We start from the raw sequence: 141,404 nt of genomic DNA on the forward strand, positions 1-141,404 counted from the left end.
TGATGAGGTCTCACTATGTTGCCCCAGGCTGGTCTCGAACTCATGGCCTCAAGTGATCCTCCTCCCTCAGCCTTCCAAAGTGTTGGAATTACACACATGAGCCACTGCATCTGTTCTCAGAACATTTTTCTTAGCCCCAAAAGAAACCCCATACCCATTAGCAGTCACTCCACATTCTCCCTACCTGCCAGCGCCTCACAATTCACTTCCTGTCTTTAGAGATTTGCGTATTCTGAACATTTCATGTAAGTGGAGTAATGCAGTATGTGGCCCTCTGTGTCTGGTTTCTTTCCTTAGGATAATGTTTTCAAGGTTCATCCATGTTGTAGCATATGCAATTTGATTTTAGCTGGTGTCTGAATAGAAAAGTCTGTCTTTGAGCTAGCTTCTTTAGGACAGGAGACCTGGCTTTATTTCCAAAAGCAAATAGGAAAAGGGAAACATTACCAGAGCCAGTAGAGCTTGGAAACAACTCCTGACTGATGTTCTTTCAGAACCTACAACGTTTCCCCTTCCTTCTCAGCTCCTCAAGCCTCTTGGATTTCCTGTTCTCTTATAGACAACTGCTCTTTTGGAAATGTCTGGAAGGTATGTGGTGGCTATAATGTTCAGGGACATTCTAAAAAGTGGTCACTCAAACTGCATCTCAGTCTCATTTTGAAACATCTCTCTTCTTTGAGTTGGCTGCTGTGGGATGTTGAATAAGAGGCAGTTAAGGTTACTAAAAGGCCTTGGTGTGGGAAGTGCTAATCCAGACTGTCCTATCCAATAGCTCAGCTTGAGCTTTCAGGTAAAAGGAGAAAGGGAAGTTGGGGCAAAATCCCCTGTGTTTGCCAAACTGAATTGGGGTTTCTTATTTATTGAGAGAAAGAGGGTATCACTTTCTTGCCCAGGCTGGAGTGCCATGGTATGATCATGACTCACTGCTTCCTCAGCCTCCTGGACTCAAGTGATCCTCCTGCCTTAGCCTCCCGAGTAGCTTCTTTTTCCTGAGTTCGGCTAGAATAGCATGGGTAAAAGGTTCCATTGCTCGGGAGAGGAGGAGGAAGGGAAGAAGAAGAGGTATAGAAGCTTCCTTTTGATCCAAGGTCTTTTCCTCAATCCTGGCTAGAACCAGAATCCTAAAGGTTTCCTGACTACAGGTACATGCCACCATGCCCAGCTAATTTTTAAATTTTTTGTAGACAGATGGCCTCACTATGTTTCCCAGGTTGGTCTTGAACCCCTGACCTCAAGCAATCCTCATGCCTTGGCCTCCCAAAGTGTTGGGATTACAGGCGTGAGCCACTACATCCCACCTGGGGTTTCTTAGTGATGATGAAACCTAGCCTTTATGTGGAAGACTTACAACTTTTTGAGGCCAGGAATTAGAGACCTTGTGCCATGAAAACAATTTGGTCCTTCCCTAGTACTCAATTTTTACTTCTCCTCTAAGGAGCTTGACTTGTGGAATGGATAAATTTCTAAGAAACGAGAGATTGGCAAAAATATGTGTCACTTTTTGTAGTACTTGGAAAAGCAGGATCAAGATAAAGGCAGAACTATGGACTTTCTTAAGCTGAGGGAAAACTGACTTAACTCTTACCTGTTTCCCATTTTTCCAACACTTAAGCCAAGAACAACTCCCTCTGGGCTCAGATGTGGGCTAGACTGGGCCAGGCTGTAAAACACTTTGACAGGTTTTTGAGAGGAAATTGACTGCTAAAGTCAACTGTGTTATTTGCCATGGGTCTTCCTTTGTCCATTTATTTTACCAACTTTTTTTTTCTTTTTTTTGAGACAGAGTCTCACTCTGTCACCTAGGGTGGAGTGCAGTGGCACAGTCTTGGCTCACTGCAACCTCTGCCTCCCAGGTTCAAGCGATTCTTCTGCTTCAGCCTCCTGAGTAGCTGGGACTACAGGCATGCACCACCACGCCTGGCTAATTTTTTGTATTTTTAGTAGAGACGGGGTTTCACAATGTTGGCCAGGCTTGAACTCCTGACCTTGTGATCCGCCCACCTCGGCCTCCCAAAGTTCTGGGATTACAGGCAGGAGCCACCGCACCTGGCCTTTTTTTTTTTTTTTTTTTTTTTTTTGAGACAGGGTCTCACTCTGTTGCCCAGGCTGGAGTACAGTGGCACAATCAAGGCTCACTGTAGCTTCAATCTCCCTAGCTCTGGTGATTGTCCCACCTCAGCCTCCCAAGTAGCTGGGCCTACAAGTGTGCACCACCATGCTTGGCTAATTTGGCTAATTTAGTTTTTTCATTTTTGTAGAGGCAGGGGCTCGCCATGTTGCCCAGGCTGGTTTCAAACTCCTGAGCTCAAGGGATCTACCTGCCTCAGCCTCCCAAAGGGCTAGGATTATAAGCATGGGCCTCCACAGCTGGCTATTTTACCAACATTGATCAAGCTCTGGTTGAGCCTTGTACAGGATATTATAGGCTTTAAAAGAAGAAGAAGAAAGACCTGGTATGCTGTACAAAAAACTGCAAACCAGGCACGCAGATGTAAGTGTTACAAGAATCCAGAAGCAGCAGCAAGGAGACGGGGCTAGGAGTTTGTAAGCAGGGAACTGTATCTGTAATATGTAAATGAAGTTACTGGGCATCTCTTCAGTGGTCAGTGTGAGTGGAATGCGTGGGAAAATGTAGTGGTGAGAGGTGAGATAAAGAGAAGTAGACAGGGACGAAGTCACAGAGAGGACCGTGTTGGGAAGTTTGGACTCTATTCTGTAGGTAGATGAAGTATTTAAAAGAAGAGGCCATGATATAGTAATATTTGGTTTAATGTGATATGGTTGTAGTGTGTGGCGGAAATTTGAGAGGAAGAATTGTCAACTTGCAGGGCAGCAGGGAAGCCATTTGTATTTAGCTGGAAGAACATGGATTGAAGCAATGGATGATGGATTTCAGAGCAATTTGTGAAGTAGAACCAGAATTTTGTCCGTCGAACTTGGGGTGACGAAGCACTATGCCTCAGATAAAGGTACTATCTTCTAGGGAATTCAAACGGACCTAAGCTGCTATTTGGGCAGTTGAGACCAAGAGAGGCATCCTGGTAATAGTGCTGTGCTTCAAGACAAAAGACATTAAAATATTTTTACATTGCAATTGTTTTCCTCTTCAGGAGCGCCTGGTTACCTTTCAGGAATAATTTATTTTCCAACACCCTTGAGAAACATTAAACCTTTTTTCTTTTTTTGATGTGGAAAACTGGAAAACTAGTACTTCCGCCACACTCAAGATGGCTACATCAGAAATAGACTTTTCCATCCACCTGGGTGGCCCCGCCCCCTTATGAAGCTGCTTCCGCCACTCTCTGCGGGTTGGGACGCATTTTGCACTTCTTCGCAGCATTCAAGATGGCCCGGCTTCCTCCTACTTTTTATTGGCTGCATCGCTTCGTCTTCAGGGGAAGGCGGGACTTACATTTGATCGACAGCTACATTGATCAATGGACAAAGGGCAAAGGCCAATGAAGCGCTGGAACTGGAGAGTCTCTCGCGTGTCTGGGAGGGTGTTTTGCGCGGGGCGGGGTGGAGCAGAGCCGGAAGCGGGAGGGGAGCGTCAAACAGGAAAAGAAGGGAAGAAGGAAGAAGAGGGTAGAGGAGGAGAGGGAGGAGGAGGGAGGTGGCGGCGCCGTGGCGGAGGAGCAGGAGCAGGAGGGGGATGGAGAGGAGAAGGCTCCTGGGTGGCATGGCGCTCCTGCTCCTCCAGGCGCTGCCCAGCCCCCTGTCAGCCAGGGCTGAACCCCCGCAGGTAAGGGGGAGGGGGCGTCTGGGCCATGTTGGGTCCTGGGGGTCGTCGAGGCCTGGCTGGAGGGGTCTGAAGGAGTGTTGTTGCCAAGAGTTGAGGGGTCCCGAGAGGGGCGTCTATGCCTGGCGTGGACAGGATCTAAAGGGGCGTCGGTATTTAGCTGAGGGACACCTGTGACAGTTTTGGTGTCAAGGAGGTGGCAGAGGCAGGATGCCAAGCGAGTGAGGGGCGTTTGAGACGGCAGGTTGGTTAGGTGGGCTGGGGTAACTGTGGCTGGATAGCGGTGCCAAGCTGAGGGTGTGGGCCTTATTCGTGTCCCTCTGTGGAGCAGGTGTCCCAGGCAGTAATGCAGTATGTACGTCTGTGTGTGTAGGGGTACACAGGCTATTGAGTTGGCCTGTGAGGGAGGGGATCCTGAGAGGATATTTCTTTCAGGATGGACTGGGGAAAGTTCCGAGGGCATCTTAGTACGTTTAAAAAAAAAAATTACTATGTTCCTGGGAGAGACTTGGCCCCATTTTTAAATCTGTAAGCCATGGCGCACTTGGTTGGAGGGAGGACTCTCAGAAGGCAGGTGGGATGAAACAGAGTGGAACCCCTCAGGAGGAGGAGCACACTTGAGCTGTAACAAGCTCTTGCTGTCAGGCTGGCTGGCCTGGGAGAGCAAGTCACGAATGCTGATCTGAGCCAGCTCAGGGCTTTTGACCAGAGGGTGGTTCTGATGCCAATATGGGCAGCAAATGGAGCACCCTAGCTTTTCTTGCTGGGTGGCTTGCTCTTTATCCAGGCAGAGAAGCTTGCTTATGCTGATTCCAGCTCCAGCTGGCATTTCGAAACCCTAATGGGAGCGTTACTCCTGGTGCCAAGTTGGGTGGGGTGCAGTGGGGGCAATCACCCCTCCTTCCTTGCATTTGGCAAAGCTTTATTATTCTTTTTTCTTCACTTTCTGTTCTTTTCCCCGTTTTTTCAGAAAGGCATACACACATAGACGCATAGCGTAGTGGCAAAGTCTATACAACTTAGCGCTTGAACTTGTGTTGTGAACAAGAGCAGAAACTGAGTGCCAGCAAAAATACTTTTCTTTTCCCTAGGAGTTTTAGGGCTGCCTTTTCACAAATACATCTTGTTTTGCCCATTATCCTCTATTTTAAAATACTGATTAAAAAATAAGTTGAAATTCACATGACAAAAACCATTTTAAAGTGAACAATTCAGTGGCATTTAGTACATTTACAATGTTGTGCAACTACCACCTCTATCTAGTTCCAAAACATTTTCATCACCCCAATACAAAACCTCGTCCCTACTAAGCAGTTACTCTCTGTCTCCCTTTACCCCTATCCCCTGGCAACCACCCGTCTGCTTTCAGTCTCTATGAATTTATCTATTCTGGATATTTTATATAAACGGGATCCTACAATATGTGGTCTTTGTGCCTGGCTCCTTTCACTTAGCGTAATGTTTATAAGGCCCATCCACATCGTAGCATGTACTAGTACTTCATTCCTGTTTATGACCAAGTAACATTCTGTTATCTGTAAACCCCAATTTATTTATGCATTGAAGTGTCTAATTTTTCCTCAGGATATGTTTGTGTATACTAGAAATACCATGTGAAAGGAATGTAGCTCATTTTCTAGCCCAGTGTATTCCCTTTTCGAGGGTTGGGACCCTTCTGTTTTAGCCTTTGTTGGAGTTGTTTTTCCAGTGGAAATCATAAACTGGCAGAAGAAATATATTTTTTTTGTTTACTAGAAAAGTTATAGCCCTCAGGACTGGTAAAGTTAAGTATAGGTATTGACAACAAAATCTAGAATATAGTAAATACAGAATTTACTTTTCCTTTGCACATGTCTGTTTCTGTAAGTATCTCGAAAAGGCTGTCCCCAATAACCAATAAATAACATCGGTAGAGGTTTGGTTTAGGAATGTCAGAGCCTTTGGAGATGGGCTGGTCAAAGATAGGAACTAGATCCACTTTTTCAGCAAGGGGGATGATGGAAAGTGGAGGTTCCTACCAGGCTGTGGAGCCTGGGAGGTGTTGTGAACATGTGGAAGGGGATTGTTAATGTTATATTCTAATTGCAGTTTGCAAACCACAGGCTGCTTTCTTATATCTCTGGCACTTCTAATACTTAATTTTGGGGACAGGTGTCTTTTGTACTTTGTTCCATTTGGATGAATGCTATCACTGACCAACAGCTGTTATACGGTTACAATTCCTGCAGAGAAGGGAAAGTTTTCGTAATGAGCAGTGGCCCTCTTCCTAACCAGCCCCCACATACCCTCACTCCTGATGCTCCCTATACAATTCCATCCCCCACCTTATACCCCTGTCTCTTTCTGTCTGGGAGTACTAGATATCTATAGTGAGATTTCTGTTTTGAATTTTAACCTTCGGAATGCAAGTTACTATATAATTATTAACTCTGAATCCACCGCAGTTTAGTCAGTGTATTTTTTTGGGTTTTTTTTGGAGGGGTGGGGGAAGGGGTTGCTTGTACAAATCAGTAAGGAAAAAAAAAATCCCAGGGCCATTTTGGCACAGGGCATACTTTAAGTACCCACTGTCCTTAATTCAACAATGAAGTCCAGCTAACTTTGAATTCAGGAGGACTTACTATACTCATTCTGTATCGAATAATGGTATTGGTACCTTATTGCATTTCTCCCACAAAATTGATCTACTTACAATACAATCTTTGTTTTACATGCACAATCTTTTTTTTTACATACACATTTACCATCAGAAATAAATGATACTAGGCAACTTGCTTTCCCTGTTACCAGCTCTGCACTGAAACAGCCATTTCTTGTTTATGCAGGCAGGCCCTGGAAAGTTCATCAGCTAGTTCATTCTGTGGTTAGGAACTTAGACTTAACTCTCCTACAGGTTATGACATTACAACTCACAGACGTGAATCCTTAAATCTATAAAGAATGAAAAAGGCTGGGCATGGTGGCTCACCCCTGTAATCCCAGCACTTTGGGAGGCCAAGGCAGGCAGATCACAAGGTCAGGAGATCAAGACCATTCTGGCCAACATGGTGAAACCCTGTCTCTACTAAAAATACAAAAATTAGCCAGGCATGGTGGCATACCTGTAGTCTCAGCTACTCGGGAGGCTGAGACAGAAGAATCGCTTGAACGTGGGAGGTAGAGGTTGTGGTGAGCCAAGATCATGCCACTGCACTCTAGCCTGGTGACAGAGCGAGACTCCGTCTCAAAAAAAAAAAAAGAATGAGAAAACAGTAGACGCTCCAAATAGTAAGGCTCCAACAGCCTTGGCATTTGTTTCCTCCAGTTAAATTATCATTGAGATACATAGAGTTTCTTTTGGTTGTTTCGATTTAACCAGAATGTTTGTTTTTGTTGTTGTTGTTTTTGTTTTGTTTTTGAGACAGGATCTCACTCTGTTGCCCAGGCTGGAGTGCAGTGGTGTGATGTGATCTTGGATCACTGCAGCCTCAACCTCCCAGGCTCAAGTGAGCCTCCCACCTCAGCCTCATGAGTAACTGGGACTACAGGTGCATGCCACCATGCCCTGCTAATTTTTGTATTTTTCTGTGGAGATGGGGTTTCACCATGTTGCCCAGGCCGGTCGCGAACTCCTGGGCTCAAGCGATCTGCCCATCTCAGCCTCCCGGAGTGTTGGGATTACAGGCATGAGCCACTGTGCCCAGCCTAAACAGAATATTTGACTATGTTATGTAAAACAAAGTTTTGGTAGAAATGTCTTTTTTTCATAGGGTAACTCAGCCAGTGGTTTAGGGACAAATCTCTAGAGATGCAGTCCTTACCTTTCCTTTCCCAGGCTTAAAACTTTGAGCTGGGCCGGGCACGGTGGCTCACGCCTGTAATCCCAGCACTCTGGGAGGCCGAGGCAGGCGGATCACGAGATCAGGAGATTGAGACCATCCTGGCTAACACAGTGAAACCCCGTCTCTACTAAAAATACAAAAAATTAGCCGGGCATGGTGGCGGGTGCCTGTAGTCCCAGCTACTCGGGAGGCTGAGGCGGGAGAATGGCGTGAACCTGGGAGGCGGAGCTTGCAGTGAGCCGAGGTTGCGCCACTGCACTCTCCAGCCTGGGCAGCAGAGCGAGACTCCGTCTCAAAAAAAAAACCAAACAAACAAAAAAAAACTTTGAGCTGGATGGGGGCCCCAGTTCCTGCTATGTTTTCCCACCTCACCCTCAATGGTATACCCTTTGGTTCCCACCTTACCTTTACTCACTTCCATTCCCAGTTTTCAGTCTGGAAGCCCTACTCCATTCTCCTTTCTTACAAATGGTATTTCAATGCCATCACCATCATTCCTCCTTATACAATAGTGGGATTCGAGACTTCCAGATTCTAATCCCTTTTACCTCACCTTCTTAGTGCGTTTGATATACCAAAGTGTAAAATCAGCACCTTGAGTTTCTGCAAACTCTTTCAGTGGAATTCAGTAGGCATCAAAGAATGGACATTTACTGAAATGTCTACTCTTTGCAGCAGGCTATTATTGCTAGGCCCTGGGAATCATCAAATGAGTATGGAATTCCTGTTCCCCAGGAGCTGGAAATCTTGTGGCAAGGACAGATAGCGCACACAGTGAATTGTAATCCAGAGGTTTTGCTGAAATGGAAGTACAAACAAAGGACTGTCAGCGCAACTGATTCTGCTAGGGCAAGAGGAAGATGGGGTGCTAAGAAGAACTTCATTAAGGAAAAAGCATTTGTTCAGGACTTTAAAGGTTGATAAGGATGGGTAGAGTATGGACCAGGAAGGGGAAAAATGGATTCCAGTGTGGAAGAATGAAAGTGGAGAGTGTGTTTGGAGGTGACATGTACTCTGTGGCAGAAGCTTTGTGTGTGGATGTGTAGAGGAGTGTGGAAGTGGGGGAGGCTCGAAAGAGAGGCTGTTGTCACATGGTCAGGAGGCCTTTCATCCATTCTTCTAAGGCTGCACCATTCAGTAGAACCTTCTGTGATGTGGAAATGATCTCTCTCTGTGCTGTCCAATTCAGTAGCCACTTAGCCAGGTGGCTGCTGAGCATTTGAAATGTGGCTAGGATAACAGGAACTGAATTTTGAAACATATTTAATTTTGAAACATTTGTTTATTTACATATTTTTATTTTTTAGAGACAGAATCTTGCTCTGTTGCCCATAGGGCTTCTGTCACTGGAATGCAGTGGTGTAGTCATAGCTCACTGCAGCTTTGAACTCCTGGGCTCAAGCGATCCTTCCGCCTCAGCCTCCCAAGGAGCTAGGATTGTAGGTGCATGCCACCACACCTGGCCCTATATTTAATTTTTTTTCTTTTTTTTTTCTCTCTAATAAAAAAAAATTTTTTTTAAGTAGAGATGGGTGTCTCACCATGTTGCCCAGGTGGGTTTAGAACTCCTTGGGCTCAAGTGATCCTTCCACCTTGGCCTCCCAAAGTGTTTGGATTACAGGCGTGAGCCACCATGCCTGGCCTAATTTTTTTTAATTAAAAAAATTTTTTTATAGAGCGGAAGTCTCACTATATTGCCCAGTCTGGTCTTGAACTCCTTGGCTCAAGTGATTTTCCTGCCTCAGCCTCCCAAAGTGCTGGGATTGCAGACGTGAGCCACTGTTCCTGGCCTTCCATATTTATTTATTTATTTATTTATTTTTTGAGATGGAGTTTCATCCTTGTTGCCCAGGCTGGAGTGCAATGGTGCAGTCTTGGCTCACTGCCACCTCTGACTCCCGGGTTCAAGGGATTCTCATGCCTCAGCCTCCCAAGTAGCTGGGATTACAAGTACTGCCACCATGCCTGGGTAATTTTTTTTGAATTTTTTTTGTAGATACGGGGTTTCACCATGTTGGCCAGGCTGGTCTCGAACTCCTGACCTCAGATGATCTGCCCGCCTTGGCCTCTCAAAGTGTTGGGATTACAGGCGTTAGCGACCATGCCTAGCTGCCCATATTTAATTTTTTATATCAACTTTATTGAGATATAATCAGGTCAGGCGCAATGGTTCACACCTGTAATCCCAGCACTTTGGGAGGCCGAGGCGGGTGGATCATTTGAGGTCAGGAGTTCTAGACCAGCGTGGCCAACATGGTGAAACCTCATCTCTACCAAAAATAGAAAAATTAGCATGCACCTGTAATCCCAGCTACTCAGGAGGCTGAGGCAGGAGAATCGCTTGAGCCCCATAGGCAGAGGTTGCAGCGAGCCTAGATCACGCCACTGCACTCCAGTCTGGGCAATAGAGTGAGACCCTGTCTCAAAAAAAAGAAAAAAAAAACTTTATTGAGGTAATTTACATGCCAAAAAAATTCACCCTTTTAAAGTATACATAAATTGGTGTTTCAGTATAGTCACAGAATTTGTGACTATCAGTGCTAATTTTAGCATATTTTCTTTTTTTTTTTCTTTTGAAACGGTGTCTTGCTCCGTCGCCCAGGTTGGAGTGCAACCTCCGCCTCCAGAGTTCAAGCGCTTCTCCTGCCTCAGCCTCCTGAGTAGCTGGGACTACAGGTGCCCACCACCACACCCGGCTAATTTTTTGTATTTTTAGTACAGACGGTTTCACTGTGTTAGCCAGGATGGTCTCGATCTCCTGACCTCGTGATCCACCCACCCCGGACTCCCAAAGTTCTAGAATTACAGGTGTGAGCCACCACGCCCGGCCCAATTTTAGCATATTTTCTTTACCCCAGAAAGAAACCCCATAGCCATTAGCAGTCACTTCCATTTCTAGCCCCTTTTCTTCCATCCCTTAGTGACCACTGATCTACTTGCCATTCCTATGGATTTGCCTGTTCTAGACATCTCATATAAAGGGAATGGTACACTATGTGGTCTTTTGTGGCTTATTTCACTTACCATAAGGTTTTCCTTTCTTTTTTTGAGACAGAGTCTCACTCTGTCGCCCAGGCTGGAATGCAGTAGTGTGATCTTGGCTCACTGCAACCTCTGCCACCCGGGTTCAAGTGATTCTCCTGTCTCAGCCTCCTGAGTAGCTGGGACTACAGGTGTGCACCACCATGCCCAGCTAACTTTTGTATTTTTTAGTAGAGATGGGGTTTTGCCATGTTGGCCAGGCTGTTCTCGAACTCCTGACCTCAGGCGATCTGCCCGACTTGGCCTCCCAAAGTGCTGAGATTACAGGTGTGTACCACTGCGCCCAATCAAGGTTTTCTTTTTTCTTTTCCTTTTTTGAGACACGATCTCCCTCTGTTGCCCAGGCTGAAGTGCAGTGGTGCAATCTCAGCTCACTGCAATCTCCACCTCAAGCAAACCTCCTATCTCAGCCCTCCTAGTAGCTGGAACTACAGGTGCGCACCCACACCCAGTTAATTTTTGTATTTTTTGTAGAGATGGAGTTTCACCATGTTGGCCAGGCTGGTCTTGAACTCCTGGGCACAAGCGATCTGCTTGCCTTGGCCTCTCAAAGTGCTGGGATTACAGGTGTGAGCCACCACACCTGGCCAGTGTGATATTTACTTAAAATAATTTAAACTAAATAGCTGTATGTAGATAGTGACTACATATTGGAGGATACTGATCTAACAACTTTCCAGAGTAGGGATTTGGTACAGTCAAACCTAGCGGTCATTTCATGGGCTCTGGGGTCAGACCACCTGAGTTCCAAATTTGATACTGTCCTTGAGCAAGTTACATAACCTCTTTGTGCCTCAGCTTCCTCATCTATAAAATGGGAATTGTACTAGTATGGGGTTGTCATGAGGTGAAAAGACATAATATATGTAAAGCTCTTGGAATATATTCAATGATTATTAAGTATAATAATAATTATCACCATTATTGCTATTGGCAGTCCTCAGAGTGTATTATGGTTTGTAAGTTAGTGTCAACTCCCAGACTAACTTCAGGAACTGAGATCTGGAGATTTTGCAAGTGACTTTCTTTATTCTGTTGTATGTCTGAATTTAGATTTGGGGAGAATTTTGTCCTTCCAGAGGACATTAGTCACTGTCACAGCTTGGGAGTGCCACTGGTATCTAGTGAGTGGAGGCCAGGGATGCTGCTTAGCATCCTGGAATGCTCAGGACAGCCCCCCACGACAAAGACTTTTCCAGCCCAGAATGTCAGTGGTGCCGAGGTGGAGAAATCCTGGCTTAGTGGGACCTGCTGTGGCCTTACCAGGTCCTGTTCATTATTGCAGAGGTTGGGGTCAGCCTTCTTGCAAGAACAACATAGCATTGTGAAGTGTATGAAATAACCTTGGACAGCGAGTTTTCGGTGGGACTTGAAGCTTTGATATGCCGAATCTCACTGCCTTTCAGGTTTGTTGATGTATGTGGTCAGTCAGCTCTGTCTTGTCAGCCAACATCAAACATTTTGAAAACACATTTTTTTGATTTGTGATTCAGTAAGCAGGTGAGCCTCCCTTATTTACCCCATCTTGAACTTTCTTTCCTCTTGCTTTGATCTGCTCTGTGGTTTTATTTTAAGAACATGATTTGCTTTGGTCCCAGTGAAAGCCTGATGGTCAGTTATTTTCTGTGTCCTCCATAGTCCTGCAACCAATCTGAACTGAGTCATGTTCTTAGAACTTTTTTCCTTTCCCCATTCCAAGTTCTGGCTCTACTCTGATTTTTGGCCTCAGGAATGTTGGTTTGCTCTCACGCACGCTTAGCCTGTGGAAATCATTAGGTGTTCTCGGGGTCTGTCACAAGAGAAGCTAAGTGTGCTGGACCTCAGGGTGGCTGTGTCTTGAGTAGAGTCCTCTTTTCAGGCCCCCAAGAGGCAGCTCATCTGTGGACGTTTGAGCTGTCGGGTCTTTGTTGTTGTCATGGGTATCTTGCATGGCTTTGGATTCAAAACTTCACCTGTCTTTTGAATGCCTGTCCACCCATACCCTTGAGAGGACCTCTTCCTTTCCTGCCATTAGCTATTAGGACTAGCACTTGGGAGATCATCAGGTTCCAGGTGGTAGAATGGCTTGGGTTGGTTCCTTGCTCCTACTACCCCTTTCATGGACACCACTGGGGCCGCTGATCCCACTGTAACTGCACAGCCAGTAAGAGCAGCCACTGAGTGATGGATTATCCTGCCTCCGCCTCCCAAGTAGCTAGGACTACAGGCACACGCTACAGCAACAGAGGGTCTTGGTGGCTTGTCTCCTTGGTGGCATACAGTAGACAGGCTGAGGTGTGGTCTGTGGGCACCTCCCTTTTGAAACATCCTTTTCAGTTCCACTAGGTGGAGCAAAGTCTGGCCTGAAAACTGCATGCTATGTGGAAACCACAAAGAAACACAAGTAAATCCAGAACATTGCAACCTGGGAGGTCAAGAAGGGGGAAACAAATCCCATCCTATTGAATTTTAAGGCTTGTTGATACAATTCTGAGCTTTCCTGATCTGGGGATTAAGTAGGTCATCCTCTCAGACTTGTAGATCACCCGTCTTGCATGGTCTGGGTTTTTGGGATATGCTTGCTTACTCAGTTACATTCCCATAGCTCTGATTTATTTACTTTTGGTTTTCTCCTTTCCACACTTTCTTTTGTGGGAAATCAGAGGAGTTGTTTTTCTTCTGCTCCTGGTGCTGTCATCTTCACAGTGCCAAAGCTAAGTTTTGATTCAAGATCTCAGGTGTTTAAAATAATTTAACTTAAACATTTTTGGAAGAGGTAAAAATAAATGTAAGATGTTACAAGAATATCTGTGGCTTGGAAGGGTGGGTCCTAGAATGGAGAGTTACAAAAACATGTCTGTTTTGATTTTTAAATATCTAGCAAGACAAATGTTATGTTGTAACACTTTTATTACACATTCTTTCAGATCAGAGGCATGCATTCATGGAGAAAATATTCGTATTTTTCAAAATTCTACATGTTACTTTTTGGTTTGCCATTTCCTAATTTATTTTCCTCATTTAAAATTCCACCTGGCAGTTTCATCAAACACAGAAACAGCAAGGAAAAAAACCACAGCTTAGTTTATTGATCAGATTTAAATATTTTTCTCTCTTAGTAGTTCATTTGGGAGAAGAAATTACTATTTGGCTTTCTACACCAGGATGTTGGAATATTGTAGCTCTTTGGAACTTAAATACAGAATTGAATAGTGTGAGTTCATCCTGCTTACTCCTTTCTTTTTCCCTGGATAATTTGTCTTTAAGTTTTGCAAATCCCTTTGCTACATTTGGGAGGGGGTAAGGAGCATAAAACCTACCCCAGTATGATTTGGCACTATGGCTGACTTTCCATTTTTCTTCCTTAGAGCTGATTGCTGCTTTTCTTTGAGCTTTAAAATATCTTTCACCTTTTTTTTGGAGATGAAGTCTTGCTCTGTCGCCCAAGCTGGAGTGCAGTGGTGCGATCTCAGCTCACTGCAACCTCCGCCTCCCAGGTTCAAGCGATTCTCCTGCCTCAGCCTCCCGAGTGGCTGGGACTACAGGCATGTGCCACCATGCCCGGCTAATTTTTGTATTTTAGTAGAGATGGGGTTTCACTATGTTGGCCAGGCTGGTCTCGAACTCCTGACGTAATCCACCTGCCTCGACCTCCCAAAGTGCTGGGCTTACAGGCATGAGACACCGCGGCAGGCCCCTTTTTACATTTTTTGTTTTTGTTTTTTAGTGTCAGGGTCTCGCTATGCTGCCCAGGCTGGAGTACAGTGGCACAATCATAGCTCACTGCAGCTTCGAACTCCTGGGCTAAAGCGATTCTCCTGCCTCTGCCTCCCAAGTAGCTAGGACTACAGGCACACACTACAGTGTCCAGCTAATTTTGTTTTATTTATTTATTTATTTTTTGAGACGGAATCTTGCTCTGTCACCCAGCTTTAAAACACCTTTCACCTTTTTTTTTGAGATGAAGTCTCACTCTGTCGCCCAGGCTGGAGTGCATTGGCACGACCTTGGCTCACTGCAACCCCCGCCTCCTGGGTTCAAGCCATTCTCCTGCCTCAGCCTCCCCAGTAGTTGGGATTACAGGTGCGCACCACCATGCCCAGCTAATTTTTGTATTTTAACTAGAGACGGGTTTCACCATGTTGGCCAGGCTGGTCTTGAACTCCTGACCTTGTGATCCACCCGCCTCAGCCTCCCAAAGTGCTGGGATTACAGGTGTGAGCCACCGCGCCCGGCCTTGTTTTATTTTTTGTAGAGGTAGGGTCTTGCTATGTTGCCCAGGTTGGAGTACAGTGGTGATTCACAGGCATAGTCATAGTGCACGGCAGCTTTGAATCCCTGGCCTCAAGTGTTCCTTCTGCCTTAGCCTCCTGAGTAGCTAGGACTATTAACTTTTTATTTGAGATGGAGTTTTGCTCCGTTGCCCAGGCTGGAGTGCAGTGGTACAATCTTGGCTTACTGCAACCTCCGCCTCCTGGGTACAAGTGATTCTCCTGCCTCAGCTCCCTGAGTAGCTGGGATTACAGGCACACACTACTATGCCTGGCTAATTTTTGTATTTTTATTAGAGATCGGGATTTCACCATGTTGGCCAGGCTAGTCTTGAACTCCTGAGCTCAAGTGATCTGCCTGTCTTGGCCTCCCAGAGTGCTGGGATTACAGGTGTGAGCCACTATGCCCAGCCTACATTCTTTTTAAATTACACAAAAACAACACATGCTCATAACAATGTTAAATAATAGATTTAAAAATGTTGGCCGGGCGCAGTGGCTCGTGCCTGTAATTCCAGCACTTTGGGAGGCCAAGGTGGGTGGATCATGAGGTCAGGAGATCGAGACCATCCTGGCTAACATAGTGAAACCCCGTCTCTACTAAAAATACAAAAAATTAGCCAGGCGTGGTGGTGGGTGCCTGTAGTCCCAGCTACTTGGGAGGCTGAGGCAGGAGAATGGCATGAACCCGGGAGGCAGAGCTTGCAGTGAGCCGAGATGGCGCCACTGCACTCTAGCTTGAGCCACAGGCTCAGGCTAAAGTGCAGTGGCTAGATATAGACAACCATATATCTATATATAGTCTATATATAGAGAACCATAACATTGTTTGGTACTGGTAGGGTTCTTTTTTATTTTATTTTATTTTATTTATTTATTTATTTATTTTTTATTTTTTTATTTTTTATTGATCATTCTTGGGTGTTTCTCGCAGAGGGGGATTTGGCAGGGTTACAGGACAATAGTGGAGGGAAGGTCAGCAGATAAACAAGTGAACAAAGTTCTCTGGTTTTCCTAGGCAGAGGACCCTGCGGCCTTCCGCAGTGTTTGTGTCCCTGGGTACTTGAGATTAGGGAGTGGTGATGGCTCTTAACGAGCATGCTGCCTTCAAGCATCTGTTTAACAAAGCACATCTTGCACCGCCCTTAATCCATTCAACCCTGAGTGGATACAGCACATGTTTCAGAGAGCACAGGGTTGGGGGCAAGGTCACAGATCAACAGGATCCCAAGGCAGAAGAACTTTCTCCCAGTACAGAACAAAATGAAAAGTCTCCCATGTCTACCTCTTTCTACACAGACACGGCAACCATCCGATTTCTCAATCCTTTCCCCACCCCTCCCCCCTCTCTATTCCACAAAACTGCCATTGTCAACATGGCCCGCTCTCAATGAGCTGCTGGGCACACCTCCCAGACGGGGTGGTGGCCGGGCAGAGGGGCTCCTCACCTCCCAGCAGGGGCGGCCGGGCAGAGGCGCCCCTCACCTCCCAGACGGGGCGGCTGGCCGGGCGGGGGGCTGACCCCCCCACCTCCCTTCCGGACGGGGCGGCTGGCCGGGCGGGGGGCTGACCCCCCACCTCCCTCCCAGACGGAGCAGCTGGCCGGGCAGAGGGGCTCCTCACTTCCCAGTAGGGGCGGCCGGGCAGAGGCGCCCCTCACCTCCCGGACGGGGCGGCTGGCCGGGCGGGGGGCTGACCCCCCCACCTCCCTCCCGGACGGGGCGGCTGGCCGGGCGGGGGGCTGACCCCCCCCACCTCCCTCCCGGACGGGGCGGCTGGCTGGGCGGGGGGCTGACCCCCCCACCTCCCTCCCGGACGAGGTGGCTGCCGGGTGGAGACGCTCCTCACTTCTCGGACAGGGTGGCTGCCGGGCGGAGGGGCTCCTCACTTCTCAGACGGGGCGGTTGCCAGGCAGAGGGTCTCCTCACTTCTCAGACGGGGCGGTTGCCAGGCAGAGGGTCTCCTCACTTCTCAGACGGGGCGGCCGGGCAGAGACGCTCCTCACATCCCGGACGGGGCGGCAGGGCAGAGGTGCTCCCCACATCTCAGACGATGGGCGGCCGGGCAGAGACGCTCCTCACTTCCCAGATGTGATGGCGGCCGGGAAGAGGCGCTCCTCGCTTCCTAGATGGGATGGCGGCCGGGCAGAGACGCTCCTCACTTTCCAGACTGGGCAGCCAGGCAGAGGGGCTCCTCACATCCCAGACGATGGGCGGCCAGGCGGAGACGCTCCTCACTTCCCAGACGGGGTGGCGGCCAGGCAGAGGCCGCAATCTCAGCACTTTGGGAGGCCAAGGCAGGCGGCTGGGAGGTGGAGGTTGTAGCAAACCGAGATCACGCCACTGCACTCCATCCTGGGCACAATTGAGCACTGAGTGAACGAGACTCCGCCTGCAATCCCGGCACCTCGGGAGGCCGAGGCTGGCCGATCACTCACGGCTAGGAGCTGGAGACCAGCCCGGCCAACACAGCGAAACCCCGTCTCCACCAAAAAAACATGAAAACCAGTCAGGCGTGGCGGCGCGCGCCTGCAATCTCAGGCACTCGGCAGGCTGAGGCAGGAGAACCAGGCAGGGAGGCTGCAGTGAGCCAAGACGGCAGCAGTACCATCCAGCTTCAGCTCGGCATCAGAGGGAGACCGTGGGAGAGGGAGAGGGAGAGGGAGAGGGAGAGCGAGAGCTGGTAGGGTTCTTTATTTGTTTTAAAAACAAAAATGTGGCCATGCGTGGTGGCTCACGCCTGTAATCCCAGCACTTTGGGAGGCCAAGGCGGGTGGATCACGAGGTCAGGAGTTCGAGACCAGCCTGGCCAACATATGAAACCTCGTCTCTACTAAAAGTACAAAAATTAGCCAGGCATGGTGGCGCATGGCTGTAGTCCTAGCTACTGAAGAGGCTGAGGCAGGAGAATCACTTGAACCCGGGAAGCAGAGGTTGCAGTGAGCCAAGATCGTGCCTCTGCACTCCAGTTTGGGTGACAGAGCAAGACTCTGTCTCGGGGGGGGTGGGGTGGGGGGAAGGGATCATTTGTAATGTAGCATTTCACAACATGCATTTTTTTTTAACCTTAATATACTGTGGACTAATTTCCATATTGTAGATACTCCTCTGATTTCTTAAAATACCTGTATTCTGTTGCTTTATACCGTGATTTATTTAAACACTTCTCCATTGTTAATGGAGTTTTTGCCATTTCACACAGTGCTACGTTGAACATTGTTGTACTTATATCTTTTTGCAATTGTGCTAGATTCCTAAAAGTGGAACTGAGGATTGTGTGGTTATAGGGTATGCACATTTAAAGGCTGGAGTAGATAGTGCCACGTTGTTCTCCGGTATGGTTGTATCAGTTTACATTCGCATCAATAGGATCTGCAGGCCGGGTCCACTGGCTCACGCCTGTAATCCCAGTACTTTGGGAGATTGAGGTGGGCAGATCGCTTGAGCCCAGGAGTTCGAGACCAGCCTGGGCAACAGCGCGAGTCTCTGTATCTTTGAGACAGAGTCTCGATCTGTTGCCCAGGCTGGAGTGCAGTGGCACAATCTCAACTCACTGCAGTCTCTGCCTCCTGGGTTCAAACAATTCTCGGGCCTCAGCCCCATGAGTAGCTGGGATTACCAACGTTTGCCACCACACCTAGCTAATTTTTTTGTATTTTTAATAGAGACAAGGTTTTGCCATGTTGGTCAGGCTGGTCTCAAACTCCTGGCCTCAATGATCCATCCGTCTTAGCCTCCCAAAGTGCTGGGATTACAGATGTGAGCCACCACGCCCAGCCCAATTTTTAAATTTTTTATAGAGACAGGGTCTTGCTATGTTCCCCAGGCTGGTCTTGAATTCCTGGCCTCAAGTGCTTCTGCCTCAGCATCCCAAGTAGCTGGGATTACAGGCACAAGTCACCGCACCCAGCGATACTATTATTCTTGTTTGCACATCATTGTGCCCTTGAGTGAGAAGAGTGATGGGGTCACCACCAAGGCGGATGGGCGCTGTTTGTCAAGTATGGGGGTCGTCACCCATCTTGACCACAGGGCTAGACCACATGTGGCTCTGTCTGCTCTCCTACTGTGCTGCAGTGAGGGGGATCCTTGACTTCTGTCCCCAACCTCCATTTGGCACTTCGTGTTCTCAGGGGAAGATGGTTTCTGAGCCTTTTTTTTTTTTTTTTTTTGATACAAGCTCTCCCTGTGTCACCCAGGCTGGAGTGCAGTGGCACGATCATAGTTCATGGCAGCCTGACCTCCTGAGTTCTAGCGATCATCCCACCTCAGCCTCCTTAGTAGCTGGGACTATAGGCGTGCACCATTATGCCCAGCTAATATTTGTATTTTTAGTACAGACTGGGTTTCACCATGTTGACCAAGCTGGTCTTGAACTCCTGACCTCCAGTGATCTTCCTGCCTCGGCCTCCCAAAGTGCTGGGATTACAGCATGAGCCACTGTACCTGCCCTCCCCCCCGCTTTTTTTTTTTTTTTTTTTTTTTGAGACAGAGTCTCACTCTGTCACCCAGGCTGAAGTGCAATGGCACTATCTCGGCTCACTGTAACCTCCGCCTCCCAGGTTCAGGCAATTCCCCTGCCTCAGCCTCCTGAGTAGCTGGGACTACAGGCGCCCGCTACCATGCCTGGCTAATTTTTGTATTTTCAGTAGAGACAGGGTTTCCCCATGTTGGCCAGACTGGTCTCGAACTCCTGACCTCATGTGATCCACCCGCCTCGGCCTCCCAAAGTGCTGGGATTACAGGCGTGAGCCACCATGCCTAGCCCTTTTTTTTTTAGTAACAGTTTTATTAAGATCTAATTCACAGACCATAACATTCACCATTTTCAAGGGTATAATTAAGTGGTTTTTAATATATCCACAAGGTGGGCCACCATCACTGCTATCTTAATTTTAGACTATTTTCATCACTCCTAAAAGAAGCCTTATAGCCATTAGCATTCATTCCCCTTATTTTCTTCCCTCCAGTCCCTGGCAACCACTAATCTACTTCCTGTTTTTATGGATTTATCTATTCTGGACATTTCATTTGAATGGAACCATACACCATGTGGTCTTTTATGACTGGTTTTCTTTACTTAGCATGTTTTCAAGGTTCATCCATGTTGTAGCACGTATCAATACTTCATACCTTTTTATGGTCAATTAATGTAGGTCCAGCCCTATGGGGCTTAGCGGGTGTTCTCCCTGTGTGCGGAGACGAGAGATTGTAATAAATAAAGACACAAGACAAAGAGATAAAGAGAAAGCAGCTGGGCCTGGGGGACCACTACTATCAAGATGCAGAGACTGGTAGTGGCTCCGAACAGCTGGGCTTGCTGAGATTTATTGCATACAAGACAAGGGGGCAGGGTAAGGAGGGTCAGTCTTCTAAGTGGTTGACAAGGTGAAGCAGGTCACGTGCTTACAGGATAGGGGGCCCTTCCTTTTAGGTAGCCAGAGCAGAGAGAGAAGGCAGCATACGTCAGCATTTTCTTCTCTGCACTTACAAAGAAAAGATCAAAGACTTTAAGACTTTCACTATTTCTTCTACCGCTATCTACTACGAACTTCAAAGAGGAACCAGGAGTACGGGAGGAGCATGAAAGTGGACAAGGAGCGTGACCACTGAAGCACAGCACCACAGGGAGGGGTTTAGGACTCCGGATGACTGTGGGCAGGCCTGGATAATATCCAGCCTTCCACAAGAAGCTGGTGGAGCAGAGTGTTCCCTGACTCCTCCAAGGAAAGGAGACTCCCTTTCGCGGTCTGCTAAGTAACGGGTGCCTTCCCAGACACTGGCGTTACCGCTTGACCAAGGAGCCTTCAAGCGGCCCTTATGCGGGCATGACAGAAGGCTCACCTCTTGCCTTCTAGGTCACTTCTCACAATGTCCCTTCAGCACCTGACCCTATACCTGCCGGTTATTCCTAGGTTATATTAGTAATGCAACAAAAAGTAACATTAAAAGCTAATGATTAATAATGTTTATAATAATGATTGATAATTGTCCATGATCATCTCTGTATCTAATTTGTATTATGACTATTCTTATTCTATTTTCTTTATTATACTGAAATAGTTTGTGCCTTCAGTCTCTTGCCTTGGCACCTGGGTACTCTTTGGCCTACAAATTAATACTCCATTTTATAGATATACTCCATTTTATTTATTCATCAATTGATGAACATTTGAGCTGTTTCCAGTTTGGGACTATTATGAATAATGCTGCTGTGAACGTTGGTGTACAAGTTTTTTTTGTTTGTTTGTTGTAGAGATGGGGGTCTTACTATATTGCCCAGGCTGGGGAGTAAGCTATTCACAGGCAAGATCATAGCTCACTACAGCCTCCAACTCCCAGGCTCAAGCAAATCCTCCTGCCTCAGCCTCCTGAGTAGCTGCAACTACAGGCACATGCCACTCTGCCTGGCTTGATGTACAAGTTTTTATGTGGACTTGTTTTTAATTATCTTGGGTATATACCTAGGAGTGGAATTGCTGGGTTATTTGGTAATGCTATGTTTAACTTTTTGAGAGACTTCCAGACTTTTCTGAAGCAGCTGCACCATTTTACACCCCCACCAGCAATGTATGAGAGTTCCAATTTCTCCAACACTTGTTATTGTCTGCCTTTTTAATTACAGCCATGCTAGTGGGTGTGAAGTAGTTTCTCATTGTGATTTTGATTTGCATTTCCCTAATGACTAGTAATATCAAATATTTTTTCCTGTTCTTATTGGCCATTTGTGTATCTTCCTTGGAGAAATTTCTATTCAATCCTTTGTCCATTTACCCTTATCTGACTCGGGGGCCAGAGCTCTTCCCAGTGAGTGATGCCCAGGGTGAGATTTTCTTTTAAACTGGGCTCGGTCAGGGCTCTGGCATTTCCAGACCTGGCTATGTTCCTGCCTCGTCTTGTGACCCTGGGTCACTTAACCTCTCTGAGCCTTCCTTGTTTCTTTCTTTCTTTCTTTTTTTCTTTTTTCTTTTCTTTCTTTTTTTTTTTTTTTTTTTTTTTGAGGTGGAGTTTTGCTCTTGTAGCCCAGGCTAGAGTGCAATGGCACGATCTTGGCTCAACGCAACCTCCGCCTCCCGGGTTCAAGCGATTCTCCTGCCTCAGCCTTCCGAGTAGCTGGGATTACGGGCATGCACCACCACGCCCTGCTAATTTTGTATTGTTAGTAGAGACGGGGTTTCTCTATGTTGGTCAGGCTAGTCTCGAACTCCTGAGCTCAGGTGATCGCCTGCCTCAGCCTCCAAAAGTGCTGGGATTACAGGCGTGAGCCACCGCGCCCGGCTGAGTCTTCCTTATTTCTATCAGCATTGCCCAGAGACTGCTCTGAGGCCAGCCATTCTGTGATAAGAGGCCCATGTGGTCAGAGAAGGCTCCCCGCTCGTTTGGGGAGTCTTAGTGCATATGCTTACAGTTCAGCTTCTGAACAGTCACACAGTTAGGACATCTATATGAATCTTTTATCCAATATATAAATTGCAAATGTTTTCTCCCGTTCTGTTTTGCCCCCACTTTTTTTTGAGATGGAGTCTGTCATCTGGGCTGGAGTGCAGTGGCACAATCTCGGCTCATTGCAACCTCTGCCTCCCGAGTTCAAGTGATTCTCCTTCCTCAGCTTCCTTAGTAGCTGGGAATACAAGTGTGTGCCACCACACCTGGCTAATTTTTTTTTATTTTTTTATTTTTTGTGTTTTTTGGTAGAGACAGGGTTACAGGTTTCACCATGTTGGCCAGGCTGTTGTTTTTTTTTTTTTCTTTTCTTTTCTTTTTTGAGACGGAGTCTCACTCTGCTGCCCAGGCTGGAGTGCAGTGGCGCAATCTTGGCTCACTGCAGCCTCTACCTCCTGGGTTCCAGTGATTCTCCTGCCTCAGCCTCTCGAGTAGCTGGGATTACAGGCACCTACCACCATGCCTGGCTAATTTTTGTATTTTTAGTAGAGATGGTGTTTTCCTGTGTTGACCAGGCTGGTCTGGAACTCCTGACCTCAGGCAATCTGCCTGCCTCGGCCTCCCAAAGTGCTGGGATTACAGGCGTGAGCCACTACACTCAGCCTTAAATTTTTTTATGTTTAATTTTTTCTTTTTTTGAGACAGAGTTTCACTCTTGTTGCCCAGGCTGGAGTGCAGTGGTACAATCTTGGCTCATTGCAAGCTCCGCCTCCCAGGTTCAAGTGAGTCTCCTGCCTCAGCCTTCTGAGTAGCTGGGATTACAGGCACCTTCCACCAAGCCCAGCTAATTTTTTGTATTTTTAGTGGAGACAGGGTTTAACTGTGTTAGCCAGGATGGTCTCAATTTCCTGATCTCGTGATACACCCACCTCGGCCTAATTTTTTGTATTTTTAGTAGAGACGGGGTTTCACCATGTTGGCCAGGCTTGTCTCGAACTCCAGATTTCAGATGATCCACCCACCTCGGCCTCCCAAAGTGCTGGGATTATAAGTGTGAGCCACTGTGCCAGGGCTTTAATGTTTAATTTTTTAGGGACAGTGTCTTGCTGTTGCCCAGGCTGGAGTGCAGTGGCGTGATCACAGCTCACTGCAGCCTCAAACTCCTGAGCTCAAGCAATCCCCCTACCTTAACCTCTCCAGTAGCTGGGACTGCAAGTGTGTGCCACCACATCTAGCTAATTTTTAAAACAATTTTTTTATAGAGGCGGAGTCTCCCTATGTTGCTTACGTTGGTCTAGAACTCCTGGCCTCAAGCATTCTTCCCACCTCAGCTTCCCAAAGTGCTAAGTTACAGACAGGAGCCGCTACAGCTGGCCATCTTTTAGTGATCGCACCACTCCAGCCTGGGTGACCCTGTCTCAAAAAATGAAGAAGTAAAAATAAATAAAAAATGAATCTCTGAAAGGTAACAATGTTCCTCAACATTACTGTCATCCCATAGCATACCCAGAAAACTTGACAATAATCCCTTAATGTTGTAGGATAGGATCTTGCACTTGAGAATTTAAATAAGATCTAAGAATAAAAATATTACTACAAAATTCAGCTAATTATGACAGTTCTTCAGTTTTCTTAAGTAATTAGCCCTCAGTAAGTTCCTCTACTTGAAAAAATGTTACTCCCAACAGTACCCTCAATCCCATGAGAATCAAAAGTGCTCTTCCAATCCCAGCATTCTCAGTCTTACTTGAACAGGTCTAGTAGTGGCGTTTTAACCATAACCTTTCTTGCACCCTGCAAAACTTGGTCTTTCATTTTCTTTGACACACACATCCATTTCCAACCTTTGCTTAGTGGATAAAGTGAAAGATTAACTTACGACTTTTGCCCTCAATTTTTAGTGAAGAGAGAATTTTGGGGAAAATCCTACTCTTATCTGAGATTGCATAAATGTTCAGAGAAACGTGGAAAAATGAAGAGACCCTGCCAGCGTATCTTCTCCTCTTCCAGCTCTTCGGGGGTGCAAGCTGTTGGTCCCTATCCTGTGTTTGGCTGACTATGCCTACCCTTCCGGTACAGTACTGGGGGTTTCAGGGCAGGTGAGCAAGGCTGCTGAGGGAGAAATGGAACATAGAATTTAGAGACTGAGCCTGGGTGCAGTGGCTCACGCTTGTAATCCCAGTGCTTTGGGTGGCCAAGGTGGAAGGATCACTTGAGCCCAGGAGTTTGAGACCAGCCTGGGCAAGATGGTCAAACCCTGTCTCTACAAAAATACAAAAATTAGCTGGGTGGTGTGGCTCATGCCTGTTGTCCCAGCTACTTCGGAAGCTGAGGTGGGAGGATCACTTGAGACCGGGAGGCAGAGGCTGCTGTGAGCTGAGATCATCGCACCATGCACTCCAGCCTGGGTGACAGAGTGAAACTTTTGTCTCAAAAAAAAAAAAAAAAGAATTTGGAGACTGAGACACTGGAGAGATAACGATACTGTGAACAGATGTTCAGTTAGAAAGAGAGTCTGTGCTGCTCAAAATATAGGAGATTTGGGGTTGAGCAGACTCAACTGTGTGACTGTTCCGAGGCTTAACCGTAAGCTTATACATTGTGACTCCACAAACGAGATGGTAGACTTTGATTACATGGGCCTCTTATCACAGAAATGGCTGGCCTGGGAGGGGTCTCTGTGCACTGCTGATAGAAGTAAGGAAGGCTCAGAGAGATTAAGTCATTCGCCCAGAGTAATGACACTAGGTGCTAGCATGGCGAAGTCTGGAATGCAAGAGACCTGGAACAATTTAGTTTAAAGGAAAGTCTCCCCCTGGGCATTCTTCACTGGAGTCCCATGGGAAGACCTCTGTCCCTTCAGCCAGAAACCCTTAGTCCAATCCAAGGTCACTTTACATTTTCAGACCTCCAGTATATTCATCTGGGAAGTAGGGATAGCAATATCCTGTTACCAGCTGTATTCCAGCTGATAGAAGGAGCAGCTAAAATGGATGGGTAAGTTGTTTATCAACCTTGAATTCTGATTTTGTTGAATTTTCTTTCTGTTTTTTTGAGACAGAGTCTCGCTCTGTCATCCAGGCTGGAGTGCAGTGGCGTGATCTCGACTCACTGCAACCTCTGCCTCCCAGATTCCAGCAATTCTCATGCCTCAGCCTCCCAAGTAGCTGGGACTATAGGTGCGCGCCACCACGCCCGGCTAATTTTCATATTTTTGGTAAAGACATGGTTTCACCATGTTGGCGAGGTCGGTCTCAAACTCCTGACCTCAGGTGATCTGCCTGCCTCGGCCTCCCACAATGCTGAGATTACAGGTGTGAGCCACCACGCCCGGCCTTCTCTGTATTTTCTTGAAGTTTGCTGAGCTTCCTTAAAACCCTGAGTTCTCTGCAAGAAGAAGGATGATGACTTATGGTGCCTCTCACTGGTGAGGTCCACCTTTTCTGCAATTTTGAGCACAGTCCAAGGCCTTGGAAAAGCTTTGTTTCTTGAGTCTCTCAAAGAACAACAACAACATTAGCGTTTCTGGGAGGGCCAATGGCTGTGCTGTGATGGGGCATGGATGCTTTCTCAGAGGTACTTTCCCCCTAAGCTTTAGGCACGTCTGACCAATTCTTCTGCTTTGGTTTAGTGCTTTCCTCATGATTTAGACTCTGGATGAAGGTGTTTTTGAAGTAGGTTTACTTGCTGCTGTCATCCTGTGTCACCTCACTCTCTGTGGCCTGGAAGTGCAGGGTTTCAGGCCTGGCTGTGGGCGGGCGTTATATGACAAAGGGTTCAGCGTCCCCTGCATCTGGTATGATGCCCTCTCTGGTTTCACCACCTTTAGTCATCATTTTACTTGGGGTGTGGACATATTTGTTCCAGGAGCTTCCCCACCCTCTACAACTTATTGGAGGGATAAATTGTCCTAATGTTTTCTTCTGGTGTTTTTAACCATGAAATCTTAGACCTGGAGTAGATTTGGTTACCAAATAGCCTAAGGAGAGAGGACATAATATTTGATTTATGTAAGATCCAGGAAATGAGGAAAGGCACGGTGCCATGAGCTGTGCTTCCAGCCAGACCTTATTAACTTTCACAATTCTTTATGCAAAAGAGACAACTTCCAGGTGTTGCTAATGGAGGTATCTCATGACCTAGAGACAAAACTAGGAGCAGCTTCCTTCTATTTCTCCAAATCCAAAAACGATTGCTAGGGAGTTAGACCATGGCCCAGCTCTGCTTTGAGAAAGGGAATTTTGCTTTTGAGATGATTGAAGTGCTTTAAATTCCTCAGCTGAGAAATGAGAGATGTACAGATAATGAGACACACGGAGGCTTTGCTGCATCAGACTTCATGAGCTTGGAGAACATGCAGGTGCTCTTCTGACCTCTTAGCTGTTTGTCAGGTTTCTATGACCAGGCAGGTGTTACCAGCACTAATGTTTAGGGATTCAGCTATATTTTAGCTTCATTTTTATGATCCTTTTTTTTTCCAGACAGGATCTTGCTCTGTCACTCAGGCTGGAGTGCAGTGGTGTGATCACAGCTCACTGCAGCCTCAACCTCCCTGGAGGTTGAGTGTCCCTGGACACTCAATTGATCCTCCTACCTCACCCTCCCCAGCAACTGGGACTACAGTCATGTGCCATCACGCCCGACTAATTTTTGTATTTTTTTTGTGGAGATGGAGTTTTGCCATGTTGCCAGACTGGTCTCGAACTCCTAGGCTCAAGTGATCCACCCTCCTTGGCCTCCCAAAGTGCTGGCATTACAGGCATGTGCCACCACACCCAGCCAGGATCCTCTCTTTAGTCACGTCTTTATCTCTTCATTCATGTAACGATCTTTTCTTGAGGGCCTGCTTTGTGCAAGGCATTGTGCTTGGTCCTGTGAGGGATATGGAAGTGAACGTTTCACATCTTACCCCTAAGTTGCTTACTTTAGAGGAGAAGGTAGGGCTGAGAAGAAATATCTAAAACATAAAGTGTGAAATGGCTTTGTTGAGTTTATGAGTTGCATGTAAGAAGTGAGTGGATTTTCCTATAAAAGCACAACCAAGATGATTGCTTTCTGGACAGTGAGAATGCTTAGAGCACCCAGAACTGTTTCTAAGGACTCAGAGAGAGTTGAGATGTCTGTCATAAAATGACCTTGCTGTTAGCCTTTTTCTTGGGTCAGCCACCATTGTACCTACATTCCCACTTAACATAGACCATGTCTCTCTTTATCTCACCCAAAGTTTAAATAACAGTGAAAGATGAAATCAGATTGGTGGAGACCTGGAAGCTTAATTTTCCTAATGGTTCTCTTTCCAAATTACATCTGGCCGAGGCAGGAGGATCACTTGAACCTAGGAGTTCGAGACCAGCCTTGGCAACATAGGAAGACCCTGCCTCTATAAAGATTAAAAAAAATTAGCCGGGGCCAGGTGCGGTGGCTCACATCTGTAATCCCAGCACTTTGGGAGGCCGAGGCAGGCAGATCACCTCAGGTCGGGAGTTTGAGACCAGCCTGACCAACATGGAAAAACCCCATCTCTACTAAAAATACAAAAATTAGCTGGGCATGGTGCGCATGCCTGTAATCTCAGCTACTCAGGAAGCCGAGGTAGGAGAATTTCTTGAACCCGGGAGGCGGAGGTTGCAGTTAGCCGAGATCGCGCCATTGCACTCCAGCCTGGGCAACAAGAGCGAAACTCTGTCTCAAAAAAAAAAAAAAAAAGGAAAAAAAATAAGCTGGGCATTGTGGTAAACGCCTGTAGTCTCAGCTACTTGGGAGGCTGAGGTGGGAGGACTGCTTGTGCCTGCGAGGTTGGAGGCTACAGTGAGCCATGATCGCACCACTGCAGTCCAGCTTGGGTGACAGAGCAAGATCCTGTCTCAAAAACAAAAAGCTGGCCTGGCCAACATGGTGAAACCATGTCTCTATTGAAAATACAAAAATTAGCTGGGCATGGTGGCACGAGCCTGTAGTCCTAGCTACTTGGGAGGCTGAGCAGGAGAATTGCTTGAACTCAGGAGGCAGAGGTTGCAGTGAGCCGAGATTGCGCCTCTGCACTCCAGCCCGAGCGACAGAGCGAGACTCTGTCTCAAAAAAAAAAAGCAAAAAACAAATTACATCTGAGTGTGTTTCATGTAGTTGGTGTGATCTACATCCCTCCTTTTGTTCTTATTCTGATCTTTGGTTTGGAGAGCAATTGTGAGGAGGCATGAAATGTATCTGGAGACAGCTATGAGCTGCAGCCTGCTGATTTTCATGTAATTCTTGGCTACTTGCCAGTATGGTTGGGGTTAAACTGTTTCCAGGGTAGGAAAAACACGAACCTAGCATTGTGATATGAAAACAAACAAGGCTGCTTTGTACTTGATGAAGCTCAAGTTGCAGATCCAGTGAGAGCCCATTAACTGTTGGTGAAGTCCCACTGACAGTGTTGAGTTTCAGAGACCCCTGCACATTCTGGAGATAGCAGTGAATTGTTGTGCAGCCTACGAAAGTAATAAATATTTCTGCAGTGATTGTCAACAACAAAATGATTTTCTTGTTTGGGGGATGGGGAGGCAAGAGGCAGAAACCTTAGGAAGCTGTTGCAAACCAGTTTCAGCTTCTGCTACTTTTTTTTCTTTCCATTTAAAGCTGGGTGCAGTGGCACATGCCTGTAGTCCCAGTTACTCAGGAGCCTGAGGTGGGAGGCTCACTTGAGCCCAGGATTTTGAGGCTGCAGTGTATTATGATGGCCCCTGTAAATAGCCACTGCCCCCCAGCCAGGGCAACATAATGAGACCCTGTCTCCCAAAAAAAATAAAAGACTGAGGCTGCACCAATGACATGGGGTGGAGTCAGGAACCTAGGACTCTTTCTGGCCCACTTTGGAGACCTAGAGCAGGATTCTGTGAGGTTGAGGTCAATGACTGGGAAAGCCCCAAAGTTCTCATCTGTATCTTCCTTCCACCTCCCCCAACCTCTGCAATAAAACAAAATCAACTCCAAGATTGACCATATTTTAGTAGTAAATATCAAACAAGCAAAACGAGGGCCTAAAATACTCCACTAAAATAGAAATTCCTATATTTGATATTCATGCTGCTACTGTAATCATCAGAAAGAAAAACTGTGCTGGTCAAACATACTCACTCATTAGATGTGTACATGTGTAGGGCCTTGACATTCTACCCCCAACTAATCTTTGTGTCATCTTTTTCTGCCTTTGGACGTATGCCCCATGCGTCCTTGTTTCCATACTTTTATTCATGCTCTGCTCTGCGTAGTGTGCTCATTTTATCCACTGAAACCCTACGTATTATTTCAGTATCCATCTCTTTGGGGTTTTTTAGTTTGTTTGTTTGCTTTTTGAGACGAATTCTTGCTCTGTTGCCCAGGCTGACATGCATTGGCATGATCTCGGCTCACTGCAACCTCCGCCTCCTGGGTTCAAGCGATTCGTTCTCCTGCCTCAGCCTCCCAAGTAGCTGAGTTTACAGGCATGTGCCACCATGCCCGGCTAATTTTTATATTTTTAGTAGAGGCTGGTTTTGCCATGTTTGCCAGGCTGGTCTTGAACTCCTGATTTCAGATGTTCCACCCACCTTGGCTTCCTAAAGTGCTTGAGCCATTGCGCCTGGCATTAGTTTTTTTTTTTTCGAGACAGAGTCTAGCTCTGTCCCCCAGGCTGGAGTGCAGTGGTGTGATCTCGGCTCACTGAAAGCTCCACCTCCCGGGTTCATGCCATTTTCCTGCCTCAGCCTCCCAAGTAGCTGGGACTACAGGTGCCTGCCACCACGCCCGGCTAATTTTTTGTATTTTTTAGTAGAGACGGGGTTTCACCGTGTTAGCCAGGATGGTCTTGATCTCCTGACCTCGTGATCCGCCTGCCTCGGCCTCCCAAAGTGCTGAGATTACAGGCTTGAGCCATCGCGCTTGGCTTCGTTTGTTTTTTAAGAGAAAAGGTCTCACTCTGATATCCAGGCTAGAGTGCAGTGGTATAATCACAGCTCACTACAACCTGAACTTCTTGGGCTCAAGTGATCCTCCTGCCTCAGCCTACTGAGTAGCTGAACCTACAAGGTGTGCGCCACCATGCCTGGCTAATTTCTTAATTTTTGTAGAAACAGGGTCTCCCTATGTTGCTCAGGCTGGTCTTGAAATCCTGGCCTCAAGTGATCATCCCACATCAGCCTCCTGAAGTGTTGGGGAACCACTGTGTCCAGCTCTTGATAAAATTTTCTTTGAAAACAAAAACCTTCTTTGGCCATTCTGTCCCTCAACAGCATCCCTTCTTTGTTTTCTTTTTTCTTATATTTTTTTTTTTTACTGGAAGCTGAGAGGATCATCCAGCATCTCTTCTTTGAGCTCCTCTTGTGTCACTGTGTTTGTCCCTCGCCTCACCATGTTTATCATAGAGTGTGTATGTTTGTTTCTGTGTAACTAACTAAATAAATCCTCCAGGGCAAGACTGATTCATCCAATAGTACATCTTTGTTATCCCCACAGCACATCCTGGGTGGACTGGATGCAACTGTAAATATCAGGTCACAAGTAAGGGGGAAGTGACAATATCAAAATCCTATCTCCATATGTGTCCAAGCCATTTTGGAGTCATACAGACCTGGTTGAGATTCTGGCTGCACTGCCTATTAGGTGTGTGTCCTTGAACGAGTTACCTAACGTCACTGTGTAAAATATGAGATGTCACCATCTGTTGGAATCTTCCCTCTCTGAAATACATGATTTGATGTTTAGCAAAGGATTGCATACTGCAGTTAAGAACGGTTTACCTAACTCTCTTTCCTGAAAGACTCAGTAGTAGGAAAGCACCATGGGTTTTTATAGATACCTTGTGGAAGAGATAAACTCTGTGACTTGTAAAACGCCTTGTCCTGCCCAGAAGCAGGAGAGGTGTGTGTTTTCTTGCCTCAGCAGGCCTGCTACATGCCTGCCTTTGTCCAGCCCCAGGACATAGATAAAGCTAGTGTTCTTGGTTTCTAGCAGTTAAGCAACCTTTAGTGTTTCTGCCTGGCAGAGTTCTGGGTTTGGGATTTATCCCCTTGCATTCCCCAAAATTATTACTTCAGGATTCTTTTGTTAATGCCTAGCCTCACACCCATGACATGAAGATGTCTCAGTTTAACTTTTATTGTGACACTCATGTTGGTTTGAGGTTTGAGTTAGTATTCATTCTCTCCTTTCTTGAGTTAGAACTCTAAGGCATTTAAATGGGTGTGTGCCCAAACCGGAGAAAGATAAGAAAGATCTCTTATCTTAGACATTCTGTGTCTGCCCAGCAACCTCTGCTCAAAGCTCCTGGAAATAAAATGGCCTTACGCCTGGAGATTATCTCCTACCCTAGAAGCCTGGCAGTTACTGTCCTGTTCTGACAAACTCTCTTTCTTCAGATCCCTTGATTGTAAAATAAGATACCCCTAGACCTTCAGCCCTAGTCGCCGTCAGCCTCAGTTGACCAGATGGCAAGGGTGTGGGAACAGCTCACCAGGTTCCCAAGAGCCATGTCCTAGGAAGGTCTCCAGCCTATTCCTTGTGTGTGGATCTGTTGTGCATTAGGAACAGATGAGAACTTTAGGGCTTTCCCAGTCATTGACCTCATAGAACCTTGCTTTCCAAAGTGGGTCAGAAGGACCCTAGGACCCTGACTTCACACTCCAGAACACCACCATCATATCCAGTGTGCATGGCAGTCTCATAAACAGGGTTCCAGAGCGCTGACCAGGGACCTGCCTGTCTGCTTAATGTTCACCTGACCCTCAGTTCTGGTTTTTGCTGTTTGTTTTTTCCTTGTTTGTAACTTCTGGTATTCTAATATCTGACACCTGTGTGTTCATTAAGGAAAGAGCCTGTGGAGCCAGAGTCTTCACTCAAATCCTTGCTGTCTCACAGACAGCTGTGTGACCTTGGGCAAGTTACATAAACCCCATTTGCCTCCATTTCTGTAACTGAGTAATAGGGGTAGTAATAGCCACATCATAGGGTTGTTGTGGCTGTGAGATACTTAGCATGGAGTCTGGCTCATGGTCAGGGTTGAACAAGTGATTATCTCTCCCCTATCCCACCCCAGAATTTAAAGATTATAAATATATAGACTGCCTACAAAAATGTTGCCAAAAGATACTTAAACAAATTTTCTACAGTAAAAGAATGAATTCAGGTAGCTGTGAGCATGTATGTTTTTGCAGTATGTCTTAAATTAATCCGGTACGGCACAGTGGTTCGTGCCTGTGATGTCAGCATTTGAGGATGCTGAGGTGGGAGGATTGCTTGAGGCCAGGGATTCGAGACCAGCTTGGGTAACATAGCAAGACTCCCTATTTAAAGTAAAATTTTAGGGAGGCACGGTGGCTCAGTCCTGATGTCCTGGCTCATAAGGAGGCGAGGTGAAGCGTTCGAGACCAGCCTGGGCAACATAGGAAGCCCTCATCTCTAACGACAGAAAAAATGTTAAATAAAAATTTAAGAAGTTAATCTGAGGCCAGACATGGTGGCTCATGCCTGTAATCCCAGCACTTTGGTTGAGGTCAGGAGTTCGAGACCAGCCTGGCCAACATGGTGAAACCCCATCTCTACTAAAAAGACAAGAATTAGCTGGGAGTGGTGGCGCACGCTTGTAGTCCCAGCTACTTGGGAGTCTGAGGCGGGGAGATCGCTTGAACCTGGGAGGCAGAGGTTGCAGTGAGCCAAGATCGTGCCACCACACTCCAGCCTGGTTGACAGAGTGAGACTCTGTCTCAAGAAAAAAAAAAAAAAGTTAATCTGAATCCAAAGGGTAGTATTTCCAGCAGTACTATCTCTGGGGGTTCTCTGAACTGCGGAGGAGGAGACTGCCTCAGTAGAAGGATATCTCAGATGCTACTTGGGGCCATAAGTAGTTGTTAATCTGCAACATTTTTTTTTTTTTTTTTGAGACGGAGTCTCACTGTCGCCCAGGCTGGAGTGCAGTGGCACAATCTCAGCTCACTGCAAGCTCTGCCTCCCAGGTTCACTCCATTCTCCTGCCTCAGCTCCCAAGTAGCTGGAACTACAGGCGCCCGCCACCACGCTGGTTAATTTTTTGTATTTTGAGTAGAGACAGGGTTTCACCGTGTTAGCCAGGATGGTCTTGATCTCCAGACTTCGTGATCCACCCGCCTCTGCCTTCCAAAGTGCTGGGATTACAAGCGTAAGCCACTGCGCCCGACCTTTTTTTTTTTTTTTTTGAGACAGTCTCTCTCTGTCGCCCAGGCTGGAGTGCAGTGGCATGATCTCAGCTCACTGCAGCCTCCATCTCCCAGGTTCAAGTGATTCTCCTGCTTCAGTCTCCCAAGTAGCTGGGACTACAGGTATGTGTCACCATGCTCAGCTAATTTTTCTATTTTTAGTAGAGATGGGGTTTCCCCATGTCGGTCAGGCTGGTCTGGAACTCCTGACCTCAGGTGATCTGCCTGCCTTGGCCTCCCAAAGTGCTGGGATTACAAGCATGAGCCATGCCCGGCTCTTTTGTTTGTTTGTTTGTTTGTTTGTTTGTTTGTTTTTGAGACAGAGTCTCGTTCTGTCACTCAGGCTGGAGTGCAGTGGTGTGATCTTGGCTCACTGCAACCTCTCCCTCCTGGGCTCAAGTGTCCCTCCCACCTCAGCCTCCCGAGTAGCTGAGACAACAGGCATGTGCCACCATGCCCAGCTAATTTTTGTATTTTTTGTAGAGATGGGGTTTTGCCATGTTGCCCAAGCTGGTTTTGAACTCCTGGGCTCAAGCAATCTACCCACCTCAGCCTCCCAAAGTACTAGGATTACAGGCGTGAGCCGTGGTGCCCAGCCAACCTGCAACATTTTGACAACATAATCCTGCTTAATTCTAATTTAGTATGACTTCCTTTTTTTTTTTTTTTTTTTAAGTTGGTGAATTCAGCATTGAATTTAATTCTGCATTGGCAGGCGGATAACTAAAGTCATTTGAAGAAGGATTTACCCTACCTTTGGCTCATCATGTATGAGGCTGGATCACGTACATGGGAGAACCCATTTTTTCAGGCTAGCAGAAATTGTTAATGATCATCTTGCTTTTCAAATGGCAAAGCTGACTCCTTTGTCACTAGGTTGTAGTAATATTTGTATAACATGGCAGAAAGTGAACTCACTTTCCTGGGAATGCCTGAATTTGCCAACTCAATCTCTTTTTCTCCTCACCCCTCAGATATCAGCGCTTAGTGAACATTAGTGAGGGGCTGTAGGCAAGAAGTTGATAGAAAGAAGCTGTTGTCAGCAGTCACTTTTTTAGAATATATTGTATTGTACTAGGTGTAATGCCTTGGGTTAAATGCTGCTTTGCACACAAGAATTTATAATCTGTGAGAAGATAAAAATAGACGAAAGCTGATTAGAAACACTGTCTTGGGTAGCATCATAAAAGGATGATTCATTAGGAAATCAGGAAGTCTGTAATGCAATTTTGATCATTTAGGTTGTATTTTTACAAGTTTTTTTTTGGATTTTTAGTAATTTTGTTGCAATTCCACTTCTTCTGAGATCATCACTGATGAATATTATTTAGAATTATGGGGCCAAGCTTAGTGGCTCATGCCTGTAATCTTAACACTTTGAAAGGCTGAGGCAGGAGGATCACTTGAGGACAAGAGTTCAAGCCTGGACAACATAGTGAGACCCTGTCTCTACAAAAAATAAAAATTAAAAAAACTTAGCTGAGTGTGGTGGCGTGTGCCTATAGTGCCAGCTTTTTGGGAGGGTGAGGCAGGAGGATCACTTGAGCCTAGGGTGACAGAACAAAACCCTATCTCTTAAAAAAACAAAACAAAAAAAAAAAGGAAGGAAGAAAAGTATGGAACACTTCATAGCCCATGAGAGCAAGGTTTATTGTGTGTTTTGGTCATAGTGGCATCCCCAGTGCCTAAAACAATGCCTGGCACACTGTAGGCATTCAGTGAGCATGGAGTGAGTGAATGAATGGTACACTTATGCCATGGCACTCTTTCTGGAGAATTTCAGGTGCCAGTCTGTCTTGTTAGATCAGTGCAGATTACATTGCCCATGAGGGGATGAGGATGCTGTTTCCATCAGTTTGATTGCCAAAGTTAATGCTGCGTATGTTTTGTGGTTCTCAGTGGTTGCCAGGGAACCGAGGAAGTGAAAGAAAGGGGTTGAAAGCAGCTTCATTGCTGTTCCCTGGGCGGCTGTGCCTTGATGTCCAGCCTCTCTGTATGGCAGTTTGGCCTGGTTGTGAGAGTGGTGACAAGGCCTGGGATAGACTGACCATGTCTTGAGAATATGTATGTGCTGAAGAATGGCTTCCCAGTCCCCAGACACCGGCAGCAGCAGGAGCCACTTCTTTTACACATCAGCCACCTTTTCCTCTAGCAATGAAGCTGTGATCCATTCTTTCAGTGAGTCTCAAGGAAATGGCTCAGCTAGTTTGGCACATTCATTTTCTTGTCAGGAAAGTCAATGTGACCTTGACCATCAGTGGGGACCTGCGGTAAACACGTTGTGTGTCTGGCTGTATTCTAATGATCAAACAGTGCTTTTGGCACCTCACTGTGCTGTACGTGTCATGTGCTCCTAATTTATTGTCCTAGGTTGGGGGTTATAGGTACTAATTTGCAAGAATCATTTCTGACTTACATGGATCATGCCCACACAGTGCCACTACCATGGAGGCCTTGGATAAGTATCATGAAAGAAAATTGTTGCAGAAAATGAAAGGAAAGATGAAATATACTTGCTTTGAGTCCTGGACAGTGTAATTAATTTGTAGCCGAGGAAGTTATTGAAAAGTAACTTTTTGTAATCCCAGCACTTTAGGAGGCTAAGGTGGGCAGATCGCTTGAGCCCAGGAGTTCAAGACCAGCCTGGGCAACATGGCGAAACCCCATCTCTACACAAAAAAACAAAAATTAGCTGCGCGTGGTAGCACGTGCCTGTGGTACCAGCTCCTTGGGAGGCTGAGGTGGGAGGATCGCTTGAGCTCGGAAGGCAGAGGTTGCAATGAGCCAAGGTCATCACACCACTGTACTCCAGCCTGGGTAACAGAGTGAGACCCTATCTCAAAAAAAAAAAAAAAAAAAAGTAACTTTGGATTTATAAAGCTCCTCTGAAGATTGTTCTCCTTGAGTCATTTCTGGAAATCCAAACCCAAACATGGACCTTTTGTGCTGTGCAAGTGTTGTCTTTGGTAGAGGATTCAGGCCCAGGGAGAGCTGCTGTGACCTGCTGTTTCAGGGAGGGTGGCCAGAAGGGATTTGGCTTACACCACCGACTAGGGAAAGTCAGAGCAGGACACCATCCCCAGGGCCCTTGCTTGTGCAAAGCTTGCGTTAGAGAACTCTTTTCTCCCTGAGCTGAACTTAGTGAAGAAAGCACGACAAACCTAAGGCAGTGAACTTTTCCGAACCAAGAGTTGGTTTAAATATAGATGATCTGCCTTTCTGGCAACTTGGAGGCTGCGGTGGGACTTGTTGTACCTTTTATAAGACAAGTGAGGAAAGATGTTGGCACCTGTACTTGCGCAGTTTGTTTATGAAATATAAACTCTCCGGTGGAAGCGAGGGCTCGAAAGGTCAGTGTCCAAGGTAGCGTGTCGTACCTTAGCTGGGGAAAAGGTGCCTCTCCAAGCCCCCCCTGCGAATTGCCTCATTCCCTAGAGAAAGTTGGGACAGCCAGGCTTCATGTCCTATTATTTACTGAGCACCGACTCTGGCAGGGGTGGGGGTGGAAGAGTTTCTGTGAAACTGACAGACACTGGACTTGATTTTCTTTCCCAGGGAGGAGAAACAATACTCTAGGAGCTACAAAGTCAGTCCTTATTCAGAGCAGTGTTCCTCTTTTCAGCTTTAGAGACTTGATTTACGTACCCCCCAGCCTGCTTAGAGCCAAGGGGTTGCAGCAGCCTGCTCCCATCTGCAGCCCCCACCATCCTCCCACAGTGGGCTCTGGCTCTAGGTGGGTCCAGGGCTGGGCATCGTGGGTCTGCAGCACATCCTCCTCAGTATTCCAGCGCAGCTGTCAGAAGTTTTTTCTGCTGCGCCTGAACTGATGTCATTTCCCCCTTGGCAGACAGCTTCGGCTTTGCTGCGTCTGAGATATGTCACGAGAAGGTGGGGGTGGGCCAGAGCCAGGCAGGGGGAGTAGCGAGGAGAGCAGGAGACAGTGTGCCTGCTCGGTCCCAGGACTCTGTTTACTTTGTCTGCTTTGCTAAAGAAGGCCGGTGAACCAGGACCACCGCACACACAGGCCCGCCAGGGGCAATGCTCATTCCAAGACCTTAACTTTTAAGAGCCCTTTGTTCCAACGTTAGTGTGGACGATGCTCTTGCAGGATGCCTTTCCTTTTGGGTCTTAGACAGGTAATTGTTTCTGCACGGATCGGGTTTGGAAGGGAAGAAGGGGTGGGAGCTTGTTTATTGTACTACTGCTTTGGGTGGAGGGAATATTTTAGCAAATGCCTCTCAGTTAGACCAGGCCAGCTCCCACACAGAACTTTCCAGTCTCCCTTCTTGTTTGCTAGTTGCTCCTTACTTTCAGAGCCACCGTGTTCTTAACCCTCTATGTCCCCGAGGTTCCTCTAGGGCTGACCAGTTCTGATTTTCCATCAGACACTGTAAAACTGCTTTGGAAACTTCACGGAGAAACAGCTGAAGAATGGGGCTGGGGAAGGGGAGAGGCAGAGTGCGATTCTTGCTCCAAACCCCTTTTATTCCTTCTCCATTTTGATTTGGCTAGTTAGTGGAGATTTCCTCACAGTCCTCTGGTTCTGAAGGGACTCTGTGTTGGGGGTGGGGTGAGGGCTCCGTTCTTCTTTTAAAGGAAAGGCTTTCTTCCTTTCAAGCATGTGCCTGGGGCTGTGCAGCTGAGGGACGCCCCGACACCTCAGGGGAAGGGGTGTGGAATTGACCCCATTTTGGTCTTACTGACCAATTTTTCGAAAAGACCCCTGTGGCAGAGACTTGATTGCTCGGTGAGCCGCCCTTTGAAGTGGGGACACTGCATTCATTCCAGCCGGTAAAGCAGTGTAGAATGAGAGAACAGTAGCAAGCCACCAACTGCTGTCTGCTGAGAACACAGCTGTTGCCAACTATTTGTTCCAGGGCTTCTGAGAGTCGGACACCCCCACCCCCTCTTCCCCCACCCCCTCTTCGTCTGAGAGGCATGTCTGTATCGGAATGTGTAACTGTAACCAGCAGCTGCTGGCCATAAGGGGTGGGGAGGGAGCACACACCCTCTGCTGCCTGTTCCTGGGTGAGGAAAAGCCACAGATGAGCTCACAGCAGAAGCCCTAGAGGGGAGCTGCTAGGGACCACTGGTTGCCCTCACTCTGAGAAAAGTGCTAGGTGGGCAACTCTCCCTTGAGTTGCCTACAGTTCTGTTCAAAGGAAGCTCCTCTGAAAAGCCCCAAACATTCCATTACAGCTCTTGTTATCTTCAGAGTGTTGCGTTGACACAGCTGATGGGCAGAGAGGTGACCACTCTGAACATCCCTTCTGCCCCCACAAGAAAGGCTGTCCTTTTTTTTTTTTTTTTTTTTGAGATGGAGTCTCACTCTGTTGCCCAGGCTGGAGTGTAGTGGCGTTAGCTCACTGCAACTTCTGTCTCCTGGGTTCAAGCGATTCTCCTGCCTCAGCCTCCTGAGTAGCTGGGATTACAGGCATGTGCCACTATAGCCAGCTAAGTTTTATATTTTTAGTAGAGACGGGGTTTCGCCATGTTGGTCTGACTGGTCTCGAACTCCTGACCTCAGGTGATCCGGCCACCTCGGCCTCCCGAAGTGCTAGGATTACAGGCGTGAGCCACTGTGCCTGGCCAGAAAGGCTGTCCTTTTAACCTATGGGCAGAGTGAGCCCTGGAGAGGATTTCAAGCAGTGTTGGAAATAGGATGAAGCTGGATGAAGCGTCTCATGCTGTGTCAGCAGGCTGGGAGGGTGAAAACTGCCTAACAGAGTGGAAAGAGTGGGCTGGGAGCTGGAAAGACCTGCATTCATATCCCAGCTTCCCTGGGGTCTTGGGCAGGCCCTTAACTGTTCTGAACCTCATCTCTGAGGTCACACAGGGATTCCACGAAAGAATGTATGTGAACGTTAGCACCTTGGCTGGTAGAGAGTAGACATAACTTTTACTTTGATCTACTCATTCCCAAAGGATGCAACACTGCAGGGGTGCAGGAAACGAGAAGCGAAGGAACTGATACCTTGACAGGAGCCAGGTGTGCTGGGCAGGAGCCCACAGCCAGGGGAGTGAGCTCTTGCATCTGTAGTCAGTGACTGCCATTGTGCAGTGACGTACAGCTGGGAGGCCACCTCTTACTCTACTGAGACACTGTTAATCTTACATACTGAGATGGCAAGAGGGCGAGGGCTTGTGTCCAGTTACTTGGACATGTAGTGAGAGAATGAAGCAGTGGGTAGCATTAAACTCTTCAAGGAGAGTGAAGGGTTGGGATCGTTGTTGTGGGAAGGATCTGAGAGGATCAACAGCAGGTGAACCTTTAGCTCTTGTGTCTGAACAGTTGCCTGGTGGAAGGCAGAATTTAGAAGACCTCTGAAGGCCCTTCCTGCCCTAGGCTTCTGTGACTCAAATGTTGCCTATACAATCTTGGAGTAGTTTTGGTTACATATTTTGTATATTTCTAGTATTTTCTGTCAGACAGTGTAACTGTGTTCTTTATTGGAGCCATGTAGCCTTCTAAAGATCACTTGGTGATAATTCTGTTTAAGAAAAAATGACACATAATGCACACACACACACATAAAATTCATCTTTATCGTACATATGTATGTACTTTGATTTATTTTTTTCCCTTAATCCATATGATTATTTTTTCCCCTTAATCCTGTGTCTTATGTGGTAGGATTATTCTGTTTGTACAGAGGTGCATGCTGAGGCTTAGAGAAGTTAAGCCATTTGCCCAGCATTGCTCAATTGTCTAGAGAAAGGGTAATTGAAGATTTTTGTTGCTGTTTTTTAACTTGAGTCTTTCCCAAATCCTGGATTTTTCTCACTACCTAGACTGTGCGGCTCAATGTCTGAGAGTAGAGTATGATTAATGCATTGTTCTCCTTGGGGCATGTTTCTTTCTAGCCTGCCTAGGTAGGAGATAAAATGCTGCTTACACCTTAATCCCAGCTTTTCAGGAGGCTGAGGCAGGAGAATCGCTTAAACCCGGGAGGGGAAGGTTGCAGTGAGCCGAGAGGCCCCACCATTGCACTCCAGCATGGGCGACAAGAGCGAGACTCCATTTCAAAAAAAAAATCATTCTTGTTGAGTCTCGTTCTTGTCACCCAGGCTGGAGTGCAATGGTGCGATCTCAGCTCACTGCAACCTCTGCCTCCCGGATTCAAGCCATTCTCCTGCCTCAGCCTCCCAGGTAGCTGGGACTATAGGCATATGCCACCACGCCCAGCTAATTTTTTGGATATTTTTAATAGAGATGGGGTTTCACCATGGCTGGCCAGGCTGATCTCAAACTCCTGACCTCAAGTGGTCCGCTCGCCTCGGCCTCCCAAAGTGCTGGGATTATAGACATGAGCCACCAGGCCCGGCCAAAAAAAATGTAGATTCTTTATGTCTGGGCCAGGGCCCCAGAATATGCATTTCTGTGAAGTTCCCCAGGTGTTTCTGATCCCGGTTGTTTCCGGCCACACTTTGAGAGACTGTCCTCCAGAGCTGGGCGGCATGGAAATAATTACAAGCCAGCATGCTGAGACTACAACAGAGGAACGCCCAGGGACTGGGAGAGCAGAGCGTGGGAGCAGGTATCTGAATCAGGCTAGGAGAGGCTTTCCTGAGAAGCTGATATCTGATCTGACTCTTGAAGGATGAGGAGGAGAGTTTACCAGACATGTGAGTTGGGGAAAGAGCATTCCGGACAGATCAGGTTGGGAGAGTTGTTTTTGTTTTCTTCTGCAGATGACAAGGAAAGCTGTCATTCATCTCTTGAGTCTTGGCATTGAATTTGCCTGGGGCAAGATAAGGACCTTAGTTCACCAGGTATGGGTATCTTTTATGGATACCAAGAAGGAGGAAGACCTCAGGGCCCTTCTGTCTAATAATGAGCATGGCATGATTTCAGTGTCTGTAAAGGGCAGATAAACTGTAGGATGTATTAGTTCTTTCATGCAAGGGACAGTTAGACAGCTCATGGAAGCTACAGTGTTGACTAAAAAAAATGCTTTTTGTGCTTAGATGAGCCAGAGCTCAGAAGAAGATAGTCACCTGGTGAACTTTTTGGGTATGGCACTATATACCAGATTTTAGATATAACAAACAATTAGGCATGCTATCCCTTTATTATCTGACAAGATCAGAAAATAGGTTTTCTGGTTAAGAGAAATTCCATTATGTGTACCTAACAAAGGGATTACTAATTTTCGGAGAACAGTATTGCAACAGAATGTTCTTAGTCATGATTTGAACGAATTCTATTTCATGTTTATCCAGAAGATATTGATTGGGTAATGCCGAAGGTTTCTTAGGAGCAACACTCAGCATCTGAAAAGTCCTGTGCACCTGTTCTACCCAAAGCATGTTGTGGATACAAAGAGGTATAAACTCCATCCCTGCCCTCAAGGGGTTTACAGTCAGGTAGGGAAAGTAGAATAAGTGCACAGGTAATGAGGACATTCTGCAGGTGGTAGCAAATGACATTAGAAAAGAATCGAATGCCGCAGTTCAGAGGTGTGAAGAGGCAACCCTTCTGCAGGTGGTCCTTCCCACAGTCCAATCCAGTAGTATCAGTTGTTGCACTATAGGTGCTAGGTGTGTGGAAGGACCAGTGGGTGGTAAGTTCTAGTTGATGGAATGCAGGCTAGATTCATTAAGACACTAATTTTACATCTTGCACCTTGGAATATTGCCTTTCTCAGTGGGAAAGACCCATTGTCCCCCAAGTTGTCCACACCAATGAGATGGGATGATCCCTGATACTGGAAATGAATAATACCCATCAAAGCCCTCTTAGGGTCCCTTTTCCAGGTTGGAATTTGTCATGGAAAGAGGCACAGGGGGCAACTCCTGGCCCAAGGGGCTGTTTGTATTTTTGAAAGGGTGAGCTGGTCCCTGGGCTGATGCCGGATGTGACAAGGCAACTAGAATGTTGCATGGTACTTACTCCCTGGGCATAGGAAGTGGCTTTAGAGTCTCACAAGGAGAGCAGTGGAAAGGCTGTGTGATAGCCAGCTAAAGCTGCAGGGTGGAGCCATGACTGTGGAGAGGGAAGGGGGGGAATTGCCAGCTTCCAATTTAACCCCTCAACTGCTGAATGTTAGCCAGCATTGACTTGGGGTATTTATTATTTCACCACAGCGGCCACCCATGAGGGAGGAGGTCTTATCTCCTTTTTGCTGTAAGGAAACTGAAACCCAGGGAGAAGTTATCTGTTCCAGAACCCAGGGCTAATGTGTGGCAGGAGGGGCCTGGAGTGCAGGTCTTCTTGGTGTCTGTCTGCCCCTGCCTGTTGCTCTGGCTTGGTACCCATATCCACAGTCCACTGCAGGCCTCCTCCTCCCTGCCTGCTCTGTGCACAGCAGATGACTGAATGTTGACTACCAGTTGCTGTTACCCTCGGGCCCAACCTCTTTCCACCAGGTTGAGGACAAATTAAGCAAGATCTTGCTTGGAAGGGAACTAGCTGTATATAGCAGCAAACACCAAGGTGACACTTGTTTGTGCTACCAAAAGTTGAAGCCAGAATCCTTATCTAAACTGATTTGTGAAAGTCTTGTGACAGCTCCACAGAACACCCCATTTCCCTACTGTCACCACAGGTGAGAAAGGTGGTGCTTATGCAAGCCCTTTCAGGTTAATTTTTTTTGGGGGGGTGGGGGGAGGGATGGAGTCTTGCTCTTGCTCTGTCATCCAGACTGGAGTGCAGTGGCGCCATCTTGGCTTACTACAACTTCTGCCTCCCAGGTTCAAGGAATTCTCGTGCCTCAGCCTCCCAACTAGCTGGTAGCACCTGCCACCATGCCCAGCTAATTTTTCTATTTTTAGGAAAGATGGAGTTTCACCATGTTGGCCAGGTTGGTCTGAAACTCCTGACCTCAGGTGATGCACCTGCCACGGCCTCTCAAAGTGCTGGGATTACAGGTGTGAGCAACTGTGCCTGGCCTCAGGTTAATTTTTGAACCCCCAACCATCTCTGTTGAAAGAAGCTGGTTTTTTTTTTTTTTTTTTTTTTTTTTTGAGGAACGTGGCTTGTTTTTCATTGCATCTCTGTTATCAGAGCAAAGAGAAAGTATACTGGACAGTAACTTAGTGGAAAAGAGGACTGTGCCTGCTGATTTTGAAACATTATCCAGGATGGAGCCAAAGAAAACAGTCACTTCCTCCAGTGATAGCCCATGAGTTTGACCCGCCCCCTCCCACCCCTTTTCCTTGAAGAGGTAAATTTTAGTCCAGGAAAACAGAATACTTTGGGGCTATTTAAAAAAATACTTTGAAATCCCTTCTTCTGCCCTAATTCCTTAGCACTAGTAAGATACTAGTTTCTTACCTCTTCCTCCCTAGGGCTTCTTGACTCTTATTTCTTGCTAATTTGTAGCAACAGTGGGTTGAAAGAGCCCTGAGAATGGACCTGCCTGAGCCATTTCTGTGCCCCTCTGTAGCCACTGTTTCTCTGGGCAGAGCTCACCTGAACTTGAACCCCAGACCTCACAAGAGGCTTCTATTGCTGGTTGCTGGAAATGGTGATAAAATCCTGTGAGGGGAGGGGCAGTGCGGGGAAGGAGACTTGGCTTTGGGAATGGCTGAAGTGTGACATACTGACTTCTTTTCCTGAAAGTGGCTCAGGGTTTGCCGGGACTGTGTTGCATATAAGACTTCGGTTTCCTCTGGCATTGCATCAAGGAGGCCAGAGTATTTATTATTGTTTGGTTTTCTTGCTTAACACACAAGACTTAAGGATCTCCCAACTGTGATGCATGGTCTCGATGTGGTTTCAAATACTGTCCAATTGATCTTGTGGTTTCCATCGAGGGTGTGAAATCCCTGGTTACCCACCAGGCAGGCAGTGGTGTGAATACCTGTGCTCTCCCACCCCTCTGGGTGTGGTTCTGGAGTGCCGTGGGAGGTTAGGACAGGCTGGGGCGGACCGCCAGCACAAATAGAACGTACAGTCATTCCTGCGTCTCTGTGTAAGGTTCCAGATTCATGGGCCAGGCTCGGCTTGTGCTGGGTTACTGTAAACCAGGATGAGAGAGCCACAGCCAGAGAGCCATGGTTCATTTTCGCACTGGTCATGTGAAAATCACACCCCCACAGCCTTGCCTTAGGCTTTGGAGGACCCCTTCATGCTGCTGCTTGTACCATGTAGCTAAGAGGCACGAGGGATGACCAGCTCCTATGGTTACTTGACTCAGCGGTCGCTAGGTTCAGGACTTTGTGAAGGGTTTTTGGCCAGGGTAGGTATGCTTGTGAGACTGACATCAGTCCTGCCCACGGGGAATTTAGAGTGTGGTGGTGGCAGGGAGTCTGTGAGGCATTCGGAGAACAAGACTGGCTAAAACGCGGTTCTGTACAAAATATTGTGCTGCAGTTTGGCTAAAACAGGGGCTCTAAACTGGGACAGTTTTGCCCTTCCCCCATAGGGGACATTTGGCAGTGTCCAGACATGGTTAGCTGTCACAGCTAGGGGAGTAGGAAGTTGCTACTGGCATATCTAGTTAATAGAGGCCAGGGATGTTGCTAAACATCCTACAATGTACAGTTCAGTCCCGTACGACAAATAATTACCTGACTCCAAATGTCAGTAGGGCTAAGGTGGAGAAACCTTGGGGTAGAAACCACAGACTCATAGTAGTCCACTCTGCTTGGGAAGCAGGAGTCACAGGACTGAGGGAAGAAGTACCATATTGTTTTAATAAAGGGGAAATAGGTAGAGCTTTCCTGTTGCCTTCTAAGCAATGTGTGTTCATTATCTGCCCAGAAATTTAGAATTTTCACATTGGTTGTTCCTTTAATCACTAGGTACTCTGTCTTATCAATGACAGGTACAGAGTCATTTTTTGTGGGCCAGTAGATATGACCAAGCCCATCTGAAATATGGATATGACCAAGTCCATCTGAAAAGTCGGATGGAACTGACGTTTCATCTCTTACTCAAATAACCTGGATTACTACCCCCCAGGAGGAGAGGATCTCAGTGGTACCCAAATGACTTTATATATACAACTTAAAGAAAAATTAGGCATAGTTATTTTAGCAGCAGCCCATATTTCAAGCCAGGTACCTATTGCTGTGGGTTGGGTTTATTGTAATCTATCATTAGTAACATACTAACACCCCCCCCCCCAAGGTTTTCTACATCACTGAAGTCTATTTTAATCTTAAAGTCCAAGCTCTCAGAGTTCCAAAAGTTCTTTCTTTCTTTCTTTTTTTTTGAGACAGAGTCTTGCTCTGTCGCCCAGGCTGGAGTGCAGTGGCACAATCTCGGCTCACTGCAAGCTCTGCCTCCTGGGTTCACGCCATTCTCCTGCCCCAGCCTCCCAAGTAGCTGGGACTACAGGCGCCCGCCACCACACCCAGCTAATTTTTTGTATTTTCAGTAGAGACGGGGTTTCACCGTGTTAGCCAGGATGGTCTCTATCTCCTGATCTCATGATCTGCCCACCTTGGCCTCCCAAAGTGCTGGGATTACAGGCATGAGCCACCGCGCCCTGCCAAGTTCTTGTTTCTTTAAAGTTTTTCTGTCTTTTGGAGACACAGCCTCTGGATTCTGAAGACTTCTTTTATCCCGTGCCTGTTTGCAGTGAGACCCTTGTTAATGTGACCCCTTGTCAGAGTCAGAAGTAAACAGTTCCCTTGAGCAGTGTTTAACTTTTTGCTGGCAATACATCTCTGGTGCTGGTCCCAAGACAGACAACCACACAAGGCATGTCCCATTATGATCTTCTTTGCTCCCAGCAGGTCTGCTGCAGTGGGATGGAACTGCTGAGGAAAAAAAAAAGGGGGGATTAAATTTAGAATTATGCTTAAAATGAGGAATGAGATGTGGCATATGCCTTTCTCAAATGAAACTGGCGAATCTCTTCTCAAGCACATCAGCAACAAATTAACTTGTACCTTTAATATTTCAGATCCTTTTGAAAACTATACCTCTTTCTTCTTTCGAGGCAAAGAAGTGGGTATTCTATTTGACTAAGAGCTATTTTCAAGATACAGTAAAGACTGTTGAGCTAGAGCCCAGTTACAGAAAGGATAAGGAATCAAAATCAGAAGATCAGGGTTTTGACAGTCCCAATTCTGTCATATTCAATCTTAGTCTAAGTGTCATTTCTTTATAAGATAGGGGGGCAGTAGCGCCTCTTCAGAGACCCTTGCAGTTCTTTTTTTTTTTTTTTCTTTTGAGACAGAATCTTACTCTGTCACCCAGGTTGGAGCACAGTGGCATGATCATGACTTACTGCAGCCTCCACTTCCCAGGCTCAAGCAATCATACCACCTCAGCCTCCCAAGTAGCTAGCACCTTAGGTGCATGGCACCATACCCAGCTAATTTCTTACATTTTGAAGAGACAATCTTGCCATGTTGCCTAGGCTGGTCCGGCAACTCCTGGGCTCAAGCAGTCCTCCTACCTCACCTCCCAAAGTGCTAGGAATACAGGCGTGAGCCACTGCACCCAGCCCCATGCAGTTCTTTTTTATTTTTTTGAGACGGAGTCTTGCTCTGTTGCCCAAGCTGTAGTGCAGTGGCGCTATCTCGGCTTACTGTAACCTCCGCCTCCCAGGTTCAAGCGATTCTTCTGCCTCAGCCTCCTGAGTAGCTAGGATTACAGGCGCCCGCCACCACTCCTGGCTAATTTTTGTATTTTTAGTAGAGATGGGGTTTCACCATGTTGGTCAGGCTGGTCTCGAACTCCTGACCTTGTGATCTGCCCGCCTTGGCCTCCGAAATTGCTGGGATTACAGGTGTGAGCCACCGCACCTGGCCCGCTTACAGTTCTCTAAGCTGTTCAGGGGAACTGTTTACTTCTACCTTGGACAAAGGGTCACATTAAAAAGGGTCTCACCGCAGAGTGTCTTGCAGGCAGCTGGCTGGCAGGCTCAAATGAGAGGCTGACTTTTAAAAGAGATTTGAAGAGCTCAAGACGGCAGGGTGCAGTGGCTCACACCTGTAATCCCAGCACTTTGGGAGGCGAAGGTGGGTAGATCACCTGAGGTCAAGAGTTTGAGATCAGCCTGGCCAACATGGCGAAACCCCACCTCTACCAAAAACACAAAAATTAGCTGGGCATGGTGGCATGCGCCTGTAGTCTCAGCTACTCAGGAGGCTGAGGCATGATAATTGCTTGAACCCAGGAGTTGGAGGTTGCAGTGAGCCGAGATCACACCACTGCACTCCAACCTGGGAGTCAGAGTGAGACTGTCTCAAGAAAAAAAAAGTTCGAGAACTCTATGTAAATGTGTACTGTGTATATTAATTATATACACGTATTTACATTTTGTGCATCTTCCCTGCTTGAAATGATTACCCCAAGGCTTTGCCACATTACAGATCATTAAATAAAGAACACATTCTATTGATTAGATTGTACTTATGAAGGAACAAGATGAACTTGAATATTTCAGGAAGCTTTGCAGCAACAAGAATTGAAACAAACAAAAAAGTTTGTTAGGTTTTTTAAACCTAACAGCTTAGTTATTACAAAGTACCCTCCAAGGCAAATTTCATATCTTATCTGTCATTTTTGTGCCTGTCAGCATCTAGCATGAAAGTTTAGGGTAACCCTAAGCCTTAAATTCTTTCTACTAAATTTTGGGTTTTAGGTCCTGGAAATTTTTCCCAGCTGTATGATCACTCTGAACCTGTTTCCTATAAAAAGGTAATGTAGGTAAAAACACCTAGGTCAGTGGTTGATACACAACAGTCACCGGGCAGAACTGGTTGTCTTCCCCATGCTGTTGTGGTAGGAGATTTTTCTAGATTATCTGCAGGTGTTCCCATCATGCAGTGGAGAAGGGCCCCTCTTCTTTATCCAGGTTCCTATTTGACATGTGTTTAATTAAGATGCTGCTTGAGCCATAGTGTAGAGAATTCAGATGTCTGCTGCTTGTATTTAGGTGTCTTTAGCCTGCCTTAACTTCAAGGTTACTACTAAACTTTAGAGCAGGAAGTGACAGTCAGGTGCCCGCAGGGGCCAGCCAGTGACATGACTGAGTCAAGCAAATGGGATTATTGGGCAGTAGGGATGGGGCGGGGGATAAGACTATGTAGACTGGAGAAGCTGGAGCCCATATACATCTCTGCCCAGCCTCTTACGGCCCTTTGTGAATGTGGTCCTTGATTTTTCTAGAGAAACTGGAAATCTGGATTTTTGTATGAATTTCTCTCATTTTAAAATGTTGACAGTCAGTTCCACTTTTTTTTTTTTTTTTTTTTGAGACATGGTCTCACTCTGTTACCCAGGCTGGAGTGCAGTTAACAGCTCACTGCAACCTGGAATTCCTGGGCTCAAGTGATCCTCCTGCCTCAACCTCCCAAGTAGCTGAGACTACAGGTGCCTGCCATCATGCCTGGCTAATTTTTTAAATTTAAAAAAAAATTTTTTTTTTTGAGACAGAGTCTCGCTCTGTCGCCCAGGCTGGAGTGCAGTGGCGTGATCTCGGCTCACTGCAAGCTCTGCCTCCTGGGTTCACGCCATTCTCCTGCCTCAGCCTCCCGAGTAGCTGGGACTACAGGCACCCGCCACCACGCCCAGCTAATTTTTTGTATTTTTAGTAGAGACGGGGTTTCACCGTGTTAGCCAGGATGGTCTCGATATCCTGACCTCGTGATCTGCCCGCCTTGGCCTCCCAAAGTGCTGGGATTACAGGCGTGAGCCACCGTGCCTGGCAAATTTTTTAAATTTTTAATAGAGATGTGGTCACGCTTTTTTGCCCAGGCTGGTCTCAAACTCCTGGGCTCAAGCAGTCCTCCCACTTCAGCCTCCCAAAGTGCTGGGATTGTAGGCCTGACCCACTGCACCCAGCCCACTTTTTTTTTTTTTTTTTTTTAGGGCGGGGACAGAGTCTTGCTCTGTTACCTAGGCTGGAGTGCAATGGCACGATCTCAGGTCACTGCAACCTCCGCCTCCAGATTCAAGTGATTCTTCCGCCTCAGCCTCCCAAGTAGCTGGGATTACAGGCACCCGCCATCATGCCCGGCTAAATTTTGTATTTTGTAGAGACGGGGTTTCACCATGGTGGCCGGGCAGATCTTGAACTCCTGACCTCAGGTAATCTGCCCACCACAGCCTCCCAAAGTGCTGGGATTACAGGCGTGAGCCACTGCGCCAGGCCCCAGCCCACTTTTTTTTTTTTTTTTGAGACAGAGTTTCGATCTTGTTGTCCACCCAGGCTGGAGTGCAGTAGTGCGATTTCGGCTCACTGCAAGCTCCACCTCCCAGGTTCATGCCATTCTCCTGCCTCAGCCTCCCGAGATGTTGGGACTACAGGCGCCTGCCACCACGCCCGGCTAATTTTTTGTATTTTTAGTAGGGATGGGGTTTCACCGTGTTAGCCAGGATGGTCTCGAACTCCTGACCTCGTGATCCACCCGGCTCGGCCTCCCAAAGTGCTGGGATTACAGGCGTGAGCCACTGCTCCCAGCCTCAGCCCACTTTTTAAAAGTTGAAAAACAACGGTGCCATGTAGGCATAGAACTCATTAGTGGGTCCACTGGGGCTTAAGGGCCACTAGTGCAATCCCCACTTTTAAGAGGGGAGAGGCAGTGATACAACTGTGGGAAGAAAAGGACCTACTTCATGGCACCATCTGTGAGTGGATGACAGTAGGCTAAACTGCCCCCCTGCTCTGCCTGAGTGCCACCTGCTACTCACCTGCTCCGCTGCATGCTACCTGCTATTTCAGCCCTCAGCTCTCTGCACCAGCCCTTGCTAAAGAAGCCATGCTTCTCAATGGACTTACTCTGTAGCAGAAGAGGCCAGTGATGAGGAATTCCTGGGGACTGCTTTTCCTTCTGAGTGTCCAGGGGTGAAAGAGTGGTCCATGAACCAGGGTCCAGTGCCTCTGTAGCCTGCCAGACCCCACAGGCCTGCATGCCCTGGGACATTGACAAGTAGACCTTAATAAAACCATGGGATATGTTGCAACTTCCGATTTTTGCTGTGGGATTTTCCTACCAGGGTCAAGTAGCTTTTTCTGAATTTGTTATTCAGGTTCCTAATAGCAACACAGGAAATGGATTTTAATTTTTTTGCTGGCTGCTCTGTTTGGGGGCTGTTTAATGAGGATGTAGTTGCAGTGCAGCTTTGACAGTAACAGTACTGGTGTGGATGGGAGCGTAGCTAACATGTCACTTCTTTTTAAAATTTATGTGTATGATCTATTATATGTTTTAATGGAATGAGGCATAGAGAGTATAAATAATGTGCCTTGATTCTATGTAGGTACTCTTGTGGGTAACTGTGTTGGGACACGTTTGGGATTCTAGAAAACGAATATGAGTCTATTTCATGTTTAGAGAGCAGGAACTGTTTATTGTATGTTCTTTTTAGATCCAGGGCAGTGGTTCTCAAGCTTGAATATACATAAACATAACCAGGGGAGCATGTTTTAAAAGGCGGATTTTCAGTCCCTGCCCCTAGAGGGTCTCAGTCTATCTACATTCTTGACAAATATTTCAGATGATTTGGGGCCCATGGACCACACTTTTGGGAAACACATCCCTATTTTGTTGCATTTGTTGTCTAAGCATGTTCATTGTTATGTGGGGGCAAATTCACTTATTTATAAGATGCCCTTATTGTCCTGATTCACTGTGTTGCCCTTCCTCAGATTCTTGACTAGTGTTAGTCTTTGGGAGGGACCAGACCAAATTGTTCCAGGATGCCCTGTGGGTTGAAGTCAGTGGACCCCTATTGTCCCCACTACTACCCCTGGGACTCCCCTTTGGGGACCATGACACTGTGGGCTCATCTTGAAGCAGCAGCCATCTCTTTTGATCCTAGGCTTTTCTTACATTGGTCACAAGCTCCAGTCTTTGGCTTTACTCTTTAGGGTACTCTATAGCTAAAGCATGGGGGACTGGGTCCTCTTGAGCCCAGGGAGCTGGAGTCCAGAGCCCTTAAGGAGTAAACCACACTATCAGATCTGAGGGATGAGGCTGAACCTTATCAGAAGATTTACTGGCTTGATTAGGGGAACCTACCCATGTAGCCCAGGCTATTTGTTCTTTTGGAAAACTACTGAATTCAGCCAAACAGCATAAAAATCCATTCCTAGTGTCCCATTGCATGCAAGACAAAGTCTTGGTTAACTTCTTAGCAGTGGCTTGCCCTTTATGGGAAGGATGGAATTGAGTAAGCTCTTTTAGCCAAAGCTTATGGAATAATTGTCAGGTGTGGTATATACTAGAAAGGATACAAAAGTAGTACATGACAACCGCACAATCAAAGAAAGGGAGATTAGACTGGGCACAGTGGCTCCCGCCTGAAATCCCAGCACTGTTGGAGGCTGAGGCAGGAGAATCACTTGAGCCCAGAGTTTGAGACCAGCCTGAGCAACGTAGCGAGATCCTGTCTCTACAACCAATAAAAAAAATTAGCTGGGTGTGGTGGCGTATGCCTGTGGTCCTAGCTAATTGGGAGGCTGAGGTGGGAGGATTGCTTGAGCCTGGGAAGTTGAGGCTGCAGTGAGCTATGTTCGTGCCACTACACTCTAGCCTTGGTGACAGAGTGAGACCCTGTTTCAAGAGGGGGGAAAAAAAGAGAGGGGAGACTAGACTAACACATGGGAAGCAATAGGCCAGGACTTCTGCTGCATCATCCCCCTTCTTGAGCTTACTTTCTTCATCCTCAGCCCTTCTGTACTCTCCTTCTACCCAAATTTGAAAATGTGTGCCCTTGAACAGTTCTCTTTATTTCCCTCAGGTCTTTGAACAGTCTAAAAAACCAATAGTGGTCAGGCACGGTGTCTCACGCCTGTAATCCCAGCACTTTGGGAGGCCGAGGTGGGCGGATCACCTGAGGTCAGGAGTGTGAGACCAGCCTGGCCAATATGGTGAAACTCTGTCTCTATTAATAATACAAAAAATTAGCTGGGCGTGGTGGTGCACGCCTGACGTCCTAGCTACTCGGGAGGCTGAGGCAGGAGAATCGCTGGAACCTGGGAGGTGGAGGTTGCAGTGAGCCGAGATCGTGCCACTGTACTCTAGCCTGAGTGACAGAGACCCTGCCTCAGGAAAAAAACAAAACAAAACCAATACTGTCAGGGAGAACGTGATCTTAACTTTCTTTCTTTCTTTTTTTTTTTTTTTGAGACAGTCTCACTCTGTCACCCAGGCTGGAGTGCAGTGGCGCGATCTCGGCTCACTGCAACCTCTGCCTCCTGGGTTCATGCTATTCTCCTGCCTCAGCCTCCCGAGTAGCTACCGCGCCCGGCTAATTTTTTGCATTTTTTAGTAGAGACGGGGTTTCACAGTGTTAGCCAGGATGGTCTTGATCTCCTGATCTCGTGATCCGCCTGTTTCGGCCTCCCAAAGTGCTGGGATTACAGGCATGAGCCACCACGCCTGGCTGATCTTAACTTTCTAATTGTAAAAATATAGGTAAAAGTATAGGTGAATACATGAAGCTTTGCCTCCTTACCACCTACAAATATGTTTCTAAGGACCTGGGCTTGAAAGTGCTGCATTTTCAGAACTTGAAGATTCTATCTAGGATAGAACAAAAATAGCTGATTCTAAGTTAAAGTTGTTTGCTGTCTTATTTAGCCATTTCAAATGTCTTGTCTGCTTTATGAAAACTGTGTTATCCTTTAGCTACAGAGCGTTACCAAAATCATTTAGAACTTTTTCCTAGTAGATATGCAGTGCTAGACTTTGGTCTCCTTTCTAGAAAGCCATTCCTGGTTCAAGAATGGAAGGAAAGTTTGTTTTGTTGCTTACTCTGCAAGAGCAGCCACAGCCTGGCTGGGGGGGATAAATAAAGGCTCAAGGTAAAGAATAAATATGAGAGTTGCAAAAATATTTTTATATTTATTCAAGTCTCCACCATAACCTAAGGGAGGGACTAGCCAAAGCCAACAATGAATTTATAAACTGTGGTACTTTGGAGATTATTTTATTTTATTTTATTATTTATTTTTTACTGAGATGGAGTCTTGCTCTGTTGCTCAGGCTGGAGTGCAGTGGCACAATCTCGGTTTGCTGCAACCTCCACCGCCTGGGTTCAAGTGATTCTTGTGCCTCAGCCTCCTGAATAGCTGGGACTACAGGTGCGCACAACCACGCATGGCTAATTTTTTAAATATTTTTAATAGCGATAGGTTTTCACCATGTTGGCCAGGCTGATCTCGAATTCCTAACCTCAGGTGATCCACCTGCCTCAGCCTCCCAAAGTGCTGGGATTACAGGCATGAGCCACGGCACCCAGCCTGGAGATTATTTTAATTGTTATACAAAGCCTATGAGATCTGACCTCGGCTGAATTCTTAGCTCCCCTTTCACACTGCTTTCCCTGAGATCACTGTACTCAGCTACACTAGTCTTCTTTCTCTTCCTTGAGCACACCAAGCTTGTTTCTGCCCTGGTGTTTTTGCGTGGATTTGATATTTCTTCTTCCTGGAACACTGTTCTCACAGGTCTGGTTAAGCTGGCTCTTTTTCAGCAGTCAGGGCTCTACTCAGATGTCACCTACTCAGAGTGGCCTTTCCTGACCACCGTATCTAAAACTCTGTCTCATTATCATGTTTTATTATCCTCATGGAGCTTATTACTGCTAGTGAAATTATAATTTTGCTTGTTAATTGTCCGTCTTCCCAACTGGAACATATTTAAAAATCTTTTTGCCTTTGTCATTCTGCAGTTTCATACAATGTACCTAGGTGTGGGCTTCTTCTTATCTGGAAATTTTGTATCTCTTTTTTTTTTTTTTTTTTTTTTTCACAGTCTCACTCTGTCGCCCAGGCTGGAGTGCAGTGGCATGATCTCAGTGCAGTGGCATGATCTCGGCTCACTGCAACCCCCGCCTCTCAGGTTCAAGCGATTTTCCTGCCTCAGCCTCCCGAGTAGCTGGGACTACAGGCGCCCGCCACCACGCCCAGCTAATTGTATTTTTAGTAGAGATGGAGTTTCACAGTGTTAGCCAGGATGGTCTCGATCTCCTGACCTCATGATCTGCCCACCTTGGCCTCCCAAGGTGCTGGGATTATAGGCATGAGCCACTGTGCCCGGCCGAAATTTTGTATCTTTAATCAGTCTTTTATAGAAAAGTTTTAGTTATCCCTTTAAATATTTCCTCTCCTCCATTCTTTTCTTCTCAAGCTTCTTTCTCATTTTTCATTTCCATGTTTTCTCTTGTAGAAGCACTTTGATGGTAATTTTCTCAGATCTGTTCTCTAGTTCATCAATTTCCTCTTTAACTTGGTCTCCTCTCTGTGTGACCCATCTGTTGAGTTTTTTATTTCAATAACTATTTTTCTACAAGTTTTATCTGCCTGTTACTATTTCTTGTTTGGTAATGTTCTTTTCTTGTGTTTTTAATTCTTTCTTTTTGGCTTTAATCATTTGAAATATGCTTGTATCTTATAGGGACTTTTTTTCAGGGGGTCTTATCCTGCTATTTGTTGAATTTGTCATCTTGTTTGTAACGGATTAGTTTTGCATACATTTTTATATTTTGGATTGTGAGCTTATCTTCAACAGAACTTTATTTTTATTTTTATTTTTATTTTTGAGACAGTCTCTCACTGTCGCCCAGGCTGGAGTACAATGGTGCGATCTCTGCTCACTGCAACCTCCGCCTCCCGGGTTCAAGCAATTCTCCTGCCTCAGCGTCCGGAGTAGCTGGGATTACAGGCGCCCGCCACCACGCCCAGCTAATTTTTTTGTATTTTTATTACAGACGGGGTTTCACTATGTTGGCCAGGCTGGTCTCGAATTCCTGACCTCGTGATCCGCCCGCCTCAGCCTCCCAAAGTGCTGGGATTACAAGCGTGAGCCACCGCGCCTGGCCAACAGAACTTTATGTGTAGGAATCCTTTGTGCCGTGGCTGAGGGTAGATCTCTTCAGAGTTTTGTATTTCTGCCAGATGTTGCAGGTTTATTGCCAGCCTGGGACTACTTTTTGTGTTAAATTTTTGGCTTGGGGATCCTCAGACCATGTAGTAGTAGTACAATTCAAATCTGAAATAATCTGTGATCACCCATTATTAGAGGAGATACTGTTTTCCTCCCACTTCAGAGTTTTTATCGTCACTATGTGCCAGTGGGCTAATGTTTTTTCTAATCTGTTCTCCCCCTCTGAGGGCCCCAGCTTTGTACTGGTTCTCAGTTCCAATTCCCTGTTTCAGGTGGGCCCAAGATCAACAAACTACCCCACTTTCTAGGTCAACTGGAAAGGCCTGATCTCATTTACTACTGTGGTTTCTAGTTCCCGCTGTCGTTTTTGGTCCCAGGTGATCCTCCTTGCTTTCTTGCAAGTTCAGCTTTGTGATTAAAAGTGATTGTTGTATAGCCAGGGTTTTATAGCAGAATAATTTTTAGTTACCTACCCAGCTATATTGCCAGAAGCGGAAACTCTCCCCTCCCACCCCCCCGAATCTCTTGCTCATTGCTATAGCTATAGCATCCCGCATAGTGCCTGGCACATAGTTGGGGGAAGGGGGTCAATACATATGTGTTAAATGATTTGGAGAACTGAACATTTCCATTAGGAATTAGTTCTTGGCCAGGCACGGTGGCTCACACCTGTAATCCCAGCATTTTGGGAGGCCGAGGTGGGAGGATCCCTTGAGCCCAGGAGTTCAAGACCAGCCTGGGCAACATGAGGAGACCCTGTCTCTATTTAAACAAACAAAAAAAGATTTAGTTCTTCCTGCAGGGAAAGCCAGAGGTGATGCTCCAAATTAATTCATATCCAGCAGCCAAGATATTTGGTGTCCTGTGCTTTAGCATCCCAGGAAGGACTTCAATTCTTATTTTTCACTCTTAAACTTTAAAGTGTTTTCCTAAGGACATGACGCTGTTGCCATTAGCCAGTTGCTAGCAGAGTTTTCCAGACCCATAAATTGGCAGATTAAAACCATGCCTGGGGAAACATTACTACTGCCCAGTGTGTCTTTTTATGCTGGCAGTTAGAAAGTTTTTACGCTGATTAAATTGACCTTTACAGTGGCTCAGCTAAGAATAGCAACTGTAAGATGTGGAAACTGTTGAGGAAAATGTTGTTAGTCCCACAGTTTATACTGCCACCAAAGAGAGGAGATAATTTTTTGCATATGTGCAAAAGGCATACTGTTTATCCTTTCCAGTGTAAAAATGTTTTTTCCAGTTTGGTGTTGGTTTTGCTTGTCTCTTCTTTATGCCTTTGTTTTCTGTTTGGTAACCATGTGTGCCTTGTCTCTCAGAGCTGGTCACTGTGGCACCGGGGCTGAAGGCACATACCTGTAATAAATAGGGCTCCTAGTAGCCACTACCACGGTCATTCCCGAGGTGAAAGGCCTCAGCATAAGCGCATTCTTTATGCACCAAAGTTCCTTTTTGACAAGTTGTACATTTCTAGCTTTCTGGGGTTTTGTTTTAGCCATGGAGTTTTGTGCAAATGAAAACATTGCCAGGAAGATGATATCTTTAAAATGCAAGTATGATCTTGTTACCTCCCTGTACAGAGTGGTCCCCACCTACCTAACTTTCCTATCTACTTCTTCTACCATCTCCTTCTAGCCAAAAGGGCTTTGCTTGTAGCATTTTCTCTGCCTGCGATGTTCTTCCCTGTCCTCTTCCTAGTTACTTTTTTTTCTTTTCTTTTCTTTTTTTTTTTGAGACAGTGTTTCGCTCTTGTTGCACAGGCTGGCGTGCAATGGTGCGATCTCAGCTCACCACAGCCTCCGCCTCCCGGGTTCAAGCGATTCTTCTGCCTCAGGCTCCCAAGTAGCTGGGATTACAGGCATGTGCCACCACACCTGGCTAATTTTTGTATCTTTAGTAGAGACGGGGTTTCTCCATGCTGGTCAGGCTGGTTTCAAACTCCTGACCTCAAGTGATCCGCCAGCCTTGGCCTCCCAAATTGCTGGAATTACAGACGTGAGCCACTGTGCCCCCTAGTTACTGACTTTTTAACCGTACTGTCAATCTCAGTTCAAGCTTACCTTCCTCCCAGAAGCTGTTCTGGACCTTCTTGACCAGTTCCTGGGTCTTATCTTTTACTCACTGTCACCTAATCTGCACTTTTCCTTCCCAACATTTATTGTAGTCGCAGTTTTATCTGCGTAATTATTTTACCAACTTTCATTAGACTGTAAGTTCCATGAGGATGGCCTAAACAATATAATAATGTGTAATGTGCTTTGAAGATGCTTGGAAGAAAAGCATAAGCTAGGTGTGGTGGCTCATGCCTGTAATCCCAGCACTTTGGGAGGCCAAAATGGGACGATTGCTTAAGGCCAGGAGTTCGAGATCTGCCTGAGCAACATAGTGAGACCCTGTCTCTACCAAAAAAGTAAAAATAAAAAAGCCAGATATGATGGCACATGGCTGTAGTCCTAGCTACTCGGGAGGCTGAGGCAGAAGGATCACATGAGCCCAGGAGTTTGAGGCTGTAGTGAGCTACAGTCGTGCCACTGTACTCCAGCCTGGACAACAGAGCAAGACCTTGTCTCCAATAAGTACGTAAATAGTAAAAGCATAGGATAATCATAAAGGGTGCTGAGAATTTTTCATATTTGACCTTTCCATTGCATTCTTTCCAGTTCCTTTTTCTTTTCTTCTTCATGTGTCTGGAGCAGCCCACATTGCCACAGAGAACTTGGCTGTTCTGAAACAATTCTGAGTGAAGGCAAAGTGCTTTTTGGATGGTCTTTCATGCTCAGCAATAGTGGCTCACAGAATAATGCTGATAGTAGGAGCCCAGAGAATTTAATTAGCCCAAGGTCACACAGTTAATAGCCCTACTGTAAAAGCTGGGCTTTGAACCCAGATCCAGCTCACTCTTTTTTTTTTTTTTTTTTGAGACAGGGTCTGGCTCTGTCACCCAGGCTAGCGTGCCGTGGTGCAATCATGGCTTGCTGCAGCCTCAACCTTCTGGGCTCAAGCAGTCCTCCCACCTCAGCCTTCCAAGTAGCTGGGACTACAGGTGTGCAACATCACACCCAGCTAATTTTATTATTTTTTTTTGGTTGAGATGGGGTTTTGCCATGTTGTCCAGGCTGGTCTCAAACTCCTGGGCTCCAGTAATCTGCCCACCTGGGCCTCCCAAAGTGCTGAAATTATAGGCGTGACCCATCACACCTGGCCCCAATGAACTCTTAACTACTTAGGCTTTGTGTAGATCTTAAGCCACCGGGAGGTGTTTGAGTCCTAGGTGTGCAACAATTAGGCTCCTCATATAAGGAGGGTTGGAAGAGCACCAGGCAGCATTTCCACACCACTGTTCTTTGCTGTGGATTTGCATGAGAGGAGACATAGATTTCATGATATCTTGCATTGGCTTGAGGCTGTTATGTCAGGGTGGAAAGGGGATGGGGAGGATAATAAAACCTTAAAGTTGAAGGAGACGGCTGGGCGTGGTGGCTCACGCCTGTAATCCCAGCTACTCGGGAGGCTGAGGCAGGAGAATCATTTGAACCCGGGAGGTGGAGGTTGCAGTGAGTCAAAATCACGCCACTGCATACCAGCTTGGGCAACAGAGTGAGACTCCGTCCTCCCCACCCCCACAAAAGAAAATGTAAGGAGACATTACGGGTGATCTTAACCAGACCTAGGGCCATTGAGTAACTTGCCTAAAGTTCATTTCTGTGTAGTGATAGAGCTGGGGTCTACAAAAATTAGCCAGGTGTGGTGGCGTGCACCTGTAGTCCCAGCTACTCAGGAGGCTGAGGCAGGAGGATCAGTTGAGCCTGGAGGTCGAGGCTGCAGTTAGCCGTGATCAGGCCACTCTACTCCAGCCTGGGCGACAGTTAGACTCTGAGTGAAAAAGAAAAAAGTAGGGGGGTGCGGGGAGAGCTGGGGCCAAACCCAAGGCTCCTGGGTTTTCCATACCACTATTGACTGACACCAGCATGTCTCTCTGAAGGAACTCACTTTGGCACTCATATCTCACTATCTCCTGAATCCTCCTTCACCTCTTCCTTGCTAGAGGTCCACCTTCTTTCGTACCGCTGCAGCAGAAAATGACAGTTCCCGTAACCAAGACTATCCCAGGCAGCTCAGGGACTCTGTATTTAGAGGAGGGAGAAGGACCACAGGGGACTAGATATATAGATGGCCACAACTTGTGATGGTTCAACTTAGTGATTTTTCAACTTTATGGTGGTGCAATTGATACATGCAGCCAGTAGAAATCATTTGTTTTTCATTTTTAATACAGTATTAAGTAGATGACGAGATATTCAATACTTTATTGTAAAATAATTTGTGTTAGAGGATTTTACCAAACCATAGGCTGATGTAAGTTCTGAGCAGTTTAAGGTAAGCTAGGCTAAGCTATGCTGTTCAGGAGATTAACTGTGTTAAATGCATTTTTGACTGACGATATTTTCAATTTATGATGGGTTTACCAGAACATAACCCCATTGTAAGCCGAGAAACTTCCGTACTGTGTTAAAAACTGTTTGAGGAACACTGGATTAAATGATGCTTCCACTGTTCTGCTCTCCCTGGGAAAGCGGAGGCAGAACGGTGAAGCAGAGTGAGGTCTTGTTTATTCCAGGCCCCCTGCCTCGGTGCACAGAAGATCCGAGAGAAAAGCTGACTGACAGCAGTAGGTCATGAGGATGCCACTTGTTTAGATTTCAAATGCATTCCACTCTATGTCTCACTTAGGACCAGTTGACAGCCGTGTGTTCCGAGCCTGGGCTGCCTCTGGTGAATTTTCCTGAGACAGAAGTGTCATTGGATTCTTTCTTGTGCCAAGTGTAGGCACCACTGCCTCTTTTAGAAACTATGTGGACACTTTGAACTGTGCTCTTTCAAGCCAGTGCCGGAAGAATGGCATTCGCAGGGCCTGGTAAACTGGGGAGAAACTTTCTGATGTTTTTATGAAAGGCATGTTTTGCTCTGAAGTCAAAGAGTGTGTGTTCTGGCCAAAGTAGCAAGCATAGATCTGTTTTTTCCACATGCACCAGGCTTCAGAGGAGAAGTTGACTAGATAGCCAGTGTCTCATTTTGCTTGTGGTGGGCATGGGATGGTGAAAACGGAAGGAGGAAGAAGTACAGGGGCAACATATTTAGATGGTCCACAACTTGCGATGGTTCAACTTAATGGTTTTTCAACTATGATGGTGTGAATGGCATACATGGCCAGTAGAAATCATTCTGTTTTTCACTTTTAGTACAGGATTAAGTAGATTGTATGAGAAATCCAACTTGATAGCCAGTCTCATTTTGCTTATGGTGGACGTGGGAGGGTGGTGGTGGGGCGGCGGGGGAAGGAGCACATAGAAGGAACTCTGCGTGCAATGTTGTGAGGGCCTCATTGTCAGGGTTTATAAATTTCTCGTTTCCTTCTTTCTAAACTCTCATATCAGAATGTAAAGTTTTTAAGACCAAGAAACACCTAAAGATTTATGGTGGAAACGTGCACTAAGCCGGGGAACTGGTTTTCAGCCCTGTGCTTTCTCTTGTCCTCTCCGTGTGGCTTCAGGTGCCAGTCCTGTTTCTGCCCAGCCTCTAGCCCTGTAGACAGTCACTGGAGTGCCTGGTGTATACCCTTGGCCAAGTAGACAGTGTAGTAAAGCATGGCCCAGAGAGGAGGAGCCGACCATGTGACTTCAGTTTCCACTGGCAGCCGTCTGCCGGATGTGCACTGTGGGCAGGGCCAGCCTGAGTCGCCGCAAATACTGTGGCTTTAGTTTATTTGCTGAGCAGGGCTTTTTTCCTTCTTAACTCTGAGCTTCTTGGGGATAAGGACAATGTCTTATTCATCTTTGTATCCCTTGAACCCAACACAATGCTTGGCACAAAGACAGCGTCCAGTAAGTGACTGTGTTATTGTTTAAAATGAAGAAATGTTGAAGGCCACATATAGCAGATGCCTTACAGGTTTCGTCATCTGCATAGTGGCCCCAAGTACATTTTGGGCTGAGGTTAACGTTGGTCTGGGAGGTATTTTATATCTTACATGTGAAACTTTTTTTTAAAGTTCCCCTCCATCCTCATCCACCAGTGCTGTGGACAGAATTTGGCAGACTGCTAGATGGCCACTCAGTAGTGCCCTTTATGTGAGTGTCCCTGACAAGGGACAGTATGAATCCTGGATCCAGTCAGAATTCTTTTTCAATAAGCAAAAATGATCTAGCAGATTAAAATTAGACTGGGTTATCTGAGCAGTTCGGCCCTTTATTGAAAAGTAAAGAATTTCAGTTGTAGATTTTTTTTGTTGTTGCCCTCTTTAGGATCACACTGTGAATTAACCTTGGAGAGAAAGTGTTTTAAAAAGGAGAATGGAATAACTGAGCAGATGCTAATCCTAGAATACATACCGCTTTAATTATTCCAGGAAGTTTCACAGAAAAGCCAGTTTTATTTAAAATGTACTGCTAATTACCAGGGAATCATCACCCTCCTACCAGCTGAGGTTAGCACCGGAACATGAAATGTTTCTACTTGGACCTAAAGTGAGGCAGCCCTTGCCTGTCCTGTCCGAGGAAAACTTCACTCTGCCAATTGCTTTTGTGTCCTGAATCTCCTCTCCTCTTTAATAAACCATATTTTTTCCCCTAAACTCTGTTGTTGTTGTGTAAATCTTTTAAAGTTTTTTTGTTTGTCTTTTTTATTTTTTATTTTTGAGACAGAGTCTCGCTCTGTCGCCCAGGCTGGAGTGCAGTGGTGTGATCTTGGCTCACTGCAATCTCTGCCTCTCTTGTTCAAGCGATTCTCCTGCCTCAACCTCCTGAGTAGCTGGGATTACAGGCGCGCACCACCACGCCTGGCTAATTTTTATATTTTTAGTAGAGACGGGATTTCATCATGTTGGTCAGGCTGGTCTTGAACTCCTGACCTCGCGATCTGCCTGCCTCGGCCTCCCAAAGTGCTGGCAATACAGGTGTGAGCCACCGCGCCTGGCCAAAGTTGTTTTTCTTAATGGAATAAACATTGATACAAACTGTTATGGGGGCTGGTGAATAGACAACCAGGAGGACAATGATGAGAAGGAAAGTGTTCAAAAGCTGTCATTTAATATGCTAACATGCTCTTTTAATTTTTTAGGATAAGGAAGCCTGTGTGGGTACCAACAATCAAAGCTACATCTGTGACACAGGACACTGCTGTGGACAGTCTCAGTGCTGCAACTACTACTATGAACTCTGGTGTAAGTCCTTGCTCGGGTGCCTCTCAGTATCCCAGGGTCCCAGTTGCTGCCTCTGCTTAGTGGGAAACTCTGGGCATTAGCCCTTTTCGGATTCTCTTGGGGACAGTGTTGGTGAGTGGAATCTGTTTATGGGTTCCAGAAGTGCTTCCTTTGTAGAGGAAGAGAGTTCTGGTGCTCTTTGGACTTTGTAAGCTGAAGACTGGAGAATATGGTCTTAGCCAGGTCTGCTGCAGAAGCTCTTGCCTGAGGTTCTCCTGGCTGCCCTCTCCATTGTGTGCTGAGCAGCTGACAACAACTTAGATGCTTCCTTGGGCCCTCCCAGAAGCCCAGGTTTGCCTTTCTTTTTTTTTTTGACAGAGTCTCGCTCTGTCACCAGGCTGGAGTGCAGTGGCGCAACCTCAGCTCATTGCAGCCTCTGCCTCCCGAGTTCAACTGATTCTCCTGCCTCAGCCTCCTGAGTAGCTGGTACTACAGGTGCGCGCCACCATGCCCAACTAATTTTTGTATTTTTAGGAGAGATGGGGTTTCACCGTATTGGCCAGGATGGTCTCGATCTGTTGACCTCGTGATTTGCCCGCCTCAGCTTCCCAAAGTGCTGGGATTAGAGGCGTGAGCCACCGCACCTGGCTGGCTTGCTGTTTTTGCAGAGAGAGGTTGCAAGCCAAGCTACTATGAATGCCAGGCCACTCTAGATGGTCACTATGCCATTTTCTTGTAAGGACCACAGGGGCTTCCAGAATTTCCCATAGAACCTCATGGAGTGCCTCTGTTTCTGAGGGTCCTTCGGAAAGGAACAGTCTTTCCCTAGGTCCCTGCCTATAGAGGACCTTCTGGAGAAAGGGAGTCTTGAGGCTCAGCTCCTTTTATTTCTTACCCAGTTCTCACATGGAAGCTCCTGGAGGATTCTCCAGTGTACCTAACCTTTCACTGTCAGCTAAATGCCATGTGGAGGCTGGGCACAGTAGCTCACACTTATAATCCCAGCACCCTGGGAGGCCAAAGCATGTGGATCACTTGAGCCCAAGAGTTCAATACCAGCCTGGCTAACATGGTGAAACCCCCTCTCTACTAAAAATACAAAAGTTATCTGGGCATGGTGGTGTGTGCCTGTAGTCCCAGCTACTCAGGAGGCTGAGGCAGGAGAATCACTTGAACCCGGGAGGCAGAGGTTGCAGTGAGACAAGGTTGTGCCACTGCACTCCAGCCTGGGCAACAGAGCGAGGCTCCATCTAAAAAAAAAAAAAAAAAAAAAATGCCATGTGGAAACCATCTTTGTCTTGCCACTGGTTTGACTGAAGCCAGAACCACTTGCTTCTTCAAGTTGCACGACAGTGGTGATGGTGTTAGGGTCTTCAGGGAGTGACCCAAGGTTGCTTCAACTGACATCTTTGTACTCTGACCTTCCTGGAACTCAGACGAGACAGTGTAGGATGCTGGACAAAGAATGAGAGGGTGTGGGGGAGGTGGTGCTTAGGACAGTGAGGCCCCAGGTGACCCACATTGCAGTCGTTCTTACAATTGTCTCTTGAGAAAGGAGACTGCAGGCGGTTTCCCCAGATGATTCTAAGCCCTCATCACTGCCTCCATTTGGAAACAGACTTCGGGTTTGTCAAACCATGACCTTGCCCCCACCATCCTATCTGCGCTTTTCCCCTTTCTCATCCCCCCATCAACCCCTGTGTCAGTGATATGGCAAGAAAGCAGCCAGAAGGACTATTGTTTGGTCCAGAAAGGAAATTAGACTCTTGGCTGGGAGGTCTGTCCATCTGAAATGCAGTTGTATTTGTAGCCAACAGGAGTGGTTCCTCCAAACAAGACCTCTCCCTCACCCTCGCCTTTCCCTTTTGAGGACTGAGGACGGGCTCATCTGCCTTTCTGAGGAATTCCAGGAGCAGTCCAGTGCAGGAGAGCACAGGGCTCAAGATGTCCCCACCAGACCTGCAGATATATAAGCAGCGGTGAAGGAGGGCACAGTCATTGTTGCTATTTTAGAAGGGGTGGGGCTGAGAAACTTACTAGAGGACACACAGTGCCAAGCAGGTAGACAGACTCTGTTTAAATGTTTTAAAATGCAGATAACCACAGGGTTCAAATTCTCCTTCCCACCCTTTGTTAAAACAAAAGTCGAAGCTGGGCTGCCAAAAAGCCACAGAGCTGCAGTTTGTTTTTCTGGGTCCTGGCCAGGCGGCATCAGTTGTGAAAAGGAACAAAGTTGCTCATGGCCCCGTCTCAGATTGACAGAGCCTCCTGGGCTTTTGGCAGAGCCGACTCAGGAGCCACCTGAATTGGGTCACCAAAGCCAGGGCAGGGGGGTGGAGTGGTGGGGACAGGGAGACCCAGAGGGCAAGGAGGTAGTCTGGGAAAGCAGGTGCCTCACCCCAAGGGCTTAAAGAAAGTCAGAGAAAGAGCTGCATGAACGGCTAAGTGTCTCTCTAGCTATGGGCATTTAGGAAAGGAGGAGGCCCAGCAGAGAGCAGTGTCTAGACGGAGAGAAAAGGTGCCCCGTTAAATGAGCTGGCATGTGTTTTCCATGTTCTGGAGGCATGGGAGACATAAAAGCAAAACGCCCCTCTCAGGAAGTCCTCCGACCTCCCTCTTTATTGAGGTCATGGCTTCTGCCTGGTGTGTATGGGAGGGAGGTTGATGTTAGAACAAACACCTGAAGTTCTTATCAAAACGGCACTTTTTGTTGCTTTCAACCCTGTTCCCTCTAACTGCCTCTCAACTTTGCCTGAAGTGTGAAAGTCACGGGCTTTGGGCTGATTTCCTTCCCACCTTCCTTTGGAAAGAAAATTCCTCAGCCAGGAAATCCTTTGGCAGAGTTTTCATCAGACAGGGCAACTCCTTAATTATAGTTGCCTACAGGAAAGGCCTCCGGGAAAAAATGCCATTTCTACCCACCCTTTACCTCTACTAAACTGCATTTTCCTGTGTGCTGAGGAAAATTCTCAATTCTCACACACATACTTAATACACACACACACGGTTTACACAGACACACAAGCACACGTAGACCTGAGCTCTGGCCGGCAACCTTTCCCACAGGTCTTTTCAATGTTTCATAACCTAAACCAGTTATTGGGCCTGCATGTGTTGAGAACGGCAGATCCTGTTTAATAGGGGCAGTAGTTGAGGCTATTAAGGACCTATCGTTGTTAGTATTATCTCCATGCATTTTTACGGCACCTGTACTTTAATTCATCATTCCATCAGTTATTCATTCAGCAAACCCTTATTCCAGTGCTCTTGAACTTTAGCGGGCATCAGAATTTCCTGAAGGGCTACCGAAAACACACACTTCTGGGCCCTATTCCCAGAGCTTTTGATTCAAAACTGAGAATTTAAAAACCTGAGAATGTGCAATTGTAACAAGTTCCTGGTTGATGCTGTGACCTCCTCTGGGCTGGAAATTGGAGAGACAGAATTCTTACCTTCAGAAGGTAATCCAGCAGGGAGGGGATAGGATGTGCATTGGCCCAAACCCCAAAGCCACTCCTCCCAGTTCTCATCCCGGGGCTCTCTCCACTCAGCAAGCTACATTTTCCAGGGAGAGATCAAAGTTGGGAATTTCTGCCCTTGAGATCATTTGGGAGAATTTCACCCAGGCATCAATTTCCCCTGGTTTGGGCTTTAGGAGGGAGAGGGGTATGTTTCTGGACGGTGGAATTTCCCTGAAGTGACACGAAACAGGCTATTAGCAAATCCTGTCAATGCTGCCCAACTCGTTTTTCATTTTTTATTCTCTCTCTTTTTTTCTTTCTCTCTCTCTTTCCTTTCCCTCCCTCCCATCTCCCTCCTCCTCTCTCCCCTCCCTCTCCACTCTTCCTCTCCCCTCCCTCCCCACTCTTCCTCCCCCCTCCCTCCCACCCTTCCCTACCCTTTCCCCCACCCCCACCCTTCCCCCACCCTGCCACCCCTCCCCCACCTCCCCACCCTTCCCCCCACCCTCCCCTCCCCTTCCTCCACCCTCCCCTCCCCTTCCCCCACCCTCCCCTACCCTTCCCCCACCCTCCCCTACCCTTCCCCCAGCCTTTCCCTTTCCCCCTTCCCCCTCCTCCTTCCACCTTCCCCTTCCTTCCTTCCTTCCTTCCTTCCTTCCTTCCTTCCTTCCTTCCTCTTTTTGTGTGTGTGAGACAAGGTTTCACTCTATCACCCAGGCTGGAGTGTAGTGGCATGATCTTTGGTCACTGCAGCCTTAACCTCCTGGACTCAAGGGATCCTCCTGCCTCAGCCACTTAAGTAGCTGGGACTATGAGTGTGTGCCACCATGCCCATCTAATTTTTGTATTTTTTTGTAGAGATAAGGTTTTGCCATGTTGCCCAAGCTTCGTTTTTTACCTGCTGTTTTTTTTTTTGTTTGTTTTTAGTTTGTCTTAAGATACCCATTGTTAGCAAGAGCTCAGTAAATAGGAGTTGACTGAATTTCCAGTGCCAAGAACAGAACCTAAAAGCAGACTGTGGACTTGTTCCTAACCTGTGTTTCTTTTTTCCTTTTCTTTTTTGAGACAGCGTCTCATTCCCTCGCCCAGGCTGAAGTGCAGTGGCATGATCTCGCTTCCCAGGTCCAAGCGATTCTCCCACCTCAGCCTCCCAAATAGCTGGAATTACAGATGTGCGCCAGCATGCCCAGCTAATTTTTGTATTTTTAGTAGAGATGGGGTTTCACCATGTTGGCCAGGCTGGTCTCCAAATTCTGACCTCAAGTGATCCACCTGCCTCAGCCTCCCAAAGTGCTGGGATTACAGGCATGAGCCACCACACTGGGCCCTTTGTTTCTTTATGGAATACTTTTTGGGGGTTAAAAGGGAAATTGAAAGGAAATTTTAAAGGAAACCCTTCCCATCTATGGTTAAGGGTGTAACAACAACAATAAACATACTAAGAACTTACCATACATCAGGCATAGTTCTGCGTATACTACATATATTAACTCATTTAGTCCTCACAGTGACCAGATAAGTTAGAGACCTTCATTCTCCCCGTTTTACAGATGAGGGAAGTAAAACCAAAATGACCAAGGTCACAAAGCTAGAATATGTGTTTTTAAGCTGGGCTTTGAACCCAGGCCATCTGCCTTTTCTCTTCCGCGTCTGCAGTCATGCTTGTAGGAAAGTTGGCTGGGCTTTCAGAAGAAGTTGCGAGTCTCTGACATCTTCATTTCCCAAATTCAGGCCTTTTCTACTGTGGCAGTGGCAGGAGCTCTTGCTGAGGGCAAGGAAGGGCCAGGGGAGCCAGTCACCCACCGTCCTGCAGGATGGGAGGAGAGCTCACTTACAGTATACTTGAGCCTCCTAATGGGGAATTTCCTGCCAGTTGAAGAGTGGTGTTTTCCTAAGTTTGTAGTGAACTCTTGGGGTTTGTAGTGTAGTCATGGGGCACATGACTCAGTTCCTACACTGGACTGTGATTGTTTTTAAAAACATGTTTTCCATTTTGCTTAGCATGACAAATGCACCCCACAGTGAACTCACAATTTTCAAACTTGTCTTTGAGGAATGTAGTCTCTTGGTAGGTGTGTGTTTGTCGGGGAAAGGAGGGTCATATTTCTGTCTCTGGTGTGTCTTTTGTTGGGTTTTCCTTTTTTTTTTTTTTTTGGAGGCAGGGTCTTGCTCTGTCTGTTGCCCAGGCTGGAGTGCAGTGGCGCTATCTTGGCTCACTGCAAGCTCCGCTTCCCAGGTTCACGCCATTCTCCTGCCTCAGCCTCCCGAGTGGCTGGGACTATAGGCGCCTGCCACTACGCCCAGCTAATTTTTTGTATTTTTAGTGGAGACGAGGTTTCACTGTGTTAGCTAGGATGGTCTCCTCGTGATTCGCCCGCCTTGTCCTCCCAAAGTGCCGGGATTCCAGCCTTGAGCCACCGCGCCCAGCCAGGTTTTCCTTTTTTTAAACTTTTCTTCTTTGTGCTTACTTCAGCAGCACCTATACTAAAATTGGAATGATACTGAGATTAGTGTGGCCCCGGCCAAGGATAGCAGGCAAATTTGTGAAGCACTCCATAAAAAAAAGTAAACAATGTAAAAATGAACTTTCTTCCTTGGCTTTGAAATCTAGCTAAAAGATTAAAATTTTTCCTAAGTTGGCCAGGTGTGGTGACTCACACCTGTAATCCCAGCACTTTGGGAGGCTGAGGTGGGTGGATCACTTGAGGTCAGGAGTTCGAGACCAGCCTGGCCAACATGGTGAAATGCCATCTCCACTAAAAATACAAAATTAGCTGGGTGTGGTGGTGCATGCCTGTAGTTCCAGCTACTTGGGAGGCTGAGGCAGGAGAATCGTTTGAACCCGAGAGGCGGAGGTTGCAGTGAGCCGAGATCACACCACTGCACTCCAGCCTGGGTGACAGAGCGAGACCCTGTCTCAAAAAAAAAAAAAAAAAAGCCCTTTTTTTTTTTTTAAATTATACTTCTGGTTCAGTGAATCTAGCCTTTTTCTGGATCAAGGATTCCTTTAAAAATCTGATGAACACTTTAAATTCTCTCCCCAAGAAAAACTTGTAATCACACTGCAGTAGTCAGGATAGGCTAAGTTGTGCCACAGGAACAAGCAAGTCCAAAATCCTAGTGACCTAAAAACAGCAGGTTTATTCCTCACTCACACTGTATGTCCATCGAAGGTTGGATGAGAGTTTTGTTTCCACTTCACCATCCTCTGAGACCCAGACTGATGTGAAATCACCATCTGGGATGTTGCCAGTTGCCAAAACGGAAGGAAGACTACTGGAGGGTCTCATATTAGCAAGACACATTTTGGCCTCTAAGTGACATATATCACATCCAATCTCGATTCATTAGTTAGACTTAGTCCCAAAGCCTCACCCAGTCACAAGGGGGTCAGGAAGTTCAAGCCTACCCACATGCCTAGAAGGAGAAGAAGCAGAAATACTTGGCAAACATGAAAACCAATGCATGCGATTTTCTTTAAAACGGGGAAAACAAAACAAAACAAAAACAACCATGTTGGCCAGGTGTGGTGGCTCATACCTGTAATCCTAGCACTTTGGGAGCCAAGGTGGGAGGATTACTTGAAGCCAGGAGTTTGAGACCAGCCTGGGCAACAAAGTGAGACCACCCCCCTATATCTACAAAAAATTTAAAAATTAGCCAGGTGTGGTGTGCACCTGTAGTCCTAGCTACTAGAGAGGCTAAAGTGGGCTCCTTGAGCCCAGGAGTTGGAGGCTGTAGTGAGTTCTGGTGTCTACTGTACTCCAGCCTGGGTGACAGAGTAATACCTGTCTCAAAAATTTATTTTAATTAAATTTTTAAAAAAATTGTAAAAGCTATGAAATAGATCATATATATTGCAGTATAAAAGTTAGAAGTTGGTTTACCTTTAGGTAGAGAACTATTGAAAAAATGACTGGTGGCCAGGTAAAAAACTAGTAGAGTTAGATGCTGGCTATGTTTTTTTTTTTTTAGAGATGGGATCTCGCTGTGTTACCCAGGCTGACCTCACAAGAAGCAATCCTCTCATCTCAGCCCCCCAAGTAGCTAGGATTTTAGTTGTGAGCCACTGCGCCAAGCAGATGCTGATTACCTAATGGGAGAATGTACTTTTAAAATTTTAAAGTTTGGCCATCTCTGGTATTTCACACCTGTAATCCCAGCACTTTGGGAGGCTGAGGCAGAGGGATTGCTTGAGGCCGGAGTTTGTTTGAGACCAGCCTGGGCAACCTTGTGAGACCTCATCTCAACAACAACAACAACAAAATTAGCGGGGTGTGGTGGTGCATGCCCGTAGTCCCAGCTACTCAGGAGGCCAGAGCAGGAGGATCACCTGAGCCCAGGAGATCAAGGCTGCAGTGAGCTGCATTCACACCACTGCACTCTACCCTGGGTGACAGTGAGACCTTGTCTCTTAAAAATAAGTGAAAAAAAATTGGCCTGGCACGGTGGCTCACACCTGTAATCCCAGCACTTTGGGAGGCTGAGGCGGGCGGATCCCTTGAGCTCAGGATTTTGAGACCAGCCTGGCCAACATGGTGAAACCCTGTCTCTACTAAAATTACAAAAAAAAAAAAAAAAAAAACAATTAGATGGGTGTAGTGGCACGCACCTGTAGTTGCAGCTGCTCAGGAGGCTGAGGCACAAGAATCCCGTGAGCCTGGGAGGCGGAGGTTGCAGTGAGCTGCGTTCCCTTGCCACTCCAGCCTAAGCGACAGAATGAGACCCTGTCTCAAAAAATAAATAAATAACAATAAAGTAAAAAAAAAAAAAGTTATAAAGTAACACAGAAGTATAATGGACTGTGAGATTACACTGAGAAAGTAAGAGAAGTATAGGTAATACAAAATGGTTGTCAGCCCAGAATAATTTAGGCTTGACTCCGAAATACACATGCAGCCAGGTTCTTAAGCAGAGTGTCCACCCCAACAACCCTAGGAGATGTTATCAAACTGCATCTGTAGCCAGTTTCACCTCCATAACTCCTTTCCAGCCTCTCCACCCTTCTCCGAGGGTTCCTCTGCCAGTGTCTACTCTTAAGTCAGCCAGCATTCATAAAGAAAGAAACGTAAGTTAAGCAAGTTTGACTAGTGAACTGGAAATGACCAGAAAGGAGACTGATAAGTTCACTTTATGGTCTCTGGTTAGGAATGGATTTTCCTGTCTGCTGATGGGTAACAGGGAAAAAAATCCTCTGTCTATTCTCTTGCTGCAAGGCTGCAGCATGAAGCTTTGGTTGAACAGAGATACCTACTGAAAGCAATTAAGTGCCGTGGAATGGTACTGCCAGCCTGCCGGGGCTGGGGGGCATGTCACTGTCCTGCCCCACTTGGTGGAGGGCAGCTTTGTGAGGAGAGTCAATGGGGGCATCCCAGGGGGACAGAGAAAGAGCTGTCGCCAGATGCCACACCCTAAATGCCAAGGGATCTTTTGGAAAATTGTGTATATACAAATAAGGGTGAAAAACATCAAGGATTTATTCATTTTTACAAGTCTGTTTTGTGGGGGAGGGAGGCATTTTTTTCTTTTTTTAAACAAGGTTAACTTGATTTAACTCATTCTGACAAGAGATACATGTGGAACTACTTTTAAAATTTTAAACACAAATTTATAATTACAAAGCAGATGATAAAAAATACACATAGCATTTGGAATGGAAAACAATGGAAGTTTTTCAAGAATAGAGAACAAACAATATTATCTATTCTCATTTAGTAACAACTCATCTTAAAATTATTCCTTTGATACATTTTTAGTTGAGAAAAAAATATTCTTTTTACTACAGAGAAGTACATGTCCATCTTAGAAAAATTAGGAAATAGAGGTAAGCAAAGAACAAAGGAGCAGGTACTGTCTGTCATCCAGAGTTACCCCATGGTTAGAGCTTCCTGACCATACCCCTCCTTTTTCTGTCCATATATACTTTTTTTTTTAAGACTGAATCTCACTCTGTTGCCAGGCTGGAGTGCAGTGGCGTGATCTCAGCTCACTGCAACCTCCCCTCCTGGGTTCAAGCGATTCTCAGCCTCCCAAGTAGCTGGGACTATAGGTGTGTGCCACCATGCCTAGCTAATTTTTGTATTTATTTTTAGTAGAGATGGGGTTTCACCATGTTGGCCAGGATGGTCTCGATCTCTTGATGTCGTGATCCGCCCACCTTGGCCTCCCAAAGTGCTGGGATTACAGGGTGTGAGCCCCTGCGCCCAGCCATACGTACTTTTTTTAAGCAAAAGTTAGGATCATATTTTATTTTGTCATCTGCTTTTTTTCATTTAATATCAGAAACTCTTTGTATGTCAAAAATAATATTATGTGAGTAATTTTTTAATGATTCATATTATTTCATTGTATAGCCATATTCCTAGAGGAATTTAAAAACCTACCCAGAAATTATTGATTAAAAAAAAAAGCTAGCCAAAGTAAAATTAGTCATAGATATTTTTAAAATTTAATTTGTTTTGGCCTGGCGCGGTGGCTCACACCTGTAATCCTACCACTTTGGGAGGCTGAGACGTGAGGATCTCTTGAGCCCAGGGTTCAAGACCAGCCTGGGCTACACAGTGAGAAAGCCAGGCATGGTGGCATGTGCTTGTAGTCCCAGCTACTCAGAAGGTGGAGGTGGGAGGACAGCTTGCGCCCAGAAGGTTGAGACTTCGGTTGAGCTGTGATCGCACCACTGTACTCCATCCTGGGTGACAGAGCAAGACCCTGTCTCAGAAAAAAAGAAAATTAATTTGTTTCTAGTTTTATAATTTGAAAGAAAATAATCAAAAGAAGAAAATTTAAATTTCTTATTCTGTCATTTAAAGATGTCATTATTTTTGTTTTCCTTTCAGTTCTTTCCCCCTCATGCGTATATGTGTATGTATGTTATGTGAAAAGCAAAATTCCTCATTAATTAAAAAAAAAATTTTAAAGCCTTTTGTGCCACACATTTAAAAATTGGAGAGGAGGTCTTATATTGGGGTTTGCTGAGATTCTCTGAGTATGATCCCAGAGACAGCACAGAGGGAAATAAAGCGCTGTGGGGCTTGGCCTCTGTTCCGCCACCCTTCCCTGGAGCAGGGAGGAAGAAGCGGCTGCTAATGGCCATGCATCTACTGCAAGGGCAGGCCAAAGGGAGGGAGAGTTGATTGTGGCAGTGGGAGATGGAATTGTACCCGATTAGGATTATGTCGAGAGCAGAGGAAATCATTTACACTCTCTAGGGAGGAGATGGACCTGAGGCAATTAGAATTTTTCCACCTCTAACTTTAGTGATTCTTGTATTACAGAGGCATACATGATAGAGAAAAGCACCTGATTTTTTTGATGCTATCAGGAGAATCCTAAGACTTCTTTTGTCAGGGGGCCCCTCTGAGGCCCCTTGCAAGTGCTGATCTTCTGAGTTGGCGGGGAGGGGAGATGGGCACTAAGAAAGTGAAGCATTTTCTCAGAAATCTCTTAAGAGAGGAGGAGGAGACCATCCCAGAAGGTTTGCATATTTAATGCTCACAAAACCTATAATACAGGGGGCACCCATCAGTGGTGCTGGAGAGATGCCTTGGCACTTGTGCCTTCCCCCAAGGTGCTGGAGGCGTCCTGGAGTGAGAGACCTGCTTTGCTGTCATCATTCTGTTTTGTTTTGTTTTGTGATGGTGTCTTGCTCACCCAGGCTGGAGTGCAATGGTGCAATCTCGGCTCACTGCAGCCTCCACCTCCTGGGTTCAAGCAATTCTCCTGCCTCAGCCTCCTGAGTAGCTGGGATTATAGGTGCATGCCATCACGCCTGGCTAATTTTTGTATTTTTAGTAGAGACAGGGTTTCACCAAGTTGGCCAGGCTGGTCTTGAACTCCTGACCTCAGGTGATCTGCACGCCTCGGCCTCCCAAAGTGCTGGGATTGCAGGCATGAGCCACTGCACCCAGCCATTCTTTTTTTTGAGACAGAGTCTTGCTCTGTCGCCCAGGCTGGAGTGCAGTGGCGCAGTCTTGGCTCACTACAACCTCTGTCTCCTGGTTTCAAGTGGTTCTCGTGCCTCAGCCTCCTGAGTAGCTGGGATTACAGGCGCCTGCCACCATACCTGGCTGATTTTTGTATTTTTAGTAGAGATGGGGTTTCACCATGTTGGCCAGGCTGGTCTCGAACTCCCGACCTCAAGTGATCCACCCATCTTGGCCTGGGATTACAGGCATGAGCCACCACGCCCGGCCTGTTGTCATCATTCTTACATTCCTGCCCACTTCTATCCCATGTGTCTTTCACTCTGGCACAAGCATTTATGAAAATTGATCACACGGCTTCAATGTAAATTAACTGGGTGAGGCCCAGCCATGCCAGCTTCAACCACGTGGGCACCGTCCAGGGACCTCCCTGTTCCGCAAGCTGCCCCTCTGGCTGGTACTCACTGTGTGCCTCTCTGTCTTGCCTTGCCCACCCCCCAGGGTTCTGGCTGGTGTGGACCATCATCATCATCCTGAGCTGCTGCTGTGTTTGCCACCACCGCCGAGCCAAGCACCGCCTTCAGGCCCAGCAGCGGCAACATGAAATCAACCTGATCGCTTACCGAGAAGCCCACAATTACTCAGCGCTGCCATTTTATTTCAGTACGTACACCCAAGCCCCCATACCCACCCTCAGGAGCTCAGGTGCACAGACCCAGGGCTCACACTGAATATTGGTGGCCAGGCCCCTGTAGGCATAGGGGGTTTGTCCTCTCCCTGCCCCTCCGTAGAGCAAGGTCTTGAAAGTACAGGAACAAGGGGACACTCCTTCAGCACAGAGGAGCAGGTGCTAGGGTTGCAGTTCCCTGAAGCCACTGGGCCATTCCAAAGCTCATAGTGGCTGGGTTCTGGCTGGATCTCTGCTTCTTTAGCACCTGCGTACCTACCTACCTACCTAACTTCCTCCCTCCCTCCCTCCCTTCCTTCCTCCCTCCCTCTTTCTTTCTTTCTTTCTTTCCTTGCCTGCCTGCCTTTCCATCCCTCCCTCCCTCCCTTCTTTTCCTTCCTTCCTTCCTTCCTTCCTTCCTTCCTTCCATCCATCCTCCCTCCCTCCCTCTCTCTCTCTCTATTTCTTTTTTTTTTTTTTTTTTTTTTTTTTGAGATGGAGTTTCTCTCTTGTTGCCCAGGCTGGAGTGCAGTGGCGCAATCTTGGCTCACTGCAACCTCTGCTTTCCAGGTTCAAGCGATTCTCCCCCCTCAGCCTCCAAAGTAGCTGGGATTACAGGCATGCACCACCACACCCAGCTAATTTTTGTGTTTTTAGTAGAGACAGGGTTTCTCCATGTTGGTCAGGCTGGCCTCAAACTCCTGACCTCAAGTGATCCGCTCGTCTCGGCCTCCCATAGTGCTGGGATTACAGGCGTGAGCTACCGTGCCCCTGCCCTCCCCTTCCCTCCCCTCTTTTCCTTTCCCTCCCTTCCCCTTCCTCTTTCTTTTCCTTTCTCTTTCTTACCCTTCCTTTCTTTCCCTTCCTTCTTCCCTCCCTCCCTTCATTCCTCCATCTCTCTCTCTCTCTTTAATGGCAGATAGTCAGATAATAGAACAATAATTATTAACATTTATTGAGCACTTACTATGTGCCAGGTACTGTGCTAAGCACCTAGTCCTTCTAGATGTGGAATTGAAACAATTGTGGGCCGGGCTCGGTGGCTCACACCAGGCTCGGTGGCTCAGCACTTTGGGAGGCCGAGGCGGGCAGATTATTTGAGGTCAGGAGTCAGTTATAACGTGAGTGAATTGAGACTTGAGGTTCATTGGCCTGAATTCCTCCCATTTTGCTTATTTCTGTGTGATATGACTGAACAGAGGCTGCCATGAAAGGGGTGGGTGGGGGGGTGGCATTGGGACTTCTGAGCACCAAGAAACTTGGTGACTCTCTGAAGAGCACTTCCCGGACTTCCCTGGGGCTCCTTACATGTGACCTCTCATATGGTCAGTGGAGGCCCAGCTGTGCCAGTTTTCCAAAGCCAGTCTACAGTGTATTCTACAAAATAAACTTTCACAATTGTTTCTTTACAATTGTTTCTTTTTTTCTTTTTAAGACAGAATCTCGCTCTGTCACCCAGGCTTGACTGCAGTGGCGTGATCTTGGCTCACTGCAACCTCCTCCTCTGGGGTTCAAGTGATTCTTGTGCCTGAGCTTCCCAAGTAGCTGGGACTACAAGACCATGCCATCACACCTAGCTAATTTTTGTATTTTTAGTAGAGATGGGGTTTTACCATGTTGGTCAGGCTGTTCTCAAACTCCTGAGCTCAAGTGATCTGCCCGCCTCGGCTTCCCACAGTGCTGAGATTACAGGCGTAAGCCACTGTGACAGCCCACCATTATTTCAGTTCCACATCTAGAGGGGTTAAGTGCTTAGCACAGTGCCTGGCATATAGTAAGTGCTCAATAAATGTTAGTAATGTTATATTATAATTAAATTATCTGTGTCATAAGGCATTCAGCACATTCAAAAGATAACTCACCTAGCATGTTTTTAATAAGCCTGGGATGGCAGAGGCCCCTTACCCTTTGCCGGTCACCCATCTGCTCCTGATCTGAGTCAAGGTGAAGCTTGGTTTGTGTTTCCAGACCCCTCCAGCCACACTAGAGACAACAGAGATTTCTAACCCCCTCGCAAAAGACCCTACATAGTGCATTTGGAAGGTTAGGAGGAAGAAAAGTAGTTAAGAAGTCTGAAGTTAGGGACCCTGGCCCTAAGGCCTGTGGGACTTGGATGAAGGACACACTCTAAGCAAGAACATGAGACTTGCGTGCATGTGGAAATGGGTCCATTCCAGGCAGAAGTTATTTTTTGGCCATCTGCCACGTTTGCCTAATTCTCTGCCTTAACTCCCAACAGGCGTGAAGTCCTTGCCTACGAAGCAGCTTTAGGGGCTCTCAGATTTCAAGAAGCTAGGTTAGGCCCTTCCCAAACTGCCCCTCTCTCTCTGCAGAATTGCTCGCAGCTGTCTCTCCTCTGCTCACAACCAAGAGCTGTAGCCATCACTTGTTGAGTGCTCTGGGGTGGGAAGAGACAATGCAAATGTTCAGTGGGAGCTTTGCAGTCTGCCCTAGAACAATGACCAGTGCAGTAATTTCTCCTTCCTACCTCCCCATTTTAGGGTTTTTGCCAAACTATTTACTACCTCCTTATGAGGAAGTGGTGAACCGACCTCCAACTCCTCCCCCACCATACAGTGCCTTCCAGCTACAGCAGCAGCAGCTGCTGCCTCCACAGTGTGGCCCTGCAGGTGGCAGTCCCCCGGGCGTCGATCCCACCAGGGGATCCCAGGGGGCACAGAGCAGCCCCTTGTCTGGGCCCAGCAGAAGCAGCACAAGACCCCCAAGCATCGCTGACCCTGAGCCCTCTGACCTACCAGTTGACCGAGCAGCCACCAAAGCCCCGGGGATGGAGCCCAGTGGCTCTGGGGCTGGCCTGGGGGAGCTGGACCCGGGGGCCTTCCTGGACAAAGACGCAGAATGTAGGGAGGAGCTGCTGAAAGATGACAGCTCTGAACACGGCGCACCCGACAGCAAAGAGAAGACGCCTGGGAGACATCGCCGCTTCACAGGTGACTCGGGCATTGAAGTGTGTGTGTGCAACCGGGGCCACCATGACGATGACCTCAAAGAGTTCAACACACTCATCGATGATGCTCTGGATGGGCCCCTGGACTTCTGCGACAGCTGCCATGTGCGGCCCCCTGGTGACGAGGAGGAAGGCCTCTGTCAGCCCTCTGAGGAGCAGGCTCGAGAGCCTGGGCACCCGCACCTGCCACGGCCGCCTGCATGCCTGCTGCTGAACACCATCAACGAGCAGGACTCTCCCAACTCCCAGAGCAGCAGCTCCCCCAGCTAGAGCAGGTCCTGCCAGCACCCAGCAACTTGGCAAAGCAACCAGGGTAGGGGAGAACCACGAGAGAAGCATTAAGTGACTTTCAAAGACTTTCAGAGTACAGCCACTTGGTTCCTTTTTGTTTGTTTTCCTTCTCCTCTCCTGCATTTTCCTCCATCTCCAGGTACAGTTCGGGGTGTGGATGCCTCTTCCTCCACGAGGTCACAGTGTTGTGGAGGGCTAAGTTGGTTCTGTGACTCATTCCTCATACCCTAACTCCATCTCCTTTCTTTAAAGTCAAATCTCACCTACCTGTTTGGGTCAGAGAGATGTGTTTTAAAAGCCCCCAGGGAAGGAGGCTGGGACTGTGCCCTGACATGATTCTTGGTGATGGAATAGGTTTGTGCTCTGATTCTAGTTTAAGAGAACGTTGCTGTGTCTCAGTCCAGAAGAGGCAGCCCATCTTGGCCCTGGATGAAGAAGGAAACCCACAGAGGCCCAGGGCTTGTCACTGGGCTGCCAGTGTCTGCCAAGCCAGCATTGAGCTAATCCTGTGGGAGGATGAGAGCTACTGGGCCGTTGTATGATAGGTTGGTAGGGGCTTGTTGATCTGTCAAATTCCAGGTGACAAGATCTATGCACCCCATGCGTCCTTGAGGGGCCTCTTCCCCGCAGGCTCTGGCTGGCCGCAGGCTGGTTCTGGTGTGAAAGGTTATACTGCCTTTTCTTTGTTTGTTTGTTTTTTTCTCTAAAAACAAACAGCAAAAGACAGCTGAAAACAAGAACTTCACCGGTGGGCAGGCAAGAATTCTCTTCTGGAAAATGACGTTTGTGGCTCTTTCCCAAGTTGGCCTTCAAAGAGCCTGCCTGCCGTTGAGCCAGAAGATGTCTCGTGTGAAGGCTGGGGTGGAGGCTGTCTTGGAACCTCTGTGAGCAGGAGGCCCTAAGCCTCAGCAGTGGATAGCGGTGCAGCTCTCTGCCTCTCTGCCCTTTGGTCTGTGTTCACAGGTGACCCGTGTCAGCCTGCATCGCAAGCACACGCCCTGCGGGCCTTCACGTCTCACTGTTCCGTATGAGGAAACAGACAGCGGACTGAGGAAGCGATGGCCCCAGAGAAAGGGCCCCTGTAGCCTGGCTCTCACACAGTATTTTGTCTTTGATTCTGAATAAATATTTTTTGTGGGTTTTTTTTTTTGTTTTTTTTTTTTTTTTGGTGGCGGTTGTTTGTTTTAAACTGACCACTTGGAAGAAATACCTTGGTTATCTGTGGTTTTCATGCCTTGTCCCTGCCTCTACCCCCACCCCTTTTGAGTCGGGTGACTCGTTTTTCTGTGTAGAGACTCGGTGGCCCAGGCAGGAGGTGAAAGCAGCCATCCGGAAGGCCCTGGGGACCCTTGTGCCTGTTGCTCGGCTTCAGGTCACCAGCTGAACTGTGATAGGAAAATCTGAATGGAGGCAGCAAACAGCCAAAACAAACATTCCCCACCCGGCCCTGTGCATATGAAGAGTCTTTCTTCCCCCAGCTCTTGAACGATGATGATATTCAGACGAAGCATTGATGTTATGGAAGAAAGAAAGAAACAAAAAAAGTATATATATATATATGTCCAAAAACAGACAAATCCAAGGGTGTGAGGTAAACGAGTGTCTGCATTTAGATTCCACAAAACCAAAATCCATGTTGAACAAAGTTAAGTCCGTACACAGTGACTTTTTGGGTGAGCCGTGTGTGTCTGTCTGTTGTGTGTGAGCCTCAAGCCCTGTTTTCCTGTGAAGATACTTTGAGTGGCAGCCATTCTCCCCACGTGAACCACACGTCTGGAGCACAGACAGGCCTCTCAAGGTCATTGATCTTACGCATTTACTGTTTACCGAACAAATGTCTGACTGTGTACTCGGGTGTACTCCGCAGCATTGTCGACTGCAGTCCCCTGTGTTTGCCAGAGATACTGTGCTCGAAGTAGAGGTTTTACTCTACTCATCACTGCGATTTGCACATTGCTCCGTGGACACTCGGAGGCCTGCGTTCTGTTCCCTATAAATGGAAGCGTGCTCTGAGCCTGTCTGCCTCCCTCGGCTGCTGCTGGTCCTCAGTACCAGCCCCCGGGGGTGTCCACAACCACTTGGGACAGAAGAAGGTGGAATTTCAGACAGAAGCTTGATTGGGTCTTCAATGACAGGCTTGGACTAGCTGTGGCCCAGACATCGGCCCTGCCCAGAATTGCCAGGAGGAGGCTTTGCAGGCTCTAGAGGAGCCGCAGGGCCTGCCTCCCTCTGGTGAGTCCAACAGGCACAAGCAAGCTGGCGTGTGGCCATAGGTAGCCGGAGTGTGTCACAGCCCCTCAGATGCCTTTCCTTCCACCTTTTTTTTATTTTTTAAGAATCCCAAATAACTCACTGAAGTGTCTCAAAGGCGAACAAGTTTTACCAAAATGAATCCTTTTTCAGTTAACAGATCAAATGGATGAGTTCTGACCCTCTCAAGTTCCTTTCCCCAGTTAGAGTGGGGAACAGGGCAAGTGTTAACTGTGGGACTTAACTGCAGCGTCCTACCCTAAAGGCACGAGAAGACGGAAATGCAACCTGCGGAGCTGGGCTTGGTTCCCAGGTCACAGTTTGGCCCCCGCTACAGGATGCTGCCCTGCTCAGAGAGAGATTTAATAGGGAGCTGAAGGAATCATTAGGGGGCCAGGGAGATGTGACTGAGGCTGGTTTTCCATGTGAATGAGTCGGGGTTGGTGGAGGGTTTGGTGCTACAGCCAGTCAGAAGATTTGCAAATGCGAACACATTCCTGTGTGAGGCACGTTACCCTTTGTCAGTTATTGTGAATATGTGTATTTTAAGCAATAAGATTCAGCTGGTCAGACTTTTCTGGGCAGTCTCAGTGACGCATTTCCTGTGCTGTGATTGTTCTGAAGACAGAGTGGCTCTAACCACTGTGAGAAGCCCAAATAAAAATTGATTCCAAAAATGCTACTGCTCTTTCTTGCTGCACTTTGTTCCCTCTTCTTCTTCCTCAGTCTTCAGGAAATTGCACCTCAAGATCCTAAACCACAAGCACTTTTCTCCACACAGAGACTGAGAGGTTGTCACACAGTCATTGAGGATAGGGCCCTGAGCCAAAGAGAAACCACAGGGCCAAGGGCAGCTGGACAGTGCTGCTGGGTCCACACTCTGTTCTGAGGAGTCCTCCCCTCTCTCTGTCAGGGTGTGTTCCTGATGTTTGGAATACTTTGGAAAGTCCCACAAACAGGCTAAAATCAGATCCCGAGAAAGCAGAGACAAGTTTTGTCAGATACCCTGTTGCTAAAACATGGCTTTTTTTTGAGACACAGTCTCACTCTGCCGCCCAGGCTGGAGTGCAGTGGCGCGATCTTGGCTCATGCAGCCTCTACCTCCCAGGTTCAAGTGATTCTCCTGCCTCAGCCTCCTGAGTAGCTGGGATTACAGGTGCCCACCACCACGCCCGGCTAATTTTTGTATTTTTAGTAGAGACGAGGTTTCACCATGTTGGCCAGGCTGGTCTCAATCTGCTGACCTCAGGTGATCCGCCTGCCTTGAGCTCCCAAAGTGCTGGGATAACAGGCCAGCCACCCTGGCCTGGGATTATAGGCATGAGCCACTGTGCCCAGCTATTTTTTTATTTTTATTTTTTAAATAACAGAGACGGGCTGGGCGAGGTGGCTCATGCCTGTAATCCCAGCATTTTGGGAGGCCAAGCTAGGCAGATCACTTGAGTTCAGGAGTTTGAGACCAGTCTGGGTAACATAGCAAGACACCATCTCTACAAAAAATACAAAACTTGGCTGGTTGTGGTGCTGTGTGCCTGTGGTCCCAGCTATGTGGGAGGCTGAGGTGGGAGGATGGCTTGAACCCAGGAAGTGGAGGCTGCAGTGAGCTGAGATCACACCACTGCACTCCAGCCTGGGCAACAGAGTGAGACCCTGTATCAAAAAAAAAAAAAAAAAAGAAAAAAACTATATATATATATAGATATATATATATAGAGAGAGAGAGAGAGAGAGAGATAGGGTCTGACTGTGTTGCCCAGGCTGGGCTCAAGTGATCGTACTGGCTTGGTTTCCCAAAGTGCTGGGATTACAGGTGTAAGTCACTGTGCCCGGCCAAAACATGGCATTTAAAAGAAAGCAAGCACTCTGAGAGATCTTTTTTGTTGATATGATAGACATGGGGGTATATGCTTGGCCTTGGAATTTAACACACAGTATAATGTATCGAGTTGCCCACTTTCTGCCCAGCACTGTGTCAGAGGCTCAGGATAATGTCAAAGACATAGAAGATGAGGCCTCTGCCCTCCAGAACTTACAGTCAGAAAGACAAAACATGGCCAGGCATGGTGGCTCATGCCTGTAATCCCAGCACTTTGGGAGGCTGAGGCGGGTGGATTACCTGAGGTTAGGAGTTCGAGACCAGCCTGACCAACATGGAGAAACCCCGTCTCTACTAAAAATATTAAAAAATTAGCCAGGTGTGGTGGCATGAGACTGTAATCCCAGCTACTTGGGAGGCTGAGGCAGGAGAATCGCTTTAACTCGGGAAGTGGAGGTTGTGGTGAGCTGAGATCGCACCATTGTGCTCCAGCCTGGACAACAAGAGCGAAACTCCATCTCAAAAAAAAAAAAAAAAAAAAAGAAAGAAAGAAAACATACTGGTGTGAAATAGTTAATTAACAATATAAGTTAAGTTTGAGGTAAAGTGAATGGTACAGATTTGGAGCTTTTCAGGGAATAGTGGGAGGTAGTTTGAGGTCTTGAATGCCAAGCGAGAGGTCTCGGAGCTGATTTTAGGTAGTGAGGAAGCCACCAGTGTGCCAGAATCTGTCATTGTGGGCCAATGATTCTTTCCTAATACAAGGAGAGTTCCTTTGTTCATTTTACCATCTGCTTAAGACTGACCTCTTAGGTGTAAGTCCTTTTTTTTTTTTTTTTTTTTTGAGATGGAGTCTTGCTCTGTCGCCCAGGCTGGAGTGCAGTGGTGCCATCTTTGCTCAGTGCAACCTCCACCTCCCGAGTTCAAGTGATTCTCCTGCCTCAGCCTCCCAAGTAGCTGGGATTACAGGTGCCTGCCACGACGCCCAGCTAATTTTTGTATTTTTAGTAAGGATGGGGTTTCACCATGTTGCGCAGACTGGTCTCGAACTCCTGGCCTCAAGTGATCCACCTGCCTCAGCCTCCCAAAGTGCTGGGATTACAGGCGTGAACCACTGTGCCTGGCCAGGTATAAGTCCTTGTTTGAAGAACAGCTTGCTACTTCTGCCCAGGGAGGACACCCCTACCCAGCAAGACTGCAGATGGGCAAAGCAAGGTAGTACACATCCTAGGAACCCTCCAGGAAGGGGTTCCTGCCTTCATAAGTGGAGTGCTCACTGGTGGGCTGGCACCCTGGGGGTGCTGGCAAGTGAGTGTTGTCCTCCCTAGGCCCTGGCTTGCCCAGCAGTCAGCCCTGTTTTTTCTGAAGGCCAGTTTTAGCCAGACATGCCCCCACCCCTGTCTTTGACCCTCTGGCAGAGGACATTCCTGGCCCCTCGGTGACACTAGTGGAGTGGTTGCTGACTTGTTCTTTCTAAACTGTTGGGTTCCTTCAGGCAACCCCAATAGGGCCATGCTAGCATCTAGAGACAGTTCTGCTCTAAAACCACGGGAAAGAACTGGGAGTATATCATTCTTGCCTTCTTTGAGCTAATATCTGAGTGGCACAAAAACAAAATGGTGTAACTCTTAGGGGCTGGTTGCCAGAGGCTGTGCGTGTACCCTGGGTGCCCAGGTCTAGAGGGGACCCCAGGCTGGTGGGTCACTGAGTTCCTCATTTCTGTAATGAAGTATGATGTTGTTTGTCTCTGTTGCCCCATGTGACCAAGTACAGATGGCGACAGTACCAATGCCCAGAACTGCAAAACAGAGTACTTTTGGTGAACAAGAATTTCAAGAAACTCCACATTCTTCAGTTTCCTGTTTTCAGCCAGGGGCGAAAACCAGGGTTTGACTCAGAAAAGGAGGGAGAAGTGGGTTTGGTTGGTAGCTTCTTGCTGAACCTGCTGGGAAGGGTTGTGGGTCTTGGGAGGATTTGGGTTCTGGCCTGGGAGCAAGTGTGGCCTCACTGAAGAGCTGAGCCTTTACTGAGCACCTAGCAGGTGCCAAGGCATGAGAATTCAAAGATGCCTTAGGACTGGCTCCTTTTCTTTTTTTGAGACAGAGTCTTGCTCTGGAGTGCAGTGGTGCGATCTCGGCTCACTATAACCTCCGCCTCCCGGGTTCAAGCGATTCTCCTGTCTTAGCCTCCTGAGTAACTGGGATTACAGATGTGCACCACTACGCCTGGCTAAATTTTGTATTTGGGGTAGAGATGGGGTTTCACCATGTTGGCCAGGCTGGTCTCAAACTCCTGACCTCAAGTGATCTGCCTGTCTCAGCCTCCCAAAGTGCTGGGATTACAGGTGTGGAGCCACCACGCCTGGCCCTGGCTCCTCTTTAGAAGAGCTAATGGTATTCTCGAGAGGAAGGCAGGCACATCGGCAGTTTTAGTACCACATGGAAAGCACCACGAAGCATGTGTGCACAGAGGAGAATCTAGCCAAACTAGGGGATTAAGGCAGGCTTCCTGGAGGAGATACCTCTAAATTGAGTTTATCAGGTGAAGAAAGGTGCAAGGGAATTCTAGGCAAATGTTTTTTTCTGCAGACTATTGAGTGCTTACTATGTGCCTGGTGCTGAAAAGCACAAAAAAGCATGGGAGGCCTAGAATAGGAGACTCTGCATGGCATGTAGAAAGCTGCGAGCAATTTATCACTGCATTCTGGGAAGTAGCAAGAGATCAAACTGGAGAGAGAAGCAGGTCATATATTTTATTTTATTTTATTTTATTATTATTATTTTTTGAGATGGGGTCTTGCTCTGTCACCCAGGCTGGAGTGCAGTGGTGCAATCTCGGCTTATGGCAACCTCCGCCCCCCGGGTTGAAGTGATTCTCCTGCCTTAGCCTCCTGAGTAGCTGGGATTATAGGCGCACACCACCATGCCTGGCTAATTTTCATATTTTTAGTAGAGATGGGGTTTTGCTATGTTGCCCAGGCTAGTCTCAAACTCCTGAGCTCAAATGATCCTTCTGCCTCAGCCTCCCGAAGTGCTGGGATTACAAGCTTGAGCCACTGCGCCTAGCAAAATATTTTAATTTAATTTGTCTTTATTGTTTTGTTGGTTGACGGTTTCCACAATGCCGGTCTTGTGTGAGCATCTTAGCTACATTTAAAAAAAAAAAAATTAGCCTCAGGCCGGGCACGGTGGCTCACACCTGTAATCCCAGCACTTTGGGAGGCCGAGGTGGGCGGATCACCTGAGGTCGGGAGTTCGAGACCAGCCTGACCAACACAGAGAAACCCCGTCTCTACTAAAAATACAAAATTAGCCAGGTGTGGTGGTGCATGCCTATAGTCCCAGCTACTCAGGAGGCTGAGGCAGGAGAATCACTTGAACCTGGGGGGCTCAGGTTGCAGTGAGCCGAGATCGTGCCATTGTACTCCAGCCTGGGTAACGAGCGAAACTCCATCTCAAAAAAATAAAAAAATGTAGCCTCAAAACAGGTCTCTGAGGTATATAGGCTGCAATTATTCCTGCTTTATTAATGGGATTGTGGCATCCAGAGGACTTAACTAACTTTATAAGATCACATAGCTAATAAGTGGCAGAGCTAGGATTTGAAGCCAGTTCTAATGGCTCCAAGGCCAATGTAATAACCAGAAGGCAGGACAGTGAAGAGCTGTAATGTAGGTACTCACAAGCCACCTGAAGAACTTGTGACTTCTTCCTCTCTCTCTTCTCTTCTCTTTTGGCCCAGGCTGGAGTGCAGTGGCACAATCTCAGCTCACTGCAGCCTCAACTTCCCAGGCTCAAGTGATCTTCCCACTTCATCCTCCCCAAGCAGGTGAGACTACAGGTGCACACCGTCATGCCCAGCTAATTTCTGTATTTTTTGTAGAGACAGGATTTTGCCATGTTGCCTAGGCTGCTCTTGAACTCCTGGGCTCAAGCGATCCACCTGCCTTGGCCTCCCAAAGTGCTGGGATTACAGGCATGAGCCTTGTAATTTCTTTTCAAAGGTGAGGGAGAACTAGAGAACAATATATTGAGCTAAGAGTAACATGGTGAAAGATGAAACAGACACCATTTCCTCAGGAGCTACCCTATCTCCTCTTGCTCCAGGGGGCAGAACCCCCCACACCCAGCCAGGCTTCACCTCCAAGAGCAATTCAGTGCTAAAATGGCATCACCCCTGGGACAGGTGATGCTGCTTGCCACCAGTATTCGGACCAATGTCAACTTCCAGGGATGGTGTAACCCCTTGGAAACACTGTAAAATTCTCAGGAGTTACAGTTTGGATCTTCTTTGTCTCTTTTCCTTGAAAGAGTGTTTTTGTTCTTCCTCCAAGGTGATGAAAGTACAGCTTTCTGTGTTTGTGAGGGGAGAAGAGGATTTTTGTTTGACCTGAAATTTCTCCTCACTCTGTTTTGTTTGTTTTTGGCTTTTTTTTTTTTTTCCTTTGAGATGGAGTTTTGCTCTTGTTGCCCAGGCTGGAGTGCAGTAGCGCAATCTTGGCTCACTGCAATCTCCGCCTCCCGGGTTCAAGTGATTCTCCTGTCTCAGCCTCTCAAGTAGCTGGGATTACAAGCACCCACCAACACACCCGGCTAATTTTTTTGTATTTTTAGTAGAGACGAGGGTTCGCCATGTTGGGCAGGCTGGTCTCGAACTCCTGACCTCAGGTGATCTGCCCGCCTCGGCCTCCCAAAGTGCTGAGATTACGGGCATGAGCCACCACACCTGGCCTCTCCTTACTCTGTTATAAGCCTGTTCCTCACCATAGTTTCAGATTCCCTTCATTTCATGTTTTTTCACCAGGAAGGCTCAAGAAACCCAATCCCACAGAAACTGTGACGGAACACCTGTGCTGGAGCCGTGAGTTTGTCTTTGGGTTCTCCACCCGCTGCCCGGCAGTCCGTCAGCCCTGGCCCTGTGGGGACGGAGTGGGCAGGTGGCAGGCCAGGGGCTGTAGTGGGCCCTGCGGGGATGGAACGGGGAGGGGGGTTCCCCAGGGTTCCATCCTGCGGAGGGACTCATCTGCACACACCCACTCCCCCTCCTGACCAAACTGGTGGCTTTTGGGGAGGTTTGTATAAAACCCTGAGAAGGACTCATTTTGTGGGTTTGGATATAGACAACGACGAGAAACCCAATATTTATCAAGGCACTTAATGTATTCCATAGGTTCACATTTCATCCTCACAGTAACGCTATGACACAAACATCCCAGTTCCCCACCACCCGCCCCTGCCATATTACAGATGGGAAAACCAAGGCTTAAGGCCACCTAAGGTGTCCATGGCCACTCAGTCTGTAAATGACAACACTGGGAGGATTTGTCTCTGCAACCTGACTTTGAGTCATTTGCATTCCCGTCTGTGTGGGACTCTCCTGCCCACACACTCTTTTCTGCCTCTCATCCTCACCAGAGCCTCGGAAGATGGGCAGCGCAGGTGTTAGGTTCTGCCACATTATCCATGGGGAAATTGAGGCTCAGGAAGTTAGTGATGGGCCTAAGATCCAGGGCCAGGAAACGGGAGCTGGGGCAGAGCACCGGGGTGGTCTGCGTCCAATTTATCCATTGTGCTTCCCACCCCACTGCACGGCCTCTGTGACTGGATCCCCACCCTCCAGAGAAGGGCGCTAACATCTATGAGTGTGACTGCAGAGAGGGCTCCTCATTTGCCTCAGGTTTTGTGGCCACCAGAGGCTGATAGAACATTCACTCACTCTCACCCTCCCACAATAGGGAAGGATTTCCCTCCCGTCAACAAGGAGACTCAGGGGAACTGCTTTTCTTTCTTTTTTCTTTTTCTTTTTTTTGAGACAAGTTCTTGCTATGTCACCCAGGCTGGAGCGCAGTGGCGCACTCACTGCCAGCCTTGACCTCCTGGGTTCAATGTGATCCTCCCACTTCAGCCTCCCAAGTAACTGGGACCAGCTGGGACCACAGGTATGTGCCACTACACCTGGCTAATTTTTTGTATTTTTTTGTAGTGATGGGGTTTCACCATGTTGCCCAGCTGGTCTGGAACTCCAGAGCTCAAGAGATCCACCCACCTTGACTTCCCAAAGTGGTGGGATTACAAAGTGCTGGTGTGGTGAGCCACTGTCCCCAGCCCAGGAACTCCTTTTCGTTTTTTGTTTGTCTGTTTTGAGATGGAGTCTTGTTCTGTTGCACAGGCTGGAGTGCAGTGGCACAATCTCGGCTCACTGCAACCTCCACCTAGTTCTAGTGATTCTCCTGCCTCAGCCTCCCAAGTAGCTGGGACTACAGGTGCACACCACCACACCCCGCTAATTTTTGTATTTTTAGTAGAGACGGGGTTTCACCAAATTGGCCAGGCTGGTCTCAAACTCCTGACCTCAGGTGATCCACCTGCCTCGGCCTCCCAAAGTGCTGGGACTACAGGCATGAACCACTTCGCCCAGCCAGAAACTGCTTTTCTTTAAGACAAGCGTGGCCCATTTTTCCTGGGAGGGTTGGCTCTTAATAGCTCACTAGAACTGATTTTTAAATTTTCAGGAATTTTATGAGCTGTTTATATGAAACAGCCAATTTAAAAAACTTAAACCTACAATTGAGTTATATTAAAAACAAAGGTAATAGATACTCAAAACTGACCATTTCCTAGTTATTTTACTACATGTTACTGTTATCTGTGCCCTTGAGGTTATTTACATTTACCTATCAGTATGGTGGAAATACTACATAATGGCATTTACTATGTAATAATAACAACGGTAAAGAACATATAATGCTACTATGTGTCTCTTTCCAACCCTGTTTACTGGCATCACATTGGTAGCTTAAAATTGGTCATGTTGGGAGTATCTACACCACGGTAATCAGCAAACATTACAAATCAAGGCTATTCCGCACACCCCCGCCCCTCCCAGACCTGGTTGTTAAACATTTATTTATCATCACACCACTGGTTAAGGACAGTCTGAGGCTCAGACGGTTAACTGTGGGGTCTTGGCAAAGACCTTCCAGTTTTGTCAAAGATCTGGGCTTCCTTCTGCATAAGGAGATAGAATTTATTTACTATCATTGGGCCAATTAACCAAGTGATTTAGAGCATTTGATTCAGTCCTCTTGAGGTAGGAGGTGGGGCTGGGACATGGAACCAAATTAAGGACTAGCTAAAACAGGTAGGGGGGCAGAAGCAGCTTTCCATGACATGCCTGCCAGTGTGCCATGTCAGTTTACCATTGCCATGGCAAAACCTAGGAGTTACCATCCCTTTTCGTGGCAACGACCTGATGACCTGGAAGTTACTACCCTCATCCTGGAAATCTCTGCATAATCCACCCCTTAATTTGCATATAATTAAAAGTAGATGTCCATATGAGTGCAGCCCTGCCCCTGCGTTGCTGTTCTGGGCACACTGCCCCTGGGTAGCCCTGCTCCACAAGGAGCAGTACCTCTGCTGCTCTGTGCACTGCTGCTTGCTGGCTACCACCACCAGCTTGCCCTGGAATTCTTTCTGGGTGAAGCCAAGAACCCTCCTGGGCTAAGCCCCAGTTTTAGGGCTTGCCTGTCCTGCATCACTCTTGTTTGTCTACCCTTCTATTTGTCAGGTGCTGATATGCAGGATAAAGAACATGAGAAGGCTCAGTCTTGAACTCCAGAGGTACAGGAGGTGGACAGTGTCCGTGGGGGGCCCCACCCATTTCAAGTCCAGGCAGATGCTCAGATGCCAAGGTTCAGTTTAGGTTCAGTACCAAGGAACAGAAGCTGAGTGCTGAAGAGGGATGGTCATGGTGGACTCAGGAGTCATAAAAAATGTGTCTGAGCCTCAAGGTGGGTGGGTTTAGATCAGTGGTGAAAAGGCCTTCCAGACAGGGGAGAGCACAGTTTGGGCAGGAGTCAAAGTTCATAAAGTCATTTTCTAAAAGGTCACTCAGCTTGCCTGAAAGGTACTCTCCCGGCCAAATATCCCAAGAGCCCTTCTGCATGACCACAGGGGACAGGTGGGAAAGCATGGCTGGCTCCCCACCATGCACCATTGAAATCTTGAGTTCTGGTCCCAGCCCTGCTGCTACGTAGCTGTGTGATCTGGGGCAAGTCATACCCTAACCCCAGCCCACACAATGGCCCTCAGTTTCCTTCAAAATGAAGGTTCAGGCCGGACACAGTGGCTCACATCTGTAATCCTAGAATTTTGGGAGGCCAAGGCAGAAGGATCACTGGGGGCCATGAGTTTGAGACCAGCCTGGGCAACATAATAAGATCCCCATCTCTTCAAAAAACTTAAAAATTAGCCAGAGTGGTGGCACACACCTGTAGTCCCAGCTACCCAGGAAGCTGAGGCAGGAAGCTCTCTTGAGCCCAGGCGTTCCAGACTGCGGTGAGCCATGATTGCACCACTGCACTCCAGCCTGGGTGACAGAGTGAGACCCTGTCTCAAAAAAAAAATGAAGTCCATAGGAGAGCTTGTGGGCAGCTGACCCCAGCCCCCATCACAAGCAGCCTGGGAGAGATGCTGACACCACAGTGAGCCCAAGGGAAAGGCTATACTGGAGTTTGTCCCTTCCCTCTCCCGGTTCCTCTGCCCCCATCAGCTGGGTGCTGGATTGAGTCAAGCTATCCTCAGCTCAAAGCAGAGGGGAGTAAGATTGGCTGGAGGAAAGTTAAGTATTTCAGATTTGCTCAGAATTTGAAAGGCTTTTTTTTCTTTTTCTTTTTTTTTTTTTGAGACGGCGTCTCTCTCACTCACTCTGTCACCCAGTTGGAGTGCAGTGGCACAATCTCGGCTCACTGCAACTTCCACCTCCTGGGTTCAAGCGATTCTCCCACCTCAGCCTCCTGAGTAGCTGGAACTAGAGGTGTGCGCCAACATGCCCAGCTAGAGACGAGGTTTCACCATGTTGGCCAGGCTGGTCTCAGACTCCTGAGCTCAAGCGTTGTGCCCACCTTGGCCTCCCATAGTGTTGGGATTACAGGTGTGAGGCACTGTGCTTGGCCTGAAAGGCATTTTGTAGACTTGTGATGAAGAGATAAGCAATTAGCAGAAGATCTGTGTCCTCTGTGGAAGTGGTGGGTGGGTTTAACTGGAATGGAAAACATCGCAAGTTTGCAAGAATCTCACACAATGTCACTTGAGGACTCTGGAGGGGTGCGTGGCAGTGTGTACAAGATTCACCTGGATAGCCTGTAAAATGCAGATTTCCAGGCCCTGCTCCCAGAGTGTACTCAATGCATGAAAGATAGGGACCAGAGTCTGTGTTTTTAAGTAAGTTTCTCAGATGAGTCTGGGTCAAGGGGTCTGTGAGCCACACTTTGACAGATACTGACCTGGTGCATATTACATCTATCTATATCTGTTTGTCTGTCTATAGGTTCCCGTATATCTTCATCTCTTTCTCTCTCTCACTCTGTCCCCCAACACACATATGCACTCTTTCATTCTCCAACTATTGAACCAGAGCATTGAATGGCAGGAAAGTGAAAGACTAATCCTTCTTCTTCTTTCTTTCTTTTTCTTTAGAGATTGGGTCTTGCTCTAGGATGCAGTGCAGTGGCGCGATCTCAGATCACTGCAGCCTCGGCCTCCTGGGGTCCAGCAATCCTCCCACCTCAGCCTCCTGAGTGGCTGAGACTACAGGTATGCCACCATGCCTGGGTAATTTTTTTTTTTTTTTGAGACAGAGTCTTGCTCTGTCGCCCACGCTGGAGTACAGTGGCGCGATCTCTGCTCACTGCAAGCTCCGCCTCCCAGGTTCACGCCATTCTCCTGCCTCAGCCTACCGATTAGCTGGGACTACAGGCGCCTGCCAGCACGCCTGGCTAATTTTTTGTATCATTAGTAGAGACAGGGTTTCATCGTGTTAGCCAGGGTGGTCTCGATCTCCTGATCTTGTGATCTGCCTGCCTCGGCCTCCGAAAGTGCTGAGATTACAGGCATGAGCCACCGCGCCCGGCCAATTTTTTTTTTAAGTGTTGTAGAAACAGGGCCTCACTCTGTTGCCCAGGCTGCTCTCGAACTCCTGGGCTCAAGGGATCCTCCTGCCTAGGCCCCCCAAAGTGCTGGAATTCCAGGCATAAGCCACCACACTTGGCCTCCTACAGGCTCTTTAGCAAAGTCCCAGGGTAAATGGCAGATGAAGGCCAAGACCGAGTTAGGGAATAGTAGGGAATGGTCCACTGCCACCTGATTAACAAAGCTCTTTATAAGGAAGAAGGTAGTGTTGTAATTGAAAACCTTGTCTCGCTCCCTATAGGGACGTCTTCTCTCTAAGACTTAGCTAGGCAGGGTATCAGCCATGCTCTGCTGACGTCCTTCTGTCTAGTCAGAGGGGAAGGACTGGGTTGTTGATGACCTGACCCTGGTCTGGCTGGCACCAGGGAGTTGGGGATGGGGCCTCTCTCCAGGCTAAAAGGGTCAGTTTCTTCCGGGATGTCTCAGGACATTCATTTGCAGACTGGCCAATGACCAAGGTTTAAATATACCAGTTTCCAGATATAAAGGAGTCAGGGCTTCATTTTCTAGTGAGGAAGCTTTTTTTTTTTTTTTTTTTTTTTTTGAGACGGAGTCTCGCACTGTTGCCCAGGCTGGAGTGCAGTGGCGCGATCTCAGCTCACTGCAAGCTCCCCCTCCCGGGTTCATGCCATTCTCCTGCCTCAGCCTCCCGAGTAGCTAGGACTATAGGTGCCCGCCACCATGCCCGGCTAATTTTTTGTATTTTTAGTAGAGACGGGGTTTCACCGTGTTAGCCAGGACAGTCTCGATCTCCTGACCTCATGATCTGCCTGCCTCGGCCTCCCAAAGTGCTGGGATTACAGGCGTGAGCCACCGCACCCAACCCTAGTGAGGAAGCTTTTACAGACTTCCTGGGGTTTTTGAGTGGGGAGAAGGAGGTGGAACCCAGGCGCTGCTGCAGAAGACAGCTGTAGAAGCCGTTACCTGGCAGTGTTTACCCCAGGGAAGGGTGAGGAAAGGGGGACACACCAGTCTTGGTCTTTGCAGACCAAGACAGAGGGATGGCAACGGCAGGTCCAGTCTGTGGGTCACATACACTCCCCCAAGGTCGAACCTGTGAGGTAACATGCAGTGAAGCCTATTTGGATCAAAACAAACAACACTTTTGCCCTACTTTCTTTTTCTTTTCTTTTTTTCTTTTTTTTGAGACAGAGTCTCGAACTGTTGCCCAGGCTGGAGTGCAGTGGCGCGATCTCCGCTCACTGCAAGCTCCGCCTCCGGGGTTCACGCCATTCTCCTGCCTCAGCGTCCCGAGTAGCTGGGACTACAGGTGCCTGCCACCACGCCCGGGTAATTTTTTGTATTTTTAGTAGAGACGGGGTTTTGCCATGTTGGGCAGGCTAGTCTAGAACTCCACACCTCAGGCGATCCACCCATCTCGGACTCCCAAAGTGCTGGAATTACAAGCATGAGCCACCACGCCCGGCCTGCCCTACTTTCAAAATATAAACTCAGGCCAGGCTCGGTGGCTCACATCTGTAGTCCTGGCACTTTGGGAGGCTGAGGTGGGATCACTTGAGGTCAGGAGTTCGAGACCAGCCTGGCCAACTGGCAAAACCCCATCTCTAGTAAAAATAAAAAAATTATCCAGGCGCCTGTAATTCCAGCTACTTGGGAGACTGAGGCAGCAGAATCGCTCAAGGGAGGTGGAGGTTGTAGTGAGCTGAGATTGTGCCATTGCAGTCCAGCCTGTGTGAAAGAGCAAGAGTCTGTCTCAAAAAAAAAAACAAAACACATACACACAAACAAACAGAAAACAAAAGATAAACTCAATCCTACCACTTCTCACTGTTTCCACTGCTGTGGCCATGGTTTAACTCATCAACATCTGGCTTTCCTGGACCAGCACAACAGCCTCCTTCCTAACTGTTCTCCTGCTCCCACTCCCATCCCTTAGCAGAGCATTCTCCACACAGCAACTATGGTGATCTGTTAGAAATACAAACCAGCTGGGCACGGTGGCTCATGCCTATAATCCAAACACTTTGGGAGGCTGAGGTGGGAGAAGTGCTTGAGCTTAGGAGTTTGAGACCAGCCTAGAAAACACAGCAAAACCCCATCTCTACAAAAAGTAAAACATTAGTCAGGCCTGGTGATGTGTGCCTGTAGTCCTAGTTACTTGGGATGCTGAGGTGGGAGGATCACTTGAGCCTGGGAGGTTGAGGCTGCAGTGAGCCATGATTGTGCCACTGCAATCAGCCTGGCAACAGTGAGACCATGTCACTCAAAAAACAGAACAAAAAACAACAACAAAAAAACCCAAACAAAACAAAACAAAAAACAGGCTAGGCTCTGTGGCTCATGTCTATAATCCCAGCACTTTGGGAGGCCGAGATGGGTGGATCACCTGAGGTCAGGAGTTCGAGACCAGCCTGACCAACATGGCAAAACCTCATCTCTACTAAAAATACAAAATTAGCTGGGCATGGTGGCACACGCCTGCAATCCCAGCTATTTGGGAGGCTGAGGCAGGAGAATCACTTGAACTCAGGAGGCAGGGGTTGCAGTGAGCCAAGATCGTGCCATTGCACTCCAGCCAGGGCAACAAGAGCGAAACTGCTTCTCAAACAAAAACAAAAACAAAAAAACAGATTGTTCCACTTACATACTTAAAATCCTCCAGTGACTTCCTGTCATAATTAGAATAAAACCCAACCTCCCTCCTGGCTTCCTGTAATCCCAGCTACAGTGGGAATGGACCACTATGTCCACTCTGACCTCATCAGGGCCCACTCTCCCCTTCACTGGCCATGCTGACCTCTCCCACCTGGAGGCCTTTTTACCTGCTTCTCTCTCAGCATGCAACACTTTTCCTGACCCCTTGTTCAAAGCAGCCACCCACTGCCTCTGCCATTTTCTCATCACATCACACAAATTGTGATTGACTTCAAAGCACTTACGAGTCTCTGAACTTATTCACTTGTTAGCCCTCACTAGAATGTAAGCTTCAGAGACCACGGAGCTCGAGTGTCCTGAGAAAGTGAATGGCACATAGTAGGTGCTCAATAAAATCGGTGTTGAAAGACTGAGTGAGCAAATGAATACATAAATGAACTACTCAGGGACCTTATGGAAAAAAAAAACGGTTTATGCACATCACTGGCATTGCCACAGGCTGAAAAAGAAGGCGGAGTGGGTTGGGAGTAGGGAAGAATGGCGGAGAAGGGTGGGGAGTTGTATCTCTAAATCTGTGTTGTGGGGCCACATAGGGTGGACAGGGGCTGTGAGTTACAGCCTTTAGGTGCTACCCTCAGCCTGGGCTTCCCTCCAGGCCTGGCGCACCTTGATCTTCACTTTGAAAGAGTCGATCAGAAAGACCACCTTGGGGATGCCTTCCAGGGAGGGCAGCTGCCCATCATCTGGCACCTCCAGGTCGAACCTCTGCAGCAGCCAGGCCATGATGAGGAAGAGCTCCTGGCGGGCCAGGATCTCACCTACACAGGAGCGAGGTCCTGCTCCGAAGGGCAAATAGCTTACTGACGGTGAGATGAGCTGGGTCCCCGCTGGATTCAAGAAACGCTCTGCAGGCAAGGAGTGGCATCAGCCAGGGGTTAGGGCAGGAAGGAGGAGAGGCATGGTTCTGCCCTGGTTGAGGGGGAGACATGGCCCTGCCCAGGGAACCCTGATCTGAGGATGTAGCCTTATTATGGGGGAACCCCCGCCTGGGGAGAGATACAGCCCTGCTTTCAGGTAGCCCTTAACGACACAGAGGAAATGAAATATTCAGGAAGGATGGAAAAGAGGTGGAATTAACCTATGAAAATAGCACCATCCGAGGGGAGAAGGGACAGACTTAATGGCAGACAGAGGCGTAGAGGGCTTCTTGGAGGGTGAATTTGCAGTTGGTTGGAAGAAGAGCGTGGGAAACCCAGCTGTGAAGAGTTTGGGTAAGTCTATGGCAGGATGAGGGTGTCAACAGGTCCGTATAGTTGGAGCCAAGAGTTTTCTAGCAGCAAGCTTGGCAGAGGTGAAGGGGTACTGGGGTGGTGGAGCAGAGTCCAGGCTCGCTGTGTGGCCCAGGGCGCAGGACAGGACAGACTCACCAGGCATGAACTGATCCGGCTGGTGCCACTCCTTCTCATTGTGATGCAGCGCCCACAGATTGATGATAACTTGTGTGCCCTTGTCCACAGCAAACTCACCGATGCTGCTCCAGAGTGGAAGAGGAAAAGTGGGTCTGGGACTTCGTACTCCCTTCCTTGCTCAGCCTCATGCCCCCTCATTCTTCCGCCGTGAGGAAAATGCCCTTTACTCCCTCATTCCCACTCACTCATGTTTTCCTCAGCTTCTGCCAGATCAAATCTAAATCCAGCCCTTCTCCATCCCTTCCCTCCTAACAGGCGCTTCTGTCTGAACACCTGTGTCTGTGGACTTTGGTGTCTGGCAGTGTATGTGGGTGTGCGTTTGGAGCTGCAGCGCATGTTATGTGCGTGCTGCAGCTGGTTGGAACATGGAGCTCCCAGCCTTTCATCCCAGACCACATGTCTCTGAGGGCAGCAGGAAGCTCCTCTGGGAAGTCAGGCAGATCTGTGGATGAGTCAATGCGTGTCTGTAGGTGGTAGAGACATGGAGCCACGGGGCTGGGGGCAGGATGATTTTTATATTTAATTAATTAATTAATTATTTATTTTGAGACAGTCTGGCTCTGTCACCCAGGCTGGAGTGCAGTGGTGCAATCTTGGCTCACCGCAACCTCCGCCGCCTTGGTTCAAGTGATTCTCCTGCCTCAGCCTCCTGAGTAGCTGGGACTACAGGCACGCGCCACCATGCATGGCTAATTTTTGTATTTTTAGTAGACACAGGGTTTCACCATATTGGTCAGGCTGGTCTTGAACCCCTGACCTCATGATCAACCCGCCTCAGCCTCCCAAAGTGTTGGGATTACAGGTGTGAGCCACCGTGCCTGGCTGGCAGGATGATTTTTAGTAGTTGATGGTTGACTGACTTTAGGTTGGCCAGCAGGGGCCGGGGGTAGGGGGAGCCAGGTGGGCTGGCAAGCAGTGTTGAATGCATCATGGGGCTAGATGTCGCTGGGAGGGCAGGCACACCTGGAGTCAACGTTGGCCTTGTGGGGGATGAGCATAGGGGCCACGGGCCTGAGGCGAAGCACCTCTCGGATGGTGGCCTCCAGCAGGAGGAGACGGTTACGGTCACTGACAGTTGGTGTGCGGCTGAAACCCACATTCTGGTCAATCTCCTCGTAGAGCTTCTTCTTCACCTGAAGACCAGAGTAGGTTGGAGGTGACTAGTGTGTGTAAGCCCAGGAGAAGCAAGGGCTTAGAGAAGAATCCAACTGTGACATCGAGAAGAGCCTGTCCAGTCCCTTCCCAGTAGTGGCTCTGGGGCCCAGGCCCGGCTTCCAGAAGATGGGGCAGCTCTACTCTGGGGTCAAAGCCAACTACTGCTTGGGTAAGGAGCAGGGCAGGCCTAGTCTTCCTGCACAGAAAGCCTGAGAGAATTGGCTCTCCCTTTCTCTGGAGCCCAGAGATTGGACTGGCTGGGGTCTAGGATCGATGAGGGGGAAGCACACCTGAGGATTGTGCAGCAGGAAGGCCAGGGTCCATTTAACCACAGAGGTGGTGGTCTCCACACCAGCCCCAAAGATGTCCCCTATGGTGGTGAGAATGTGGTTATCTGAAAGCAGTTCTGAGTCTTGATCTGGGCCAGCATTGCCATTATCTGAGTTCATCTTGGCTTGCATCAGTGTGTCCATCATGTTGGTGATAGAGTCACTCCGGAATTTCTCCTGGGTTGGGTGAGGTTGGGAGACATTAATAAGGAAGGAGCCCCATCTGTGACACTCCTGCCATACTTCTGTCCCTGACTAGAGATAACAAGGCTCCTTCCACTTGGAAGTAGAGCAAGTCTGGGCAGGACCTACGAACTTGTGGAGGTAGGAGGCAGCCCTGGGTCCTCTTTAAATTTGGTGGAGAGGTTAGGTCTCTTCTAGGATCCTCTTCAATTCCTCACTTTTTGATCCCAACTCCTTGAGTCAGTTTTTTTTGTTTTTTTTTTTTTTTTGAGACAGAATCTTGGTGCAATGCCCAGGCTGGAGTGCAATGGCATGATCTCAGCTCACTGCAACCTCTGCTTCTTGGGTTCAAGTGATTCTTCTGCCTCAGCCTCCCAAATAGCTGGGATTATAGGCATGCGCCACCATGCCCAGCTAATTTTGTATTTTTAGTAGAGACAGAGTTTCTCCATGTTGGTCAGGCTGGTCTCGAACTCCCAACCTCAGGTGATCTGCCCACCTTGGCCTCCCAAAATGTTGGGATTACAGGTGTGAGCCATCTTGCCTGGCCTAGTTTTTGTATTTTTAGTAGAGACGGGGTTTCACCATATTGGACAGGCTGGTCTCGAACTCCTGACCTCAATTGATCTGCCCACCTCGGCCTCCCAAAGTGTTGGGATTACAGGCGTGAGCCACCGCGCCCAGCCCTTAAGTCAGTTTTTATTGTACACCTACTATGTGCCAGGTTCTCTGCTTGGTTTTGAAGCTTCTACAGTGTGTAGAACGGACCCCACCCTGCTCTTGTGATTACTTTTAGCCTAACTCATATTCTCTTCTGCTCTATCACCTACCTTGTAATTTTCAAGTATTTTATTCAGCAGATCATTTCGTATTTTAACATGGCTCTTTAATTTTTCCAGGGTTTTGCTGGGGAAAATCTGGGAAATAAAAAGAAATGTTAAATCCACCCTTCTTCCATTTTGCTTCTCCAGCTGCCAGAGTCTCTCCTGGAGGCGGATCTTAGCTTTCTGTCTCTGGAAGTTCCTACTCTACCCCTGACCTTCAGCCAGAATGGAAGGGAAGATGGGGACACAGAACGGGTTTATCATGACGACGAAGACAATTCTAAACAAGGGAGGAGGGCGTGGTCTCCACCTCTCCTTCCCCATTCAATCAAACATCAAGCGCTGACTCTGCTATGTGTCCAGCCCTTAGGAGTGAGAGAGACGTGAGCCTGAAGCCTCAGACAAGCTCCTTAACCACGCTAAGCCTGCTTCTCACCTGCACAATGGGGATAATAAAACCTACTTCCAAGGGGAATTCAGTGATGAATGCGTATAGAATGCTTAGTACTGGCACATGGTAATTGGAAAAGAAATGAAGGTCATTATCTGGAGTACTAAGGTGCATAATTAAAAGGCTAAATCTATCTCTGCAGAGAAATGGCAAAGGTTTTAAGTGGCAGAGGAGGTAGAGGTGGCGGAGGTAATCAGGAAAAAGATGGGTCATTGCGGCTGGAGCAGGGAAGTAAAAAGGAAGGAAGATTGGGGACACTGTCAGGGTCTACTAGAACCTGAAGGCAGGGTGTGGCATCATCTCACCTTCAACCAGGGGACTAGGTCCACCAGGCTGTCTTTGCTCAGGTTGTCTATGATGCCTTCATTGTAATTCTGCATGATATTTAACTCAGGGTCCCCATTCTTGTAGGAGGTATTGAAGCAGATCAAGGAGATGACATTGGTTACCGCCACGAAGACAGGAAAGGAGATGTCTATGGACTGTCCGTTGTGGGTGGCCAGCGTATCACACAATGTACTGATTTCCTGACAAACTGAAGGGAGAGGGGGCATGAGGGTGGGAAATGAATCAGCACCCTTACCCCCTCTATGTACCAGTTGCCTCTTAACAGGAGCGGGGGACAGATAGCAGATGGCCACTAGATGGCAGCAGTAGCCAAGAAAAGGCTGCATTGCGCTCTAGTCCTAACCCTTACCCCTGCCCAACCCTCCTTTCCCTCCAGCAGCTCCTGTGGGATCCAGCCCCAGCCCCAGGGGCCAGCGTGGCACTCACTGATCTTCTCCAGCTTCTGATCGCCATCCTTGAACAGGGCAAAGGTGGCCATCGCCAGCCTTCGATGCAGCTGCCAGTGTGCGCCAGAGTCAGCAAAGGCGATACCCTTACGGTTGTTGGACGCGATGTCTAGAGTTGCCTTTGGAGAGCAGGCAAGGCTGTAGGAATCACACACCATCCACCCCACTCTTGCCCTTGCACCTCTGGTCCCTGCTTTCCTTCCTGGAGGAGAAGGCAGGTACCTGGCATGCTGACTCCCATGTGGGCACAGCCCCACTGCACTCCACCATGACTGCAAGGACTTGGTAGGACAGACCCTAAGGCCCCCTACTCCCAATTCCTTCAGAAATACAGTAGATCAAGGAGAAAGAAAGAACCCTTAATTAGAATGCAGCAGCATTGGGGTTCTGTTCGCTGCCAGGGTGCCCTCTGGGCTTCTTTTTGCTCATCAGTTTCTGACCACAGGAAGGCAACTCTGGATGGGATAAACTCTCTAAACTATGCCTGTCCAGAGGGTAGGAAGCAGGTGAGCTTGTAGAGGCTGAGGACTGCACAGATCTCTGCTTTTCCCTGAGCCCTTAGCTGAGCTAAAGGCACAGCTCACCTCGCTCAGGTTTACCCTTCCATTGCAAGCCTGCATACCCAGCCACAAGCCCACATTTGGAGAGTGCAGATGTTTTGTCTACCCAGTCTGGACTTGGGCCGAGCCGCCTCCTCCTAGAGGTGCCCCCAAAAGCATAAGGGTCCAAAGCCTCCCTTTTCCATTTCCTGACCCCGAAGATCCACATGACTAGCCTCCTCCATCTTCTCTGCCCCTGGGAGGAAGCCAGCAGAGGTGGGAGCTAGGTAGTTGGTCAGCAGACCTGGCTGATTGGTCCAAGGAAAAATAAACCAACCCTTGGCTTGATCAAAGCTGAGAGGCTGGCAGGGCACAGTGGCTTACGCCTATAATCCCAGCACTTTGGGAGGCTAAGGTGGGAGGATCACGAGGTCAGGAGATCGAGACCATCCTGGCTAACATGGTGAAACGCCATCTCTACTAAAATTACAAAAAATTAGCAGGCATGGTGGCATGCTCCTGTAGTCCCAGGTACTCAGGAGGCTGAGGCAGGAGAATCACTTGAACCCGGGAGGCAGAGGTTGCAGTGAGCTGAGATCGGCCACTGCACTCCAGGCTGGGCGACAGAGACTCTGTCTCAAAAAAAAAAAAAAAAATGCTGAGAGGCTGGGGGCCCTGCTGGGGTGTTCAGGGGAGTTCTCAGCAGCAGGATGCTGGGCTGGGGGCGCTGGCAGTGTTTCTGGATGATCAGTACCCCTCCTGGCCTGGGAGCATGACAACAAGCTCAGTGGGAGGCTCATCAGCAACCCTGAAATGTCATTGTAGAAAACTGCCCCTGTGAGCCTGAGTTGCTGGAAATAGTACCAGGAAAGCAGCAATCCCAGCCTGCAATAGCCAGGCTACTTCTCCCCAGCAGCTTTCATGGAGGACAGTAGTCACTGCCCCCATTTTCCATGAAAAGTAACATGAATCCTGGCTGTATAAGGGGCACTTACTGTGCTGGGTGCTAGGCTAAGTGCTGTACATGCACCTTCTCAGTCCATTAGAGAAGTCTAGGCCCAGAGAGAGGAGTGGAGTGAGGACTCCTTGACCCCTCAGACCACTGTGGTCCTCCCATCCCACCTCCTGGGCAGCCTGGTAGAGGAGATATTCCTTTAATTCTTCCTGCCTAATTTAGAGGCTGGGTGGGGGTCTGAAGGTTCACTCCCTTCACATCATCCCACTAGTCTACTTTGGGAAGAATTACAGGTTGTTGGAGCTGGAAGCCCCATTCTAGGCATGGTCTGAAGACCTGAACAATCCCAGGGGGTGGTGAAGGGGGCAGGGAGGAGATGGGCACCACTTACCATTTGAGGCCGCCCAGAGAACTCCTTGCCCTTCTTAATAAGCACCTCCTTGGCCAGCTGGTGGTGGCCGACAATCACTGTAGTCTTGGTGCCCATACGAAAGGAATAGATGGGGCCATATTTTTTCTGCAGCTTGAAGAAGTTGTTATGCATATGGCCATGTCTGGGAAGGAATGGCAGGCTGCCCACGACGGGCAGGGACAGGAGGCTCTTGGGGTACTTGGCACCAGGGCACCTTCTCTTGGGCCAAAACAAATAAGCTAGGGTAAGCAGCAAGAGAGCCACGAGCTCCCACATGGTGACTGGGGGCCGGCAGGCAAGATAGACAGCAGTGGAGGAGAAGAGCTGTGGCAACTGTAGGGCACAAGGAGGCCTTTTAAAGGGCTACCCTGATCTTCACCTTGACTTTGTGTTATCTCTTGCCTTGTGGAAAGATTCTCCTGGAGCCCAGCCAGGCCTGAGCTCATATCCAGAAGGGAGAGAGGCGGTGGGAGTGAAGGCCTCCTCAAGGGCTGGCTCAACTCCAGGGCAAACCTCCAGAGGAGGAGCTAGGTAAGGGAGGTCAGTTGATCACCCTCTGAGGAGCTCCCCATGCTTGAATGACTCCAGAGTGCGAATGGTATCTGGGCTCAGGAATCAAGGCTTGGAACTTTCCATGTTGCAAAATCAAAATCACTGGACAGATGACAGAGTCAGGAGGGTCACAAGTAGCAGGGACTGTCAAAGGTCTTTTATGCTTTTTTTTTTTTTCAGAGTCTTGCTCCATCACCAGGCTGGTGTGCAGTGGTGTGACTGTCCATCCAGCCCTGGCCCTCCAGCCCATGTGGTTTTGGCAGCAATAAGGGCTGTGGGTTAATGGTCCCCAAAATAAAAATGTACGTGTGTATGGGAACGAAAGGGGTGCTAAGCTGTGGGGAGCGGTGGAAGGGAAGGGAGAGATGAGGTCAGTACTAGGAATGCCAGAGGTGGGAGGCCGTTTCATAATATTTCTTGTTGATCAAAATGCCATCAACACCTTCTTTGCTCATCAGCAGGACTAGCGTACTGGGGGAACCCACCCCCAATATTTCAACGTAGGTTCTTTCTATAAGTGTCGGCCGGCTGAGAAATAAAGACAGACAGTGTAAAGAGAGGAATTTTACAGCTGGGCCGCTGGGGGTGGCATCACATATCGGTAGGACTGTGATACCCACCTGAGCCTCAAACCAGCAAGTTTTTATTAAGGGTTTCAAAAAGGGGAGGAGGTGTAAGAACAGGGAGTAGGGACAAAGATCACATGCTTCAAAGGGCGAAAAGCAGAACTACTAATGAGCGTCTAACAAAGATCACATGCTTCTGAGGGAAAGGACAAAGGGCAAAAGCAGAACTACCGATAAGGGTCCAACAAAGATCACAAGGCAAAGGGCAAAAGCAGAACCACTGATAAGGGTCCAACAAAGATCACAAGGCAAAGGGCAAAAGCAGAACTACAGATGAGGGTCTATGTTCAGCAGTGCACATATTGTCTTGATAAACATCTTAAACAACAGAAAACAGGGTTCGAGAGCAGAGAACTGGTCTGACCACAAATTTACCAGGGCGGAGTTTTTCCCCACCCTAGTAAGCCTGAGGGTACTGCAGGAGACCAGGGCGTATCTCAGTCCTTATCTCAACTGCACAAGATAGACATTCCCAGAGCGGCTGTTTATAGACCTCCCCCCAGGAATGCATTCCTTTCCCAGGGTATTAATAATAATATTCCTTGCTAGGAAAAGAATTTAGTGATATCTTCCCTACTTGCATGTCCATTTATAGCCTCTCTCAAGAAGGAAAATATGGCTCTTTCTGCCCGACCCTGCAGGCAGTCAGACCTTATGGTTGTTTTCCCTTGTTCCCTAAAAATTGCTCTTATTCTGTTCTTTTTCAAGATGCACTAATTTCATATTGTTCAAACACATGTTTTACAATCAATTTGTACAGTTAACACAATTATCACAGTGGTCCTGAAGTGACAAACATCCTCAGCTTACAAAGATAATAGGATTAAGAGATTAAAGTAAAGACAGGCATAAGAAATTATAAAAGTATTATTTGGGAACTGATAAATGTCCATATTAAAATGAAATCTTCACAATTTATGTTCCTCTGCCATGGCTGCAGCCAGTCCCTCCATTCAGGGTCCCTGACTTCCCGCAACATCTCTCCCTTTCTTTTTATATAAATGTGCTATGGTGATGAAGGCTTGCTCGTTCTCTCGGTTTTGATGCAGGATTCTTTGACTGGTCTGGCACACTAAAAACAAGCTGATTAAACAGAGAAACATGATTCCAAAATTTCCTACAGTGGAGCCCCCAATAGACTTAATCCAAGTCGTGGAGTTTAGTCCAGAAAGACTTTATGCCACCTGATCTAACGCCTCAGCTCCAGGCACAATGGATAAATGAGCTTGAGAGGCTTCAAAAATTTGTTTCTTTAATTTAGTTATGTCCAAGGATAAATTATCTTCCCTACCCAGAAGGTGTCCTTTGACCATTTCCCATGATCAGTCTCGTTGTAGGAATATGGTGTGCTATAGAAATCAGAAGTGTTGCAATCGAACTGCATTTGCATGTGATGTTCGAGACTAATTAGCTGGTCCCCAAGCCAAATAACAGACTGTCTTAAATCATTAGCTAATTTTTGATCAATGCCTTGTTGAGGATTCCACATTTGGGTGGAATTGCCTTACCAATCATTAACAAAATTAGCCATTTGAATAGATTGGTGTAATGCCACTATGGCAGTGGTGGCCAGTGCAGTGACTGTAATTAGACCCATTATCACAGCGATTAAAGTGAAAACAAATCTCTTGATCTTTTGAGAATTCGTTGTAACACTTCATTAATTAAATGTACTGAGGGGGAAGATTCCCAAGTTCTGGGTAAAGTTACTGGTATCCAGATTCTTCTCAAGCTCGAACCAACATTACACTTTTCCTGAGTCAAAACAGAGTTAACACAAGTGGATAAATGACAATTAATGCATTGGACGGTTTGATTGTTCATCCAAATTTTGATATTTCCCACTAACAGCATGTAAGGAGGCTTAACACAACTCTGTATAGGAATAGTCAGGCTGGAGGTAAACAAAGCAGAATGTTTGAATCTACGTTGATACCGAGGGGGAGGAGTGGCGGTGGCAACGCCCAATGTTTGACGCCGTAAAGAAGCAATCCGAGGTGCCCGGGGATTCTGAAGAGGTAGGGGGACATATCTGGGTCCAGAAGAATTATCATAATGCCAATCAGAGTCCCATAAAGGAGGACTGGCATCAAAAAGAGGAAAATGGTCCAAAAGGGATTTATCATGGGTTTCAGAATCACGGATGTGAGGGGTGGTAGTGGGGACAACAGAAAGAAAAGTTTCCCCTTCCCATACTCGCAGTCTGGACATGGCAATAGCCAATTTCCAAAGTTCTGGGTGTTCTGGGCTCAGAATGGGGAATATCATAAGAGGCCTCGGGTGGCAGGGGGTAATGCTCTTATCTTCCCATTTTAAGGGACAGAATGAGCTGAACCTCCTATGCAAAGTAGGATGATGATCCTCGTCCTCCCAATAAGAAATAAAACAAGTAGCCTCCAGGCATTCCCTTCCACCAGAAGAGCAACTGCTTTTCAAATAGCCCTTTGGTGCCCAGTCTCTTACTAAACCATATGAGTCATTTTTTAATAGTACTGCATGTGAATTAACATAATCTTCCCAAATTAAAGATTTAGATGGGCCCTCAAAAATTTTAGGACATGGTTTTCCTACAGGTTTATATTGAAAGTAGGGGTTATCTCCTATTACTCCCCCTTTCATTTGTCTTAAAGGAGAAAGGGAGAGGCTGGAGACCAAATGTCCCCATTCCCCTGTGGCTGATCTCTCCAGAAGGTACGCAGCCCAGACTTGAGTTTCTAGATGGATACAACCAGGTGCATGTCCAAGGCACAGAGGAGGGTATTTATAACCCTAGTAACATTAAATGCAGTGCCTTCTTTTCCTGGTTGAGTGGGGCAACGGTCATCTGTAGCTCCAGGCATCCACACACTATCATTAGCATAGATTTCCGCAGGAGCATCCATCCAGGCGAGAGGTTGAATAAGTGGAGGAAAAGGCACATAAGCCCAGCAAGAATAATTTTGTGTAGCAGGTAAATCAATGTGAGGGGAAACTGGTGAGACAGAAAGTATAAGGAAGAGAATTATTAAATAAAACCTATTGTAAGCAAGATCCAGTGCTGAAGGACGAATAGAAGAACAAGGGGATGTTATTTTCAGGCTAATAGAAATGGTGAGATTTTTAGGTTCGTAAGGAGAAAAAGAAAGGGAATTAGGAGAAGTGGGATTAGTTAGAGGGGTCTCTGTTGCCATTAGGGAGGATTGAACCAGTCCCATTTTGATTTGGCGTGCCAGTTTCTGAGGAGTTGGCACAGATCTCACCAGGTATGAGGGTGGTCTCTGACGTGGACGTCTCTTCCCTGTGGTTTTTATTGTCAGTATTCACATGAAGTTTAAGTCTTCTAGTGGGCACACAGACAGGGGATTGATGATCTCCTGGTGAAATATAAGCATACCCTCTTCCCCACATTATAATTGTTCCAGGTTCCCAGGTATTGGTCTGGGAATTAAAGGCAAAGAATTAGGTAGTAAATTTAGAGGAATGGTACTACAGAGATCGACTGCCCCTCCCCTTACTCTGGAGCATAGATAAGCGTTGTACTGAGACAGAAGAAGAGGCTGGGACTCATCTGGGTTGGCTGTAGGTAAATTTGTTTATGCTGGGGGCTGCGTTGGGACCGATTGAAGCAGAAAGGCAACATTGGTCTGAGTCTGAGGTGTCCCATTTGAAATTGGGGCCTAGGACTGGCCCCATTTCCCATTTCCCTGGTTCTGTGGCAAGGGATTTCCATCTATATCAGACTTAGAGTGGCAAGTACTTGCCCAATGTTTACCTTTACAACAACAAGGGCAAACAGTAGCAGGAACATTTGGCTGTGTTTTTTGAGCTGGCTTGGCTGCCTTTAAGTTTTTAACAGTGCAATTTTTTCGAGTATGACCAAGTTGACCACAATTATAGCAGGCTCCAAGAAAAGAATCAGTCGAGCCAGTTTGATTGCCATCCTTCATGGCCCGTGCCCACAGAATAGCTTTGTGGGCACAGAATAGCTTTGTGTCTGATCCAATACCTTCATATTTAATATACTCAGGCAACACCTCGCGATCAGGTAAATTTTGTTGTTGGACGGAACACATGGCCATTTTACACTCATGGTTCGCATTCTCAAAAGCTAACATTCGAAGAATACCTTGAGCGTGCTCATCAGAGACAGATTTTTCAACAGCATCTTGTAATTTAGCTAAAAAATCAGGATATAATTCATTGTGACCCTGTTTAACAGTAGTAAAAGAAACAGGAGCTTGGCCTGGGGCGTGTAATTTATCCCAAGCTCTCATACACACCTTTGTTACTTGTTCCATGGTGAGAGCATCAGAGCCTAATTGGGCAGTAGTGTCAGAGTAATTATTGGAGCCTGTGAGCTGAGCCTGAGTAATTAGAATGCCATCAGCCCGATTTAGCTGAGTCTGCAGATGGGCCTCCCCTGACCACCAGGTACAGAATTGTAAATGCTGAGATGGAGTTAGAACAGCTTTTGCCAAAAGGTCCCAGTCTAAAGGAAGCAAAATGACCTCTGTACAAAGAGTCTGTAATACCATTTTAACATATGGAGAAGTAGGACCATACTGAGTACAAGCATCCTTGAATTCTTTTAAAAAGGTAAGATTGAGCAGCGCCTATCGATGCACTTGTACCCCTTGAGCATTGCGAGGTTCCAGCACGACCGGATAAGCCCACGCCTCTAATCCACTTGTTTGTTTTGGCGTAATAAGCATTGCACGGAAATTTCAACAACAGGCACATGAGACAGAGTTGGCACAGAAGTGACAGGAAAATTATGTGTAGATAAGGGAAACTGAGGCTGAGGAGGTTGGACCAGTATGAGAGTGTGAGAAAGGGGCACTGGAGGAGCAGAAGAGGCAGAAGCATACTGGTGATTATTGCCCAATCCTGTGCAACCAGAGTGGCAGGGGTGTCCACATGTGAAGAAGGGTACAGAGAAGCAGGTTGAGTGGATGGCAAAGTGACCAGTTGAGGAACCGAAATGACAGGAGGGTGAGGGGCTGTGGTGGATGGAGGAGGGCCTGCAGAATTACAGGTAAATTGTAGTTTAGTTCCAGAGCCATTAGATGGCTCCAGAGGCAAAGGCTGCAAAGGTTTGAAGAGGGAAGAGTTAGCATAGATACAGTCCTGGGCTGTCCAAGTCAGGGCCGTGGGAGCTACAAGTACTGGCTGTTCGTGAAAAGAAATAAGATCATCAGGGGGTGACGTTAAGCCAAAGTCACTGGAGTTAGATATTGAATCTTCAATATCCTCAGGTGGGGAAGGAGTAGGCGAAGGGAGAGGCTGATCAGGTAACGAAGGCCATGCGGGAGAGGAAGGTTGAGGAAGAGGTGGAGGGTTTCCAGATTCAGAAAACTGTGGTAACTGCAGGGGGTGATGGGATTGGTATGTCATTAGGACGGCACATACCAAGGCCCAGTCACCCCAAACAGTGACGGGAACATAATTTCCTGTTGGGACCAGTTCCCGGAATTTTGCACCAACACGATCCCATAGTTCCACATCTAATGTTCCCTTTTCAGGAAACAAAGGACAGTGTTCTTCCACTGCCCTGAATAGGGTGACCATATTTTCCATGGGTACCCGAACTCCCCCCTGTTTTAACAGGAGTTTAATATGGCAGAGATAAGCATAATGTTTAGACTCTGAGTGACCCAAAGTTAGCCTGGACAATACACAGACAACTTACCAATCGTCAGAGAGCTGAACAAGCGTTTCTGTGGACCAGACCGATGAACGTTTCTCCGCACCTACCAAAGGGAATCAGGTTCCCACATGCAATTAGGAGAAAGAAAACCACATTGGTGTGCCAGATATTGGGGGAACCTGCCCCCAATATTTCAACATAGGTTCTATTTTCCATAAGTGTCGGCTGGCTGAGAAATAAAGAGAGACAGTATAAAGAGAGGAATTTTACAGCTAGGCCACCGGGGGTGGCATCACATATCAGTAGGACTGTGATGCCCGCCTGAGCCTCAAACCAGCAAGTTTTTATTAAGGGTTTCAAAAAGGGGAGGGGGTGTAAGAACAGGGAGTAGGTACAAAGATCACATGCTTCAAAGGGCAAAAAGCAGAACTACTAATATGGGTCTAACAAAGATCACATGCTTCTCAGGGAACAGGACAAAGGGCAAAAGCAGAACCACTGATAAGGGTCCAACAAAGATCACAAGGCAAAGGGCAAAAGCAGAACTACAGATGAGGGTCTATGTTCAGCGGTGCACATATTGTCTTGATAAACATCTTAAACAACAGAAAACAGGGTTGGAGAGCAGAGAACCGGTCTGACCACAAATTTACCAGGGCGGAGTTTTTCCCCACCCTAGTAAGCCTGAGGGTACTGCAGGAGACCAGGGCATATCTCAGTCCTTATCTCAACTGTACAAGACAGACATTCCCAAAGCGGCCGTTTATAGACCTCCCCTGAGGAATGCATTCCTTTCACAGGGTATTAATATTAATATTCCTTGCTAGGAAAAGAATTTAGCAATATCTTTCCTACTTGCACGTCCATTTATAGCCTCTCTGCAAGAAAGAAAATATGGCTCTTTTTGCCCGACCCCACAGGCAGTCAGACCTTATGGTTGTCTTCCCTTGTTCCCTAAAAATCGCTATTATTCTGTTCTTTTTCAAGGTGCACTGATTTCATATTGTTCAAACACACGTTTTACAATCAATTTGTACAGTTAACACAATTATCACAGCGGTCCTGAGGTGACATACACCCTCAGCTTATGAAGATAACAGGATTAAGAGATTAAAGACAGGCATAAGAAATTATAAAAGTATTATTTGGGAACTGCTAAATGTCCATATTAAAATGAAATCTTCACAATTTATGTTCCTCTGCCATGCCTCCAGCCCATCCCTCCATTTGGGATCCCTGACTTCCTACAACACTAGCATCCTAGCAGTCATGGTGACAGTGACATTGAAGGTGGGGGCTCCATCAGTGCTCTTGGTATAAAGATAGGTCAGTTCCCCATCCTGCAGCAGTAGGTCCCAGATCACAGAACATTTCTAGCCCCCAAGTGTCACCTCATTCACAAAAAAACTTGACCAGTCTTTGCCAACCAGGACATCAACCTCAGCTGGCTTGACGTTGACGAAGGTTTTCCCAGGGATGGTGGCCTGGATGGAAGGCAAGTCCTTGTAGCCCACGATGGCTGCATCCTACAGGTCCCTTCCACCACGAGGTTGTTGATGTGGGTGTTCCACCCTGCCGTGGGCTGCTTGCGGCACTGCTGCCACCTCGCAGGCAGGCAGGGGAGGCGGAGAGCTCAGGGCATGCACTGTGGTCAGGACCACTGCTCTGCTAGCTGTGCAGAAGCCCGTGTACTGCCACTTCCTGGAAGTGATCATTTTAAGCATTTATATGGAATCAATCTTTTTCACTGTATTGATCCAAATGATTTCAAGCATAAAAGAATGGACAGATCGATTTTGTTTGTTTACAAAAAGGAAAATGGGGCCAGTCATGGCCAAGGTTAACAAAACAAAGGGCAAAGCTTAACTGGCTTAGTGTGGACTCCAATCATTGGAAAGACTGGGAAGATGATTCAGATGAAGCCATGTCTGATTTTGATTATTTCTCTGAGATGATGAACCACATGGGTGGTGAAGAGGATGTAGATTTAGCAGATGGAGGAGATGATCATTCACAAGACAGTGATGATGAAAAAATGCCAGATCTGGAGTAAGGAATATTGTCATCATCTGGATTTTGAGAAAGAAAAATAACTTCTCTGCAAGATTTCATAATTGAGAGAATTCCTGGCCGGGCATGGTGGCTCACGCCTGTAATCCCAGCACTTTGGGAGGCCGAGGCCAGCAGATCACAAGGTCAGGAGATCGAGACCATCCTGGCTAACACGGTAAAACTCCGTCTCTACTAAAAGTACAAAAAATTAGCCAGGCGTGGTGGCGGGCACCTGCAGTCCCAGCTACTCCGGAGACTGAGGCAGGAGAATGGTGTGAACCTGGGAGGCAGAGCTTGTAGTGAGCCGAGATTGCGCCACTGCACTCCAGCCTGGGTGACAGAGCAAGACTCCATCTCAAAAAAAAAAAAAAAAAAAAAAAAAAAAGAGAGAATTCCTGAGTTGATAGCTCTAAAGACAGATGCTGTATTTGCCTACTTTAATCCATTTTTCAACCTGTTTGTTTTTTAAAAGGCCTCACTAAGGGTTGATATGTACCACTGTATGGGGCAATTTTCAGTCAGCTAAGGCAATAACCTTATGCCTGAACATTTCCCAGACTTCCATGAAGCTGTTGAAGTCCTAGGCAATTGATGAAGCAGTTGTGATAAATACAAACATCTCACCTAAGTCTCCTTTTCTTCATAACATACATACTGACATGATAGAAAGCTCTCAGCTTAGGGAAAGAGAACTAAATTTTAGATTATAGGACATGGATTCAAAAGTGGCTGGAACAAATTGGCTGACACCTTACTGGTAACCTGTTATTCCTCTTGTGTTATTCTTCAGGATTGTTCCACTAAAGCTTATTTCAAAAAATTTACCTCTCGGGCTGGGCACAGTGGCCCACGCCTATAATCCCAGCACTTTGGGAGGCCAATGCAGGTGCATCACATGAGGCCAGGAGTTCAAGACCAGCCTGACTGACATGCCAAAACCCCATCTCTACTAAAAATACATAAATTAGCTGGTCATGGTGGTGTGCATCTGTAATCCCAGCTACTTGGGAGGCTGAGGCAGGAGAATCGCTTGAACCCGGGAGGTAGAGGTTGCAGTGAGCTGAGATCATGCCACTGCACTCCAGCCTGGATGACAGAGTGAGACTCTCAAAAAAAAATTTTTTTTTATATTACCAGATGAAATTACAGCCCCAAGGTAGCAGACATTCTTGGTGTCAATCATTATAGAAGAGATGGGCCAACCAGGAGTTGTTAGTTGAGGCTCACAGAGGTGGCAGATGGCATCTGATGGCATCTGTCCCCCTCTCTGGGAGTGGTCTGTCTGCAAGTTTAGTGAGGATGGGGTGAAGGCTGCTGGAATTAGGCAGGAAGGCAGCAGGTAGGGGGCCTCATGATGAAGAAGAGCTAGCCACGCCTCATAAGCCAGAATGCCTGGTTGCCCATTACTCAGAATTTTCAAATGTTGTTCAGATTTTTAAGGCCATTTGCAGCCAGAGGTATGGGCTGGGATGAAACCTATGAGAAACCTTCATGCAAGAAAGGGGATTTGAGGTAGGCCTTGAAGGAGAGCTAGGACTGATGCAGGACAGACAGACAGGCAAACTTCTAAACTGGGGCTTAGCCCAGGAGGGTTCTTGGCTTCACCCAGGAAAGAATTCCAGGGCAAGCTGGTGGTGGTAGCCAGCAAGCAGCAGCGCACAGAGCAGCAGAGGTACTGCTCCTCGTGGAGCAGGGCTACCCAGGGGCAGTGCCCCCAAAGTCACAGCTCAGAGGCAGAGCTGCACTCACATTTACAGTCACTTTTAATTATATGCAAATTAAGGTGTGGTTTATGTAGAAATTTCTAGGATGAGGTAGTAATTTTCAGGCCATCAAGTTATTGCCATGGAAAGGGGTGTTAATATCCGGGTGTTGCCAAGGCAATGGTAAAGTGACATGGCACACTGGTGGGTGTGTCTTATGGAAAGCTGCTTCTGCCCTGGATCTGGTTTGTTTGTTTGTTTGTTTTTTTGAGATGGAACCTCACTTTGTTGGCTCACTGCAACCTCCACCTCCCATGTTCAAGCGATTCTCATGCCTCGGCCTCCCAAGCAGGTGGGACTACAGGCACCCACCACCACACTGGCTAATTTTTGTATTTTAGTAGAGATGGGGTTTCGCCATGTTGACCAGGGTGGTCTCGAACTCCTGAGCTCAGGCAATCTGCCTGCATCAGCCTCCCAAAGTGCTAGGATTACAGGTGTGAGCCACTGTGCCTGGCCTGCCCTAGATCTGTTTAACTGGTCCTCAATTTGGTCAGGTGTCTGAGCCCTGCCTCCAGAGTAAGGTTCACCTTCCTGAGTCCAGTCCTACCTCCTACCTCAGAACTGTTAGGTAGAGATGTGAAGGAGTAGGGAGAGAAGGGTGTTGCTGGAAGGGAGAGTAGCAGAGGCTGGAAGGAGCATGGAATGAGGGGAATGGTGATGGCCTTAGCTGAAGAGACGAAGAGGTGTGTTGTGGGGGATCCCTGAGAAAGATCTGAGGGGTACATTGTGTCAGGCTCTGGAGCCCTGGAATGGAAGGGTATAAAGGGTATAGGGAGGCTGTAGGAGCTATTGAGAGCACTGCAGCAGGGAGCAGCAAGGTGACAGTGGTGTTTTAGGAGGGTGAAACTGGTGTTGGTGCATGGGGTAGGCTGGATGAGGAGATCGTGTGTAAAGCCTGAGAGCTGGACTGACAAGTGGAGAGGCCTGAATCCTAAGATCCAGGCAGGGACCTCAGTCGGGTCAACCAGCTGGTAAGGAAATATGAATGGCTACTTTCTATTCCTATAGAGACTGCCAAGCTGACCTGATATTTCACCCCAATCAGAAACAAGAAATGGGAATTTAAAACACACACACACACAAAATGTGTTGCTTCACACTCTCATCACCATATTATAAAAGTTATACATCATAATTGCAGAAATTTGGAAAACACAAATTACTAAAACTAAATATTTTTAAAATGTATTTTTTAACCTAAATGAGGCTGTATTGCATTTTTTTGGCATGAATATTTTTCTATAACTTTCCTATTATTATTTCTCTTTCTTCTCTCTCTTTTGACAATGTCTGTCTTATTTTTTTATTTTCAGACGGAGTCTCACTCTGTTACCCAGGTTGGAGTAGAATGGCGTGATCTTGGCTCACTTCAATGTCCGCCTCCCAGGTTCAAGCGATTCTCCTGCCTCACCCTCCTGTGTAGCTGGAACTACAGATGCGTGCCACCATGCCTGGCTAATTTTTGTATTTTTAGTAGAGACGGGGTTTCACCATGTTGGCCAGGCTGGTCTCAAGCTCCTGATCTCAGGCAATCCACCCACCTCTGCCTGGGATTGCAGGCGTGAGCCATTGCGCCCAGCCTCTTTTGACAATGTCTTTCTATGTTGCCCAGGCAGGACTCAAACTCCTGAATGATTGATTTTCAGAAGTGAAGGGGCAGATCCTGATTGTTTGGTTTGCAAAAGGGGGTTCACTGAGGTGAGTTGTCATAAATTGATTGAACAGATTTCTTTTTCTGTTTCTTTTTTTTTTTTTTTTTTTGAGACAGGGTCTGGTTCTGTCACTTAGTCTGAGTGCAGTGGTGCAATCATGGCTCACTTCAGCCTCGACTTCCTGGGTTCAGGTGATCCTCCCACCTCAGCCTCCCAAGTAGCTGGGACTACAGGCGCACACCTTCATGCTCAGCTAATGTTTGAATTTTTCATAGGGATGGGGTTTCACCATGATCCCCAGGCTGGTCTTGAATTCCTGAGCTCAAGTGATCCTCCCTACTCGGCCTCCCAAAGTGCTGGGATTACCAGTGTGAGCCACTGCGTCCAGCTGAACAGATTTCAAATGAGTTCTGGTAATATATTAGTTTTCTACTACCACATTACCATGAATATTACCAGAAACTTTGTGGCTTAAAACATCACACATGTATTATCTTACAGTCTTGGTGGGTTAGGAACCTAAGTATAGCTTCTCTGGGCCATCTACTTAGCGTCTCACAGGCTGCAGTAAAGGTGTGGGCCAGGGTTGGGTTCCATCTGGAGGCTCTACTGGGGAAGAATCTGCTTCCTATGTGCCTGGTTGTTAGCAGGATTGAGATCCTTTTGATTGTTGGACTGAGAGCTTTTTTTTTTTTTTCGCTGGCTGTCAGCTGGAGGCCCAGAGGTAGGTGACTAGATGGTACTTGCAGTTCCTTGTCACGTGGAGTTCTCCAACATGGCCACTCGCTTACTCACAGCCAGCAAGAGAGAGAGGCTCTGGCGAGAGAGAGGCTCCAGCAAGATGAGGGGAATGGTGATGTAACATGTAATCTTACGTAACATCATCATGTGTTTCCTATCACCTGTGCATACACTATCGATTAGAAGCAAATCAAAGATCATGTTCACAAGGAAGAGAAGAGGATCACACAAGAGCAAGAACACCAGGAGGTGGGGTCAAAGGCTACCCTGAGTGGCCAGTCTGTCCACCACAGGTAGCTACGTGTTACCATGGCTATAGAACATTCCATCTTTTCCTAAGTTTGTGGATGTGGAGCAACTGGAGTGGCATACACTGCTATCGGAAATGTAAAATGTTAAACCACTTTGGAAAATGGTTTGGCAGTTTCTTGAAAACTTAAACACTTACCATATGATCCAGCCATTCCACTACTAGATAGTTACCCAAGAGAAATGAAAACAACCCACGTAAAGACTTGTGTACAAATGTTCATAGCAGAATATTCATAATATTCCAAAAGTGGAGGCCAGGTGTGTTGGGCTTATGCCTGTAATCCCAGAACTTTGGGAGGGCAAGGCAGGAAAATCACTTGAGCCCAGGCAACATAGGGAGACCCTGTCTTTACAGAAAAAATTGTAAAAATTAGCCAGGCATGGTGGCATGAACCTGTAGTTCCAGCTATTCCGGAGGTTGAGGTGGGAGGATTGCTTGAGCCTGGGAGCTTGAGCTGTGGTTATGCCGTACACTCCAGCCTGGATGACAGAGGAGTGACTCTGTCTCAAAAACAACAATGACAAAAACCAAAACCAAAAAACAACAAAACAAAACAAAAACCCAAAAGTGGAAACAACCCAAGTGTCCATCAACAAGAGAGTGAATAAACACAGTGAGAACTATCCATGCAGTGGAATATTTCTCAGCAATAAAAATGAACAGGCTAGTTATATGCACAACAACATGTCAAATCATCATGCTGCAAGAATGAAGCCAGACAAAAAAAGACCCCCCTCCCCCCAAAAAATCCTGTATGATGCTATTTATTTGCCATTCCAGAAATGCAAATTAATCTATAGTTCCCAAAAGCAGGGCAGTGGTTGCCTGGGTGAGACAGAGAAGGAGAGATGGACTTTAAAGGGCACTTGGAAACTTCTGAGGGTGATGAAATGTTTTGCATCTTTTTTTTTTTTTTTTTAATTGAGACAAGGGGCCGGGCGTGGTGGCTCATGCCTGTAATCCCAGCACTTTGGGAGGCCAAGGTGGGCAGATCATGAGGTCAGGAGTTCAAGACCAGCCTGGCCAACATGGTGAAACCCTGCCTCTACTAAAAATACAAAAATTAGCCGGGCGCGATGGTGCGTGCCTGTAGTCCCAGCTACTTGGGAGGCTGAGGCAGGAGAATCGCTTGAACCCGGGAGGCGGAGGTTGCAGTGAGCCAAGATCACACCCGTGTACTCCAGCCTGGGTGACAGGGCAAGACTCCGTCTCAAAATAAAGTAAACAAATAATAAAAATAAATAAATAAAATGAGACAAGTTATCGCTATGTTGCCCAGGCTGCTGATATTGAACTCCTGGCCTCAAGCAATCTTTCTGCCTCGGCCTCCCAAAGTGCTGGGAATACAGGCATGAGCTACTGCTCCCACCCTGTTCTGTATCTTAACAGTGGTGGTGGTTCACAGATGTATACATCTGTCGCACTCATCAAATCGTACACTTTAAACAATGTGGTTATTGTGCAGGCTGGGCGTGGTGGCTCAACGCCTGTAATCCCAGCACTTTGGGAGGCCAAGGCAGGTGGATCACCTGAGGTCAGGAGTTCAAGACCAGCCTGGCCAACATGGTGAAACTCGTCTCTACTAAAAATACAAAAATTAGCCGGGCGTGGTAGTGGGCACCTGTAATCCCAGCTACTCGGGAGGCTGAGGCAGGAGAATCGCTTGAACCAGGGAGGCAAAGGTTGCAGTGAGCCAAGATCATGCCGCTGCACTCCAGCCTGGGTGACAAAGCAAGACTCCATCTCAAAAAATAATGTAGTTATTGTACATAAATTATAACATAAATTCATGCACATAAACTCAATAAAGTTTATTAAGGACAAAAAGTAAACAGTAAATGAGATTCAACAGAGACATATGAAACTAGACACTTGGAAGAGGAAGTAATGTTGATATTGAATACAGGTAATTTTGAACAAAATTTTCAATATAATAACATTCTCACATCTTTTATTAATTAACTAAAAAAGAAATGGAGCTACTTGAAATATTTTATTTCTTTTTTGAGACGGAGTCTCACTCTGTCGCCTAGGCTGGAATACAGTGGCATGATCTCGGCTCACTGCAACCTCTGCCTCCCGGGTTCAAGAAATTCTCCTGCCTCAGCCTCCAGAGTAGCTGGGACTACAGGTGCCCACCACCACGCCTGGCTAATTTTTGTATTTTTAGTAGAGACGGGGTTCCACCATGTTAGGCAGGCTGGTCTCGAACTCCTGACCTTAGGTGATCCTCCCGCCTCAACTTCCCAAAGTGCTGGGATTACAGGCGTGAGCCACGGCACCCGGCCTACTTGAAATATTTTACATATGAATTCACTTACAAGGTGGTTACCATCAGTTTGGTATTAATACAATAAAGAGGTTATCAATAAAAATTACTAGTGATGTTGAGCATTTTTCACATTTATCAGCCAGTTGATTTTTTTTTTTTTTGAATTGCCTACTTGTGCCTTTTGCCAATTTTTCTATTAGATTGTTTTTCCTTCTTCATTTGTTTACAGGCCTATCTGCCTCATCAGCCTGGGAGTTCCACAGAGACAAGAACTGTATTTCATTTCTTTCTCTATCCCTAGCCTAGTACAGTGTCTGGTATTTAGTTCGTCAAATGTTTGTTAAAATTGAATGGAATGAGGCCAGGTGCAGTGGCTCACGCCTGTAATCCCACCATTTTGGAAGGCCAAGGCTGGTGGATCATTAGATGTCAGGAATTTGAGACCAGCCTGGCCAACATGGTGAAACCCTATCTCTACTAAAAATACAAAAATTAGCCGGGCCTGGGGGCAAGCACCTGTAATCCCAGCTACCTGGGAGGCTGAGGCAGGAGAATCACTTGAACTCAGGAGGCGGATGTTGCAGCGAGCTGATATCGAGCCACTGCACTCCAACCTGGGCAACAAAGCGAGACTCTGTCTCAAAAAAAATAAAAAATAAAATAAAATAAAATAAAATGAGACAAGTTATCGCTATGTTGCCCAGGCTGCTGATACTGAACTCCTGGCCTCGAGTGACCCTTCTGCCTTGGCCTCCCAAAGTGCTGGGACTACAGGTGTGTCACCATATGGATAGGTTGGCCTCGAACTCCTGACCTCAAGTGATCCACCTTGGCCTTTCAAAGTGTTGGGATTACAGGCGTGAGCCACCACGCCTGGCCCCTTGTCTCGATTAATCAAAAAAAGGCCTAGGCGACAGAGCAAGACTCTGTCTGGGGAAAAAAAAAAAAAAAATATATATATATACATATGTATATATATATATATATATGAATGATATTCTCATAACCCCTTGGAAACATTATTACTTCTGTTTAACAGATGAGGAATGTAAGACAGAAGCTGAGTAATTTGCAGCCACACACTGCTAAATGGTAGCATTGGGACTGTAATCCGGGCCTTCTGATTCTTTTTATTTATTTGTATTAATTTTAATTTTATTTTATTTTTAAAGAGATGGAGTCTCGCTATGTTGCCCAGGGTGGTCTGGAACTCTCAGGCTCAGGTGATCCTCCTGCCTGGGTCTCCCAAAGGGCTGGGATTTCAGGCGTGAGCCACCATGCCCTGCCGCAGGCTTTCCGATTCTAAACCATAGAGTCAATGAAACTGTCCTCCATCCCCTCCAGAGATGTTTGCCTGGACCCTGTTTTCCTCAGGATATCAATGAATAGTTCATGAGTTTAGTGAGCAAAGGTCAACCTCCATCACGCGCATGCGTCCCTTCCTTTTCCCATGGAGGAAGAGAGACGCCTCGTTTCCTTCCGCTTTGCCTGTCTTTTGGCCCCGGCAACTCACCATCGTCAGTGCGCAGCCGTTCGCTAACTGAAATGATGGCGACTGGAACGCCAGAGTCTCAAGCGCGGTTCGGTCAGTCCGTGAAGGGGCTTCTCACGGAGAAGGTGACCACCTGTGGTACTGACGTAATCGCGCTCACCAAGCAGGTGCTGAAGGGCTCCCGGAGCTCCGAGGTGAGCTGGAAGTGGACTCTCCCGGCCTGATAATCCGGGGAGTCGCAGTGTTTCGTTGCTGTGGGAAGGAGGTCGCGTTGCATCCTGGGAATTGTAGGCTGTGAAGTACTTGCTATGAGTAGGTCTTCTTCGCGGAGGCGCGTGTTGCATTCTGGGGTGTGCAGTCTCTGGTTAGGGACAGTGTGTGAGGGTTGGGGGAAGAAGCGATGCCATGGGAACCTGTGCTTTAAAACAGCAATTTGGGAGGCCGAGGCGGGCGGATCACCTGAGGTCGGGAGTTCGAAACTAGCCTGACAATCATGGAGAAACCCCCGTCTTTACTAAAAAATAATAATAACTAAAAAAATATATAGCTGAGCGTGGTGGCGCATGCCTGTAATCCCAGTTACTCGGGAGGCTGAGGCAGGAGAATTGCTTGAACCTGGGAGGCGAATTATATATATAAGTATTATATATTACGTATTATATAATATATATAATATGTACGTATATTATATATAATATATACGTATATTATATATAATAGTATATTATATATAATATACACGTATATATTATATATAATATACGCATACATTATATATAATATATACGTATATTATATATAATATACATTAATATATACATATATTATATATAATATATGTAATATATATTATATATATTTTCAACTAGAGGTGTTTATAGTTAACCACCTGTAAATATTCAACATATTCATCATAATAAACGTACATTTATTTAGCATTTTATATGTGCTGGACACTGTTGTCTTTTATGGAGTTTAATTCATGAAGTCTTTAGAATGACTAATTGAAGGAAGTACTTTTCCTTTTTTTTTTTTTTTTGAGACGGAGTCTAGCTCTGTCGCCAGGCTGGAGTGTAGTGGTGTGATCTTGGCTCACTGCAACCTCCGCCTCCTGGGTTCAAGTGATTCTCCCGCCTCAGCCTCCTGAGTAGCTGGGATTACAGGCACGCACCACCACACCCGGCTATTTTTGTATTCTTAGTAGAGATGGGGTTTCACCATGTTGGCCAGGCTGGTCTCGAACTCTTGACCTCATGATCTGCCTGCATCAGCCTTCCAAAGTGCTGGGATTACAGGCGTGAGCCACCGCTCCCGGCAGCATTGCTTCTTGAGCAGTCTCCACATAGCTATTTTGTTTGATTAACTGAGAATTTCATGTGTAAAACACTCATTCCACAGTATTCATTTAACAAATACTTATTGGGTGTCTGCTATGTGCCAGGAACTGCTCTAGGTACACGGAATAAACAAAACTAAATCCCTCTACTTGGGAAGTTTACATTTTAGTGAAGAGACAGACGATAAACAAGTGAAACAGAAAAAAATCAGGTGGTGGTAAATCCTGTGAAGCAAAATTAATCTGGGAATAGAGAGTGATGAAAGGGTTAATCTTTGTTTGTTTGTTTGTTTTGAGACAGAGGAGGAGTCCCACTAGCTCTGTCACCCAGGCTAAAGTGCAGTGGCCCGATCTCGGGCTCACGGCAACCTCCGCCTCCTGGGTTCAAGCGATTCTCCTGCCTCAGCCTCCTGAGTAGCTGGGATTATAGGCGCCTGCCACCACACCCAGCTAATTTTTGTGTTTGTAGTAGAGATGGGGTTTCACCATGTTGGCCAGGCTGGTCTCAAACTCCTGACCTCAAGTGATCCTTCCCACTTTGGCCCCCCAAAGTGCTGGGATTACAGGCATGAGCCACCACACCCGGTCGAAAGGGTTAATCTTAAACAGATGATCAGGGAAGGGGTCTCTGGGGAGAGAGCCTGTGAGGAGAAACACACTGACATTTGCCCACAGCATAATGAGTGGTTATGACTCATAGGCTTGTCTCTTGCATGCCTGCGCTTCTCCTCCTCCATTTGAGTTGTGTGCTTAGTGAGGGTCCATTGTGTTTTTTTCTAAACATCATGTGTCTGTGGGCTGGGCGCAGTGGCTCATGCCTGTAATCCTAACACTTTGGGAGGCCGAGGCAGGATTGCTTAAGCCCAGGGGTTCGAGACCAGCCTGGGCCACATAGTGATATCTTGTCTCTGTAAAAAAAGGAAAAAAAAAAAGAATGAAAACAATTTTTTAAATGTGTGTATGGCACTTATGCTTACAGTTGCAACTACGTAATTTAATGAAATAATACGAAAAATGAAATATGAGTACCAAAAAAGAGGGTTGCTATTGCTATGAAAACTAAGTTGAAAATCAGAAACACTTGTTGAAGATGAGTAGCTAAGACAAATTGTTATTGAGTTAATTATGAACAAGTTAATGGTAAAAGCCTAGGAGAAAAATTTATAGAAATCTAAAAAGATTCTGTAGTGAAGATTGTTTTACAGGTGTATTCAAGATGTTCTTCCATTTTAAAGAAAGCAAAACTAGAAATCTCAGATGGTATGTTATGTGTCTGGTCTGTTTATGTAGGAAAGTGATGCAGAATGCCAATGAATATACCAAGGAAAAGCCTTGGCTTTACATTACAACAGCCCCTGCCTTCAAGGCAACCACAACTCCCATCGAGTCTGTTTTCTAAATGTCTCACAAATCCTTTGTTTCTTTTTTTCTTGGCTACTTCTGTGTTTCAGGCCATCGTCATTCCTCGCTTAGAGTACTGCTATGTCATCCTAACCAATCTCTCTGCCTCATCCCCGACTCTAGTCCACCTGCTTACCACATTTCTAAAACAGAAAAATGGATCATGCCATTTTTCTCTAGAATTACACACAAAGATGAATTCTAAACCCTAACTTTTAAGTCTCAGATTAGAAGTCACTTCTTTTAGGGACCTTTCCTGAACACCTACCCCTGTAATCAGTTAGACACTCCTGCCCCACTACATGCTCCCAGAGCAGCCAGTGCTTCCCCATCAGCACTTACCATAAGGTGATTTAAGTGCCTGTGTTCCCTTTGTAACCCCTCCAGATTCTGAGCCCCGTTATCACTCTTAACCAGAGTAAGGGCATATGTTAAACACTCAACAAATGTTTGTTAAATGAGTAAGTGAATGAAGTAGATTGTTAGAACCCTTTTTTTTCTGCCATCGGTTTGTAAGTCACCATCTCCCATCTATAGGAGTTTGAAGTTTTCCCTTAAAAGTAGCCACAGGAGGAACAGGTACTCTCATAATTGTTGGTGGGAATGCAAAGTGGTACAGCCCTAAAGGAGAGGAATTTGGCAATATGTAGCAAAATTAAAACCCCACAGTCACAAATCACAGTGCTGTGAGTCCATCCCAAACATATGCTGGCAAAAAGGTGCAAAGATAGGAGATATTTGTAACAGTAAAAGCTATGAGATAAGATGCAAGATTTGAGAATTTTTTGTACCACTACTTACCGTGGCAAAAGACTGGGAACAGCCTCCAAATCCGTCAGCAGAGAACTGACTGAATAATGTTATGGTCACCTGTAGAGTGTGGTACTCTGCAGTTGTAAAAGAGCAATGGATTCATTAGGAGATAGCAATTGAATAGGAGATTCAATATGTATTGCTGCAGATAACCCTCAGGGATCTATTGCAAAGTGAAAACAGCAAGGTGTAGGCTGGGCATGGTGGCTCATGCTTATAATCCCAGCACTTTGGGAGGCTGAGGCAGGCAAATCACTTGAGCCCAGGAGTTTGAAACCAGCTTGGGCAACATGGCAAAACCCCATCTCTACAAAAAAATACAAAAAACTATCTGCGCATGGTGGCATGCACTTGTAGTCCCAGCTACTCTGGAGGCTAAGGTGGAAGGAGCACCTGAGTCCGGGAGGTTGAGGCTTCAGTGAACAGTGATGGTGCCACTGCGCTCCAGCCTGGGTGACAGAGTGAGACCATGTCTCAAAAAAAAAAAAAAAAAAAAAAAAAATATATATATATATATATATAGAGAGAGAGAGAGAGAGAGAGAGCAAGGTGTAAACAAGTACACATAGTATGTTACATTTTAAGTAGGAAGGTGGTATGGAGGAAAATAAATACATGTGTCCATTGTTTAAAAAGGAACAATGGAAAGAAAACCACAAAGCTAATAAAAATAGTTATGCATAGGGCTGGGTGTAGGGGCTCATGCCTGTAATCCCAGTACTTTGGGAGGCTGAGGTGGGTGGATCACCTGAGGATGGGAGTTTGAGACCAGCCTGGCCAACACAGTGGAACCTCGTCTCTACTAAAAATATAAAAATTAGGTGAGCGTGGTGGCATGTACCTATAATCCCAGCTACTCAGGAGGCTGCTGCAGGAGAATCTCTTGAATCCAGGATGCGGAGGTTGCAGTGAGCCAAAATCGCATCACTGCACTTCAGCCTGGGTGACAGAGTGACACCCTGTTTCAAAAAAATGAAAATTAAAAAATAAAAAAATAGTTTTGCATGTGGGGGAGAGAACAGGGAAAGAAAGGGACAGAGATGGAAAATCCTATTTTATTGTTTTGACTTTAGACATCCAGAAAGGGTTACCAACTTTAAAACTTAAAAATAAATAAAGTTGCCCTGGGTTGGGGAAGAAATCTGGCAATCCTAGTTACTTTGAAGTCACACCACCCTTTTCACTAGAGTCTCCCTGACCCAAGAGAACAGGGAAGGGCCGGTAGGATACACATAACAGTAGCTCTTTTTACTTGGCTGGATTTAGGTATGCCAGGAGCAGGGTGCAGTATTAGGCCAGAAATCTCTGTTGGTCTCTGCTTGCCTCTCAGTGCTAATGCGGTCAGCTCTCCTTGACTGTAGGCCATCCAGCCAAATCCAAGCTCTGCTTTTCTCTTTTGGACTCAGGACCCATTAAACTCAGTGACCTCATTAAATTCTGCCTGCACATTTCTCCTTTCTTTTCTTTTTTTTTTTTTTTGAGACAGAGTCTCACTCTGTTGCCAGGCTGGAGTGCAATGGTGCGATCTCGGCTCACTGCAACCTCTGCCTCCCAAGTTCAAGAGATTCTCCTGCCTCAGCCTCCTGAGTAACTGGGATTACAGGCACGTGCCACCACGCCTGGCTAATTTTTGTAATTTTGGTAGAGGGGTTTTGCCATGTTGGCCAGGCTGGTCTTGAACTCCTGATCTCAGGTGATTGCCCGCCTCAGCCTCCGAAAGTGCTGGGATTACAGGCGTGAGCCACCGCACCTGGCCATCTCCTTTCTTTTCTTTTTCCCAGCCCTGTCTGGTTATCTTTTATGAGGTGGTTCCCCATTTTAAGCCCTGAGCTTCTCCTCATGGCTTCCCCACACCCCCCACTGTTTCTCTTATTCCATTTTTTTTCTTTCTTTTTTTTTTTTTGAGACAGGGTCTTGCTTTGTCACCCAGGCTGGAGTACAGTGGTGCGATCTTGGCTCACTGCAACCTTCGCCTCCTGGGTTCAAGCAATTCTCCCACCTCAGCCTCCCGAGTAGCTGGGATTACAAGTGCAGCCACCATGCCCAGCTAACTTGTATTTTTTGGTAGAGATGGGGTTTCACCATGTTGCCCAGGCTGGTCTTAAACTCCTGACCTCAAGTGATCCACCCACCTTGGCCTCCCGAAGTGCTGAGATTACGGGCATGAGCCACCGCACCTGGCCTTCTCTTATTTCATTTCTAAATAGCTGTATTCCTCTGTCCTTTTCAGCCCCATTCTAACTCTTGGGTCTTTACTACTTTCAGACAACCCCAAATCTCAAATCTGCCTTTAAAAAATTAAGAGTCATGTTCTCTCACTGGACTTGTGGAGCCAAAGTTTTTTTGCAGACTTCTCTTAGCACTTAATGAATACACGGTGCCAACAGCCCAGCAGTTAGGAAGCACTTGATTTCTCAGGCAGTGGCCTTTGAAACAGATGTCGGGTCCATGCCAGAACTGCCATAGTGCCAATGAAATGAATTTTCAACATGAACAAATAGAAAATTATCCTTCATTACATTTTGAGTGTTTGTGGTTGTATAGGGTGGAGGAGTGGGAGAGGAGAGAGGGTAGTAGCGTAACAGCTGCAGAGAGAAGATTACAGGAAGTTTGGGAATTTTGATTATTACCATTTTATTTTTGTCTTCCAGCTGCTAGGTCAGGCAGCTCGAAACATGGTACTCCAGGAAGATGCCATCTTGCACTCAGAAGATGTAAGAAACAACTTTTTTTTTTAGTGATTTGGGTTTATGTATATGGTTTGTGTGGCCACAGGAAAGTGGAAATGTTCTATTTCTCTCTTTTTTATGCAGAGTTTAAGGAAGATGGCAATAATAACAACACATCTTCAATACCAGTGAGTATGCCCCCTCCAGCAGCTATTTGCTGCAGAATCATTATCCCTGGTCTGCTTTCATGGACTTTGTGCTTCAGCACTTTCCTGTGGAGGCCAGAGTGGGAGTAAAGGTGGGGGTGGCCAAGGATGACTTTTCTCGATGGCAAAGATGCCTGAGACTACAGAAGAAGTGGGGGTAAGGGATGAGAATCAGGAGCAGAGTCCACCCTTTATGAACCTCCCCATGTTAAATTGAGGGCTCCTCAGAGAGGGACTATAAACCCTGTAAAGGCAGGGCCCGTGCCAGGACCATGCTAGCTCTGTACTTGGCACCTATGAGGCCGTTCATCAGTATTTGATGACTGACTGTGCCCAAGGTCTCTTCTGAGAAGTTAAGTTGGGTCCTCTACTAGGGAATCAAGTATAACATACCTGTATCCTACATGGTACATAGGTAACTGTGGCACCTGCTACTTACAAATCATGTAGAGAATTTTGAAATATAAGACCCCCCCTTTCTCCATTCTGATTTGCTCTTCATCTTATTTCATGTTGTTTTATATTTTATGTACTTGATATTATACTTATGTACCTCTTAGAAATATATGGTTGGGGCTGGGCGTGGTGGCTCACACCTGTAATCCCAGCACTTTGGGAGGCTGAGGAGGGCGGATCACCTGAGATCAGGAGTTCAAGACCAGCCTGGCCAACATGGTGAAACCCCGTCTCTACTAAAGATACAAAAAAGTAGCCGGGTGTGGTGGTGGGTGCCTGTAATCCCAGCTACTCAGGAGGCTGAAGCATGAGAATTGCTTGAACCTGGGAGGTGGAGGTTGCAGTGAGTGGAGATTGCACCTCTGCACTCTAGCCAGGGTGACAAAAGTGAAACTCTGTCTCCAGAAAAAAAAAAAAAAAGAGGCTGGGCACAGTGGCTCATGCCTGTAATTCCAGCCCTTTGGGAGGCTGAGGCAGGTGGATCACCTGAGGTCAGGAGTTCTAGACTAGCCTGGCCAACACGGCAAAACCCCGTCTCTACTAAAAATACAAAAATTAGCCGGGTGTGGTGGCACACACCTGTAATCCCAGCTACTCGGGAGGCTGAGGCAGGAGAACTGCTTGAGCCTGGGAGATGGAGATGGCAGTGAGCTGAGATCGGGCACCACTCCACTCCATCCTGGCGACAGAGTGAGACTCTGTCTCAAAAAAACCAAAAAAAGAAAAACAAAAGCAAACAAACAAACAAAATATATATATATGGTTAGGAATTTCACTCTTCGATATTTAAATAGCTAATGTTTGTCATAATCATTAGTCATTCTTTGGGTATCTACATATTAGGTATGTGACCATTTGATTCCATATACACAGACTAATTTTAAGCCATGCATGTAGTTTGTTGGACCGCATTTCTCACTCTGGGAGAGTGTTACTATCTGTTTGGGTTTAGATTCCATCTTTTTAGCAGCTCTGCACTCAGATAGGAATCCCTGTTCAATAGCACAATCTTAGGATAGGATGGACAGAAATACAGGATGTGACATAAGCTGAAATTTCTTTTGCCTATATGCATTATCTGGTCATAAATGAAACTTCTACTAGTTCACTTAGTGTATTTTCCTCTTTCCTTTTCTGATTTAGGCAAGAAGCTATTCAGAAGAAGTAAGTAACCCCAAAGGTAGAGGAGTAGGGAACCAACTGAAGCAGGCTGGGGGGAATTATACTGCTGGGTCCAGAATCAATACAAAACTCTGGTTGACATCTGCCCTCAAATTGAAATATGCTTTGGGATACTCACTTGAGATTTAAAGAATACAGCATATTTCAAAGGTGTGCAGTAACTCAACTCACTGCTATTAATAGTAAAACTTTCTAAAAGTTATGGGGTATAGAGACCAACCTTAAGGAGTAGAAAACCTTTTACATTGGTAATATTCATTAAGCAGAGTAAATGTGCAAAAACCATTAAACAGCCTTGTTTTCTAAAATGGATTAAATTTATCCCTTGCAACATTGTTTACATTACTAATTGGCTTTGCAAACCTTTCTTCAGAGTTTAAACACTTCTGGGACACAACTGGACCAATATAAATTTTGATTTACATGCAACAGTATTTATGCATTAAAGTACAGATAGCTTGTACAGGACAGGTGTAGTGACTGGCTCATGCCTGTAATTGCAGGACTTTGGAAGGCTGAGGCTGGAGGATTGCTTGAGCCCAGAGTTTGAGATTGCCTTGTGCAGCATAGTGAGACCCTGTCTGTAATGAAAAAAAAAAATTTGTAAATAGTTGTACAAAGATGTCTTTATTATTGCTCATTTCAGATAAACCCTGTCTCTATTCTAATTTCTAGTGTTGAACAGTCATCGGATCTACAGGACCAGTTGAATCATCTGTTGAAATAGAATGACATGTAAGAGTGCTGTAGGACTCCTTTGCCTAATGCTGAGGAGTAAATACCTTACACAGCTGTCCTCTGGGCTTGGTTTTCTATTTTCTTCTCCAAAAGTTAAGTTAGAAAAGTTCTGTGTTAGGGCCGGGCGCGGTAGCTCACGCCTGTAATCCCAGCACTTTGGGAGGCTGAGGCGGGTGGATCACGAGGTCAGGAGTTCGAGACCAGCCTGGCCAAGATGGTGAAACCCCCGTCTCTACTAAAAATACAAAGAATTAGCTGGGTGTGGTGGCGGGCGCCTGTAATCCCAGCTACTCGGGAAGCTGAGGCAGGAGAATCGCTTGAACCCGGGAGGTGGAGGTTGCAGTGAGCCAAGATCGCGCCACTGCACTCCAGCTTGGGCGACAGAGTGAGATTCCGTCTCAAAAAAAAAAAAAAAGAAAAAAAAAAAGAAAAGTTCTGTGTTGATGTACAGTTTCTCCTAAGAAGAAGCGAGGTGGTTGAATTTTGGAAGCACTTCTTGAATCAGATTAACCCATGCTCTTATTGAATTTTTTCATCTGCTCTGTTTAGTTTGATATTAAAGCAAAATTAAGAGGTCTTAGTTTTTCCTGTAGAACTTTTAATATGTCAAAAGCTATATTGTCTAAATTTCAGTACTTAGGCAAATACTGAGTAGTGTTTTAAACTCAGAAATAGAGCTTCTATTATGAACACATGAGAATGATTTTTTTCTCTTAATCATTATTAAGGAAATATTTTAATTTCATGGTCATATAATGGTGATAAGTAATACCTGATTGTTTCCTTTTCTGTTCTAGTAACTCAGAGGAGATACGTGTTTTATTTGTGATAGCAAATTCCTAAATGAACATTAGGCAAGTGGTATCATTATCAGGCCAGCTGCAGCCTCTTGCCTTGACCTGCATTCCTAGAATTTCTTTGTTGCTGTAATTCTTGATTAAGTGACCTTGACTTTCATTTTGTAATTTTGCTAATCATCAGCAAATTCATTTGCATGACGTTACTGCCAAATATGAAGGCAGTTGAATTATTATGAGTGATTGTGGCAGAGGTTTGTGCCATGGTGAAAACTTTGATGTTTGTCTGTGTTCATTGGATCCATCTTTTTAAATGACATTACCATGAGTCTGTTGTCAAACCTAAATACCTTTGTTTGAATTTAAAATGGGACTCTATATTGTTGTAGTTCAGGTCTTCATTGACTAAGAGATTGAGAGAAATCTGACATAAGAAAATATTGTTTTCACTGCAGGAATAAAGAGGAAGTAACAGTGAATCCAGTATAGTTCATGTTGTTATTGTCCAATCATCAAGTTAACTAAGCATTATCAGATTACATTTATTTCTCATACATATGGATATTAACTTAAGGTAAAAAAGCTAGATGTGAAGGATCTGAAAAGGCATTAATTTATGTACTAATTCTATAAACATGTATTAATAATTGCAGTATTATTAAATACAGATGGACTCAATTTACCTTTGAAAAGACCACTAATTTAGAAAACAAAGCTAAGTGCAGTCATTACAAGAAGCAAAGAAATACTTAAGTTAGAAAAAAATTAAAATGAAGGGATGGTCTAAGTTTTCTTCATGCTGGAACAAATATTAAAGAAGCAGTGATTGCTTACATTGTATGTGATAAAATATTAATACCTTTCACAATCAAAATTTTAATACTAAATATAAGATAAAATTTATATTAAATAATGAAAACGTATTTGTACTGAATTTAGTCACTAGAGAACATCGTAACAAAATACATGAAAGAAAAGTAGCCAGAAATGTGAGAACAGGTGGAAATGTATACATTATTTGATGGTTTGTTTTTTTATGGAAATAAACAACATACATAGAATTAAATGGTGATCAAAAACATGGAAAAAATACTTCACTAAATAACGTCTAAGTTGTAGAGGTTGTGCCGGAAGATAATATTTTTAAAATAACAAATGTTCAAATGCCATAAAGGAAAATTTGTGTGATAACACCAAAGCAGTACTATAAGAAAATAAGCATGCTTTAAATCCCTGTATTAGGGATAGAGTGGAAATATTTTTGTTTTTTTTAAGGGGTATATAGTTAGAATTTAGAAAGAATGGAAATGGAAATAATAAAACTAAACAAATTAGAAAAAAATAACAAATTAGAAAAAATAAAAAGTATTAAGTAGTTCTTGTAGATTAAATGGTTAAAGTGTCAGCTCAGCCAGAAAAGTACAAATTAGTAAATTTGTAATTGAATAGGCAATTTATAAAATCAATTAGATTTGAAAAGAGTTATCAGTTTGCTGCTAAAAATTTGATTAATATATGCCCAGCTCCTTATAAAGATAAAAAATTATGAAACTGACACTTTTAACAGAGAATATTCCAGATTGGTTATGATAAATAACCCACAAACTAAGAATAACCAATTAAAATGGCATTTGCTTGTGAAAGCTTTCATGAGACTTTTCCAAACTGTCAAAGAACATATACTCCTGGCCGGGCGTGGTGGCTCACGCCTGTAATCCCACCACTTTGGGAGGCCGAGGCAGGCGGATCACAGGGTCAGGAGTTTGAGACCAGCCTGGCCAACATGGTGAAACCCCAGCTCTACTTAAAAAATACAAAAATTAACCAGGCATGGTGGCACATGCCTGTAAACCCAGCTACTCAGGAGGCTGAGACAGGAGAATTGCTTGAACCCAGGAGGCGGAGGTTGCAGTGAGCCGAGATCGAGCCACTGCACTCCAGCCTGGGTGGCAGAGCAAGACTCCATCTCAAAAAACAAAACAAAACAAAAAAAAACCCCCCTATACTCCCAAAATATAGAAAATGATCATAAGACACTAATTCATTTAATGAAGTAAACAGGATTTTCATTTTAAAAATAAAATGATGTAAGAAAGATAATGCAAGAGGATGTAAGATAATGTAGGTGATTTTTTTATGAGTATAGATGCAAAAATCCGAATAAAATCTTAGAAAACTGAATAGAGAAATATTTTGAGTAACTGTTCATGTAACTCCAGAATTTCAAAGTTGATGTAATAGTTACAAAACACATTACATTAATAAGAAATAATAAAATCTTTTGTCACTATAATATATACCAAAAAGGCATTTAAAATACACTTTCTATTTCAAAAAAACTAAAAGAATTTTTTAAAAGGGCATGTTATAAAACCCAACATAATATTTGATGAAGAAGAGTCATATAACCCCAGAATATTAGAGCTGTATGGGGCCTTAAAAGTTATTAAATTCTGGCCCCATGTTTTACAGATGAAAAAAACACAGCCAGGAAGATGAAATGACTTACCCAAGGTCACTGAGCTTGATGGTAGGTCTTTTGACTACTAGTCTGGCTCTATTACCTGTTAGTTTCCTTATGCATAGAAACAAGGGTGCCACCTTCATTACTAGTCTTCAACATAATACTAAAGAGCTCTTAGAAAAGGAAAGGATCTTGGAAGTAGCTGAATCCAATCCATTTGCCCCTGCTTCTGCATCTCAGATGAGCCATCATCCAGTCATTCATCTGCTTCTGCTTCCGATATTTGGGGAATCCTTTACTTAGGAGTGCTGATCCTTTTGGAAATCTCCACTTCTTGAAAGATGGTTCTGTGTAATGAACCAAAATCTGCCTTTCTGGATAATCCTGGAATTGTCACGCCAGTAGCTTCCAAGATAGAATGTGTGACGGTGTGCACAGGCCTCCGTTAAAGGGTAGGGAAGAAAATTTCTATGTATGTTAGTTTTTTATCTTAAAAAAATTAGCTTTTGTGAGGCTGGGCGTGGTGGCTCACGCCTGTAATCCCAGCACTTCGGGAGGCTGAGGCGGGTGGGTCACGAGGTCTGGAGATTGAGACCGTCCTGGCTAACACAGTGAAACCCCGTCTCTACTAAAAATACAAAAAATTAGCTGGGCGTGGTGGCGGGCGCCTGTAGTCCCAGCTATTCGGGAGGTGAGGCAGTAGAATGGCATGAACCCGGGAGGCGGAGCTTGCAGTGAGCTGAGATCCTGCCACTGCACTCCAGCCTGGGTGACAGAGCGAGACTCTGTCTCAAAAAAAAAAAAAAAAGCTTTTGCCAATATTTAAAATATGACTTGATGTGAGAGTCCTAATTTCTTCTACGCAGTATACAGATATATAGCATTCCTGTCATTTAGCAGGGGTGATAGTAAAACAAAAAAACAAAAAACCCCACAAAACCTGTGGTGAGGCACTGACCAATCAGAATGATTGATGGTCACAGTCTGGTCCAAAATTAGCCCCCACACCAGACACCATGGAGGAAAAGTGAGAATAACTCAATTTAAGTTGACGGTGGTTTGTTTTATTGCAGTTTATCTGTGTGTGAATAGGTAGATTTAAGGATTGTTGGCCAGGTGTGGTGGCTCACGCCTGGAATCCCAGCACTTTTAGGAGGCAGAGGCAGGCGGATCACTTGAGATCAGGAGTTCGAGACCAGCCTGGCCAACATGGTGAAACCCTGTCTCTACTAAAAATACAAATTAGTCAGGCATGGTAGTGCATGCCTGTAATTCCAGCTACTTGGGAGGCTGAGGCAGGAGAATCGCTTGAACCGGGGAGGCAGAGGTTGCAGTGAGCCGAGATTGCGCCATTGCGCTCCAGCTTGGGCAACAAGAGCGAAACTCTGTCTCAAAAAAAAAAAAAAGGATTGGCAAATGATTCTTGTAAGTAAACCATAAATTAAAGATAACAAAACAAGCACAAGAGAAAAATGATACAGCCCTTTCCTTGACCTCTCACTAATCTGCCCTTTTAAGATAAAGATATCATTTTAACTATGAGAAGGTAACTGCTTTTCTAAAGGAGCTCATTTTATGAAGAGAATATTTTGAAAACTAATATTTAGGAGTGTTTTCACCATTCTATGATTGCCCAAAAACTAAGTGATACTTATAAAAACACTAAGTTTTATACATATACTAGTTGGAAATATTCCAAGCTGTAGAAATATTCCAACAAGGATTATTTCCATGGGGTTAATTTGTTAAAAATATAAAAGACACCACCTTTCTATTAATTTGTAACAACTAATTGACATCAGAGAAGATGAAAATTTACTAGCTGGATATCAACCACATTTTTGTATTATTGGCAATTGAGATTGAAAAATGAATGAAAGAGTCTACTTCATCCATTTAGATATCCTTTCACTTGGATCTCCCTGTTTCCTTACTGTGCTAATGAATAGAGATGATCGTTACAAGCTGGGCATGGTGGCTTGCACCTGTAGTCCCAGCTACTGGGGAGGCTGAGGAGGGAGGATGGCTTGAGGCCAGAGTTGAAGGATCCAGAGATGATTGCGCAGTGATGCTAAGCTTGGGCCACAGAGTTGAGACCCTGTCTCTAAAAATTTTTTTTAAATTTAAATTATAAAAAGAGAAATGCTTGTTACAACCACAAAAGGAAACAAGATATACACATATAATTGTGGAAGTAAAAATAAATAATTTAAAAATACTTTCAGGTGCTCACTTCGGCAGCACATATATTACAGTTGGAACGATAGAGAAGATTTGCATGGCCCCTGCGCAAGGATGACATGCAAATTCGTGAAGTGTTCCATATTTAAAAAAACAAAAAATACTTTTGGGCCTGGCACTGTGGCTCATGCCTGTAATCCAAACACTTTGGGAGGCTGAGGCGGGCGGATTGCTTGAACCCAGGAGTTGGAGACCAGCCTGGACAACATGGTGAAATCCTGTCTCTATAAAAAAATACAAAAATTAACCAGGTGTGGTGGTGCACGCCTGTAATCCAAGGTACTTGGGAGGGAGGCTGAGGCGGGAGGATCGCTTGAGGTGGGAGGATCGCTTGAGCCGGGAGGTTGGGCCTGGGTAACAGAGACCGTCTCAAAAAAATTTAAAAATTAAAAAAAAAAACTTCCTGCAAGATGAAGTGACAATACCTAGAAAATACATGTGACTTGACCAAAAATTACTATAGGTGAAAATAAATTTAGCAAAGTTGCTTTCCTAAATACAACCCAAAATAGACTGGGAACAGCTACATACTGTTAATGGTTCCATCTATGTGACATTCTAGAAAAGGCAGAACTATAGGGAGGGAAAACATCTGTGGTTGCCCAGGAGCTAGGGGTGGGAATAGGGAATTTACTACAAAGAGGCACGAAGAAACTTGTGGGCCAGAGCTATTTTGGTCTCCGTTTTGGTGATGTATATACGTTTGCCAGAGTTCACAGAACTGCACACTGAAGAAAGATGGATTTCACGGAATGTGAATTATATCTCAACAAACTTGACTTTAAAAAACAGATCGAAAAAAGATTCTATTCCCAAAAAGGGGGAGGGGGGGACGATCATTATATAGGTGAGTGTTCATTTAAATCAGAGTACGAGATGTATCCGTGAAAATCGCAGTGGAGCGAGCAAGGGGGATGCTGATACCGACCTCCTGGTTGGAAAGCCTGTAGAGCAGCGCGGGTGACAGTGGAACAGCGGGTCTGGCGGTGGGAGTCGGAGCGAGGGGCTGGAGCGGGATGGGCGGGCGGAGCAAGCCTGCCAGCCTGGGCGGGGCCTCGGCACAGGAGCTGGCTGCGGGAGCCCGCCGTCCCGAGTCGCAGGCCGAGGAGACAGTGAGTGCGCGCCCTGGGCGCCCCGCCCCAGCCCCCAGCCCCTTCCCTGGGCCCCCCCAAGGCGGGAACGCGAGCGCCTCCCCCGAGCTGTGTCTCGAGACCTTTGTCCTCCCCGCACCCCTCGGCCCGCTGCCTGCCCTTTACTGGCCCCCTCCCTCATGCGCGTCCCTCAGCACCCTCTTCCTTTCAACTAACTTTCCCGCTCCCGACAGTGGCTGCACCTCGTGACGCTGAGATACAGAAGGACGTGCAGGTGAGAGCTGTAGGGCCTGGAATGGCCCAAGTGGAGCCTAGGCTAATGGAAGTCTGGCCTGGCCCGCACCCTGTCCCCCGGGACTCCTGGAGTCGGGGTAGGGCAGGGTCTAGGCTTCGACCTTTCCAGGGAACTGAGGTCGGCCAAGTGGAGGTGGAGGTGGTGACGGAGCCCTCGCGCTGCAGTCACAGCTCTTCTCCCTCTCTACCCCTCACTCCACTGTGGGACGCTGGGTCAGACCTACTACGGGCAGGTGCTGAAGAGATCGGCAGACCTCCAGACCAACGGCTGTGTCACCACAGCCAGGCCGGTCCCCAAGCACATCCGGGAAGCCTTGCAAAATGTACACGAAGAAGTAGCCCTAAGGTAGAGTGCCCTGTGCTGTCCCCAGGAAGACCCCAAACAGCAGTTTTCCCAAAAGATAATGATGCAGGTCACTAGGGAATTAACCCGTAGCCACCAACCCATCAGCTTGCCTTGTCTATTGTAAAAATCCTAAATCTCAGCACCCATCATCTTACTGCTCTAAGAACCTCCGATGAATCTGGGCGCGCCAGTGAGCCTGTAGTCCCAACTGCTTGGGAGGCTAAGGCAGAGGATCGCGTGAGCCCAGAAGTTACAGGCTGTAGTGTGCGATCCGGGATGTGAATAGCCACTGCACTCCAGCTTGGTCAACATAGCCAGATGCATCTCTAAAATAAATGCGTACTTTAAAAAAATTGCCTAAAAAAAAAAAAAAAGAACCTCCAGTGTGAACACTCTGTAGTCCCTACCCATGCTCACAGAATACAGTCACACTCACTGGATCTGCCATTCAAGATATGCTCAGTTCAGCACCCACTAATCAACCTTGGCCGTTTTGACCCTTCCCTTCCTCACTCCATCAGCACTGCCTGCCCAGCCGGCAGTCACCAATTTGGAAAGTCTTCCCTTTTCTTTCTCCTTCCCAACCCTGCGCATCCAGCACCACACTGCTGTCCCACCTACTGCATGGAGCCTTCTCTAATCCTTGAGCGGCCTCTTCCCCAAACTGCCACAGCACTCTGTCACTCGGTCTGTCCGTAAATCATGGGAAGTGTTTTCTGTGCACGATGTTTTATCTCGCCTCTTAAATACACCTACGCGGCGGGGAGAGGTGGCTCACGTCTGTCATCCCAGCACTTGGGAGGCCAAGGCAGGTAGATCACTTGAGGTCAGAAGTTCAAGACCGACCTGGTCAACATAGTGAAACCCCGTCTCTACTAAAAATACAAAAATTAGCTGGGTGTAGTGGGGCACGCCTGTAGTCCCAGCTACTTGGGAGGCTGAGGGAGGAGAATCACTTGAACGTGGAAGGCGGAGGTAGCAGTGAGCGGAGATTGCGCCACTGCACTCCAGCCTGGGCAACAGAGCAAAACTCAGTCAAAACAAAACAAAACAAAAAAAAGGCCGGGGGTGGTGGCTTACGTCTGCAATCCCAGCACTTTGGGAGGCCGAGGCGGGAGGATCACGAGGTCAGGAGATCGAGACCATCCTGGCTAACATGGTGAAACCCCGTCTCTAGTAAAAATACAAATATATTATCCGGGCGTGGCGGCGTGCGCCTGTAGTCCCAGCTGCTGGGGAGGCTGAGGCAGGAGAACAGCGTGAACCCGGGAGGTGGAGCTTGCAGTGAGCTGAGTTCGAGCCACTGCACTCCAGCCTGGGTGACAGGGCAAGACTCCGTCTCAAAAAAAAAAAAAAAAAAAAATTAGCCGGGCGTGGTGGCAGGCGCTCGTAGTCCTAGCTACTCGGGAGGCTGAGGTAGGAGAATGGTGTGAACCCGGGAGGCGGAGCTTGCAGTGAGCTGAGTTCGAGCCACTGCACTCCAGCCTGGGTGACAGGGCAAGACTCCGTCTCAAAAAAAAAAAAAAAAAAATTAGCCGGGCGTGGTGGCAGGCGCTCGTAGTCCTAGCTACTCGGGAGGCTGAGGTAGGAGAATGGTGTGAACCCGGGAGGCGGAGCTTGCGGTGAGCTGAGATCGCGCCACTGCACTCCAGCCTGGGCGACAGAGCGAGACTCCGTCTCAAACAAAACAAAACAAAACAAATCAAACAAAAAACGCCTATGGGACAGAAACCTTACATTTTTTCCTCAATAACTAGCGCAGTCCTGGGCCTGAATTAGAAGTTCAGCTAATGATTAAATGTATTTATTCAACACATTATTTTATTTTATTTATTTATTTTTGAGACGGAGTCTCACTCTCTTAGGCTGGAGTGCAGTGGCGCCATCTCTGCTCACTGCAACCTCTGCCTCCTGGGTTCAAGCCATTCTCCTGCCTCAGCCTCCCGAGGAGCTGGGATTACAGGTACCTGCTACCGTGCCCAGCTGATTTTTTGGTATTTTTAGTAGAGACAGAGTTTCACTATGTTGGCCAGGCTGGTCTCCAACTCCTTGCCTCAAGCGCTCCGCCTGCCTTGACCTCCCAAAGTGCTGTGATTATAGGCGTGAGCCACCGCGCCCGGCCTGAACACATTATTTTAGATGGCTTATGAAGTCTTAGTGCCTAGCACATGCCCAACAATACTGTGGTAAAGCAGATACAGTCCCAGCCTTCATGGGTGTCCAGTTCAGTGGAGACTAAACATCAGAAGTATGAGTGAATGATGCAAGAAAGAAGGAAGGAAGGAAGGAAGGAAGGAAGGAAGGAAGGAACGGAGGGAGGGAGGGAGGAGGGAAGTATGTATAAGATTTAGTGGTTTCATCTCTTACAGTCTCCAGGGAAAAAATATGTGTTTTCCATTTCCCAGATATTATGGCTGTGGTCTGGTGATCCCTGAGCATCTAGAAAACTGCTGGATTTTGGATCTGGGTAGTGGAAGTGGCAGAGATTGCTATGTACTTAGCCAGCTGGTTGGTGAAAAGGGACACGTGACTGGAATAGACATGACCAAAGGCCAGGTGAGGCATGATTTGGAAGACAAGGAGAAAAAGATTCTCAAAAGCATTCTTTGAAAAATAAAGTTGTTTTCTTCGTGGCTCTTCAAGGATAAGTTAAGAAAGCTTCTAGTTAGCAATGCTCATTTGTGCCACTAGTGCTTCCTGTCTTGGAAACTGATAACTTGAACAATTAGGGGCTCTTCTGGGCGAACACAAGAGTTGGAGGTTTGCTCTGATATGAATATCGTGACGATAGAGTGGACTTTGATCTTTCCCTTCTTGCTGCCATCTATCCTGAAAGATTTTGTTATTGAATGAGGAATTTATTCAAGCCAAACTGCACGGGCAGCAGGGAGTTTATGTCCCAGGTTGTAGTATATCCTACGTGTCCACAGGAATCTTGTATGTTTATCCAAAATAATCTAGGGGAAGTATATTCTGTTAGTGATAGGAAATTTTTAGGAAAAAGTCGTGTATTTTTTTCAAAATGTTATCAAAACTATATTTTTCTTACTTTAGGTGGAAGTGGCTGAAAAGTATCTTGACTATCACATGGAAAAATATGGCTTCCAGGCATCTAATGTGACTTTTATTCATGGCTACATTGAAAAGTTGGGAGAAGCTGGAATCAAGAATGAGAGCCATGATATTGTTGTGTAGGTCTATATTCTTACTGTTATGACTATAGCCCATTTTCTTTATTATTATTATTATTATTATTATTATTATTATTATTTTTGAGATGGACTCTCGCTCTGTCACCCAGGCCAGAGTGCAGTGGCCCAATGTCAGCTCACTATAACCTCTGCACCCCGGGTTCAACTGATTCTTGTGCCTCAGCCTCCCAAGTAGCTGGGATTATAGGCACACGCTACCACACCCAGCTAATTTTTTAAATCTTCTTTTAGTAGAGACAGGGTTTCACCATGTTGGCCAGGCTGGTCTCAAACTCCTGATCTCAGGTGATCCACCCGCTTCCACCTCCCAAAGTGCTGGGATTACAGGTGTGAGCCACTGTGCCCAGCCCTCATTTCCTTTTGAACACAGAGATGTCACTATTACTGTTTGCTGAATTGACTCTCATTTAGGGTGTTAAACTAAACTTAGCATGGCTTACTAACAGGAGAGAGCTGGTTTGAGCTGCTGGAGCTCACCAGCAGCAGAACACACCAGACCAAGAGGGAACTTACTTGAAACTTAACCACAAACCAATGAACCCAAAAGACCAGCAGGACCACTAAGTTTGCTCCTACAATACATGCTGACCTGTATCTTTCATAATATTTTCATGGTAAATTATAGGATTCTATTTCCTTTTTTCCTTCAAGTTGTTATTGTCAAATCATGCCCAAGTGACAGCTGCCTTTGAGGAACATAGCCTGTTTACATGAAGCATAAGAAATGCCTTGTGCCGGCCGGGTGCGGTGGCTCATGCCTATAATCCCAGCATTTTGGGAGGCCGAGGCAGGTGGATCACAAGATCAGGAATTCGAGACCAGCTTGAACATCATGGCAAAACCCCGTCTCTACTAAAAATACAAAAATTAGCTGGGTGTGGTGGCACACGCCTGTAATCCCAGCTATTTGGGAGACTGAGGCAGGAGAATCACTTGAACCCGGGAGGCGGGGGTTGCAATGAGCCGAGATTGCGCCATTGTACTCCAGCCTGGGCAACAGGAGTGAAACATCCTCTCAGGAAAAAAAAAAGAGAAAGAAATGCCTTGTGCAGTAGGCATCTGGTCTGAGGTTTCATCTTGTTACATGGTGAACATCAGGACAGAAACAAGTAAGAATCATGCCTGATGTTATTTTCTGCACATTCAAACTTGCTAACAATTTATTGAGATTTTAAGCACTCTGTCTCTGATCTTGGGGAAAAGCTTAGTTGAAGGCATTAGAAAGAGAGGAGGGAGGCAGTAAGAATGGGGTAGTTTTGACAGAACGGTGGGAACCACCTTTAGGGTCTGAAAGGATTTGCAGATCTTGAGTATTGTGAAGATTTGCTCGACATTTCATCTGTTCTCTTTTAGATCAAACTGTGTTATTAACCTTGTGCCTGATAAACAACAAGTGCTTCAAGAGGCATATCGGGTGCTGAAGGTGAGGAGGAGAGTGAGATAAATTATCTTTGAACATCAGTGAGAGCTGATGGGTTAAGTCTTGTTTGTTCCCCCTTGAACTAAGAGCTCAAACTCTCTTAATTTATGCATTAAATGAATAAGGGGTGGCAAAAGGGGGAAGGGGCAGGAATACCCGGATATGGATTACTTTCCCTCTCAGGTTGCAAAAGGTAGTAAATCCGAGGTGACAGTTGTCACTGAATGTGTTAAGGTATTTGCTTTCTTGACTGTCTCTCCTATTTGCTGCTGTACATGATCCTAGAAGAGCATCTGTGGAGCTATAGGAATCTTTGCACTGACTACTAATGATTGCTTTGAATATACTCTCTTCTAGCATGTACAGTGTTTCTCAGGGCTTCTGATTTCTTATCTGTCATGATTTCAGATCTTTGGGAAGTTACAGAAGATGGAACTTTTACATTAACTACTTTCTAAAAGGAAAGCTTGCAGGAGCTCCACAGCCTTCATTGTATCATGAGATGTGTATCTTCATGATAGTAGATGAAATATTCAGCCGGGTGCGGTAGCTCACACCTGTAATCCCAGCGCTGTGGGAGGCCAAGGCGGGCAGATCACCTGAGGTCAGGAGTTTGAGACCAGCTTGGCCAACATGGAGAAACCCTGTCTCTACTAAAAATACAAAAATTAGCTGGGTGTAGTGGTGCGTGCCTGTAATCCCAGCTCCTCGGGAGGCTGAGGTAGGAGAATAGCTTGAACCCAGAAGTCAGAGGTTGCAGTGAGCCAGGATCGTGCCACTGCACTCCAGCCTGGGAGACAGAGCGAGACTCCATCTCAAAAAAAAAAAAAAAAGATTCTAGCTGGGTGGGTGGTACATGCCTGTACTCCCAGCTACTTGGATGCTGAGGCAAGAGGATTGCTTGAGCTCTGGAGTTTGTGTCCAGCTTGGGCAATATAGTGTGATACCTGCCTCTAAAAAAAAATGTTTTTTTTTTGAGATGGAGTCTCACTCTGCTGCCCAGGCTGTAGTGCAGTGGCAGGACTTCATCTCACTGCAACCTCCGCCTCCTGGGTTCAAACAATTCTTCTGCCTCAGCCTCCCTAGTAGCTGGGACTACAGGCATGTGCCACTATGCCCAGCTAATTTTTGTACTTTTAGTAGAGACAAGATTTCACCATATTGGTCAGGCTGGTCTCGAACTCCTGATCTCATGATCCGCCTCAGCCTCCCAAAGTGCTGGGATTACAGGCATGAGCTGCCGTGCCTGGTCAAAATTTTTTTTTAAATTGACAACATATTTTTGAGATTTTTGGTTTACAAAGCTGTCATAGAACTCAAATACAAATATCTATATAGAAATGATTTAATGATTTAGTGATGTCTTTGTTAGTATGTCATTTTACACGCCAGTTCACTATCTCCACCAAAAATGTACTTATAAAAGGTAGAAACACTATTATAGAATCTAGATCTCCAGGTTTCCAGGTTTTTGAAATTAGCTAAATAAAATGTTAAGTTCCTGATCACTCATTTGCCTTACATTTTAAGGATAATATTTTAAAGATATAATGTGTTGTTATAAAAGTAAATAACAACATTACAAAAAGTTATATTTTTTAATAGAAATGGGGTCTTGCTGTCACCCAGACTGGAATGCAGTGTCACTATCTGTACCCTCTAATGTGTGACACTCACTGTACCCTCTAACTCCTGGGCTCAAACAATCCTCTTGAGTAGCTAGGACTCCAGGCACATGCCACCATGCCCAGCTAATTTTTAAATTTCTATATGGGAGAGAGGGTCTTGCTGTGTTGCCAAGGCTAGTCTCAAACTGCTCTCCTCCAGCAAGCCTCCCACTTCGGCCTCCTGAGTCATTGGGATTAGAGGCCTGAGCCATCATACCTGGCAAAGTTATACTATTCTTAAGAGATAAAAGATTATGGATACTGATTATATCCTCTGTTAGTTCTACAATGACCTGGGGCTGCTTTTGGTTCAGACTGGCTAAAAATTTCAATGTAAGTAACCTGAAAATCTTTACTTAGGAGACAGACACTCTTAGAATGTGATTTTATTACCTGTTGGATAAGCCACTGGGAGGAAAAAAAACCTTGGCACTTGACCATTGATTATAACTGAAGAGGCAGCTGTTATTTGTTCACAAAG

At 46.6% G+C, this 141,404-nt stretch overlaps 4 protein-coding genes and 2 non-coding genes across 10 annotated transcripts in view; 5 read left to right on the forward strand and 1 right to left on the reverse strand.

Annotated features, from left to right (window-relative positions):
• The first annotated feature begins 3,521 nt into the window (after positions 1–3,521).
• On the forward strand, positions 3,522–80,661 carry WBP1L (WW domain binding protein 1 like). Of its 2 annotated transcripts, none has more exons than XM_004050027.5 (4): positions 3,522–3,742; positions 62,344–62,446; positions 74,310–74,471; positions 76,977–80,661. In XM_004050027.5, the coding sequence occupies exons 1-4, from the start codon at positions 3,653–3,655 to the stop codon at positions 77,711–77,713; spliced, it is 1,092 nt and encodes a 363-aa protein (XP_004050075.3). In that variant the 5' UTR covers positions 3,522–3,652; the 3' UTR covers positions 77,714–80,661. The 2 variants fall into 2 exon arrangements, with proteins under 2 accessions (XP_004050075.3, XP_004050076.3); XM_004050028.5 differs by lacking the exon at positions 3,522–3,742 and adding an exon at positions 37,257–37,556.
• On the forward strand, positions 68,347–68,449 carry LOC115936103 (U6 spliceosomal RNA). The gene has a single exon (XR_004071685.1). It is a non-coding gene; the product is annotated as a U6 spliceosomal RNA (small nuclear RNA).
• A 14,177-nt stretch (positions 80,662–94,838) lies between the features above and the next one.
• CYP17A1 (cytochrome P450 family 17 subfamily A member 1) lies at positions 94,839–118,820 on the reverse strand. The gene is made up of 9 exons (XM_019034723.4): positions 118,612–118,820; positions 101,478–108,405; positions 99,573–99,711; positions 99,104–99,333; positions 98,354–98,440; positions 97,302–97,517; positions 96,820–96,989; positions 95,815–95,918; positions 94,839–95,292 (listed from the first exon to the last, which is right to left on the reverse strand). The coding sequence occupies exons 2-9, from the start codon at positions 101,772–101,774 to the stop codon at positions 95,009–95,011; spliced, it is 1,527 nt and encodes a 508-aa protein (XP_018890268.1). The 5' UTR covers positions 101,775–108,405; positions 118,612–118,820; the 3' UTR covers positions 94,839–95,008.
• On the forward strand, positions 118,644–128,667 carry BORCS7 (BLOC-1 related complex subunit 7). 3 transcript variants are annotated; one of them, XM_004050034.5, is made up of 6 exons: positions 118,644–118,784; positions 124,792–124,854; positions 124,954–124,997; positions 126,615–126,635; positions 127,329–127,388; positions 128,189–128,667. In XM_004050034.5, the coding sequence occupies exons 1-5, from the start codon at positions 118,644–118,646 to the stop codon at positions 127,378–127,380; spliced, it is 321 nt and encodes a 106-aa protein (XP_004050082.3). In that variant the 3' UTR covers positions 127,381–127,388; positions 128,189–128,667. The 3 variants fall into 3 exon arrangements, with proteins under 3 accessions (XP_004050082.3, XP_055208853.1, XP_018890271.2); XM_055352878.2 differs by lacking the exon at positions 126,615–126,635; XM_019034726.3 differs by lacking the exon at positions 126,615–126,635 and having other exon boundaries at positions 127,329–128,667.
• Positions 128,668–130,176: 1,509 nt separating this feature from the next.
• The window catches only part of AS3MT (arsenite methyltransferase), a 41,928-nt gene continuing 30,700 nt past the window's right edge, over positions 130,177–141,404 (forward strand). Inside the window, exons 1-6 of one of the 2 annotated variants that reach the window (XM_031015217.3) lie at positions 133,949–134,005; positions 134,218–134,258; positions 134,497–134,624; positions 137,030–137,180; positions 137,679–137,815; positions 139,190–139,259. In XM_031015217.3, coding sequence (XP_030871077.3) covers position 134,005; positions 134,218–134,258; positions 134,497–134,624; positions 137,030–137,180; positions 137,679–137,815; positions 139,190–139,259 — 528 coding nt within the window. In that variant the 5' untranslated portion in view covers positions 133,949–134,004. Of the gene's footprint in view, positions 134,006–134,217; positions 134,259–134,496; positions 134,625–137,029; positions 137,181–137,678; positions 137,816–139,189; positions 139,260–141,404 lie in introns of both variants that reach the window. The other variant, XM_031015218.3, reaches the window with a different exon arrangement.
• LOC115936061 (U6 spliceosomal RNA) lies at positions 132,878–132,982 on the forward strand. The gene has a single exon (XR_004071646.3). It is a non-coding gene; the product is annotated as a U6 spliceosomal RNA (small nuclear RNA).

The sequence above is a fragment of the Gorilla gorilla genome, chromosome 8, assembly GCF_029281585.2.
Source record: "Gorilla gorilla gorilla isolate KB3781 chromosome 8, NHGRI_mGorGor1-v2.1_pri, whole genome shotgun sequence".
NCBI classification, from domain to species: domain Eukaryota; kingdom Metazoa; phylum Chordata; class Mammalia; order Primates; family Hominidae; genus Gorilla; species Gorilla gorilla.

Bases quoted from the DNA above. Each gene is read 5' to 3' on its own strand.
- WBP1L (XM_004050027.5), top strand. From the start codon at position 3,653: ATGGAGAGGAGAAGGCTCCTGGGTGGCATGGCGCTCCTGCTCCTCCAG. The intron at 62,447-74,309 runs GTAAGTCCTTGC...CCCACCCCCCAG, and splicing joins CTACTACTATGAACTCTGGT to GGTTCTGGCTGGTGTGGACC. The intron at 74,472-76,976 runs GTACGTACACCC...TCCCCATTTTAG, and splicing joins AGCGCTGCCATTTTATTTCA to GGTTTTTGCCAAACTATTTA.
- BORCS7 (XM_004050034.5), top strand. From the start codon at position 118,644: ATGATGGCGACTGGAACGCCAGAGTCTCAAGCGCGGTTCGGTCAGTCC. The intron at 124,855-124,953 runs GTAAGAAACAAC...TTTTTTATGCAG, and splicing joins CCATCTTGCACTCAGAAGAT to AGTTTAAGGAAGATGGCAAT. The intron at 126,636-127,328 runs GTAAGTAACCCC...TCTAATTTCTAG, and splicing joins CAAGAAGCTATTCAGAAGAA to TGTTGAACAGTCATCGGATC.
- CYP17A1 (XM_019034723.4), bottom strand. From the start codon at position 101,774: ATGTGGGAGCTCGTGGCTCTCTTGCTGCTTACCCTAGCTTATTTGTTT. The intron at 99,334-99,572 runs GTGAGTGCCACG...CTCTCCCTTCAG, and splicing joins TCAGAAGCTGGAGAAGATCA to TTTGTCAGGAAATCAGTACA. The intron at 95,919-96,819 runs GTGTGCCTGCCC...ACTCTGGAGCAG, and splicing joins AAGGCCAACGTTGACTCCAG to CATCGGTGAGTTTGCTGTGG.